The sequence below is a fragment of the Nymphaea colorata genome, chromosome 10 (genome assembly GCF_008831285.2).
Source record: "Nymphaea colorata isolate Beijing-Zhang1983 chromosome 10, ASM883128v2, whole genome shotgun sequence".
NCBI lineage: Eukaryota > Viridiplantae > Streptophyta > Magnoliopsida > Nymphaeales > Nymphaeaceae > Nymphaea > Nymphaea colorata.
The window spans coordinates 19,299,351-19,421,246 of NC_045147.1; the positions used below are offsets into that span (position 1 = coordinate 19,299,351).

The 121,896-nt window shown below is 40.1% G+C and overlaps 17 protein-coding genes across 28 annotated transcripts; 9 read left to right on the plus strand and 8 right to left on the minus strand.

The window, feature by feature from the left end:
• Positions 1-10,570: 10,570 nt before the first annotated feature.
• LOC116262676 (receptor like protein 23-like) lies at positions 10,571-13,831 on the plus strand. Its single transcript, XM_050080167.1, has 2 exons — positions 10,571-13,025; positions 13,146-13,831. The coding sequence occupies exons 1-2, from the start codon at positions 10,571-10,573 to the stop codon at positions 13,829-13,831; spliced, it is 3,141 nt and encodes a 1,046-aa protein (XP_049936124.1).
• Positions 13,832-19,672: 5,841 nt separating this feature from the next.
• Positions 19,673-20,851, plus strand: LOC126410456 (receptor-like protein 7). Its single transcript, XM_050080168.1, has one exon. The coding sequence runs from the start codon at positions 19,673-19,675 to the stop codon at positions 20,849-20,851; it is 1,179 nt and encodes a 392-aa protein (XP_049936125.1).
• Positions 20,852-20,958: 107 nt separating this feature from the next.
• LOC116262067 (receptor-like protein 19) lies at positions 20,959-23,255 on the plus strand. Its single transcript, XM_031641102.2, has one exon. The coding sequence runs from the start codon at positions 20,959-20,961 to the stop codon at positions 22,987-22,989; it is 2,031 nt and encodes a 676-aa protein (XP_031496962.2). The 3' UTR covers positions 22,990-23,255.
• Positions 23,256-36,098: 12,843 nt separating this feature from the next.
• LOC116261995 (uncharacterized) lies at positions 36,099-38,004 on the minus strand. Of its 2 annotated transcripts, none has more exons than XR_004174385.2 (3): positions 37,212-37,999; positions 37,077-37,128; positions 36,099-36,986 (listed from the first exon to the last, which is right to left on the minus strand). XR_004174385.2 is itself a non-coding variant. In XM_050079866.1 (3 exons), the coding sequence occupies exons 1-3, from the start codon at positions 37,677-37,679 to the stop codon at positions 36,768-36,770; spliced, it is 735 nt and encodes a 244-aa protein (XP_049935823.1). In that variant the 5' UTR covers positions 37,680-38,004; the 3' UTR covers positions 36,099-36,767. The 2 variants fall into 2 exon arrangements, 1 of the variants encoding a protein (XP_049935823.1); XM_050079866.1 differs by having other exon boundaries at positions 37,216-38,004.
• A 20,605-nt stretch (positions 38,005-58,609) lies between these two features.
• LOC116262677 (gibberellin 2-beta-dioxygenase 2-like) lies at positions 58,610-61,746 on the plus strand. Its single transcript, XM_031642160.2, has 3 exons — positions 58,610-58,971; positions 60,111-60,465; positions 61,363-61,746. The coding sequence occupies exons 1-3, from the start codon at positions 58,610-58,612 to the stop codon at positions 61,597-61,599; spliced, it is 954 nt and encodes a 317-aa protein (XP_031498020.1). The 3' UTR covers positions 61,600-61,746.
• A 629-nt stretch (positions 61,747-62,375) lies between these two features.
• LOC116262013 (putative pentatricopeptide repeat-containing protein At1g56570) lies at positions 62,376-67,078 on the plus strand. Of its 8 annotated transcripts, XM_050079847.1 has the most exons (4): positions 62,376-64,415; positions 65,433-65,510; positions 65,681-66,200; positions 66,339-67,075. In XM_050079847.1, the coding sequence occupies exon 1, from the start codon at positions 62,598-62,600 to the stop codon at positions 64,374-64,376; it is 1,779 nt and encodes a 592-aa protein (XP_049935804.1). In that variant the 5' UTR covers positions 62,376-62,597; the 3' UTR covers positions 64,377-64,415; positions 65,433-65,510; positions 65,681-66,200; positions 66,339-67,075. The 8 variants fall into 8 exon arrangements, with proteins under 8 accessions (XP_049935804.1, XP_049935800.1, XP_049935801.1 ...); XM_050079843.1 differs by having other exon boundaries at positions 62,376-65,909; positions 66,077-66,200; positions 66,339-67,078; XM_050079844.1 differs by having other exon boundaries at positions 62,376-65,510; positions 66,339-67,078.
• Positions 67,079-67,528: 450 nt separating this feature from the next.
• On the plus strand, positions 67,529-78,071 carry LOC116263352 (SWR1-complex protein 4). Its single transcript, XM_031643056.2, has 16 exons — positions 67,529-67,802; positions 67,926-68,015; positions 70,524-70,589; positions 70,735-70,794; positions 70,938-70,994; positions 72,148-72,277; positions 72,989-73,056; positions 73,179-73,271; positions 74,023-74,166; positions 75,751-75,861; positions 76,735-76,830; positions 77,103-77,180; positions 77,266-77,320; positions 77,420-77,454; positions 77,550-77,634; positions 77,829-78,071. Exons 1-15 carry the CDS (start codon positions 67,686-67,688, stop codon positions 77,628-77,630), a joined length of 1,281 nt encoding a protein of 426 aa, XP_031498916.1. The 5' UTR covers positions 67,529-67,685; the 3' UTR covers positions 77,631-77,634; positions 77,829-78,071.
• Positions 78,072-78,714: 643 nt separating this feature from the next.
• LOC116262121 (beta-glucosidase-like SFR2, chloroplastic) lies at positions 78,715-84,228 on the plus strand. 2 transcript variants are annotated; one of them, XM_031641220.2, is made up of 10 exons: positions 78,720-79,125; positions 79,653-80,016; positions 80,225-80,363; positions 80,447-80,613; positions 81,321-81,542; positions 81,726-81,894; positions 81,998-82,231; positions 82,310-82,459; positions 83,119-83,248; positions 83,853-84,228. In XM_031641220.2, exons 1-10 carry the CDS (start codon positions 78,948-78,950, stop codon positions 84,047-84,049), a joined length of 1,950 nt encoding a protein of 649 aa, XP_031497080.1. In that variant the 5' UTR covers positions 78,720-78,947; the 3' UTR covers positions 84,050-84,228. The 2 variants fall into 2 exon arrangements, with proteins under 2 accessions (XP_049935876.1, XP_031497080.1); XM_050079919.1 differs by lacking the exon at positions 83,853-84,228 and having other exon boundaries at positions 78,715-79,125; positions 82,310-82,468; positions 83,119-83,250.
• A 2,433-nt stretch (positions 84,229-86,661) lies between these two features.
• On the minus strand, positions 86,662-88,066 carry LOC116262123 (nifU-like protein 1, chloroplastic). Its single transcript, XM_031641223.2, has 3 exons — positions 87,678-88,066; positions 87,144-87,280; positions 86,662-87,031 (listed from the first exon to the last, which is right to left on the minus strand). Exons 1-3 carry the CDS (start codon positions 88,009-88,011, stop codon positions 86,846-86,848), a joined length of 657 nt encoding a protein of 218 aa, XP_031497083.1. The 5' UTR covers positions 88,012-88,066; the 3' UTR covers positions 86,662-86,845.
• Positions 88,067-89,440: 1,374 nt separating this feature from the next.
• On the plus strand, positions 89,441-93,694 carry LOC116262122 (serine carboxypeptidase-like 26). The gene is made up of 10 exons (XM_031641221.2): positions 89,441-89,781; positions 89,945-90,052; positions 90,785-90,880; positions 90,994-91,086; positions 91,207-91,295; positions 91,373-91,627; positions 92,091-92,245; positions 92,506-92,601; positions 92,810-92,915; positions 93,256-93,694. Exons 1-10 carry the CDS (start codon positions 89,478-89,480, stop codon positions 93,400-93,402), a joined length of 1,449 nt encoding a protein of 482 aa, XP_031497081.1. The 5' UTR covers positions 89,441-89,477; the 3' UTR covers positions 93,403-93,694.
• A 152-nt stretch (positions 93,695-93,846) lies between these two features.
• Positions 93,847-95,302, minus strand: LOC126410435 (putative receptor like protein 25). Its single transcript, XM_050079920.1, has one exon. The coding sequence runs from the start codon at positions 95,249-95,251 to the stop codon at positions 94,379-94,381; it is 873 nt and encodes a 290-aa protein (XP_049935877.1). The 5' UTR covers positions 95,252-95,302; the 3' UTR covers positions 93,847-94,378.
• Positions 95,277-97,945, minus strand: LOC116262679 (LRR receptor-like serine/threonine-protein kinase GSO1). The gene is made up of 2 exons (XM_050080169.1): positions 95,326-97,945; positions 95,277-95,284 (listed from the first exon to the last, which is right to left on the minus strand). Exons 1-2 carry the CDS (start codon positions 97,943-97,945, stop codon positions 95,277-95,279), a joined length of 2,628 nt encoding a protein of 875 aa, XP_049936126.1.
• Positions 97,946-101,093: 3,148 nt separating this feature from the next.
• LOC116263227 (non-specific lipid-transfer protein 1-like) lies at positions 101,094-101,955 on the minus strand. Its single transcript, XM_031642876.1, has 2 exons — positions 101,571-101,955; positions 101,094-101,208 (listed from the first exon to the last, which is right to left on the minus strand). Exons 1-2 carry the CDS (start codon positions 101,939-101,941, stop codon positions 101,202-101,204), a joined length of 378 nt encoding a protein of 125 aa, XP_031498736.1. The 5' UTR covers positions 101,942-101,955; the 3' UTR covers positions 101,094-101,201.
• A 3,016-nt stretch (positions 101,956-104,971) lies between these two features.
• Positions 104,972-105,941, minus strand: LOC116263228 (non-specific lipid-transfer protein 1-like). The gene is made up of 2 exons (XM_031642877.2): positions 105,489-105,941; positions 104,972-105,260 (listed from the first exon to the last, which is right to left on the minus strand). The coding sequence occupies exons 1-2, from the start codon at positions 105,850-105,852 to the stop codon at positions 105,229-105,231; spliced, it is 396 nt and encodes a 131-aa protein (XP_031498737.1). The 5' UTR covers positions 105,853-105,941; the 3' UTR covers positions 104,972-105,228.
• Positions 105,942-108,358: 2,417 nt separating this feature from the next.
• Positions 108,359-112,367, minus strand: LOC116261709 (psbP domain-containing protein 1, chloroplastic). The gene is made up of 4 exons (XM_031640518.2): positions 112,016-112,367; positions 111,870-111,902; positions 109,357-109,791; positions 108,359-108,836 (listed from the first exon to the last, which is right to left on the minus strand). Exons 1-4 carry the CDS (start codon positions 112,172-112,174, stop codon positions 108,615-108,617), a joined length of 849 nt encoding a protein of 282 aa, XP_031496378.1. The 5' UTR covers positions 112,175-112,367; the 3' UTR covers positions 108,359-108,614.
• Positions 112,368-112,851: 484 nt separating this feature from the next.
• Positions 112,852-119,143, plus strand: LOC116262596 (ubiquitin-like protein 5). 3 transcript variants are annotated; one of them, XM_031642087.2, is made up of 3 exons: positions 112,852-112,972; positions 113,055-113,342; positions 114,207-114,414. In XM_031642087.2, the coding sequence occupies exon 2, from the start codon at positions 113,114-113,116 to the stop codon at positions 113,333-113,335; it is 222 nt and encodes a 73-aa protein (XP_031497947.1). In that variant the 5' UTR covers positions 112,852-112,972; positions 113,055-113,113; the 3' UTR covers positions 113,336-113,342; positions 114,207-114,414. The 3 variants fall into 3 exon arrangements, with proteins under 3 accessions (XP_031497947.1, XP_031497948.1, XP_049935822.1); XM_031642088.2 differs by having other exon boundaries at positions 112,869-112,923; XM_050079865.1 differs by lacking the exon at positions 114,207-114,414 and adding an exon at positions 119,090-119,143 and having other exon boundaries at positions 112,869-113,342.
• Positions 115,297-117,192, minus strand: LOC126410457 (ubiquitin C-terminal hydrolase 12-like). Its single transcript, XM_050080170.1, has 4 exons — positions 117,062-117,192; positions 116,787-116,956; positions 116,369-116,586; positions 115,297-115,656 (listed from the first exon to the last, which is right to left on the minus strand). Exons 1-4 carry the CDS (start codon positions 117,190-117,192, stop codon positions 115,297-115,299), a joined length of 879 nt encoding a protein of 292 aa, XP_049936127.1.
• Positions 119,144-121,896: the final 2,753 nt, after the last annotated feature.

Genomic DNA, 121,896 nt, shown 5'->3' on the forward strand with positions numbered 1-121,896 from the left:
TGCTCCTCTACCCAACCTTTCCATGTATCTAAATTCGGTACTTGAGAATGACAAAATTAAAAGACAAGTGGTGGATCTGTTGGAGCGGTGCATGTGCATTGATTATCGAGCACTCAACAAGATCACTGTCAAGAATCGTTACCCGCTCCCTCGCATCGATGACTTGCTGGACCAACTCAAAAATGCCCGATTCTTCACCAAACTTGATTTAACCATCACCCTTCCGAAGGAAGGGGTTCTCCCGAAGTTAGTGCTTTCTCCCAATGAAAGAAGGGTTCTCTCCTCAAAGTCGGGGCGACCCCCGATCTTGTCGCGCAGCTTCGCGAAAGGGTGACTTGCATGTGTTAAGCATATAGCTAGTGTTCGTTTTGAGCCAGGATCAAACTCTTCTTTTGAGGTGGATTGGGCCTGCTACAGGTAGAACCTAGTGAACCGGGCATTGATACACTTGCCAGCCCATGCAAAACACTGCCGCTTATCAAGAAAGGGCCACAATCCAACTTGGCTATTCTTAAATCAGGATACCATCAGGTTTGCATCCGAGACGAGGACACATGGAAGACGACATTTAAGACGCGTCAAGGACTTTTTGAGTGGAGGGTGATGTCGTTCGGCCTGTGCAATGCCCCAGCCACTTTTAATGAACGGCGTCCTATGTCCATTTTTGGATAAATTTGTATTAGTTTATCTCGATGATATTCTAATACACAGTGAATCATGGGAAGATCACGAGCAACATATTTGTCGAGTTTTTGAGGTGTTACAACAGCATCAACTGCGGCTTAATGGAAAAAAATGTGAATTTGCCAAAACCTCCCTCATCTATCTTGGCTTCAGAGTTGGTGGTGGAACCCTCCGCATCGATCCAGATAAAGTTGATGTCATTCGTAAGTGGCCGACGCCACGAAATATCACTGAGGTACGCAGTTTTGTTGGTGCTTGTCAATATGTGCGAAAATTTATTAAACATTTTTAGTATTGGTCGCACCTCTTCATGCCTTGACTAAGGCAAATAGCAAGTTTGAATGGACAAAAAAATGTGAAGGCGCTTTCAATCACAGTCACCCAGGTGCGTTTCAGGTGAGCTCGCACCCGCACGCACCCGCACGGGTGCGTTGCGGGTGGAGCTCGCACCCAAATCGCACCCGGGGGTTGGATCTAGTTTCGAAACCAAATCTAAACCAAGTGTATGGTTTGGATCTAAATCTGATTTCGAAAAAAAACCAGATCCAAAATCCATAAAATCAAATCCACCATTCTCACCCGCCAGCCATTACATCTAACTTAAATACAACTATAGATATATTATATGTTCCATTTTCTCTTAAAAAAAAAACGATACAGGACTAAAGAATGGTGGCTTTCATAAAACAATCTGTTTGTCTTTTTTTCAAACATTTCTTTTTTGATTTTTTTCCACTACCATAAAATGTATAATTTTAATTGTGTTATTTAATTTCTACAAAAAATTAATAATAATAATATTATTATTATTATTAATATTAATAAAATATCTTCACCGCACCGCCGCACCTAATTTTTTTGAGATGTGCCGCATCGGCACCCGCACCCGCACCGGCACCGGCACCCGCACCCCGCACACAGGTGACATAGCTTTCAATCTTATGAAATGGAAAATAAGTGAAGCTCCAGTCCTTGTGTTGCCAAATTTGCATAAGTCATTCGAATTAGAAACCGATGCTTCAGGTTATAATATGGGAGCAGTCCTCATGCAAGAACAACGACCGGTGGCCTACTATTCCGAGCTATTCCAAGGAGCACAACTCAATTATTCAGCATACGATAAAGAGCTTATTGCATTACATCAGGCCATTAAACATTGGCGGTGCTATTTGCTAGGGAAAGAAACCGTTGTGCACACCGACCACCGTCCCTTGCAGTATCTCCAATCACAATCAAAACTGCAGCAAGCGCGCCATATGAAATGGATGTATTACCTCCAACAATTCAATATTGTCATCAAGTACAAGCAGGGGAGTCAAAACAAATTGGCAGATATGCTCTCTCGGCCACCACAGGCATCTGTTTGCTTGACTGGCTTCATGCAAATCCAACCTAGCATGCATGATGATTACGTCCATCTATATATGCATGATCCAGATTTTTGTGAACATTACAAAGCTGCACAAACAGGTGTCAAGTCTGAATATACCATCAATCACCACTTGGTGGAAAAGGACGGAAGGCTATGCATCCCACAAGGAGCATATCGTACCATGTGGTTGAGAGAAGCTCATACTTCCAAGGTGGCTGGACATTTTGGAATCAACAAAATAATCTAAAACTTACAAAGGTACATCTACGGGCCCAATTTAGACCAAGACGTTAGTCGGTTCGTGCGAGGGTGCACACTATGTAGTATTTCAAAACCTAGCAACCATAAGATAGGCTTGTACCAACCTCTGCCGGTACCAACATGTCTGTGGGAAAGTGTATCCATGGATTTTGTGGGTGGTCTACCAACGACTAGGCGAGGACATGATTATCTCTATGTGGTCGTGGATCGCTTTTCCAAAATGATTATTCTTGTTCCATGCAAGAAGACTATAACTGGAGTTCAGACGGCTCGCTTATATTTTCATCATGTCTGGGTTCACTTTGGGTTGCCTAGCTCTATTATCTCAGATCGTGATAGTCGATTTTTAAGTGCTTTTTGAAAAACGTTGTGGGAATTGATGGATACCAAGCTTCAAATGAGTACTACTTACCATCCACAAACGGAGAAGTAGTGAACCACACCATGGTGCACTTGCTACGGGGATATAATTCTCAACATCCAAAAATGTGGGATGATAGCTTGCCGTATCTACAGTTTGTCTTCAATAGATCAATGCATGAGTCAACACCAAAATCACCTTTTGAAGCCTGTCTTGATTTCCTCCCATCTAGTCCATTTGACTGGGTCTTCACGGCCACCACAAATGAAGCAGTTCACGATGCCGCAACAACATCAGCCAAGGCTCGCCACTTCCTTGAGCATATCAGAAAAAGTCATCAAGAGATGGAGCACAATCTGCAGCGGGCTCAACAAAGATATAAGGCACGCCATGATTGACATCGAGTTCATGGCAAATTTCAAGTGAACGATCTTGTGACAGGCTCAAGGGAAAAGCACAAAAATTAAAGCCCCTTCCTTATGGTCCATTTTTCATAGTTCTAATGGTGGAAGAAAATGCATTCCAACTTGAACTACCTGATTACATGTCGATTTATTCAGTGGTGAACGTCAACAACCTCAGACTTTTTGAACCATCTATGTCGGATGATGAACAACAAGAGGTCCTACCGTCAGTTGATGATGTTCTGATCACAAAAGCTACTGTACTCTCATCTTACACTATTTTGGAAGTCAAAACAACAGATACGCACAGAGGACAACGTATTTTATATTGTATCGGACGAAAGGGTGAATGCCCACAGGCTGCAAAATGGTACAATCGGGAAGTCGGCCAGACCTTGTTCCCTCACCTTGAATTTTGACTTCGCTGGAGCTTCGTCCTCTCTATGGGAGGGGGACGAATGATCCGGGAACAAGACCTGGAGCTGACAACCATTTGACGCCTATCAACCCATATGCACATGACCTGCCCAACAAGTAGGAACCGTTGGAGAACATGGCAGTTGTGGGGAAAGCAAGTGGTTAGAGAAAATGTAGCCCATGAGACCCCGATTTTGTGGGAGTCCTTGGAGACGTGAGTGATGGGTGGTTATACACCCAGCTATAAGCCTCGCAGGACAGGGGCACCTGTAAAGCAGAGGATAGAAAAGAAAAAAAAAAAGTGGCCTCTCCATTTTCGGAGGAAAGAGAAAATTCTGTGCCTTGCATTCTGTTTTTCCTTGTAATTTGGCGTCTCGAGTTTTCTTACGGTTTGGGGTGAGAGACTGATTCAAACTCATACGGATCATCCTCGGATGGCGAAAAGCAAAATTTGGCCTTCCATGAAAATGAAGGCCTTTGTCAAACACTTGATGAAAGTGAATGTTACTTATATGATTTAAAAATTAGAGATGCATAACTACGACCGTTTATTTTTCTCTTGTAGATGACATTCAGGGTGACGCCTTGTCACCCTGTTTCGTTTCTAATCGAAATCCCACAAAGCAGAATGAAGGAGCTCGTGAATTGGTTTTAGAAATTGGGTTTGGATCAAGTAAATAGCGTGTGTTACTACTATACAGAATCGCTAAAAGTGAAAAAGGAAACGGAAAAAAGGAACAACATTTTTTCACTTTTCAAAAGGGAAATGGAATTGCTTGTTCCATATGATCTCCACTAACAAGGGCACCATTAATTGTTTTACTTTTTATCATCATTCCTAATTGCCTCTTTACTTGGATTAATGGTCGGATTCACATATATTGAGTTGTCTTAAAATGACATCCAAGTCTGAAAACGGACAGAGATCAAAAGAAGATCCCATTAGGCTACATAGAGAAATAACTGACGGAAAGCCGATAAGGATCTGCCTAGATTTATATACGAAATGTTGGATCCTACGCGACTCATATCCAAATGTGAACTTTAAAAGTAGAGTCTCAACCCCTAATCCGAATCAGTTCGCGCATAAGTTTTGATATCTAACGTGACTTTTTACTCCAATCTGATAAAGCAGCAGTTTGAGCTGAGAAAAACAACAGCTGAAATTATCCAGATATTCCGAAACATCTAATCCCAACTCCAACTCAAGTCCACGCACTCCCTCCAGTTTTTTTTTTAACTCGGGAAAGTCAAATTGGCCTCATTTTGCCGACAAGTGATGAAGTTAAAAGGAAAAAAAAAAGCTTGCCTCATCGTCTTCTTCTTCTGCCTAAATTGGAGACCCTCAAAATCTCAAACAACAAGGAGTTGGTGGCGTCTTTGCCGCCACGAAACCTTACAGAGAGTGTCAATATTCGCGAGCTAAACATATTAGTTTTAAGGTCCAACAATCTCTACGGACCCATTTCCGCCTTTTCTTTTATGCAAGCATTCTTAGCTACGATCTAGCCAGTGGGGCAGCCACAGATCTAAAATTTTCTTATTTCTTTATTTTGAAAATAATGTCTTCATTTATTTGCTCATTTTACATATACGGGTGCCCTTAAAGATTTATTGTTTTGAAATATTTGATACCCCGTCATAAACACTGGCTTAGAATTCCCAAAAGAAAACAGTAAGTCCTCAACATTCTCACTTTCACAAAAGGACGGACAATTAATTACACTTTAATCATTCTCCATTAACTAATCCACCAGAAAAAAGAATTATTAGTTTACTTTCCTAATCATGATTTTAAGTCATATATTATGCTTTGTGAATTGCAAGTGCGTTTACCCACTTTTTTCTAGAAAAAAACAAGTATTATAGGAGAATGCAGGAACCGTGGACTAATTGATGCACCAATCTTGTAATTCTGGAAAAAAAATGGAACGCTAAAATAATAATTGGCCTCATAGATGGCTTACTTTTTAAAATTGCTGGAGTTGCATGATCTACAGGGGCGGTGTCACAAAAAACTACATGTAATTTTTTTAAAGTTTTCACTTAGCCTTCGTACAAATTTCAAAAAATTTAATTCTTTTTCCATTAAAATTTTGAGACTATAGTTGGGCTCTCTAATGAAAAAAATTCTTGCTTCTAAAAATTTAATTCGTCGAACTCACCCATTTCGACCTGCCCTTTGGCCAGTTCTATGGTCAGATCCCAGTAGAGCACAGCTGTCTCAAATGGCACACTTGGTAACTACTTCACTGGAAGCATCCCGTCATCACCTTTTGCACTTTCTTTCCTTCATTGAATTTACTTGATCTTGGGGTATAATAGGATCAATGGTTCACTCCCTGAATTCTACAGCCCAAGTTCAACTTTGGAACAACTTTCAGTCCAGGCCGTTTGGACATGTCAAACAATGCTCTCACAGGTATTGTTTTTACAACATTGGTAAGACTAGAGCAGAGAAAGAACCAACTACGGAGACAAATTCCAAGTGGATTCATGCAGATTGAACTCCTCAACTTGAACGGCAACTTTCTTACTTCTCCAATTGCACAAGTTTGAGAGCTCTGAATCTGGGTAACAATGAGCTAAGTGATACATTTCCTGCGTGGTTGGATAAACTGAACAGTTTAATAAGTGCTTGTTTTAAGCTCCAACTATCTCTATGGACGATGATGAGTATGTACTGGAAGATCTTGCTTTTGGTCTCGTGACTGAGGTTTGCACTTCTTATTCCTATGGACACGGTGAAATGGAGGAAACAATTAGAGAAGCGCGTTAGTAAAACGCATCAAATGGGGCTTGCATGATTAACGACTCATCGACATTCCGACAGACGAGCGAGCACGGTCCGGGTTAAGCGCTGTGGTTCCTTCTTCTCCATTCGAGATGGAGCGTGGGAATCAGATTAGCCCCTGTCCCCATTGCTGTCGCTGGACAACTTTCCCCAATTCACTTCGGACCTTTCAGCAAGTAGGCTGTAGGGCTTCTATTTTTGTGCTCCAAATGGCTCCCATCTCTTAGCCCAATTCCTCTAGCTCCATTACTGTTTCTTTTTCGAGAAATCATGGCCAGAACTTGGTTGATCTGCCAACCATCGACGTTTATGCTCTTTTTCCGATTCCATAAGACACAAGAATCGGAATCGAGGTAACGCGTCATTGCCATTTTCCTTTTTGTTTTTCTTTAGTTTATAGATATGATGAATCCGATTCCAGATCAGTTACTAAAATATTTAGCTGCCGTGCATCTGATCCGATTCCGGTGCTGTCAAACTTGGTGCATATCGATCGGCCACCAAGTATTTGAGCGTATACGCCTGCATATAATGCCCAACCCCAAAATGTAGAGGTACCGTTCTTCTTTTTCGTTTCTTTCCCTGTTTAGGTTTTCGAAATATGCATATCTTCATTTTCTTGAACAGAGAAATTTAACTTAGAACAAAGCCTTTTCAGGACGAACCGGAACTATTATCGACCTTTCTCTCTCCTATTCATGGAACTATTATCGACCTCTCTCTCTCTCCCATTAAGTAGTAATGAGAAGGCGCCATAATCGTCTGGCTTAAGAATTTGTTAATTTTCAATGTAGCGGATACAAATTAAATATGAGCTTTAATGGGTTTTACTGGCTCATCGATCGGTTTGCAACCCTGCTGTAAAGTGGTAAATCTGAGGCTTGATTCACCCCTTTGAACAGCCTTTGCTAACCTCATTTACCACTTCATGTGGACCTTATTCCCACGGCTGTTGTTAGTGGAAGCAATGAATATTGTCAAGTAAGCCGTAATAAATGAGTTTGGAGAAGTACATGAAAGACTTTCTGTGTAGAGTTTGGAGGAGTAATTTAATGGTTTTCATGAAAAAGGAACCACCCAATTGATCAGCTTTGACTTGGGAGGCGGTCCGTCCGCTGCAGCAGAATTAATGGCAGTTGCTTCACAGCAGGAAGAAACGTTTCCATCGCAGCTGCTGAAGAACATTTAACGCTTTCGGAGTAGAAAGGAGATGGCGGGCGACTTTGAAGGAGAGCCAGGAAGTGGAGGCCTAGGTTTTCTTTCCAGAATAGCTTCAAGCTGAGAAGAAGGCAGGCTCCTAAAAATGGTTGGACAGTCTCCATCATCTTTTCAATCCTATGCTCCTATTCTTCAATAATTCTACAATGACAACTGAATCCGAACTACATTACGATATGTTAACAACCAACTTTTAAATTATATCAATATTGAATGTACGATATTTATTTGAAACTGAATTCAATTCTGATGAAATATTTATTTAAAACTGAATTTGAGTTCAAATATGATACAGAATTCTGATGAAACTCATATGTCATTTTCATTATCTCATATTCTTGTCGTTATCTTATACTTGTTATCCTATACTCATTTCGTTACTCCATACCAATTGTTATGGCATACCCATAATGTCTAAGATCGGGAGCAGAGGGAGGGGTGGGCCTCCTTGGGCTATAGCTCGGGTGAGCGCAGAAAAAAAATATTTTTTTATATTAAAAAATCAATTTTTTTTAGTTTGGTCCGACCTGTCACTCTTCTTGGCCCTACCCGTCACTCCTCTTGACCCGACCCATGGATCATTTGGCCCGTCCTTAAAAAAAAATCCTGGTTTTGCCTCTGCGTAAGATAAGGAAGTTATATGAAACAATAATAAGGATAAGGGACAATAACATACCAAGAAATAGTGATATGATGGGTATAAAATGACCATATGTGTGGGACAAAAAAAAAAAGAAGCGTGTATTGGTTATAGCTATTTGCATATCATTCTGAACTTTATCAAACTAAACCCCCAACACCTTACCTTTTTTTTTTTGGCTTTTAAAAGTTCTCTTTTTCTATTAAGCAAGAATATTTCTGTTGTGATTATATTGACTCAAGAAAATTTTGTGCACGTCATGACGTCAAAGCCATATATAACTTTCTTCAGAGAAAGAGTCTCCGCTTTGTTGATAATTTTAATATTTTGAAATCATAACGTGATTTTAACTCCACCCACGCCTTGACTCAATCTAGGAGTAACGTGACAGAGAGACCGATGAGATAGGTGGTCTTGGAAATATTAAAAACGACATTATGGAACATGACCAAAGATAATTATCCAAGTCCAAGTCAAGTCCACACCCCCAAACGGTTTCACATGGAAATTAAGTGCCAAATATTTAGTCGCGATGATATGTGACAAAAGGATGCTGAACAAGTCTTCTTTGTAACGAAAAAAGTTGGGGAAATTTCGGTGATGTTGATGGCATATGTGGGTTGGAAGGGGCTTTTTCCCTGCTTAAATTCATTATCGAAAACCTGTTTCTTTTTACTTCGTCCGCAATATTATGAAACAGTTCAAGTAAAATATATAAGTGGAGAATGATTGGGTTGAAACTTCATCTTTAGACTTCAAACTACCATCTATAACTTTTTAACCAAAAGGATGTAAAATTAAATTCAATTCTATGGTAACTTTCTTTTGGGGGTATACGGAGTGTAATTTTTTAAAGAATTAATTAGACTCTTTAGTGGATTAGTTGTTGGATAGAGATAAAGAAGATCACAGACACACAGAAATATATATGTTAGAACTTTGTGGCTATGTTAATTAGTTCGCGCAAATGAAATATGGGCGAGACAACGGAATCAAGTTCCAAAATGATAGAGATTATAGAGCAAGCAGTAGCCTGACACAACAGTACTTTAACCAGGGAGATCGAGTACGCGCCTGGAAAAATTCAATTTCGATGGATCAATATTCACATTGTCATCCTGTAGAAGTAGTTATATATGAGTGACATTTTTAAAAACATCACAAAGACATATTCCATCATGATAATGTCCAATATTCAATAAAATTTTTAAAATTTTGTATATATTTAATTTTTTTTGTTTCTTTTTTGGTTAAGAGATGTTATATATGTTTTTGACTTCATCTTTGTACTTGCAAGCAATGTTATAAAAGGCGTAGCGTATCGCGTATCGGTCGGGCTGACCTATACGCTGTATCGTAACGTATCGTAAACGTAGCGTAGCGTATCGTAAAATTAATTTTTTAATTTTAAAAAATATTTAAAAATAAAAAAAATAGAGAAAATTTATTAAAAATCTGAAAAAATAAACAAAAAATAAGAAATCAAGAAAAATATATTCAAATATAAAAAAGATCATCATACATAAGGAACATTCATGTGTGTCAACAACGCATGCAAAAATTAGAAATTAGATATTCAAAATAACATAATAAGCATCCATCACAGTTTTAAACTTGAAAATTTTATAGAATCTTAAGACTTAGAGTCTTAGGACTTATATTACATCACAATTTTATAAGTTCAAAACATATAGTTATCAACTTATCATCTTTCATGATTTAACGATAATATTTTCCAAATCCATGAATCCTTGGTTATTTTTGATGAAAATGTGTAAAATCTCTCCCTCCTACGTCTCTTGGAGTCTTTAAATACAAGAAGAGAGAGAGAGGGAGGAGTGTTTAAACTTTAAAAAATAAAAAATTTTGTGTTTTAACCCGTATCGTACGATACGGGGGTGTATCGCCCGTATCGTACGATACGGCCCCCGTATCGCACGTATCGTGCGATACGTGTACGATACAGACGCGTATCGTCTTTAAACAGCGTATCGTATAGGTTTTTTTGACCTATACGATACGTATCGTACGATACGCGATAACATTGCTTGCAAGAGAAAAAACTGATTTATTGGCTATAGAATTTCTAACCTTTACAATATTTTTAAATTTCTAATACTGATAATATTAAAACTCCTTCTGACTCTCTGAGTGTAATTATTGTTGGATGAAGAAGCAGCACTAAGGAAAGTGTGGAGCGTAGACCCAACCACCACCGGTCCTACTTAAAAGCACGCCGTGAAGGGCACGGGGCTCTTGGGCCCGAGCATTCGATTTTCTTCCTTTTTCTTCATGTTTGCTGCATCACCAGAAAAGCACCACCGTGCTTGTCTCTTATGTTTAGCATAAGTTGCCTGGATTGGTTTCGGCCGCTTGCTAAATATATATAGATATAAGATTAGAGAGCTCCTCAGGTTGGATGCACTTTTACCTAATCCAGCGATCAAAGAGTGTTGTTGCACTCCATCATGGGCCAAGGTGCCGCTCCAATTCCTCAAGCACCGAATCCATTGTTGCTATGCAGAAGCACCATTATTTTATGGGTCTGTTCGTTATTGGTGTGGTATGTGCTTCGAAGTATGAAACACCACCACCACCACCAACGAGTACAGCAACGAGGGGAGCAGCTTCGAGGATCTGCCTCCCCAACCAGAGTTCAGCACTTCTTCAATTCAAGCAGAGCCTTCTCATCTTACCTGATGCGCTGAGCTCATGGCAGCATAATGGATCCGACTGCTGTCACTGGAAAGGAGTTATTTGCAATAACCTCACTGGCTTCGTCATTGCATTGGAGATACCTTTTCATGATCTTGGCGTTTATGGATATGATCAAGATATCTATCTTAAAGGTGTCGCCCTTGACTCTTCCCTGTTCAAGCTTCGATATTTGCAACGTTTGGATCTCAGCTACAACCTATTGAACGGTATGATCCCCAAGAGACTCGTGGAACTCAGCCACCTAACACACCTCAATCTGTCCCATTGTGAGTTCTCTGGTCAGATCCCAATAGAGCTGTCCCAAATGACACGATTGGTCTCTCTTGATCTCTCTTATAATCCTCGCCTACTACTCCAGCATCCTAATTTCTTACAGCTTTTCAAGGGCTTAGTTCATTTGGAGCACCTTCGACTGGATAGAGCTGACGTCTCCATGAGCTTAAGAGAAGTAAGCATGACCTTGTCCTCATCTCAGGAACTGCAAACATTAAGCTTATCTGGGTGTAATATTTCTGGCACAATGGACGAATCACTTCTCCATTTTCAGTCGCTATCTTACTTGGATTTGGGGTCCAACCAACTTGAAAGTAGTATCCTTGAAGGTTTATGCTCGCTTGGGGACATCACTTCGTTAAGGCTTCGTGGAAATTTCATGACCGGAGCAATTCCGCCATGTCTTTTCAGTCTTCCCTCTTTAAAGGTGCTGGACCTCGGCGGCAACCATCTGAACTCACAAATCCCCAACCCAATCCCCTCCTCCCTAACTGAACTGGACCTAAGTGGCAACGGACTAACTGGGAGCATTCCCTCATCACTCTTCAACCTCTCCTTTCTAGAAACACTAGAGCTCAGCCACAATCTCCTAACAGAGAACATTCCTTCTTCCCACTTCAATCTCCCTTTCCTAAAAAAGTTAGTCCTCAGTGGGAATAGCCTAACTGGGACCATTCCATCATGGCTTTTCAACCTCTCCTCCTTAGAAGAACTAGACCTCAGTAGCAACCGTCTACTTCTGATTCCCTCAATGCTGTTCAATCCAATCTCACCATTAAACACAGTAAACCTTAGTGATAATTCCCTAAGTCGGAGTGTTCCCTCATGGCTTTTCAACCTCTCCTCCTTAGAGTCACTAGACCTTAGCAACAACTTCCTAACTGGGGTTCCCTCGCTGCTTTTCAACTCAAACTCCTCCTTAACAACACTAGATCTTTGTCACAACAACTTGATGGGCAGAATTCCTCCCTCGCTTTTCACCCTTCCTTCCTTAAGGAAACTAATCCTCGGAAGTAATAAGTTCAGTGATCTGCTCGCCAACTTTGACAATAACCTATACTCCCAGCACTTGGAATTCCTTCAGCTTGATCACAATTTTCTTAGTGGTGATATCTCTTCTTTTGTGAAGAGACTTCCTGCCTTGAAAAGCATTGACCTTTCCTCTAATTGTTTCAATGTTACCGTTGATCTTTCTTTCCTTTTTAGTATCAAGGGCCTTGCTGCATTGGACCTTTCCAATAACACAAGGCTGACTGTTGATTCATCCCATTCCAGTGACGATGCCCAAGGTAGTTCCAAGGATTCTCCTGGGATTCAATCTTTAAAATTGAACTCTTGTAATATTCGGACTTTTCCGAGATTTGTCTGTAAACTTAGCAATCTTGTGGCTCTAGAACTTTCCAACAATAACATGGAAGGGGAGATACCATCTTGCCTGTGGTGGGAACTTAGTAGCTTTGATGCTCTGGTTCTTGATCATAACAAGCTACATGGTTTTGAAGAACCAGCCCATCGGATTAGCTTAGCTGCAGATGGCGGCCTTTTGTACATGTCTGTCTCCAATAATCGGATCGAAGGGGAAATTCCAACTTTCCTTTGCGATGTAGCACCAACGTTCTTGGACATGTCAGAGAATTCCTTGACGGGTGAGATACCGGATTGCCTTGGTAAACATGTGGCTGTACTGAATTTGAGAAAGAATCAACTAGGAGGCCAAATTCCCGATGAATTCAAGTCAGGGCTTCTCATGTTTGTCGCCTTGAGTGACTACTTACTCACTGGCAAAATTCCAAGGTCTCTCTTCAATCGCTCATCTTTGAGGGTCCTCGATCTAGGAAACAACAAGTTGAACGACTCTTTTCCTTCACAGCTAGGCCAACTGGGCATGCTTCAAGTGCTGATTTTGAGATCCAACCATCTACATGGACCTATTACAGTTAACACTTCTCAGCAAGAATTTCATTGATTAAAGATCTTCGACATATCTAACAATTACTTTTCAGGGTCTCTCCCACATGAGTTGTTTCAAGGCTTCAAGGCCATGATGTCAGGTACCAAAGAGAATGAAATTGAGTTCTTTGAAATCGGCTTGACCTTCTTGAGTGGGTATTGGGAACGGGATGTTGACCTGTACGTGGAGGAAACAATCAAGGGAGAATATCGTTTGTTTAAAGAGGTCAAGAGGGACTTGACTATCATAGACCTATCTAGCAATAATTTCACAGGCCGAATTCCTGAAGAGATAGGGTCCTTGACGTCCTTATACATATTAAACATTTCTAGAAACCATCTAGTTGGCTCCATCCCCGAGTCATTTGGAAAGTTGCAGCAGATGGAGTCGTTAGATCTCTCTCACAACCAGTTATCGGGAGTTATACCAGGGGAGCTATCTGAACTCACATTTCTTGCAGTCTTGGACCTGTCATACAATGACTTGCATGGGATGATACCACAAGGAAACCAGTTTAGTACTTTTCCGGCATCTTCTTTTGAAGGAAACCCGAAGCTCTGTGGACTACAGGTGAACAGGTCTTGCTCTCATGTTGTAGAAGTTGGCTCTCATGCTGGAGGAGATGGCCTCGTTGATGAGGAAAACAAGCAAATAAAAGAGAAGGGATGGAAGTATGGATCAGTAGGATTCGGTTTTGCAGTTGGCTTGGTGATCACAACTGTCCCTTCTTGTTCATGAACAAAGTGACAGATTGCTATTGGGATCGAACTGACAGGATGGTAGACTTCATCCTGCAGCGGGTTTTCCCTTCTCGATTTGGCAGGCGTAGGCATTGAGCGGTCAGGTTCTCCTCTTGAATCAAGATTGGCTCCAGTTTTCTGGTGCTAGTGAAGTCCATCTTGGTTGGCATGTGTGTTCCCTATGATCCGACACAAAGTTTTTTAACCCAAGGCCCTGTGATTGACCAACCATAATCCATGTGTCTATAGCTGCAATATGGCTTTCTTTTGCCTTTCTTCTTGTTTTTGTTTCGTTTTGCCCTTTTTTGGTGTAGCTGATTGTAAATTCAATAAAAATTTCACTGAATCCTCAGATGGTGAAAAGCAAAAAGTTGGTTGTTCATGAAAATGAAAGGCTTTTGTCAAACACTTGATCAAAGTGAATGTTACTTATATGACTTAAAAATGAGCGATGCATTTTATTTTTCTCCTGTAGATGACATTCAGGGTGACGCCTTGTCACCCTGTTTCATTTCTAATTGAAATCCCACACAGCAGAATGAAGGAGCTCGTGAATTGGTTTTAGAAATTAGGTTTGGATCAAGTAAAAAGCGCGTCTGTAATATATAGAATCGCTAAAAGTGAAAAAGGAAACAAAAAAAAAAAAGGAACAGCATTTTTTCAGTTTTCAAAAGAGAAATGCAGTTGCTTGTTCCCATATGATCTCCACTAACAAGGGCACCGTTAATTGCTTTACTTTTTATCATCGTTCCTAATTGCAGCTTTACTTGGATTAATTAATCGGATTCACATATATTGAGCTGTTTTAGAATTATATCCAAGTTTGAAAACGGACAGAGATGCAATGGAATTCGGATATGTTGTGTCCAATAACTGAGAGAAAGCCGATGAGCAAATTTGAATATGCTAATAAGAAAGCAGCACGGTTGAAATTATCCAGACATCTAATCCCAACTACAACTCAAGTCCATGAACTCAGGGTAGTTTTTTTTTTAATATCTGGAAACGTTAAATTAGTCGCATTTTGCCAACAAGTGATGAAGTTAAATGAAAAAACAAAACTTTCCTCATCGTGTTTTTCTACTGCCTAAATTGGAGACCCTCGAAATCTCAAACAACAACTAGTTGGTTGCGTCTTTGCCGTCAGGAAACCTTACAGAGAGTCTCAAATATTCGACAGTTTCATCTTTCTTCGATCAAAAAGCTGTCCCATGGGCTTTTGACGCCCTCAGGTCCTCTACCACAACCACACATATATCAGGTGGGATCAAATAGAACCGATGAAAACACCTTTTCATCCTCTACTTCAACTAGAATCTCCTCTAGGAATTTATCGAGGAGCAAGAATCCATCCCTGCAGCTTTATGCTCATTTCCTTGTCTCACTTCTTTGAGTCTCAACAACAACTCTTTAAATGGGACAATTCCTTTGCGTCTTTTCAGTCTTCCCACTTGTTTGAGTCTGCTGCTTAACTTGGAACGTCGCATCGTTCTACATCCCAAGTTCAAATTTCTCACGTCTTATCCTTCATAACAATCTACTGAGTGGAGGGAGATATCTTCTCTTTCTTGCATAGACAATCCTCTCTACAACTAGTTAGACTTTCCTCCAAATATTTTAGTGGTGTCATCAGTCTTTCACAACTTTTGAGCTTCACGCCTGTTTGATGCACAGCAAACTTCTTGTGCATCGGGATAAAAGTCACATTTGTTTGTATGGCTCGCGGGGTGTGCATCAAACGCTGAAATTGGCACAATCAGGGTAAAGTTAAGTTAACGCGGAAAAAAGTCGAAGAAAATAGTATTATAGGAGAGTTCAGGAACCGTGGACTAATTAATTGATGCACCATTCTTCAAATTCTGGAAGAAAATGGAACTAAAATAATAATTGGCCTCGTAGATAGTTCACTTTTTAAAATTGCTGGAGTTGCATGATTTACAGGGGCGGTGTCAAAAAATAAAAAAGCACGTGTAATTTTTTAAAAATTTTCACTTATACAAATTTTTAAAAATTTAGTTCGTTTTTTTATTAAATTTTGAAACTAAGTTCCGCTCTCTAATGGAAAAATTATTGGTTCTACTCCTATCTCTGAATTTATGTGTAAAGTGGGTTCTTATTTCAGGTCTAGGTCGTCGGTCGAACTCACCCATCTCGACCTGCCCTTTCAACAGTTCTCTGGTCAGATCCCAGTAGAGCTCAGCTGTCCCAAATGAGACACTTGGTGACTACTTAACTGGAAGCATCCCATCATCACTTTTCACAGTTCCCATCATCACGTCTCGGATCAAATAGAAACATCTTACATCAAATCTGGACTACATGATGTGAAAGTTCAAATCGAGCTTTGGATTGGATCTGAACCATTGACATCCTTAGTTCTTGGTCCCTGTTAAAATTGTGTGGTTCAGATTCAGATCTCAATTGGAGGTCCGCTAAGCTTGATTAGGACCCGCATTCAGGATGTTTCACAAGAACAAAGCGTTTCAGATCTCATGAACAAAGCTCTTTTCTCTGATTTAATTTATTTTTGGTGAGGTGCAGTTTGGTAGATCTTAACCAGACCGTGATAAGGGACCTATTTTAGGTGCCAAACTTTTGACTTCATTAGAGTCCAATTGGATCGAGCTAATTTTGGCTTATTTGTTCCAAGAGAATATATGCTCATAATCAACTTTTGGATTTCAAATCTCTTGAATTTTATTGGGTTCAATCACTAAAAGAATTTGAATATTCATGTTTTTTTTTTTTGTTGGGTAGTTGCCTGTGCACTGAGATTATAAATGTCAAGTCCAATTCGACTAACGAATATATAGGGATATGATTATTGGGTTTACAGCTGCACTAAATCCAAGTTAATTTACAAAACCTCATGACACTTGACTCCATTCTCTGTTAGGATATATTTACAACTTCGTAAGCGATGCTTTTCTATGGCCTGTTCAAGAAACTCAGTAACTGACATCAACCGCAACGGATATAACCAGGAAAATCAACTTAAAAGAAGAATTTTACTAACAAAGCCTTTCCGATCAGCATTCAGGATTTTTCACAAGAACAAAGCCTTTCCGATCTCATGAACTAATAAATCTCATGAACTTAAAAGAAGAATTTTACTACGTTAATGAAGACGAATTTGTAACCTGGATATAAACTCGATCCCATTTGAAATGCTTATCTACATGAGTGAGTGGGGCAATTTATCAAACCCACTTCTGATTCAAAATTATTTTCGTACAGCTATCCAAACTACTGCAGAAATGAAGGTTCCGCTTAAGATCAATCGGACAGAATTGCGCTGCTTTAATCCTAGATCGCTTAGTTTTCGGCCCCATGAAAAGACTCTGCTCAATCTCGTGGCCTATATTTAAGGGGTTTGGTGATTGGAGAGAATACATTAATACAGTGGCGGAGCCAGCGTGGGGCAGGTGTGGGCGCCTGCCCACGCCAGCTCAAGAAAACTCCATATGAAATGGAGTCTCAACCCAGCTTCACCCCTGTGTTGCCCACGCCAATATTTGCTTTATTTTTAAAATAACAGAAAATTTTTTCACAAACTATGTACTAGTGCCCCATAGCCAAAAATTTCTGGCTCCGCCACTGCATTAATAAGGTCAGCAAGCAGCCGATTAGACAACTTAAGGAACCCGCTCTTTTATCATGTTTACTAGACTTGGCTAAACGTATTCAAATGGTTGACCACACAAACCAGATCCTTGCGAACTGAGCCAAGAGGAGGACTAAAGGTCTGGATGGAGGCTCGCCTCGGCCTCCTCTACCGATCGCCAAATTGATGCAGGTTCTTGTGCTCTATCGACAACGTGCTTTGATGAAATAAAGTGAAATATGTGGTATCCTGATCCGTAAGCAGAAAGAATGCATCATATGATCATAGAACCCGATCTTGGTCACTTAGTACCCGGTCCATTTGTATAAAAAAGTTTGTATACGTTTCAATGAAAGCGGAAAATGAACAAACAAAAGTGAAAAAGGTTAGGAATATAAAGGCAACAGTTCAATCCAAGATGAATGAGGTCAAGAAAGTTCAATCAAACCGATGTTGAGAATCGATCCCAATCGGGTTATGTTTTTATTGCCCACAGTGATTGAGATACGAGTTCTTCCTTGCTTCAAAAACATTGCTGGTTATGTTTTTAGTCTTGGAAGACAACGATATTATCTTATCAGTATATATATATATATATATGCAGGTGGTAATATTCTAATAATTAAAAGAAAAAGGACAAAGTCATTTAGAACCGTGCCTACCAGGAACGATAAGGCTTAAGCAACACGTCTTAGACAATGGCATCATTCATTCCTACAGGTGGTTGGCTTGAAGTCTTGCATGAAAATGACGGTATCATGTTACAATATGTGGAGTTTATTAGAGAATTGTTAATACGCACATCTTATCCATCGGTTTGGAGCTCATACAAATTTATATTCTTTTCAATTATTTAGTTTCTGACATCAAGTTAAAATTACAACTTTATTTTTTAAATTTTTTAAAAAAAAACGAAAATATGCTATGAGATTGCCACCAAAATATTGTAGTTTGGCTTGCAATTCTCTATTTAGACGGTCGCTTCCGTAAAGAAAAGAGTGTGGCGACCATGGCTATCGTGTCCGACAAGGCAACCAACACAACTTCCACAAAGATGTCAACAGTATGTCCATGCCTACTGCGACCGACGGGGCACAAAGAGACCTTAGACAATGACGTCAACAACACGCCGGTGACTCGGAGTCTTGCATGATATAAAGATATATGCGTGGGGTCTTCCTTGAAAATGACAGCATGATATGGTAATATATATATTTTTATTATGTGTTGTTCAGATGAAGTCTTCTTGCCTACTATTCGGTTTACAATGTCAAAAACTTGATCTCACATTTTCTTTATGCTGCACACATTAAATCAGTATGGAGTCCATACAAGTTTTCATTCCTTTTATTTTTTATTTTACAAATGAAGTTAAAATAATATATTTTAATTTTGTTTAAAAAATGAAGGGAAATAGGCCGACATGCAACAATACGCGTATCAGTCAAGAATTTCTGTCTGCGTTGGTTTTCAATGGTTGTTCCACCCAAATGCCTGGTGTGTCTAAAAGGTCCTATCAATTTCTTCAATTCGAATGCAAAAGGTGCATAAAATCCTGATGGAGAGTCTAAATTGATAAAAGACAGTACTTTAACCCGGGAGATCGAGTACGCACCTGGAAATATTCAAATTCGTTGGATCAAGACATGTTGCCAGACCTTCTTATTCACATTATTATCCGGTAGAAGTAGTTATATATGAGTGACATTTATAAGAACATCACAAAGACATATTACATCATGATAATGTCCAATATCCTATAAAATTCTTAATTTTTTTATATATTTAATTTTTTTTGTTTGTTTTTTGGTTAAGAGATTTTATACATGCTTTTTACTTCATTTTTCTACTTGCAAGAGAAAAAAACTGACTTATTGGTTACAGAATTTCCATCCTTTATAGTATTTTTGAATTTATAATACAGATAATATTAAAACTCCTGAGTGTAACGTTTGTTGGATGAAGAAGCAGCACAAAGAAAAGCGTGGAGCATAGACCCAACCACCACCGGTCCTATGTAAAAGCGCGTCGTGAAGGGGATGGAGCTTCCGGGCCCGAGCATCTTCCTTTTTCTTCACCACCGATGCTTGTCTCTTATGTTCAGCAGAAGTTGCGTATCGTATTTTGATTGGTTTCGACTGCTTGCTACATATATAGATATAAGATTAGAGAGCTCCTCGGGTTGGATGCACTTTTACCTAATCCAGCGATCAAAGAGTGTTGTTGCATGCCATCATGGGCCAAGGTGCCGCTGCAATTCCTCAAATACCGAATTCATTATTGCCACGCAGAAGCACCATTATTTTTCTGGGTCTGTTGGTTATTGGCGTGGTATGTGCTTCGAAGGATGAAACACCACCACCAACAACAAGTATAGCAACGAGGGGAGCTGCTTCGAGGATCTGCCTCTCCAACCAGAGTTCAGCACTTCTTCAATTCAAGCAGAGCCTTGTCAACATCGGACCTCGTTGGCTGAGCTCATGGCAGCACAATGGATCCGACTGCTGTCACTGGGAAGGAGTTACTTGCAATAACCTCACTGGCTTCGTCATTGCCTTGGAGATACATGATCTTTTTCTTCCCGACATTTATTACCCTTCACTTTTCTATCCCAAAGGTATCGCCATTGACTCTTCCCTGTTCAAGCTTCGATATTTGCAACGTCTAGATCTCAGCTACAACCTATTGAACGGTGCCATCCCCAAGAGACTCGTGGAACTCACCCACCTAACCCACCTCAACCTGTCCCATTGTGGCTTCTCTGGTCAGATCCCAGTAGAGCTGTCCCAAATGACACGATTGGTCTCTCTCGATCTCTCATATAATGATGGCCTACTACTCCAGCATCCTAATTTCTCACAGCTTTTCAGAGGCTTAGTTCATTTGGAGCACCTTCGACTGGATAGAGTTGACGTCTCCATGAGCTTAAGAGATGTAAGCATGAGCTTGTCGTCATCTCATGACCTGCAAACATTCAGCTTGTCTGGGTGTAATATTTCTGGTCCAATGGACGAATCACTTCTCCATTTTCAGTCAATATCTTACTTGGATTTGGGGTCCAACAAACTTGAAAGTAGTATTGTTGAAGGTTTATGCTCGCTTGGGGACATCACTTCGTTAAGGCTTCGTGCAAGTTTCATGACCGGAGCAATTCCGCCATGTCTTTTCAGTCTTCCCTGTTTAAAGGAGTTGGACCTCGGTGGCAACCATCTCAACTCTGGAATCCCCAACCTGCAGCTCAGCCAGATCGACTCCTCTCTGACTGAACTGGACCTAAGTGGCAACCGACTAACTGGGAGCATTCCCTCATCCCTCTTCAACCTCTCTTTTCTAGCAACACTAGATCTCAGCCACAATCTCCTAACAGAGAACATTCCTTCATCCCACTTCAATCTCCCTTTCCTAAAAAAGTAGTCCTCAGCGGCAATAGCCTAACTGGGACCATTCCATCATGGCTTTTCAACCTCTCCTCCTTAGAAGAACTAGACCTCAGTAGCAACCGTCTACATGGGATTCCCTCAATGCTTTTCAATCCAATCTCATCGTTAAAAATAGTAAACCTTAGTGATAATTCCCTAACTCGCAGTGTTCCCTCGTTGCTTTTCAATCTCTCCTCCTTGGAGTCACTAGACCTTAGCAACAACTTCCTAACTGGGGTTTCCTCGGTGCTTTCCAACTCAAACTCCTCCTTAACAACACTAGACCTTAGTCACAACAACCTGATGGGCAGCATTCCTCCCTGTTTTTTCACCTTTCCTTTCCTCTGGAAACTTAACCTCGGAAGTAATAAGTTCAGTGATCTGCTCGCCAACTTTGACAATAACCTATACTCCCAGGACTTGGAAATCCTTCAGCTTGATCACAATTTTCTGAGTGGTGATATCCCTTCTTTCGTCAACAGACTTCCTTCCTTGAAAAGCATTGATCTTTCCTCTAATTGTTTCAATGATACCATTGATCTTTCTTTCTTTTTTAACTTCAAGGGCCTTGCTGCATTGGACCTTTCAAATAACACAAGGCTGACAATTGATTCATCCCATTCCGGTGACGATGCACAAGGTAGTTCCAAGGGTTCTCCTGGGATTGAATCTTTAAAATTGAACTATTGTAATATTCAGACTTTTCCTATATTTGTCTGTAAACTTGGCAACCTTGTGGCTCTAGAGCTCTCCAACAATAACATTGAAGGGGAGATACCATCTTGCCTGTGGGAAATTAGTCGTTTTGGCGCTCTGGCTCTTGATCATAACAAGCTACACGGTTTTGAAGAGCCAGCCCATGGGATTAGTTTAATTGCAGAAGATGGCTTTCGGTACATGTCTGTCTCCAATAATCGGATCGAAGGGGAAATTCCAACTTTCCTTTGCAATTTACCACTACGGGTCCTGGACATGTCAGAGAATTCCTTGACGGGTCACATACCGGATTGCCTTGGTAAACTGAACGTACTGAATTTGAGAAAGAATCAACTAGGGGGCCAAATTCCAGATGAATTCGAGCCAGGGTTTGTCGTGTTTGTCGTCTTGAGTGACAACTTACTCACTGGCAAAATTCCAAAGTCTCTCCTCAATTGCTCAGCTTTGAGGGTCCTGGATCTAGGAAACAACAAGTTGAACGACTCTTTTCCTTCTCAGCTAGGCCAACTGAGCATGCTTCAAGTGCTGATTTTGAGGTCCAACCATCTACATGGACCTATTACAGTTGACGCTTCTCAACAGGAATTTCATTGGTTGAAGATCTTTGATATATCTAGCAATTACTTTTCAGGGTCTCTCCCACATGAATTGTTTCGAGGCTTCAAGGCCATGATGTCAGGTACCCCAGAGAATGAAAAAGAGTTCGTTCAAATTAACTCGGCCTTCATGATTAGGTATTGGGGACGGAATGTTTCATTGGACGTGGAGGAAACAATCAAAGGAGAATATCGTTTGTTTAAAGAGGTCACGAAGGACTTGATTATCGTAGACCTATCTAGCAATAATTTCACAGGCCGAATTCCTGAAGAGATTGGGTCCTTGACGTCCTTATACATATTTAACATTTCCAGAAACCATCTTGTTGGCTCCATCCCCGAGTCATTTGGAAAGTTGCAGCAGATAGAGTCATTAGATCTCTCTCACAACCAGTTATCGGGAGTTATACCAGAGGAGCTATCTGTTCTCACATATCTTGAAGTCTTGGACCTATCATACAATGACTTGCATGGGATGATACCACAAGGAAACCAGTTCAGTACTTTTCCGGCAACTTCTTTTGAAGGAAACCCAAAGCTTTGTGGATTACAGGTGAACAGATCTTGCTCTCACGCTATAGGAGACGGCTCTCATGCTGGAGGAGATGGTCTCGTTGACGGGGAAAACAAGCAAATAAATGAGAAGGGATGGAAGTATGGATCAGTAGGACTCGGTTTTGCAGTTGGGTTGGTGATCACAACTCTCCCCTTCTTGTTTATGAACAGAGCAGCAGATTGGTATTGGGATCGAACGGACAGGATGATAGACTTCATCCTGCAGCAGGTTTTCCCTTCTCGATTTGGTAGGCGTAGGCATTGAGCGAACAGGTTCTCCTCATGAATCAAGATTGTCTCCAGATTTCTGCTGCTAGTGAAGTCCATCTCGGTTGGCAATGGCATGTGTCTTCTCAAAGTCCCGACACACAGTTTTTTAAGCCAGGGCAAGTCATGGTCCAACCATAACCCATGTGTCTATATCTGCAATATGGCTTCCTTTTACCTTTCTTCTTGTTTTTGTTTTGTTTTGCCCTTTTTTGGTGTAGCTGTTTCACGTTTGGTGATGTGCTGAATGTAAATTCAATACAGTTAATTCACTGAATCCTTGGATGGCGAGAAGCAAAATTTGGCCTTCCATGAAAATGAAAGGCCTTTGTCAAACACTTTATCAAAGTGAATGTTACTTATATGATCTAGAAATTAGAGATGCATAACTACGACCGTTTATTTTTCTCCTGTAGATGACATTCAGGGTGATGCCTTGTCACCCTATTTCGTTTCTAATCGAAATCCCACACAGCAGAATGAACGAGCTCGTGAATTGGTTTTAGAAAGTGGGTCTGGATCAAGTAAATAGCGTGTGTCTGTAATATACAGAATCGCTAAAAGTGAAAAAGGAAAAGAAAAAAAGAACAACATTTTTTCACTTTTCAAAAGGGAAATGCAATTGCAATTGCTTGTTCCATATGATCTCCACTAGCAAGGGCACCATTAATTGTTTTACTTTTTATCATCATTCCTAATTGCAACTTTACTTGGATTAATAATCGGATTCACATATATTGAGTTGTCTTACAATTACATCCAAGTCTGGAAACAGACAGAGATCAAACGAAGATCCCACTAGGCTACATACAGAAACAATGGAATTCGGATATGTCGTGTCCAATAACAGAAAGAAAGCCGATGAGGATCTGCCTAAATTTACATACAAGATGTTGGATCCAATGCGACTCATATCCAAATTTGAACTTTAAAAGTAGAGTCTCAACCCTAATTTCAATCAGTTGCTCCATTTCGCGCATAATTTTTTATATCTAACGTGACTTTTTAACTCTAATCTGATAGCAACATAACAAAAAAGATCACAAAGGTTATATAAAATGTCAACAAGACAAGCAAATTTGAATATGCTAATAAGAAAGCAGCAGTTTGAGCTCAGAAAAACAACGATTGAAATTATCCAGACATCTAATCCCAACTCCAACTCAAGTCCACACACTCCGTGCAGTTCTTTTAGTCGGGAAACGTCAAATCGCATTTTGCCAACAATTCGTGAAGTTAAAAGAAGAAAAAATCCAACACTCCGAAAAAGGACAAATTTTGCACAAAAATAGTTGCATCCACATTGAAAAATAGGTGCCGAGAGTGAGTTCAATACCTCAGGCGTCTAGATCTCCGAGGAAGCAGATTTAATGGCAGCATCCCCAAGAGCCTCGTGGAACTCACCCATCTCGACCTCTCCTATTGTCACTTCTCTGGTCAGAGCTCAGTTGTCCCAAATGACACACTCGGAATCTCCATGAGCGCAAGAGATGTGAGCACAGTGCTGTCTTTGTCATCTCCCCAAAAACTGCATACACTCCTTTTCTCAATCTCAATGTAATGTTTTAGGCCCATTAATGACAGATTCATTTTTCCATTTACAATCACTCTCCTACTTAGATTTGGGGTCCAACAACCTGCAAGGAAACTTTCCTCAAACACTTTTAGGCCACGTTTGATTGCCAGGGAAAATATTGTGCAGCGGGTGAAAAAAGAAAAAAACGTACGACTTTTCTCGGTGTTATCAAACACCGGTAATTTTACTGCGGTAAATAATGAAATCAAGGGTAAATTTCCCCCGAAAAAAAAGTCGGACCCCGGAGGGTCCGACTTTTTTTTTGAGAGAAATTTACCCTCACATAAAATTTTTGCCCTTTAGGGCTTCTTCTCGCTCGCCGCTCGCCCCGACCACCTTGCGAGCTTTCCCTCCCCTGCTACTGCTTCCATGTCACTCCCTGTTATTCTCTCGCTTCCTCTTCCTCTCTCCTCGAGTTTTTCTTCTCTTCTCACCATGATTTCCTATTTCTCGTTCTCCCCCATGACGATCCCTAACGTGAAAGACAATCAAGTACGCATCTATATCCTGGCAAACGATGGCGATTGGAAGCAGCACTGTCGCAGAATGCAGGTCCAACAGGGCGATCAATTCTCTGTTCATCAAAAGTCTCATCAGCAGGGTTGTTTTTTGCAAGAGATGGCCTCTTGCTGAAGCGATGAATCTTTTGTTGCTCATTCTGGATAATGGATTGTATACCAAATGGAATCCCACTCATAACACGTTGGATCCATTAAAAGATAGTTCCTTGAGAAGCTGAGGTCCATGTGGACCGTTTTTTTTTGTTGTATATACTTCTCATTTTTGTTGAAATAAAAGGATGTGGGCTTAATCCCCAAACAACCTTTGTTCGGACGATCCTGTCCGTTACAAAGAGATAAGGAGGCGATCCACCATATTTGGGAAGGAGATATCTATAGATTTGGGTGTTTCCTCAATCAGCACAGATTTGAGCGTTTTCCCATATCGACGCTATCTTCTCCATGATCGTAAGAATCAATACCAACAATATCAGTTGGAGGATTTTTCGTAACTCCCTTGATTTTGCGTAACTCCCTTATAAAGATGTTTCCATCTAAAAGTGTTTGTAACTATATATAAAGAGTGAATAACTCCTGTAAATATAAGTGAAATAATATGAAGGAGTAAGCCCATTTTTCTCTCGTGGATGTAGGCTACAAAGTGAACCACGTAATATGTTGCCTTCCTATGCTTCTTTCTTATCGGCACTCTCTATTTCTTCATTATATTCGTTTTAACATGGTATCATAGCATGGCTTTCCTGAGCATCTGGAGTTGATTCGTGTGATTATTGTTCTTCTTTCACAAATCAAAAGCAGAAAGACGATTTTTTTGGAGTCCGACTACTTTCAGCTGTTAAATCAATCTGATTCGCAGATCAAAACGTGTTTTTGATCATTTGAGGAGACAGCTGACGAAATTCCGAGCATTTTGAGCTCTTACTCGCCAAAAACCGTTGAGAAATAAGGGGAAAATCGCTTTTTTGAGGTCCGCCGACATATTTTCTGCTTTGTCCGGCTTGAAAGAGGGGATTCCGGCGAAACCCGAAGAACCCGGTGCCATGTTCTTCGTTCTCCGACGAGTCGGGTGTGTCCCGACAATTCACCGTGTCATTGTTGTTCGGCGAGTCCCGCAAATATGACTAGTGTCTGCTCTTCATCGATTTCATTGGCTGTCCTGCTCTTATTTACTATGGCCGACAACAATCAATTCAGCAGCTCCAATAGTTCGAAATGGACAGGCGATCAAGGTCATGGGACGCTGAAAATCACCTCCATTCTCCTCAACGACACCCACTATCTTTGCTGGGCCAAAGCTGCTCGTCTTTTTCTGAGTGGACGATCCAAAGTGGGATACATCAATGGTCGAATCTCACCTCCTCCCAAGACCGATCCTAACCATGAGGATTGGAAATCTGAAAACGATATGGTAATGGTCTGGTTTATGAATTCCATGGAACCTCACATTTCTAGTCTATTTCTGTATAAAGAAACTGCGAAAGAAATATGGGATACATTGAAGCAAATGTACAGCAAGCAAAACAACCTTGCTTGTGTGTACCAACTTCAACTTGATATTGTCAATCTCACCAAAGTCGGCAAGCAAACCGGTCTTTATTTAAACAAACTACGCAGCTTGTATGATGAGCTTGCACAATAAAGACCTGCCACTGCCGATGCCGACGTTTATCAAAAAAGATTTGAGGAGGACAAAATTTTCAAAGTTCTTGCTGGTCTTGGACCTGATTATGAGAATCTTCGCAGCCAGATTCTTATGACTAATCCCTTGCCAAGCTTTAATCAAGTTTGTCAAGCAATTCAAAGAGAAGACAATAGAAAAAAAGTTATGAACCCGATACCCAAATCAGAGTTATATGAAGAGGGTCCGGAAAAGATGGCGTGCATAGCTCGGTCTGAACAAAATACATGGAAAGCTGATTCAAAAATTCAAAATGGTAGAAACAATCTCCAACGGAATCGCAGCAACCTCAAATGTACTTATTGCAAAAAAATCGGACACCTTCGAGAAAGATGTTGGGAGCTCGTCGGCAGACCTGTAAGAGAAAAACCGGCTGCCCCATCTCATTCTCCTCGAGCTGATCTTGTTACAAAAGATTATTTAGAGAAATTTTTTCAAAAATTCTCTAAAACAAATCTGGTATCTACTCATCCAGTCGGCAATACCAAGGAAGGTAACAATCTTGCTCTTTGCACTCATTCTAATAATTCTATTTAGGTTGTTGATACGGGTGCAACTGATCATATGACAAATGATGCATCAAGGTTAACTGCGATTGATTGCATGAACAAAAAGCCAGTATTCACAGCCGATGGATCACATATTGCTCTTGATGGAACTGAAAAATTTTCATTCTTTGAAAACACATCATCTTCAGTCCTTTATGTTCTTATTCTCTCCACTAGTTTGATGTTCGTTAGTAAGTTGACTAAGACTTATAATTGTCTGGCAATTTTTTCTCCCAAGAATGTGATATTTCAGGATCTGGAAACAAAGAAGGAGATTGGTAGAGGATGACAACAAAACGGGTTGTATCTGATGGAAACTCCTGGTGCTAGCTTTCTCATACATACTAATATGGAAAAGAAGAGGCAAGAATACCAAATGTGGCATGCACGATTTGGACAGATTTCAGACATAAGCTTGAATATGCGTGTTCCTAATATCACCACTGACGAACACTCTTGTGATGCTTGTGAATATTCCAAATCTACTAGACTGTCGTTTCAATCATCTACTGAACGATCCACAAATTTCTTTGATTTAGTGCATTCTGACGTGTGGGGACCAACTTCTATGGAATCCTATACGGGATACAGGTACTATGTGACTTTCATTGAAGATAAATCTCGCATGTCATGGATATTTTTTCTTAGAAATAAAAGTGAAGTTTTTAAAACATTTCAAGACTATTACAATCTTGTTTACACTCAGTATGGTGCACAAATTAAGAAGCTTCGATTTGATAATGGGGGGGGGGGGGAATATGTGAATAAACAGTTTGAAGAATTCATGAATAAAAAGGGGATTCAACCACAACTTACATGTTCTGAAACTCCCCAACAAAACGGGGTGCAGAAAGGAAAAATAGACAATTTCTTACTATCGATCGCGCTCTCATGATTCACATGAATGTACCTCAAACGTTTTGGGCAGAAGCGATTGGTACTGCTTGTTATCTTGCCAATAGAGTTCCAAGTTCTAGTATTGAAAATCAAGTTCCCCTTCAAGCTTTACTTCAAAGATCGATTTATATTACACATTTAAGAATTTTTGGGTGTAAATGCTTTGTGCATATACAAGAAAAATTCTGAAATAAACTTGAGAAACGAGCATTCAAATATGTTTTTCTTGGGTACTCTAGCAAGAAGAAAGGTTATAGATGTTTTGAACCAAGATCAAGAAAGTTTTTTGTGACTCGGGATGTGAAATTTTTCGAAAGTGAACCTTTCTATGGAGCACCGAGTCAGGGGGAAACTCACACGCAAGATCAAGGTACCACTATGACTGCCCCCACTTCCTCTATTACATCCGTCGATCCTGCTGCTTCCCTTCCTCTTCCTCTTGTTGACGTTTTTCAAGTTCCAGTTGTTCAAACCCAGAACCAAAACCAGCAATCTAGTGAACCTATCGTCTTAGAAAACCCAAATCAAGATAGTAATCCAAACCAAGATAGCAATTCCCAACCACCGGTGTCACACCATAACCAAACCCTTGAACCGACACTTAGAAGATCAACTCGTCCCTCTAGACCACCGCCAAAACTAAAAGAGCTCTATATATATCTATCAACCCAACACGTTTATTCCATAGACAACTACACTACCTTTGATACCTTATCCAAACCATACCAGTCCTATATTTTCAATACATACTCTCATCATGAAACAAAAAACTACGAGGAAGCAAGTGTGAATCAAAATTGGCAGGTTGCTATGGAAGAAGAGTTGTCTGCATTAAAGAACAACAAAACTTGGGAGCTAGTACCGTTGCCCGAAGGGAAGCGAGTCGTTGGATGTAAGTGGGTTTACAATATAAAATATCATAGTGATGGTTCTATAGAACGATACAAAGCTCGTCTCGTTGCTAAAGGTTTTACTCAAACTGAAGAGGTGGACTACAATGAGACCTTCACTCCTGTCGCTAAGATTAATAGAGTAAGGATTTTCCTATCAGTAGCATCAATCAAGCGGTAAAAACTAGAACAACTTGATGTCAAGAATGCATTTCTTCATGGAAAGATCAACGAAGAAGTTTACATGCAAGTTCCTCAAGGCATACAACATAAGAAAGGGTATGTGTGCAAACTAAAAAAGACACTTTGTGGCCTTAAGCAATCCCCTGAGCTTGGTTTTCACGTCTAAGTGAAGCGTTGGTTAAAATTGGGTTCAAGCATAGTAGCGCTGATTATACTATGTTTGTTGTTATTTGATCTTCAAAACTAACCATTTTGCTTGTTTATGTAGATGACATCATATTGACAGGTGATGACAAAGATTTCATGGCTCAAGTCGAAATCTATCTAAATCAGCAATTTGGAATCAAAGATCTCGGGATCCTACGATACTTCTTGGGTATAGAAGTGGCGCATTCCAGAAATGGAATCTTTATATGCCAAAGAAAATACACTCTCGACCTCTTGAAGGAAACCGGTTTCCTGGGTGCCAAGGTTGCAGACACGCCCCTTGAAATGAACTGCAAATTGAAGAAAGAAGAAGGGAAAAACATAGAAAGCATTCAAAGTTTTCAAAAGTTGGTTGGAAAGCTTATATACTTGACTGTCACTCGACTGGATATCACTTATGCTGTCAGCCTAGTAAGTCAATTTATGCACAACCCGAGGTCAAGACATGTCGAAGTTGTTCATAGAATCTTGAGATATTTAAAAGGAATTCCAGGGCAAGGAATCTTGATGAAACGAGATCAAAAAATAGATGTAACTGGATATTGCGATGCTGACTGGGCAGGGGATCCAAACAGCCGAAAGTCTACATCAGGATATTGTACGTTCGTTGGAAGAAACTTGGTAACTTGAAAAAGCGAAAAACAGTCAGTGGTGGCTCGATCGAGCGCAGAGGCTGAATACAGGGCCATGGCATCATGTACATGTGAGTTGATATGGATAAAAGCATTGCTCAAAGATATAAAGATTGAAATAAGGGAGTCTATGAAGCTTATGTGTGATAACATTGCAGCAATCTACATTAGGGCTAATCTTGTTTTTCATGAACACACTAAGCACATCGAAGTTGATTGTCACTTTATTAGATAAAAAAATACAAGATGGAACTATTAACACACCACATGTCAGAAGCGAATTTCAACTTGCTGATATCCTTACAAAATCTCTTGGTAGGGATCGCCATATATATATTATACGCAAGTTGGGGCATATTGACATCTGCTCACCAACTTGAGGGGGAGACTGTCCGTTACAAAGAGATAAGGAGGCGATCCACCATATTTGGGAAGGAGATATCTACAGATTTGGGTGTTTCCTCAATCAGCACAGATTTGGGCGTTTTCTCATATCGACGCTATCTTCTCCATGATCGTTGGAATCAATACCAACAATATCAGTTGGAGGATTTATCGTAACTCCCTTATAAAGATGTTTCCATCTAAAGGTGTTTGTAACTCTATATAAAGAGTGAACAACTCCTGTAAATATAAGTGAAATAATATGAAGGAGTAAGCCCCTTTTTCTCTCGTGGATGTAGGCTACAAGTCGAACCACGTAATATGTTGCCTTCCTATGCTTCTTTCTTATCGACACTCTCTATTTCTTCATTATATTCGTTTTAACAGATCCCCCTTTTCCTGCCGGTATTGAAGAAGATTCAACCGAGGTTAGGAAGAACCAGCATCGGGTTGCTGGTGAGTTGCTGGTGAGTCTTCTTCTTCTCTCTCTCTCTCTCTCTCTCTCTCTCTCTCTCTCTCTCTCTCTCTCTCTCTCTCTCTCTCTCTCTCTCTCTCTCTCTCTCTCTCTCTCTCTCTCTCGTTCTTTCTCATCCAGCATCTGGGGTTTTAATCAATGCCTTTTTTTCCTCCTAAAAAGGGAGACAGATTTGCTTCAAAAGAAGGGAGGCACATATTTCTGCAGTGTGCGGTAGGTTGCCTCCTACTCACAGCTCTTGTGATAGTGGCGGAGCAGCTTGTGTGCCTACTTGAACTAAAGCTATCGCCAGCAGAGAGATTTGAAAGAAAGCTGACTCTGCCTCTGCTTGCTAACTCGGTGTCTGTTTGTGTCTCCAGTGAATGTCTCAGTGTGTTGTAACGGTCAATAATTTTTTCCATAAAAAAAATTTCCTATTTATCAAACTAAGGATTTTTTACCTTGAAAAAAATTTCAGGCCATCAAACATGGCCTGAAACAGAAAAAAGAAAATTTTACCTTCATGTCAGTTTACCGTGGATTTTTTTCCCCTGAAAAAATCCCCCCTCAAAAAACAACCAACTATGGATTACAAAACAAAAGCATCTTATCATCTTGCTACTCAAATAGAATCTCTCTTAGGAGCACGCCGAGCAAGAAGCCCTCGGGTTCGAGGATTGAAGGTTTATGCTTATTTCCTTGTCTCACTACTTTGAGACTGAGTAACAGCTCTATAAATGGGACAGTTCCAACGTGTCTCTCTAGTCATTCCTTCCTCGATGAGCTAGATCTCCATGGCAACTACTTAACTTGTAGCATCCCACCATCACTTTTCACACTCCCTTCCCTTCTTTGAGTTTACTAGATCTTGGGGTACAATAGGATCAGTGGTTCACTCCCTGAATTCTACAACCCAAGTTCAACTTTGGAACAACTTTCCCTCGGTAACAATTTACTTAGTGGAGATATCTTTTATTTCATGGGTAGCCTGCCTTTTTTTAGAAGAAGCTAGCCTTTCCTGCAATGATTTTACTGGTTTCATCAGTCCGCATTTTTCGAGCCCTCACCTTACCGGACCTCTCCAATAACATAAGGTTGACTGTGGAGCTAACCCATTTTAACGATGATCCATCCACATGACATTTCAATGAATGACTGGCAATTGAAACAGCTAAACTTAAGCTTTTGTGACATCCAAACTTTTCCCAAATTCATTTGCAAACTACAGGGACTTCAGGATCTCGACCTTTCCAATAACAACAAGGGAAAATACCGTCTTGTCTATGGTGGATTACTGGTTTATGATCTCTGATTCTTTTTATCATAACAAGGTAAGTGGGTTTCAACAGCCGGCCAATGTCATTAGGGAAATTGGTACTCATGAGTTGTCTTTTCTGGCAGCCTCAAGCAATCTAATCAATGGACCAATCCCAGCTTTCTTTTGCAACTATAATACGGCCGTTTGGGCTTGTCAAACAATGCTCTCACCAGGTGCTATACCTCATTGTTTTTACAACATGATCAGACTGAAGCTGAGAAAGAACCAATTACAGGGACAAATTCCAAGTGGATTCATGCATATAGAACTCTCAACTTGAACGGCAACTTTCTTACTGGTAAAATTCCAAAGTCCCTCTCCAATTGCACAACTTTGATTGCTCTGGATCTAGGTAACAATGAGCTAAGTGATACATTTCTCGCTTGGTTGGGTCAACTGAACAGTTTAATAAGTGCTGTTTTAAGCTCCAACTATCTCTATGGACCCATTTCTTGTCTGCAAGCCTTTCCTGCATTGAAGGTCTTGGACGTATCTAGCAATCATTTTGAGGGGTCTCTCCCACATAAATTGTTTGAAGGAGTGGAGGCTATGATGTATAAAGACTCAGAGGATGATGATGATGAGTATGTACTGGAAGATCTTGCTTTTGGTCTCGTGACTAGGTTTTCACTTGTTATTCCTATGGACATGGTGAATTGGAGGACACAATTAAAGGGGAAGTGCGTTCAGTCAAAAGCATCAAATGGGGCTTGAATATCATTGACTTGTCCAACAATAAATTCACCGGCAAAATTCTCGAAAGAGATTGGGACATTGAAGTTTTTACATGGACTGAATGTTTCTCACAACCAACCATGCCGGGTCATTCGGCGATTTGCTTGAAACTTAAAAATAATAATAACTTAGAAAAATGCTTACATTTGCGGATAATTGAATTGTTCCTTATAAATGCTATTTTCCTTATCAGAATGAACGAGCTTGCAAATCGGTTTTTGTGTTTTGGATTTAGTCCCAGAAAGATCATTTTGAAAGAAAAAATAATGATTGACGACTCATCGACATTCCGATAGACGAGCGAGCACAGTCCGGGTTAAGCGCTGTGGTTCCTTCATCTCCATTCGAGATAGAGCCCCTGTCCCCATTGCTGTCGCTGGACAACTTTCCCCAATTCTCTTCGGACCTTTCAGCAAGTAAGCTCTAGGGCCCTATTTTTGTGCTCCAAATGGCTCCCATCTCTTAGCCCAATTCCTCTAGCTCCATCACTGTTTCTTTTTCGAGAATCATGGCCAGAACTTGGATGATCTGCCAGCCATTGACGTTTATGCTTTTTTTCGATTCCATAAGACACAAGAATCGGAATCGAGAGTAACGCGTCATTGCCATTTTCCTTTTTGTTTTTCTTTAGTTTATAGATATGATGAATCCGATTCCAGATCAGTTCCTAGCTGCCGTGCATCTGATCCGATTCCGGTGCGGTCAAACTTGGTGCATATCGATCGACCACCAAGTATTTGTGCGTATACGGCTGCATATCATGCCAAACCCCAAAATGCAGAGGTACCAGTTCTTCTTTTCCGTTTCTTTTCCCTGTTTAGGTTTTAGAAATATGCATATCTTCATTTTCTTGAACAGAGAAATTTAACTTAGAACAAAGCCTTTTCAGGACGATTCGGAACTATTATCGACCTTTCTCTCTCCTATTCATGGAACTATTATCGACCTTTCTCTCTCGCATTAATAGTAATGAAAAGGCGCCATAATCGTCTGGCTTAAGAATTTTGTTAAACATGAGCTTTAATGGGTTTTACTGGCTCATCGATCGGTTTGCAGCCCTGCTGTAATGTGGTAAATCTTAGGCTTGATTCACCCCCTTTGAACAGCCTTTGCTAACCTCATTTACCACCTCATGTGGACCTTATTCCCATGGCTATTGTTAGTGGAAGCAATGAATATTGTCAAGTAAGCCATAATAAATGTGTTTGGAGAAGTACATGAAAGACTTTCTGTGTAGAGTTTGCAGGAGTAATTTAATGGTTTTCATGAAAAAGGAACCACCCAATTGATCAGCTTTGATTTGAGAGGCGGTGCGTCCGCTGCAGCAGAATTAATGGCAGTTGCTTCACAGCAGGAAATTCCACAAAAGCGTGGAAGCTGGACCCTCCGGATGGTCCATCTTGATCCAACCGTTCTGGAAGAAACGTTTCCATCGCACCTACTGAAGAACATTTAACGCTTTGGGAGTAGAAAGGAGATGCCGGACGACTTTGAAGGAGAGCCAGGAAGTGGAGGCCTAGGTTTTCTTTCCAGAATAGCTTCAGCTGAGAAGAAGGCAGGCTCCTAAAAATGGTTGGACCGTCTCCATCATCTTTTCAATCCTAGGCTCCTATGCTTCAATAATTCTACAATGTGTACTGCTCGCCCCTTCTCTCTCTCTCTCTCTCTCTCACACACACACACACACTCATATTTGCCTGGCAATTTGAATTATTTCTTGTTTCTGTTTCTGTCCTGCAATACAGGATGAACAATGGCACCAGAGGAAGGGAGCAGTTTTTATTTAATTTGGTGCATAAACAGTACTTTAAGCCACTGGTCAGGAAAGTATGAAGAGAAGCAAAAGAAATATAGAATGCTCAAATAATGCAAGAAACTCCATTTTAGGAGTCAAAGATGGAGAAATTGAATGCGGTTACATCATTGATGGGCTGTTCATATGGAGAATTAAACTGCCCAAAACTTCTGCTCTTCTCATTATATTTGATTAGCTGTTTGATTTTATAGCTCATATGCCGTTTTGTTTGAACCAGAACAGGTGGTGACCAACCGGTGGTAAGTGGCGGCGTCATGTCAACCAGAATTTTTAAGTCCTTGAAAGGCTTTATTGTAAAGCTCACTCTGGATTTCCCTCTTGAAGCGTTCGTCGCCATTCAAAAAGGGAGGGGAAAAAAAAATACTCAAATCAAATCAACATTTGGGAACGATCTAATTCAGATCAGTGACAGGAAAAAACAGCCCGTCAGATTTTATTTATGTATAGAACAGCTCATTATGCTGCCTGTTGTCTAGGAGGTACCTCCATGAACTGAGGTAGAATTAGAAAAGAGGGCTTCAGCCTTCGGTTATGAGCTTTCCGGCCGATCGAAAAAGAACAAAAATGTGAGTGTTAAAGGGCTCTAGAAGGCCATGTTGAACAAAGCAAGGTGGGCTTCGGTAGAATGATAAAGAGTTTGTGGGGATTTTTCGTAAAATACTCCAAAAGATATTCTTTTCTTTAGAAGGCTCCAAACGAAGGAGCATCAATTTTCTTTGTCAAAACATGCTAGGGTTCGAGGATTCTTTGGTGCAAGAAAAGCCATGAAAATATGACTCATAATTGAAGGAGCAGTTGTCGTTATGTTGCTGTGAAACTGTCAGGGGACAAAGGAATGCTACCATGCTTTAGGCTGAAAGCCAGAACCTCAGTCTGCGGTCAGGTCTCAGTCGATACCTCTCCAAGGTAGACTAAAGTAACCATGATCTTTATGAATTTCGTTCTTCCTCCTTTTAAAGCTCAATAAAATTGGAAACCTTTTAATCAACAAAAGAAAAGAAAAGATTTGCCGGATGATTCACTTGAGAACTTGGACATGTCACAACCAGAAACATAAAAGTGTGGAAATGTTGAAATCCCATATCAAGTTTGTTTCTGTTGTTATAATAAACATTAGATTCCATGTCGACCATCTGCTGCATCAACAATCGACGACACCAAATTAAGACCCGATCTCCCATACACATCCATAAAAATTGATCATCTCCATGTGACCCAGAGAAGTAGTCTGTTTCAAGGACGACTCGGGGGTGTAATTAACACAGCAGTCGCAGTGAAACACTATATACATAATTATATATATATATGCATTATTGAGAGAGGGAGTAAGAGAGAGAACCAAGTGATGAAGTACAGTAAAAAAGCTACAGTATCCAAAAAAGCTGCACTCGAGAGGTCCTCTACTAACCTTAGCATGTACAAAATTCTTTTACCAGGCTTCATAAAAGCCCTCATACACCTGCTCTTTTTTTCATGTGTAAAGAAAACAAAACCAAGAAAGAATCTGCAGAGGGCTTATTGTACAAGAGCCATGCAAGGTCGCATTCTGAAAAATGACAAACATACTTTTAAATTAGCAACACAAGATGTCATCCATTTCAAAGAACAAAAGCCGAACAATCTCCACTGTAAACCTAGTGCCTTCAAAACACCGCAGTGAGAAAAGGAAAACTTCAATAATAAAAAGTTTGGTTTGATGATATAACACAAAGAAGCTGTTTGGTAGCCCTGATTCGAGTCTTTTTCTTCCATGTGACAATGTACCCAATGAATGGTAGCAGCTCAGGAGGGATAGACTTAGGTTGAGAAGGTGGTTGAGAATTAGATGGTGAGGAACAAGCAAACATGAAAGTGGGGTGGTAATGCTGGCATGGGGTCTTACAAGATCAAGAAAAGGTCTTACAAGGTCAAGAAAAAGAACACGGGTAAGACAATACCTAATTGAATGGTGGGAGCAACAAGAAACTAAAGAAAGAGATGAAGGTAAAATTACTAAGGGGAAAGCTCAGGTAGGATAGCGCCATTCTCATGGCTGTAGCATTCTCATCTGGGCATCTGCCGGGATGCTGAAGCGAGTGACTCTCTTCCATCCGATCTTCCTTTCCATGGAGATGAACGATCCCATCTCTTATCACAACTCCCCTTCTGCAACGAACCTACCAAAACACACACCCACACGCGCGCTAGATGTGTGAAGACGGAAACAATTGATCCGTGACAAGCTGATAAATGATACATATACATACCAATGGAGGACTGGAGACTGTATAAGATGGAGAACTTCCCTTCCATGAAAACCTACACAGTGATATACATGGAAGCACATAATTGAAGCTTCATGTTGCAGAAGACACGTATGCTCAAAATTTGAGTTCACTTACCGACCAGTGCTTCTCTACGGTGAGAGATTCGTCGAGGGGAAGAGAGAGAGAGAGAGAGAGAAAAGTGAGTGCAAGAGGTCTCTCGACACTCTTCTCTCTAATAGCATCTGTGTGGGAGAGAGAGAGAGAGAGAGAGAGGGTTTCTTTGAGGATGATTCGGGCAGCTCGGGAGGGCAAGATGATGCTGCCCGTCGGACGGAGCCAGCGGCCATATGAAGCGCAGAGGGGATAGATAGCTCCACCTCGCCCGGCACACCACTCGACGCGTTTTACTCGGTCACCCCCGCAACGGCGTCTCACCACCAAGCCGGTGATAACCCCGTCGCCGCTGGCCACCTCAGCAGTCAGCAGATCTTGATGATGACGTGGCCGCGGTGGATACCGTTCCACTGGACGGCGGTGAATACGGTCACCGTGATGGACGGCGGTGAATGCGGTTGTTCCGGCAGACGCACGGTGAAACGGCATATCAAATGAAGGCTGGCGCGCCGGCCAGATTAGTTTTAGCCGAAGGTCCGTCTGCGTGCTGACTGACGGTAATGCCCGTGTCCACAGTGTACTGCAGAATGAGGTTTTTCACTGATTCATGAAAGCCCTTGAAAGTAGCGACATGCGTCAGCCCAGTTTCTCAGCCTCTCACACACACACACAGCCCCTTCGAAGTTCAAAGATTTCATTTTGTATCTTTTACAAATTCATCTTGTTACTTCTATTGAACTCGCAAAATAAATATCTTTTGGCGAAAATACATCTGCATGGATCTGCCACTCAATTGTCATATAATTTATTCAAGGCAATTGGTGTTCACCAAGATTTTCATTGCTGAAATAAACAGTCATCAACTATTCGCTACAGCCATTGATACTGCCATAATTGCATGCTCTGTTTCTCACTCAAAAGTAGGCTGCTGGTTCAGTATTAATTGAAAAACACGCAGGCTCGAATCTATATATAAATATATAAGAAGGCAGGTGGTAGGGCATGGTAACAATTATTTTCGAGCATGATTAAAAGGAAGGAGCGAGAGGAGTTTTGTGGCACAGATGCAGTCCAACGTCAACTTCTCTTTTTCTTATATCATTTAGGACCCAAGGACGTAGCACCACATGGTAGAGCTCATTCCCCCAACAGTAGAAAGCCAAAATCACACAGGGTACGCCTAACTTATGAGATTCCCTAAGGACCCATGGACCTCTTGTCTTCTTCTTCCTAAACTTTGGCATCTCTAGTCTTTTACTCTACTTCATAACTTTTAGCCCTGCTCCCTTTCGGAATATATTGGGTCCCGCCGCTGCTAAACTGCAAGTGCTTTTAATTGATTGGCTGTGTCAAAAGGCCAGACTCGATTCTGATCTGAGCTCAATTTTTCGTTTCCAGGGTCTGAGACAGCCTTGTCTTGGCCGGGTTCGGCAACTGGTGCCGGGCCTCAGTCACCGGACTCCGCCTGCCCTGGTCTTAAACCCAACAGAAACAAACCAGAGCAGCTGAGATGAGACCCACTTGAGTTGAGTCCTCGGCCGGCAGCCAACCGAGTTAATGATTGTCGTCACCTTCAATGTCTCCTAGATTGATGTGGGCGACCAACCACGGTCTTAATTTTTTGAACACTCATATCTAAGCTGGTATTAAGCACTCCATCTAGGGAATGTGAGCGTGTGCCCACGCTGTCAGGCCAAGAGGGATCAGGCCTCACAGTCTTCCACACTTCAGTCAACGATCCCCCATATATATACATATAAAAGAAGTGGCCCACGGTTAACATTTTTCTGGCCAACAATCGATGAGTGGTAGAAGGGCGTGGCTGGTATCTCTGGCAGACACAGCGGCCAGTTTCGAAATTTCCAAACACTAGAAGATCTTAGACTGGGAAATAAAATCTTTGGAAAAACTTTCGTGGCTCCCCAAGTTCTTCAAAATATTAGTGGCTGTTAACTACAGATTTCATTATTTTGAGGGCTGTTAAAGTAAGTCAGGATGCTGGAGTCTATTAGTTAAAGATTAAAGGTGTTGGGAATTACTCCTGGTAAACTTCGGATGCGTTGCTATTGGTGCCATTTTAGTTGTTTACGATTCTCCAGTTTTTGAATCATGGTGAAGTAGTGAAATAAAATAATGGCATATCAAACACGCCGATCAAGCGCACCGAGTAACTGAGAGGGAAACAACAATCATGAGATTCTTAGACTGGCAAATAATACCACAGAGATTTAAACAAGTTACCTTGGCGACACGTTCTCTCTCTCCCTGAATAATTACAGTTTGATTTGTGCTTGAAATTCGGAAGAGAAAACGTTTCACTTGATATTCATAAATTCTAAGATGCAAAAAACAATCAGTTGGCCATGCAATTCATGCATTTTTGGAATAAAAGGAGTTCATATTCTTGCTAGAAATCAAGAATTTAAAGTCGTTGAATTGAAGACTATAGAATCAAAGATCACCTTTGATGATCGAGTGCCCAAAATGATGTTTCTTTTTTATGAAATGATGGAAAGCCAAAGAAGCATGGCTCGAATATCCGGATCGACCAGTGGCATGAGAATTGCTGGCTTGAAAGCGTACGCAGATGATACAGACTTGCACATACAAACGAACAACCACATACGCTTCTTTTTCTGATTCCTTTTCTTCTTCCCATTTTCCAATCACTCCTCGGTGCCGAAGAGTACTCACTGTTACGCTGGTAAGAGTTCTTTCGAGTACTGAGTTGTAAATTTTTTCTTCAGCAACCATGATGCCTGGATACCAGCAGAGCATTTTCCACCGAATGTGGGACCCCCTTCTTAGAGTGAGGTTTTGTCCCGACACTTGTGTCCATCTGCTGGTGCTGCCGTCCAGCGCGTCCAGCCAAACAAACAGGTGGAAAGATTCAGGAGGAGAAAGGGAAAGGGTGGGGAAAGAGGAAAAACAGGAGATAAAAAAGAAAAGAGAGAAAAAAGTACACGTCCATCATGATGAAGGGTGAAAAAAGGTTTGATATGATTGCTTAGGTAAGTGTCTTTTCATGCTCTTGTTTGAGACTTTGTGTGGTGGAGGTGATGGCTTCTCTTTTTATGTTTTTGAAAATTGAAATCTGAGCGCTGCTTCTTCCTGAATCTGCCATCATTGCTGCTTTGATTTTCGGCGCTATTGGTGTTCATGTGAGCTTAGAACGAGCAATAAGAGGGATCGAATCGGAGCTCGATCGCCGGAAGGTTATCTCAGAGTGAGAGTCGGTGACTGGGAAACTGTGTCTCCCCAAGAACTTGAACTTTTCTATTTTTCTTGAAAATGGCAGCAGGGATTGTTCTCCCCTTCCCAAAGATTCTTTGGCATTGAGAGTTGAGAAGATTGGGGTTCAGCTGCGCGTTGGGGATGATCATAATTAATGTCGGCCGTGTTGCATTTGGTCGAGAGACCTTCCACGTGAAAACCACATCAGCAGCTTGTTCTTGGGCTTCCTTCATCCCCAGAAAAAGACTCAATCGCTCTCTCCCGTTCATTCAGAGCACACCAATCTAAAACAAATCTAGTTCCCCCAAAAAATCTCGGTTTGTCGTCCTTTTTATTTCACTTTTTCATTCCCTAGAAAGCATATTTTATATCTGTGCAAACTTGGCGTGGTCATTGACAGCAACACCAATTATTGTGTTTTATCTTTTTTTCCTTACTTAAATCACATTTAATGGAAAAACGAAAAAAGAGAAAGAGAAAGTTGGTCGAAAGGCAATACCAATTGAATTGTGTCTTCAATTTTGTATCACTAAACCTTTTTTTGAACTTTTCAGGACGCCCATAGCCTTTAATCTCCTTGAGCAAATAGTCTGATAGGCACATATATATATATATATATATCGACTTTATGGCATTTACATCGTCCCACACAAGTAATTTTGGAAAAAATAAATATCACATCTTTTTCTTCATTGATGTGTCGGTTTTTGAACATGCCATTTGATAAAAGCAAGAGAAAAGATTCCAAGGCATGTGACAATGAATTGGGTAGTTCCAGGTTCTAACTCACACACCCAATTGATGATTCAGATTTGTGATGGTATCCAATGAATGGAACATCATGCTTGATCCCAACCAGAACCTTGTGAACCAAATCTGAATTTTGTGGTCCGACCCGAAAAAGATGTCATGAAGTGGACCAAAATAGCTAAAGCATACACCCTGAGGCCAGTAAACTAAGATCACAGTCGGGAACCTTAAACAGAAAAGGAATGCCCAAAAATGACTTCTGCATCAGACTTTGAATACTGATCTGGATCTGTAAACCAAGATTCAAACCCAAATCCAAGAAAAAAAAAAAAGGATGCTTTCCACCTCGACGTGATCAACATCGTCACCACCATTACAAACATAGCTCGTGAAGCATTGTTTTCTTCTGATCATCAATTATTATTTATTGCCCCATTTAAAAGCACGCTTCCCTTTCTCCCTCTGCAGACGAGCATCTTTTTATAAATCCCCATCATCATCAACCTCCTCTCTCATGACGCCATGTTTTTCCCGATCATCAATTGTTGTCCCACTTAAAAGAACTCCACACTCTGAATCGGAAATTTTCCTTCCGTTTGCAAAAGCCTGTCATCTTCATTACTTGGTAGGATCTGACATGCTTTAAACCCAGCAGCAGTTCTCTCTCTCTTTCTCCTCACTGTCCATCGACCCAAAACTGTGTAAAAGGTACCAACAGGGTTGCACTGTCTACAGGACGGCTTTGATGAAGAAAGATATGAACCGAAAGCTACAAAAGGGATTACGGAGGATTTCGTGAGTTGGAATACAGGAAGCTCTTAACCGGCTCTGATAAATGTCAGGAGTCGGAGATGATGGGATTTTTCTCAGCTAAGGAAAACCATGCAATGAATTGCATTTTTAAAAGAAGATCAGTGGAAATTTTCAGATACGATGCATCGGAAAACAAGAAAGTTATACTTGCGAACGTACAAATATTTAAAACTGTCCTTGACATCACCGGAGTCGAGATTTTTCGGAGTGCATGACTTTCTGATGCTTTTGGGGAGATTACATTAGCCTCTGAAAAGTGTCCTCATCGGATCGATATATTTTCAGAATATGGTTGATATTATTTTGCCTGGATACTAATTAAAGTATGTGATTTGTTTGTGTCTAGCGCAGAAATTATTTGGTATGTTTTCCAAAAGTTCATTGTTGAATAATTGCTTGCAATTGAAGGCTGAAGCATCCGTCCCTGTGCATTGTGATGGACAGATCCACCTGACATTTGTTATATTTCAATAGGATTATTTCCTTTGTATTACTTAACCAGGATCAGCAGCCACTTCATTGGCAAAATAATTACACATATATACTTACTAAAACGAGTTTATGTAAGTGTCATTAAAATTATGATAGAACAATTGTCAATCTAGATATTGTGAACAAAAAAAATTGATGTGTAAGTTGAAACATAATAAAGGCAGTACTGCCATGTACGTTGCGGGAAGAAGATGTTGAGTGAGTTCTTTAGCCACTGATTGCCTGATATGATTATGTGACTTGAATGAGTATGAAAAAAATATTGTACACATTCTTTTAAATAAACAAAATATCATAAAATAATAAGAAAACCTTCAAGAATTAGCGGACTCGTGAATGGATTTGAATTGCCCAAATTAGATGTGCACTGGTACATTGAATTGATATTCATTAACCCATTAGGTTTTTCTTTTAAGGTTAATTAAAATCACATCATTGGAATAAAGCAGTTTAAGTTGACAAATTCAAAATTTCAAAAACTAAGAGTCTAAGACCAACAAATCTTTCTCTCGGGCAGAAAATTTTAATTGACTATAAGCTAGGAAGATTTGGAGAAAACCCAGAAACTGTTTGCTAAAATTCTTCACAAGGACGAAAATCACGTCATAGAATCAAAAGTTTCCTTCCTAGAAAAATTAGGGCAAACTAGTTAGATAGACAACGTAAACTGCGCAAAATCTAAATTGTACTGAAACTGTTCAAATTTCTGCTGCCCATCTTTTTGGTATCGCGATAACTTGCTGAGATTGAGAGTCAGGTTCATGAAGATGTCTTTCATTTTTCTGCTTGCAGCTTCGGATCTTTTCCATTCTGGTCCAACCTTTCATAATGCACTCTCCGAATTATTCATATTTGATTCCCACACAAATTCATATGCAGATGCTTTTCGAAATTTTGAGAGAAATAAAAATACAAATGACCAAATTCAAAAACCTAATGACTGAATTTCATTTCCCAATTCAAATGCGCAAAAGAAAAACTTTTGAAAGAAGCACATTTCAGAAGCTTCGACAAATGTGGGGCATTTTCGTTTCCAAACTTTTCGAAAATTTCCATGGATGCATCGTAAATCCGCAATCAACTTTGGTTGAACCGCAGCATATTTCACGAGAGGCTCAAGTTATACTCAACCGATCAGGTCAAAATTCAATTCATATGCATATTGCTTCCTATGAAATATACGGTAAGCTTTAGTTAATTTAAGTTCTCTTTCTCAACATCAGAGTTTTCAAGGACTCATCCTCATCACCAGATTCTATGACATGTCTTGTGCAAGATGATGTCTATTTTGCTATTTCATTTGCTGTCTATTAGTGCTCTGTTTATCCTTCCTCTCTTTCCTTCTTATTTTGTTTTATTGTGTTGTTATTTTGTATATTTTATTTTTTATTTTGTTTTTGTGACTTGTTTTTGTATGTAGAAAACTTTTATACCTAAATTTTATTATTTATTCTTATTTTATCGGTTTTCTCTTTTTATATATATATATATATATATATACTAAGAGAGAGAGAAAGATGAGACTAGTACTGGAGCTTGTGAGGCGAGTCCATACGAATACGTCCTAGGCACTGTTGTTGAAGTTTGTGACGCCAGCGTGCTTGTATCGGACCTTCCAACCCAAAATGGCACACTTTCCCAAATGTAACGGGTGAAGGAATTGTCTGTGCGTTTACCGTCGCTTCCATTCATCTTCAGTTGCTAGGGGAGCCCATTTTGATACAAAAAGCTGCTTGGATCTCCTTCAAAGATGGCCCGTACATAGGAAGAGCCCGACCCACCACCGCCCTTGCTTGTACGTCGGTCGGCACTTCACTCCAACTCGACTAGACCTTGACTCAGTTATGGTCGGCCCGACTTCGTCTATATGATAAATGCATCGAGTTCGAGCGCATGTTTCAAATTTGAAGCCATAGTTAAAATTACTTGCGCTTTGAACAGCTAATTATTTATCAGAACGGCGCATAAATAACATTTGTTATGCAGCCATGAATTAACCCCTTTTATGTGAAATGTTTTTCAATGGTCGTTTTTCTTTTTTTTACTTCATTTGTTACCTTTTGAAGATTTATCTAAGAAAGTGACATGTTTTAACTTTTACTGTTACCCAAGACCTTGAGGAAGTTTCCGACGATATTCGAGGTGTCCATCCCTAAGGTTAATGTTCGTGTGAAAGGTCCAGATTGCCAAATTAGGTGAGTTGATCCACGGGCAGAATGAAAACAAGTCTACCATGTGCGAAGAAATGAGCGGGACGATTGAACTTTAGATCGAGAGATTGGGAGAAATTAGTGGTGAACACATCATTAACTTTACCTCAAGTCACATAATTACGGGTGCACACTAGAGGAGTTGAGATCCATATAATAAACTCGAACTCGACTCACTTATCTAGTTTCGGTTAACTTGTTTCGTTTCTTTTAACTTGTTTAAATTATTTAACTCGTCAATTGATCAACTCGTTTAACTAATTCAACTATCATGAACTGGTTTTACGTAGTCGAGTCTATACAATTCAAACTCAACTTGTTCAACATTTCAAGTATAAATCTAAAGTCAAGTTCAACTTGTTTATAAAAGACAATTTTTTTTCAAGTTCAAGTCGAGCCCGAGTTGACTCGGCTCGTTGTGCAGCCCTACATAAAATCGTTTTAGATAAAGAAAAGTGTGCAGTCCATGCTTTACTTCTACAACAGCGGCGGAGCCACATATGGGATTTCATGTGGAGGCAATTAGTCATGAGGCTGGACTTAGTGTGCGGTGCCCATTCTGCACCCAAGTATGCGCCCCAAAGTTTTTGTTTGATTGTGAATCGGGTTTCTTCTGACTCCACCTTTGGCTACTAACAAGAAAATCTGCTGCTTTTGGTGCAAATTGTCAGGTCGTTTCCTGAAGTTGAGGACTGAGTTACATAAGTATTAGTTCACTGGGGCTAAATTGAATTTTTTGGAAAGTTTTACCATAACACTTAGTGCAAATGTGCATTTTATGTAGCTGATTGCCTTGGTACCATCTAATGAATCTGCTTCAAAATTTAAGATAGATTCATAAAATCATGTAACAAAGTGTTTCATGAATAGCAAGACAGTCATAGTTCAAATCACATTTAAAGTGTACTCCTGCAGATAGAGCCTTATTAGCATGCTCGCCTTGCGAACCGATAACTTACGCAATCAAAAGATCTTTTATCTCGAGTTTCTTTGATGCAATTAGAACAGATGTTTTCATCCATTTTAGTGAGAGCCAACAAACAAAATTTCAAAAATGGCCCCATACATTCAGTCAGTGTAGCTGGTCGGACCAATGATTGGTAGAAAGCTAATTCTATGGCGTCAACACCCCTCTACAAGCCAACACAGTTCTAAACCCTTAAAAAAAGAGGGGAGTCTTGTCTTTTTGTTTCTCAACGAAAAAAGTTTGAGTGCCCCACTTCACCAAATTGATGAAGCGACCAAGCATTGACAATGCTGCTGTATCCAATGACCGGTCAGAGTTTTACAATAACAACTAATGTAATCCATGTAACAATTCAAACAATTTCAGTTAGGCCTTCAACATCAAAAGTTGTTTGCCAAAAGAAAATCTCCATAATTACTTAAAAAATTTATGTGCTTTTAGTGTAAGTTCTTGCAAAAATACATTTGGTGACAACTTGAAATTTTTCGCCCATGGCTCAGGTAGGCCCTTAATAGCGCATGGGAACATGCAAAAAACAGCAGTAGCGGAGCTATTGTTGGTTGAGGTGGGCCACTGCTCACGCCAGCCCATAAAAAATTTCATTATAATGTATTAATATATGGAGAGACCATACCAAAGTTGTCACTACACAAGGGCCCACTGATAAAAATCTTGGCTCCGCCACTTAATTGTAATTTGCTAAAAAGGACGTCATTGGTTTGAGATTTCAAGGAATGGAGAGATCACGAGAGAAAATTAACTACCCTTTTGGTGTAGGGTCAAAGGGAAGCGGCCGGCGTCGGCCCACAATGACAACCGGACGGCGCACTGTTGAAGATGACAAGTCATGTTAGCAAACAGATGGCGGGGGCTACTCTATGCACCCGCCATGATTTAAAGCAAGGGGCATCCAAGAATTTTATCTCATTAACCAGTCAGCAGCAGCACCAGTACGCTGGCCTATTCACTGTGCACTGCTGAACACTGTTGACTATGTCATCAAGGATCGATCGAGCCAATACCACCAGTTCACTCTGAAGAGGAAACGCCAATTACAGGGGCCCGTGCTTTTTTGGCTCAGTGAACGGTGATCAGGTGAGTATCTCAGTGCGGAACTCAACGGCCCAGAAGATTTTTGTGGAGAAAGAAACTTTCGTAAACTGTAGGTGGCAGCAGCCGGGTGTCGACGCTTGTTCGTCGAGTTCTCTTCCGTCTGTCGACGAACTGATCATCTCTCCAAATGATGCTGAACCAGGAAATTTCCGTCGGAGGCCGTTCTTCTGTAAAAGTTTCAGGGGGAAGGCAACCATGTTTCTCTGAACTTCTGCCCCAGCATCTCCTGGAGTTTCATGTCATATGCGTCGCAGGAGTTGCCCATTGCTGCCCTGGGTGTTAAGTTCTTACAGGTCGCAGTATCTCTGTCTGGAAATCCCTTTTCCCGGAGCTGCAAGATCAGCAGAAACCCCTCATAGTAAGAGAAATGAGTCGTGTTCGAGTTTCAGGAACTAGACTCGTTTATACTCGATTGACTCGCAAACCGGTACTATATATAATATTGTCAAAACGGATTTCACAAGTTACACGAGTTAACGCTTACACGAATTATACGAGTTAATATTTACATGAGTCGAGTTTGAGCTCGAATTTGTGAAGTGAATCAATCTCGAGCTTGCTATAAGGATGTAGAGTTCGAGCCGTTGGCTGGTCCAAAAACCAAACAGGGTGGCCGACATGGTTGAAGACCATTACCTGCCACGCGAGGAGCCAATTTGAAACACGACTGATCAGATCAAAGACTAGCGAAATTAATACTTTTAATTAAAAACTTTATAAAGATAACTAGTATCAGGTATTACCTCTTCATTCCAACCGCAAGAGACAGAAGAGCTGAGGTGATTGCTTATTCGGATTTCGTGAAAAAAAAAATCAGTTCCAAAGTGATAATTAGATTTAAATTTGGTACAGAAATTTCTTACAGAGTAGTGAAGGAAAATAATCAGATACCAAAAGACGAATCCAAGTAAATGAAGTGGTTAAAGATTTGTATTCTACAGATGAACTCGACTCAAGCATGATTAACGGATAACCAGCCGAGCATCTTTTGCTAGTTATAAATAACAATCGACGTTGGAAATGTCTAATTCATTTCAAATGTGGCTGCCGGAAAAGTTTACATAGCTTTGGAAATCAAATTCCCCAAATTGGCAGCCACTTTTTTGATTGGCAACTTTTTTTTTTTAATTTTCGGGTGAAGTGTAAAATATCGTGTTTAAAAAAAATTATATTTTCAAACCATGCTTATCTTTTCATTTTATCCATTTTTCGTGCTTGAAGAAAGTTTAAACTGTTTTCTCCATGAAAGTTACGGTTTCCGGTAGCTTTTCATTAAGCTTGGGCAACCTTGAAAAACTGTTTCGCGTGGTCAAAAAGAGACGACGAATGGATTTAGAGACTGCCAAAAAGCAAACATTAATATATATGTTCTGAAAACATGCTAACAAGAAAGAAAGCCCATTAAGAACAAAAAGAAAAAACTACACATAAAATGGAAAAAAAATGGTTAAGATTAAAAATGATGTATAACTGCTTTTCGTCAAAAAATTCAAACATATAGATGGATTTGTTGCTGTTCTAGTTAGAATCAGTGTTGAATACCAACTCATACACCCGATTTTGTGAATAATTAAACAAAATAATTCTAACAAAAGTGTTCAATCAACAAGAGATCAACCACGGTGAATCTACCCATGTAGTCTGATTAAATCGAACCATTTTCCAGATGGTATATAGTAGAGTGGGGTTACGAGATGATCGGGTTTGTGGCGCGGAATCCCAGTGTCTTCTCTTAACTTAATAACTTAACCCGATACTTAGATTATGGGAACAAGCAGGAAGAATTTGATTTTTATCCAAAGTGGATAGTCTCCATTGCTGACAGATGCATATATATATACATATATATATATATATATTGTGTATTTGTCTGTTCAGGTTTAGACAGAGGAATCCTCTAGCATTTTATAGCACATTTGCGTCGAACGACGTGTTAATCGCATCCGCCTGATGTAGCCGTATTTGGACAGCGTTCAAGATGGCCGGAGGATTTCAGCTTCCCTTATCGGATTTGTGGATTTCTTTGTCTGGGACACTTTAACAAGTCTCATTCTCAAATCACGTTCCATTTTGGATGCACCATTCTTACAAATTAAAGGTAATCAAGCAGTTGAAACTGCAAGCCCAGCCTAGCCCTGGGGTGCACCTACGTCCAAGTCTGATCAGGGCCCAAAATGAGACACTTTTAAGCCACTGGTTTACATAGTTCTTTGTAGTGATGTCAATAAATCCAATTTATATCTGAAATCCAAGCAGACTGTATCTAAAAATCGGATATGGAAAAAAAAAAAAACATCCAATTAAGAATTCAAATTGGGTTCAGATATATGAAATGACATCCGAATGGGTTGAGATTTAGATGTAAGTAAATCTTTCCAGATTCCTAGTCTGATTTGGATCAGATATAGCTTTAAATTAATAGCGTATATTCCATGTCTATAATATGCTTTGGATTCGGTTCAAAAATCGGATTTAGATACAGATGTTAATCTAAAAATCAGATTCAAATTATGGATTTGGATTTCGGATTCAGATATGGTATAGATTTTGAAGTCAAATATGAATATGAAACCGAAATGTACATATATATCTGAAAAAGCTAATATAGTAAAGTATGTCTGATTCGAATTCTGTCCCTTCATATGTCTAGTTCTATGCCTGAATCTGGTCGCATTCTTTCCACATTTCTTCGATTTGAACAGTTAACGTGTTTAGAGGCCCTGGTTTTCGGACCTTAGGAACAGAGATTGACTGCGCTAGTCTAGGTTCAGGTGCCAACATTCAATTAAGCCTGGACTGCCACGGCTAGCCAATATCCCATCATAGAGACAGTAGCTGGCTAGGTTCAAGAAATGGGACAGCCATGGATAGACATCTTCAACCTTTCAAGGTCCAATCCATCAGACTCAAGTCCTTCTCCTTGCCACCTCTCTCGACCTTTAGCTAGCCAAGACATTCACCTTTCTGCAGTACTTTCAAGCTTGGCGGTTGACCGAACCAGTGGACGCGAGCGCGCATCCTTGTGCTTGATTGATATTGCTTTTGGCAGGTATATATGTATCTCTCAAGAAATGACACATAAAATTATGGTGCTTTAGTTGTCGCCAACTTATGATTTCCTCAATTCCACGTAAGGATCGAGCCAGTTGCCTAAAAACATGTCCAAGTTAGTGAAGTTTGGCCTGTTCAATCGAAAGATTCCACATCTGCGACCACAGATCCATGTTCAGTCAAGTTCTTATCGGCCTTATCATGCAATTGTAGATCTCTGGATACTGCAATAACTTGTAAGTTCCAGAGTTTCGTAACATGGACTTGGAACATCTAAATTAAGAGCATATAAGCGCCGCCGAATGCTGCCAAAATCTGTAGCTTTCAAAGGTCTTTCAGTTCTTCTCACTGCCTGGGTGAAACTGCGCATTAGCTAAAAGCCACGGAGATCCAAAGCTTCCTTGTCTAGCAAGATGGTTTTAGGATAATCCCCATTTATCCTGATATGTAATTTCCCAGATAATCCTATTTGTTGAAAAGAGCCACTAGTCTGAACAGGTCTTGTTGGATCACCGGAACTATTTTGAATTTTATGTGGCATTCAAATGTCAATAGCCAGCATCGACCTGGATTGCTTGTATCTTCTCTTGCTCGATTGTAGCCAGTTATTAGAAGACAGCCAAATGCTGCCATTTGTTAGCTGTAGGCACTGAAGCGATGAGTTGAGAGGCAGCTGATCTAATTACATTGAATGGCTCCAAACCAGCCAATCAGTGGGTGTCTCCTTCAAAAATAATGCAAAATTGGTCCAATCAACACACAATAATGGGCGTTAAATAATCATTGGTTCGCGCTAGGTATTTCGCAGTGGTGGAGACAAGATTTTTTAGTTGATGAGCACTTGAGTCATCCACCCCAGTCTGGTCTGAGCATCACATATGGCAGGACCCATGTCCTTTATATATATATATATATATGTGTGTATAGGTTCACAATAACAAAATCAAGTTTGAGACAAATCGTACAAACTTTGTGAACTAGATGATAGTTTAATGAAGTTCTACTTTCTATAGTTTTTACCACTTTCAAGTATTAGTATTCCTGGTAAAAGCCAATATATTTCTGAGTTTTTCTTGGAAAAGAAACAGTGAAGATGAACAATCCAGTAATTATGCCACATAATACGTCTTCTTACCTTGTAATACTTCTTGCACGTGAATGCATGCAGGCGAGATCTACTGGAGGTAAGTTTGGCTGGACCCCTTATCTCAGATAAGTTGCCCCATAAAAACATTGGGCGTGTTCTTGAGGAAAATATTTGGACGGTAACAAAGTTTCAAGGGAAAAAAGATCACAATTAATGTTTGCGTCATTAGATATTTTATCAGTAATTTGAGACTGAATATCTTATCACTAGATACTGTGCATTCATGAAGACTGAATATCTTTTCTCTACCTGTGATATGAGATGATACGTCCAAAAACAGACCCTACATTTTGTGGGCATCGATTGTCATCCGTCTTAACGTCAAAAGAAAAGGGTGAACAAAAGATAGCTGTAGCTGTAGGTCTTCACGTATGCATGTTCATGGACGGGTCTGTCCATATTAATGCCCCCATCGTTGGATCCATCATCCATCAATAGTTAATGGTCCAAAAGTAGCAGAAAACGGTTTGCTTTGGTCAGATCTAGAAGAAGCAAGGCACTGGTATCCAAACGGACCCCATCATCCTCTGGGTCCCCTTCGTTTGCTCTATGGTTCTAAATCTTTTACAAAGTTTGTGCTCTTCTTCAATCATAAATACGGCAATATCATCTTTATGATGTCCAGAGACTTAAAGGTCATGCCCTAATTACGAGAAAATTAAGCAATTTGTGGTTGCTGGTTGTCAGTATATATATCTTAACAGTCAGAACCTCCTCCTTGATACTAAGCGCGGCTGCGGTGTTACGCTGTACTCACGGAAAAGCTACTTGCGTTTAACAATTTATAGCAATGATAAAATATCTGTTACTCTCTCTAAAAAGCCAGAGACTTCCGAACTATATAATTTCACTCTAGCTTTATGTGAAATTGAGATTGAATTGTAAGCTATCAAGAAATTTGGAGCAAGGTTGATTTATTTTTACCATTTCTCATATATCTAGACATGGTTATAACATGTCAAAAATTTTATGAAGTCACTATTTGTGGATGTATTTAACTACCCAGGTTGCCCTTTTCCTTTAATCAATTAATGGTCTTTTACTATCATTGATTCCGGTACATTCGAGGGAATTTGTACTTCTCTTCCATGCAAAAGCTGCTTCCTTCTTAGGAAGAAAAGGTGAGTCGGGGTTTCCCGTTTGAAGGCTAATGTTCTTTGTCGTCTCCTTTTTCTAATTAGGTAATGGTAGCTATTCACCTTTGAGAGTTGCTTTCGAGATGCGGAGAAGCTGGTTATATGCACAAGCATGTGCAGATATAAAAGTGTCATGACACCCACCCCAAAATTGGTTCATGGGCATCCTAAAAGTAGGTCAAGGATAACATGTCATGCATTGAGAGTTGTGCACGGTGCACTCAAGTGGATTAAAAGCTAAAGCACTAAAGTCTGATGTTATTGCTTCTATCTCTCTTGATCAATTGTCGCTGGATTTTTTAGAGAGTTTTGCTTACGTCAAGGTCTAACCATCATATCTAATAACTAAATTCATATTAATTGTAATATGAGTTGCGACTGATGCATGTATGTGTGGTTTTAACAGCATTATATTAATATGCTACCGTCCTTGATTATGGTATTGCCGCTGTTTTTTCTTCTTGTTGCTGTCGGTAGGATCGACTTAATGGCGGATGATAATACATCATCGTGATTGTGATGAATATGACTAATCAATATCTAGATCAGTGCTTAGTTTGAAATTCAGTAAGGTAGCCATCACAAACATGTATATTTATGATCACTCTTTGTAGCTAAGCGATTAGCTTGCAGCAGAACATGTACATGATGCAACATGCTGGAGTTTTTGGAATCAAGTTGGTGTTTGAAACAAAAAAACAAAACCGAAATGTTTGGTAGGCCTGTTGCTTTTGATGACAAAATAAGAATAATTTACTGAAGAATTTTGAAGAAAATTTTACATGCTTTGTTTATGAAACTGTTAATTTATCTGCAGATGGAAAAGAGAAAAGAGTGACAGAGCGTGACAGCTACGCACCAACCTACTTTGCTCTAACGCTTCAAACTGACAAGAAACCCATTTCTTATTAGCTAGAATTTTGGATGGCTTGGTCCTGAAGATCGCAGCCAAGGATAATACAAATTTTGCTTTAGTGATCCCTGCAACTATTCGCTCTTCATTCTCTTCCTCTTCCCTGAAGTTGGCATCTCTGCCTAACCAGGCATTCATCTAAAGGAAAAAGGATTAGAACAGGTTCAGTAAAGGTCCACCACTCTTCTTCTCACAGCAACCTAATTCCCACCTGAAATTCAGGCTTTCTTTTTCTCTCCATATGAAGGATAGCTACAATCGGCTCGGTTGAGTAACTACGTCCTCAGTTCCAGTGTTGGGTGGTGCTATTTTGATGGTATTAAGAAGTGTTGATCATGAAATTGGGAACAATGATAAAGGCAAAATGTTTTCTTGAGTAGGGCTCAATTATAGTTTAAAAATTTTAACAAGGGTCAAAATATAAATTTTTATATATGATAAATAAATTTTTATAAAATTTACATGTAAATTAAAAAAAAATTGATAAGGGGCCAAGACCCCTCACAGGAAACCCCACCCCCCATGGCTCTGCCTCTCATTAGGGATGTTGCTTGTGAAAGCCAAATAGAACTGTTCTTGTTCCTATCTGTCAATGCGCTAAATGACTATTTATGACATAAGAATATATAAGAATATATATATATATATATATATATATATATATATATAAAACAACGTCAAACATTTTTCAAATGACCGTTCAAGTTGAAGGTATATATATATATAAATAAATAATCGCGTCGAACATTTTCCAAATGACCCCTGAAGTGAAAGGTCACTATCTTCAGGCATAAAATTCTTTCGAGGGAACCTTCTCAATTGTTGCCAAATGTCTGAGGCTATTTTGCATTATTAATTTACGTGCAGTCGCCTATGGATATGAGGTCATTGATGACTATATATATATATTACCTAAACACATAGGTCATTGATGATTATATATATATATATATCACCCTAGAATCCTTAGAATGGGGTGACAAGATGCGGTCACCGGTATATGGTGAAAGGACCCTCGCCAGACACACCCATCTAGCTGTAGGACCCATTTGAGCAGTAACCTTGTTGAAGAATATAGGCGCAGTATTCTGGGCCTTTCGACATACGGCATAGGGCCGTGCTCTGTGTTTCGTTGCATAGGACACATCCGCAGTGACATTAGGGCTCAGTAAGCGGACCACATTCCTGCCCTGTCCGGCCAGAGAAATTCAATTACATCATTGAAATTAATTAAGGTGGACAAAACCTACCATATTCTCCATGTCTTTGTGTCTCCTTGTTTCTTTTCTCTTTCCCTTTCTCTGTCACTCTTGAAGATAATCGAAGCAGCTGCTTCCTCTTTCTGTATGGTTTATTAACAGTAAACCTTTTACGTGCCATTTCTGTTTCAAGCCAAACCACCAATATTAATATCAGTTGTAAGGTGTCCCACAGATCATGCATGCAACAGATATTTTACAGAAGTCATCAGACACATTTAAGGGCGTGTTTGATGAGGGCAGAAACCATTCAGGGTATACTCTGTCCTGGATGACAGTAAACTTTTCTTTTTTCTGTCTGCGGGTTTCATATTTGAAAAGGTGGTGCTCAGAACAGACATTCTTTAACCCAAGCAAAGAGTGTCTCATCCATCCAATGAACCTAGAGAGAATAGTAATCAGCTGCAGCGGAGATTGTGTAAGAACCAGATAAGTAATCTGCAACTTTACAGCTGGCGGTAAAGAATTATTTCAGTTTTCCTGCAATCTGAGTTGATAGGGAATCATTTCTCCCTAACAACATGATGCCTTTTTTTTTATATCTTTTCTCGACTCTCTGGAATACCTTCTCTGAGATTCGATTCTATTATGCTTTTTTCATTCTCCAAATCATCTAAGGGAAAACCCGCTATCCCCAACAAGTACTGTCATGGCTTCTTGTTAAAAAATCCGTGCGAGTTTCACCATTCACTGCAAAGTATTAGTTTTTAGCTTACCGTAAGTTAGAGATCACCAATGAAATTACAGCAACCCTGACTGGTAAGTTGGAAGCAGAGTCGGTGTGAGCTGCCATTATTGAATTTAGTTAATGGTCTAATCTCCCATGTTCAGATTGTATCATTGTAACCTTTAAGTGTGGAGGTGTGGATCCTGGCACTATGCCATTGATCTGCATCTTATGCTTTCGCACAGGGCATGTGGGAATTTTTCTCTGATCAGGAAGCAGGCCCAACGGGTGTTCTGGGTTCTTCTGGGATTCTCCACATAAGAACTTGAAAAATATTATAGTTGACGATCTTTGTCAAATCAGATCATACTGTGTGCAATAAAAGCATCCGCTGTATACACAATTCCCACATCACATCTCACTTGGAAACCGTGTCCTTGCACACATCATGTTGAAGCACAATCCCATGCCTCCGCTTTCTGAAACAAAGACATCAAGAAAAGGCACGGATTTCTTGTATCTATGTGGCTGGCAACACGTGGCTATACATGTGAGTTTCACACACACACACACACTGGTTTTCTGTGAATACCCATTCCCTGGTTTTAGAAGCAAAAGCTAGCAGGCCGGCAGAAATCTTCAGCGGGATGGCCATGCTTCAAGTTCGTAGCTCTCGTTCTCTCATCACAACACAGTAAAATACAGGAACCCATGAACATTGGACCCCACTCAACTTATATGGTGTTCTTTTGGAAAGAGATCTTATTCAAATACTTGGTTCAAGTAATATGATTGGTGCCCATTATTTCTTCTGCTTCCCTTTCGCCGGTTTTACTCTTTTCCACATCTTTTTATTTTTTCACTTCTTCATCATTTGCGTCTTTTGGGGAGGCATTTCTTGTCCTTCATTCACGCCAGACATACAAGGGCCCGATCATATGGCCTGCATTGTGTGGTCGGTGTCCAAGAGTCATATGAATATGTTAAATATGAATAGGTGAAAAGAAAAGGAAGATGAGACAAGGAAGATGAAGACATTAAATGTATGCATGAAGTTCGATCGACTTAAAAGGGTCCAACTCAATCGAATAGAGAAAATTAGTGCCCTTCTTTCTTTTTCCATTTTGATTCTGTAGCTGATGTACATATACAAAAGCATCTCATTATTCGAAAAGCTTAGTTAATTAGTCAATTTATTAGTGACTAAGAAATTAAAGATAATTACTTGTCTACAAATGACAGATACCATTTGTCCATAATGATTAGTTTCATAAAAATCTACAGATGAACGGCATCTAGAGCATCCAATACGTACGACTGAGAACAGGGCTCCAGTGATGTGGCTCGATGATCAGTTCTGAAACATATCTCTCTGGATGAGGAGCATCCAACCAGGAACCTCTCATAGGCTGACACCAGTCTGATGCATTAGAACCTGCCCCCCTGAAAGTTGGTCTTTAATTTTGATGAACATTTGGCATCTGGTCATGGGATACGCTGCCTAGATAGAGTACTGGTACCACCTACTAGCCATGCTGGTTTCTAGCATTCGTTGTCACCTTGGTAGCAATTAGAACTACTATAGATCGACTGCCCATCCTCTGTTCCACTCATTTCAATGGTCTTTTTAGAAGAATCTGCTCCTTGCATCGGTAAAACCACAGCACCAAGCTAAGAGCCTCGGCTTGGATTCCCACCCCCACAAACTGTCCGGATGCTTGGTCTTTGCGCGACATGTGTGTGTCTGTACATATGCGCATGTACACCGTTTAACTACATAAAAATGAATTTATTTCATGTTAATCTTCACCTTTCTTATGCTTAATTTTGTGGGTTGGGCAAGCAAAGCTTGTATCTCTGTGTGCATGTGCGAGTGTGCGCACATTGTATGTGGAAAAGGTTCTTCTGTTTGCTGTTTTCACAATGGTTTGTTTGTTGAAAGGAGGGACTCCCGATGAACAGAACGATATGTGCATTAGTCGATCAGTAGCTTTCGGAATCGACTCCCGATTTGCCAAAATTTCATGGTTCAGGGAAAATGGAAATGGCGAAGGTAAGAAGCCTATGAAAGAGGCCGTGGATGGATTTGGATCGATCTTTTCAGAAGCATTAGCAAATGCACATATACGTACACAGACACATGTTTATCACTTTATCTGTTCAATATTATATACACGCAAGTAAAAAGGTGAAATTTTTAATGGCGAGAAGCTCTGTAGAAAACAAATCATTAAAAAGAGAAAGCATGTAAGCCTTGATCACCGTGCCTTGTGACGATATTAGTACCAGGACGAAGCTCGTGAGGAAAAGCATGTAAAAGTTGGTTTTTGATCGAGCGTTGACATGGTTGTGTGTATATATAGATATATAAAACATCCCAAAAGTTCAGTGTTAACATGTAAAATTATGGGGAACCTTAAGAGACTTTTGTATTGTCAAGTACTTAGTTGTCATAATTCTTAGCTTTTTTGGATGAAAATCGAAACAGTAAGGAGATGGGTTGAGATTGGTTAGACCAGAAATTCTAGTCTAATGTGGGAGTGGGTCGAATCATTATAATGGCGTCAAAGCCATGTGATACCAATATCTTTTAAAGTAATCGCAAATACAGGAGAGTGGTGATGTGGGTGCTGCACCATCGTGATAGTTTGATACCCAAATTAATGTCAAAGTTTTAGGAATTGAATGTTAGAATCCCTTTATTTTATTTTCTTTTCCTATATAGAGTTGAACTTATTAATTAGAATCAGTTCAGTTGGTTGTAATGTGATTGTAATTGGTATTATGTAATGCCCCTTATATGTATAAGGGACAAAGGCTGACATTCATTTTCTCATATAATGTTTTGTTAAAAAAAAATTCTTAAAATTTTGGGGTCATTACAATGTTTGGTATTATTAGAGTCGGTTCAACATCCAAACCTAAAGTACCACAAATGTTTGATATTAGAGTCGGTTCAACATCCAAACCTAAAGTACCACACGTATGAACATGTATGTCTTAAGAATGGCAAATTATAGCACCATAAAAGTTTAGTTTGGTATTTAAAATTATGAGAAATTTTAAAAAAATTATAAAATGATTATTAAATGGTTGGTTGTTTTGGTTCATAACCTTTTTATGGTAGAACTGAAACTACAACAAAACAAGTTGAGATTCATCTAACCATGCACCTGAGCGCAATATGGAAATAGGTGAGACCTTACAATATATGTGTATGTGTGTGTCCCCGCAAGTGAACAATATTTTCCATATCAATTTGGCACCTTATCTCTATCACCAACTTCAAACTAAATATTATAGCAAAGCTAATAAGCCTTGTTAGATGCGACCAGGTGACTTCATCTAGTATCTTACTGCAGCACCCGTGGGATGTACCTCCATAAGATATTATGGTTCATCACCGCAACATACGATTCTGGTAACAAGTGCACGCACGCACAGCACACTCACAGAGGTTGGGTTAATCCTTGTCATGCCAAACCGGTGGCCAGATTGCTCTGCTTCCGCGCAGTCCACATTGTCAACACATCTGCCCACAAAATATTCTTGTGACGATTAAAGTCGCCGTCAAATGGCACCATCAATCGACCCTCCCACTTGTTATATCATGAGAAAGCCCGGACTTTCAATCTCACCGTCTCTCCCTCTGTCTCTCACCCTCACCATGGTTGCGATCAGCAAGGAGAGCAATGGGTCTGTCAGCATACCTGTGATTGACATGTCCGCTGGAGAAGAAAACGTTTCGGAGTTGATGGTGAGGGCGTGTGAGAGATTTGGCTTCTTCAAGGTGGTCAACCATGGCGTCTCGTGCATGAAGAGAATGGAGAGCGAGGCACTCAGTTTCTTTGAGTTGCCACCTTACGAGAAGCAGAGAGCAGGTCCTCCTGACCCTCTTGGCTACGGCTGCGGAAAGATAGGGTTCAACGGCGACGCCGGAGAGCTGGAGTACCTGCTTCTCCCCGCAAACCCGCAGTCTGTCGATCAAAGATCGAGGCAGATTTGCAGGAGAAACCCTTCGCAGTTCAGGTAAAGATCTGATCAGTCGGTCCTTCGCGGTAGTCTTCTGCTTCTTTGAAAAATCACATGCGCAACACTTGCAGCATGGAGATTTACCATCCGCAGGTTACGTATGTTGAAGGCGTCCACACACTCTCACCAAAAGATCTACAATAGTTTATATCTGAGTTTCTCTCCTTTTTGTTTTTATCCCTTGATGGCGCCTCTCCAAAGACACGAAGAAGTTTTTCTATACACAAGAATGTGATTTCATCCTTTTTAGTGCCTGGAAAGGCGCCGAGTTTGTAGACATATTGAACTTACCTATATATTGTTTTTACGTATATCTATATGTAAGCGTTCGCCACTTCTATAGGACCACCATGTTTTATTGTTTTTTTCACTTGATGGTATAAGGGCCATAAACAGTTCAAACTCCGCTCGGTTGGGAACCAGGACTTGAAGAGTCCGACCTCATTGGATCTTTGTTAATTAATCAGATCTTCTCTCTGCTTCAGAGTACTCGAACTCGACCCATTTAAAACCAAGCTAGAGTGTGACTCGCTTAAATTCAGACCCGGAAGCAAAAAAATGTGGCAAATCTATTTTTTTGATAACTAGTAGTTCATAAACACATCAATGGATCGAAACTCGGGTCCGTATTCAAATGACACCGATCCGTAACCTGTAGGACTCAGAGCTCACGACCTGCCTCTGTTCCATAGAGAGAAAAGGGGAGGAAGAACACCTTACCGTTACCGGCTTGCCTTCTTGCTCTCCTCGATCAGATAACTCTGGTCTTGTCAACTTGGTGACGTTCGTCAGTGCGGCCATTGAAAGGCAATGATAAAAAACTCCCGGTCGCCGTCGACAGATCGGTTTCTCCCTTGAAAAGGCCGTGCCGCGTTTGTGCCGCCGCCGAGGAGGCGGTCAACCTGCTCTGCTCCTTTCGTACACGCGAGGGGACGACTTTGCCGAATGAGCCACATGCAACTTGTATTCGGCAAATTCTAAAATATTTCTACATCCCCGCCATTACCGGAGAAGCCGCCGTTTCAATTACAGTGTGATTACGACCGCCGAAAACATTTGTGGAAGACTTGGCGAGATGACATTGATTATGAATGTTGATATCATAGAATTTCAAATATTATTGCTTGTGCTTGCAGCCGTGTTGTGAATGGGTACATTAAAGAATTGCGAGAACTGGCGTGTAAGATACTGGAGTCGTTGGCTCAGGGGCTTGGCCTCAAAGAGCGGGACGTGCTGAGCAGATTTCTGAGGGATGAAGGGAATGACTCTGTTTTCAGGCTCAACCGCTACCCAGTATGCCAAGAGGAGGCTCATCTGCCGGCGGCGTCGCAGAGTAAGGTGGGGTTCGGAGAGCATTCCGACCCTCAGATACTCTCGCTGTTGACGTCCAACAACGAACCCGGGCTGCAGATTTGTCTGAGAGATGGCCGCTGGCTTCCCGTTTCTGCCGACCCCAGTTCCTTCTTCGTTCTCGTGGGCGACTGTCTCCAGGTTTCACCTCTCTCTCAAGAAAAGGAAGCTCTTATAATTTATAAGATGCGCGAGCGTTGTTGATCCTGAATAAGTTGTCATGTGTGATGCATCAAAGAGTAATTAAATCACAAAAAACTAGTTATTTTTTAAAACAAAAATTAAGAAAATAAAATGCCATTTAAAATTAAAAAAAAAGTGTGTTAAAAAACGTTTCCAACAAAAAAAAAAACACGTTTTTTCGTGTTTTTTTATTTTTCTGTTGCAAATCTACGTGTTATTGTTTTTCACTTACTTTATTTTTCTACTATTTTTAGTTTTTTAAATTAAAATATATATATATATATATATATATATATATTGTATTTTTCAAGTTTACCGTATTATACCCAAACAAAACATTGCCGTTTAAAACTCTGAAACGTTATTTATTACTATCATTTGAACTCATTATTAGGCTTTTGCTAACTGTACATTTTGATTTTGCTTTTTATCCTAATTTCACCAATTTCACTCACATTTTGCTTCTTATCCTAATTTCACCAATTTCACTCACATTTTGATCAACCATCTTTGCTGTGATCATTGGTGGAGCTAGGATTTTTTAGCTGTGGAGCACTTGAAGTGATGTTGTATATAATTTTAAAGTCATAGCAATGTGATAGCAATGTGACATTAAAGCAATGTGATGTTGAAGACATTATAATGCCATTTTTGACGGCCTCGTGTTGTCCAATACGTAGTAAATCTGTAACTTTCCTTGGCTTCTGGAACTTATTTGCTAGTGTAGTTAGCTGGACCCGTGATCGGTATCAACCCCTTACACAAGTAAGCCGATGCAGCCTTAAACCCCAGCCTTGGCTTCTCATTACTCGTTGGAACTCTTCACGTACATTATTTTTCATTATCATCTGGCAGGTGTTGACGAATGGAAGGTTTGAAAGCGTGAGGCACAGGGTGATGAGCAGCTCCAAGTCAAGAATGTCCATGGTGTATTTTGGTGCACCCAGCTTGCACTCACGGATCTTCCCCCTCCCACCGCTGGTGACCCAGTCTAACTGCAAATACAGGTCCTTCACATGGTCCGAGTACAAGAAGACTTGCTACTCCCTCAGGTTGGGGCAGAGTCGCCTTGGCATCTATGAAACTAATTAATCATGATCTCAGTATATGAAGGCACGTCTGCATGTTGGTACGCGCTCGAACTAGTTAATGGCGGCCTTGTGGTGATGCAGGAACTTCATAGAGATGTTGTAGTTGATGATCAGTTTGCTTTCTCGATACAAGAGTCATAGGAATGTCCGCTTCCCCTGATCATCTGTTAAATTCTGATGAAGTAGTGCGATTTTTGTTTCGAGTACTGTCAATGAGGAGAAAAATGTAAACCTTAGTACAGTAATGCATTCCAAATAATTTTTGTGGCTCTACCCTCTCTCTCATAATTCCAAATTTGATCAAAGATATGTAACCAACTCTCATCGGATTGTTCTTGGATTTTGATGGTTCTTTCTGGCACTGTTTTGATCTACGATTTTCATACTGCAGAAAAGAACCCAAAACTTGAAGTGTCCAAAACTCAGACTGCTTCCCTGTTGGCATAATTAATCTGTTTGAATTTACCAACATCCAGGGTTGTCTGCCTATTTAACAAAAGAATCCTTAAATTATTTGGCCATGATCTTTAACTAGTAGTTTGAAATCAAGCTTGGTGAGGTCTAAAATGAAAATGGTTGCCTTTCTTCTAAGAACCATGGATTTAAGCAGTGGAGCCAACTCATGTTTGACTCGAACTTGTTAGGTTAATCAACCAAAGAGTCGAGCTCGAGGTCGAGCTTAACCTATAACTCAAGTTTGTAAATGAGTCGAGCTCAGGTTACAAGATGATGGACCAGGTAACCAGATCAATGTGCAAATGTAATAACGCAGAATTTGTGCATTTACATGAACCTTAACTTGTACATTTGAACAGTTCGTATCCTAAAAAGAACTAAAAAGAGCTGGGGTATGTGTTGCTTTCGGAGGACAGAATCTTAAGTGCTATTGTCTATAAAAGCCCTTCAACGTGATTGGGATTTGGGAGATCAGATTGAGCGTTGGGAGTTGTTAATGTCTATATGGGTGGTAACTTTGGTCGTCATTCTTAAAGAATCACCATGATCAGCAAATACGTATCAACATCCTGCAGTGTTCTGTTAGGCGAATCACGAACACCCGCCACAATATCAAGCCTGCTTCCGTGCAATGCCACCAATCTTCTAATATCCTGTTTCCGACAAGGCCGGTTAGGGGAAGGCCGTGGACTGTTTGACGAAATGTCTGATAGCCACAGGGATGTTGTCTCATGGACCACCACCATCACCGGCTACGTCTCGCAAGAGTGTTACCTCGATGCAGTGACTGTGTTTCGGGACATGAGGCGTGAAGGTGTTCGTCCCAATGCCTTCACTCTCTCCTCCACTCTCAAGGCGTGCTCTGGCTTGAGCTATTACTGGCTAGGCTCTTCCGTTCACGCGTGCATGCTGAAGGATGGATGGGAGGCGTCTAGTTATGTAGAGAATGCGCTTCTTGATATGTATGTGAAATGCAATTGCATGCACGATGCTTGGTCGGTGTTCAATGGGATACACGTGAAAACTGCAGTTTCGTGGACGACCATGATTGCAGGATACTCTAGGAAGGGCGGCGGAGAGGTGGCGGTTCAAATTTTCCGGCGTATGCTTTTAGAAGGAGTTGAGTTGAATCATTTCGGTTGCTCCATTGCGCTGCGAGCTTCGGGGTCGATCGAGTCATTGGCCTGCGGAGAACAGATCCATGGAGCAGCAATCAAATTGGGTTACGACAAGAACATTGCCGTGGGCAATGCCACCATCGACATGTATGCACATTGCTGGAGATTCTTGGAATCCAGAAAATTGTTTGACGAAATGCCTCAGAGAGATTTGATTACCTGGAATACCATCATATCTGCATATGAAAAATTTGGCTTTCTGGACTGCCTACATGTGTGCATTGAGATGGAAAAGCAAGGTCTGAGGCCCAACTGTTTCACCTTCACTAGCCTGGTTACTGCCTGCTCGAATCTGACCGCCTTGGCCTGTGGACAACAGGTACATGGGCGCGCAATGAAGAGTGGGTTCAGTGAGGACGTTCCCTTAGCAAATGCGTTGATTGACTTATATGCAAAAAGCGGTGACGTTTACAACTCCAGAAGAGTTTTTGATGAGGCCCCCTCCAGAGACCTGGTTACATGGACATCAATGTTGATGGGATACGGGAAGCATGGGTATGGCAATGAAGCAATCGAATTGTTCAATCTGATGATATCTAATGGTGTTCGTCCAGATCATGTGGCATTCTTAGGTATTCTTTGTGCATGCAGTCATTCTGGGCATATCGACTATGGTTTGTCACAGTTTAGATCAATGAGCATCAATTACTCTCTTCAACCAAAGCTAGAGCACTACGCATGCGTGGTTGATATGCTTGGTCGTGCCGGCAATCTTGAAGAAGCATTCAAATTGATCAACAGCATGCCCCTTCCAGCCGATGAATCTGTATGGGGTGCTCTTCTTGCTGCCTGCAGAGTACACAGTAATCCAAGCTTGGGAAGAGTAGCTGCACAGAAGATACTAAGCTTGAGGCCAGAGCATTCAGGCACGTATACGTTGCTATCAAATATCCATGCCAGTGCAGGAGAATGGAGTGAATTTGCAAGAACGAGGAAGCTGATGAAAGAGAATGCTGGTAGAAAAGAGCCAGGCAGGAGTTGGATAGAGGTCAATAATCAAGTCCAGGTTTTTGTTATGGGTGATACTGCCGCCCCCCAGATGTCCCTTGTGTACGAAGAGTTGAAGGCACTATATCAGCTAATGAAAGAAGCCGGTTATGTTCCTCACTTGGACACATCACTGCATATCGTCGATGACGGCTGAAAGAATTTGAAGCACGTTACATGCAAAAATTAGCAACTGGTAAAATATTCCCAAGATCTTGTTTTCCTGGCTTCTGTCCTTTTCATAGCCTTTTTCTATACAACTCTTTTCATAGGAAGATGGGCATAGATGCCACTAATAGCCAGTTGTGATATATATCTGTTGACAAGGCACGCGCAGGAGTTCCTTTACCAACACGATGAAACTAAATTCCTGTACTTAAGTCTTAAGATGCTTGTTTCCAACCCAATTAGTGTGTTTGCAGAGGCTTGGAAATGGGTGTTCTATTTGGTGGATATGTATTGAACTGTTTTAAACAGTAGTTACCTATGCCTCTCCTGACCCAGTACTTTTCTCTTAGTCTTCCACCTGATTGTTTGCTATGCCATTAGCTTCCCTTATAGCAGTGAATTCTTATATCCGCACTGATAATTTAAATGTCTACAAACTTTTTTTTTTTCATAATTTTAGATTTGATATGCAGTTTTCAGTTTATATATGTCTGCTCTGCTAGACAAGGTCAGCTGATGAATAGAAGGGCATTACAAGAATGGATGCTCCAATATCGAGATGAAACTGATTGACAGGTAACAATTGCATGAAAAATGCGAACAGATTGAGAAGTGAGAAGAAATATCAGTGGGAGAGACAAGCTGAGGAAAAACAAGTATCTGAATCCTTGGCCTATGCAATTTTCACTTTCATCACATAAGAAACACGTAGAATATCAAAATAATACCCAACAGTAAAAAATCATATTCATCACATAACAACCACATAGAATATAAGAAAGAGCCAACAGTAATGAATCCTATCAAAGCCAATGGTATTTTTCGGCAGCTATGACTTTTTGGTTACGAGTTTTTGTTCTCATGTTAATACACATAACATGCATGTAATTCAGGAAACATGAATAACATACACCATCCTCCTGTAGGTGACATGTGTTTCGTTTTAGTCGCTAGTCTGAGGATTTTTTCCCTCTTTTTCCAATTGTATTTTTGTTGCTGAAGGAACTGGGCATAGCTCAGCTCTGAAAATGCCAACAATTTTCAGCCAAGGACGTGTCAAATATCCGGAATGACAGATGTTGATCTAGCCAACTCTCAAAGGAGTTTGAGGATTATACAGGAGGTAGCATGAATGAAGCTCAAATCAGATTTCTTATATTTTCAGTTGCATTATTTCTCTTTCTACTTTTCGATGCCTAGAACCTCTCTGTTGTGTGCTAGTTGCGGGGGCAAGGCTTTGGAAAAGTGACGCTTTGGTTGACTTTTGACTATCTTTTTTTTTTTTTTTTATAGAAGGGAAGGGGGCATTCGGGGCATCTTCTTCTTCTGTGCGTGTGCATGTGATATCTTAGACTAATCATTCAACCAAAGCGGACATTTATTGATGATCCAGCACACTTGCAAATGCCCAAGGAAAGAAAGATCAGCTGTGAAAATGCCAACATTGTTCAATCCAGGCTGTGTTATGCAGCACGGCAGGAGCTGACTGATTCCAAAAGAGTCGAAGATCATACAAGGGGAGGTAGTTTATTTTATTCAGATTATTTTTATATATTAAATAATGTGCACATGAAAATTCTTATATTTTGAGTTACAGTGTCATGTGTTTCATGTTTTGATTCATGAGCGAAGAACCACTCTGGGCTGTAGTTCCACCATAAACCTGAAACAGTATGTCAAAATTTTCAGACTATAGCACAAACGGGATTGTCATATATGTCTCTTGCTATCACTAAAAGAAGGGAAACCTCGAAGTCGTGAGGATTTTCTTCGTGCATGGCTTCATCATTGGTGAATCTTGTACCAAATAAAGGTTCGCCTGATGTGCGCTGTTTTTGTTTCTTTGCTGTGAGTTTTTTGTCTGTTTGCTGCTGTAAGCGGACGCAGTTTGCTAATTTATGCCAGCTGCTAGCAGTAGAAGCTGATTTTTTTTGCTTTTCCTTTTTAACAGACAAGCTTGGGGAACCTTAGGTGGATTTGAAAGCTACATCAAGGATAAAAGGCGATTCCACTGCTGAAGATATCATATAAGATTCAGGAGCAGAAGTTTCGAATACACGAAAGCTAATATTTGAGTTTGATGCCTCCAGTTGCTGCACTCACTTGGTTCCTGTTCAAGACCCAAGCGCCCTTGTTACCGTGGCATGACTTGGCTGCTCATTACAGTTGTAATATGTAAACGCCACATTTGCCTGCAAGGTATCAATCCATTGTACTGCAAGTTGGACTCTGTAAGGACTTGGAAGAGTTTACCAAGCAAGCCAGACCGCATCCTAGAGAAGTTTCGCAGGAAGAGAGTTCTGCGCTGTATAAAAGAAGACAATAAACGAGTTCATGGCAAAGAAGGCAGGAACTTATTTTTTACTTGTCAGCAGCAGTCGGGAGGCCTGTACCAAGAAAGCCAGAAAGAATGTCTTTTTCGCTTTTGTAGCAAAAAGTGGGTCTCAATTATGAAATTTCCCCATTTGAAACCCAAGAACTTGGGAGGTTAACTGAAAAAAGTGGACCTCAAATCTTTACATTTGGATCAAGTTAGAAATGCCAATGCTTGTGGATTATCCAATATATGTAAATCCGATCAATTGACTTTGGGTAAGAGAACCCAAAAATGATTAATAAACTGTTCTTACTGAATCAGGGGAAAATGGGGAGGGATATCTGAATCTCATTACATGTAAAAATTGAATTCGAGCTGGCATTCATCCATCGGAATTTAGCTCCAAGTCCACTTGAGTAATATACAATTAATTGAATATGGTGATAGCTACGTTGGATCTGAATGCCCGCTGACATTCTTGCTGTTAGATATGCAGCTGTTTGGAGAGGTATGAACATGCATACTGAAGTCAGTATTCCACTTGTAATCGGATCGGAATTTCTTGTTCAAATCCAGTTAAATCAATTCAAACTTCCCCGTGGATCTCTTCATCTGTCGGGCTTAACCAGGAAAGTAACTCACGTTGGTTCCGAGATCTTTGATTGAACGGAGCACGAAGAGGGTCGGATCCCGGTAACATTGAGGTATTGAGGATTTGGATGTGGTTCTCCCTATTCCGGCTGGATCCATATTAGTTTGGGACTAGGATCGGGTCAATAGATATCGGATCTCAGACCAGCTGCCGCTATGAATAAAACGGAGGCCCGCGGGATCCTCCCGTGATCGCGCCAAGAAACTGGTGGGAGAAACCCGGGAGAGCAACTCGAATCGAGAGGAGATCAGAGACTGGTGAAAGAGAGGAGGGAAAGCAGGCGCGGGGAAATTTGGTTCCCTTTCCCTGAAGGGAGAGGAGATCGATCAATGGCGGATGCAAAAGACATACTCGGCATCCCCAAGACGGGGTTCCCTGCGGTGCAGGAGAAGAAGCCCAGGCCCCCCAAGGAGCCCCAGAGGAAACCGGACGGCGTCTCCCGGGAGGTACTCAGTACACTTCTTCTTCATCCCTTTTTCTTCTTTGTTTTTTGTTAGGGTTTTAGTTTGTTTCTTTTGCTTATTTTGGGTTGTTCATTCCCTGTACGTTGATTCTTGCGCTTCGTATAGGTTTACGCGCTTACGGGAGGTATGCCGCCTTTGATGCCTACGATCGATGTTTCTCATCTCAAGCGACGCGCTCCCGTGGATAGGGAAAAGGTCGGTGTGCTTTCTTCTACTTGCTTGGTTTGTGTCTGTGATAACTGGTTAACTTGGCTGTTTGGATGACGTTGGAGTGGGAGTTTTAGGGTTTTGGTGGCATTGACACCATGTGTTCTTGTTTTCTCTTTTTTTGACTGCCCTTGGATTATGGATTTTACCGTCGGGAGGTTAGGTGGCTCTGGGAACTAATGGTGTGGGATCTATCGTTAGAAAGATGCTTGAGTTTGATGTTTTTGTTGCTTCTCCTTCAGCTTAGGAGATGGCCCCTTCGCTTTGTTGCATTTTATGACTAATGTAGATGAGGTGCATTACTGCTGCAAGTGCAAGATATGCCAAGATACTTTCTGTTAGAAAGTTACTGTTACCGACACCTCCAACCCCCATTCCGATCTCTTGACCAGCGCCTTCTGGCCCGTTCCTCTTCCTTTTCAGAAACACTTAAGTCGGTAATGGGTATATCGGACGATCTGATTTCTCCTCAGACCTTGAGGCTTCATTCCGCACCAGCCCAACTCCTCCTGCCTCAATCACCATCAACCCCCATCAATTAAAAAGAGAAAAGGATTAGTTTTCAGGTTCTACCTACCAGTGCTTTCCGTTTGTGGAGTGCCGAGCTTTAACATTTGAATTTTGATTGGCGCCCTACGTGGTCCTGGGGTATCGAAGAGAATGTTGAGGGTATTCTAATGGTTGGAAGGCATGACCTTTCTCCTGTTCACGTGTTCCTACATGGCAGTTTGTATGATGATAGGATCCTTTGATTGGATCATCATAATTTGGAGATGAATAATTGGATATTTCTATATGGTTAAGGAAATCGGCAAGACATGCATCGACTTCTCCAGCAATTTGTAGGGTTTTTTCCTATGAGATACAACTGTGTATGTTTACATGCACGTGGAATTTGCTGAAGCAAAATGTTACTTCTTGCTTCGGAGAGGAAGACCCTACTATTCTAGACCCTGTTGTCAACGCTTCCAATATGAGTACATGTTTTGACATACATAATTGCAGATGTTCATAGAATGTGAGCGTATTCTCATATCTTGTGAATCTCTCTGTTAAAGTTCTTGGTTAGCCAGTTGAATAGAATAAAGAGCTTCCATTTAAAAGCTACCTTTGCTGTCACATCGTTTTAATCAAATTGAAGCCTGTAGGTTAGGGAACTTGCATCAATATTGTTTTTCTTGACTAGCCTTGGATGCTTGATTGCTGTCTCTTTTGCTTGGAGGCAACTGCATTTGTTGCCTAGTATTAAGCTCATTTTCTATTGCGAAAATAAGTTCTGTTAGTAATGAAAAAATAAGATAAATTGATTTTAAGTGCTCACTATTTGATTCTTCAAATAGGGTTGTTGCCAATTAAGGCACATTACATTTTGTAACATTTTATTATACTTTGCAAGTAAGATTGATAGTTTGATATCTTAATCATGATTTTCATTTATTCTGAAAATTTCTTCATCCACTTAGGGAGCTAGATGCATTTAATTTGGGTTTGGAAAAACTTGGATTTGGACTCAAATATGCTATGAGGCTGTTTGTTTACCCTGGATTTGAGATCTGAAAATTTGTTGTTCGTCTAACTTGACACTCATGCATCCAAGATGCAAGGATTACAAGTTCATGTTGTAATCTGTTCATCTTTCAAACAAAGGTTCTAAGGTCCTTGTTAAAATTGTGGGTTTGTGATCCAAGGTAAGCATCAGATAACTGTATGTGAGCTCCACCAAGAATATGGAGCCTGCATATCAACTTGGAGTTATATAAAATATCATATTATTTTCAAATTCCACCGATATATATCCTGATAACATCACAATATTAACACAGTATTATCATGAAATTTTCTTGGGGTTCTTGGGGATATCTCAGTTTATATACTTTTGGCATATGCTTTCTGTTTTTTCCTTCTCTTTAGCGAATGGAATTTTATAACATACTTGACAAAAAACCCTGAGACAGCAAAGGTAGCTTAGAAAAAACCCTTGAATCAGGATGATTTTGGAATCGTTCAATCTTGATCGAGTCCAAAATTGGAATGGATTTGCTCTCAGGTGTATTGACCGCATCTGACACGGTTAGTGTTGCACCAGCAGCATGTTTGAAGCCTTACCCATACCTGTACAAATGTCGACTCTTGTCGACACTGGCACTCCACCCTAGAGGAGTGTTAGTGTGACAGTGCTGCTATGCATTTGTGATAGAGCTAAAATAAAGCTTGAAACCCTTACATACCCTATTTTGCTAATTATAATTACTATAAGTCTAGTAAAGGTATTTAAAAAGCACTTATCTTTACCCTCATCACTTTTTTTTTCCTCTTTGGTTCACCTTCTAAAAATGTTGTTCATACTTAGATATTGACCTGACTCATTCCGTTTCTGTTTTCTTGATTGTTTGCACCTTCCTGGATTGGATTTCACAAGGAGTCTTGAAGCCATAATTATGATTATCTAATTTTGAAATTTTGGGTTTTCTGTGCAATATGCATTGTATTTGGCAGATAACTTGGCAGTGGCTTCCATTTACCTCTTCTGCACGAAAAGACAACTTGCAACTTTTCCATTGGGTAATTCTTGATTAATTAAGACTTGTATATTGCTACTAGATTTATTAGGTTTGTGAAGTTGGGGATTGGTATGCCACTTCTTCTGATGTGTTTTTTTTCTGGTTAGTACTAAATTCCAATTGATGTTTACTAAATAATTTTTCAGGTAAAAGTTGCAAATGGTGTTCCTCCAACTGGTGACTATGCTTTTGCCAAGTATAATAAAGTATGCTTAAGTATTTTTCTTTTCTCCTTTTTTGGGTCAATATTTGTTAAGGATGTTAAATATGCCACATATTGTAATTACTTTTGGTTCCCCCTTTCCCTCTAGTTCTGCTCCCTAAGATTGTTTGCTGGTGTAAACTGCAGCATGTTGATATTATCAAATACACGGACGAGGAATATGAGAAGTACTTGACTGACCCTGTAGGTACAAATTGAAACCATGTTTCTACCTGTCCTGTCATGTGTACTGAAACCATCTTCCTTTTTATGTTTGTATCTTCTAGAATGAAAAAAAGGTCACTTGCCTGCTGTTTACACTTTACAGTATTGGGTTTTTGATTATCTAGTGCCTAACTTTCCTTAGCTTTGCATTTTTTCTTAATCACTTCTTAATGTTCTTTGAACATGACAAAACCACTGAACTCAAGACGTGTAAGGAAGTATGACAATGTTATATCAGGATGCATCTACTTAATGCCTATTAAACATGTCTTTCATTTTGTTGCAAAATCAGGTTTTTCTATTTGCTATAATGACATCGTGTATGAATATAATTCAACTTTCTAGAGAATATCCATTTGGTCTTGGTTGACTTTTTCTGATGACATATATGTGATAGAGATTGTGGTACAGCACTCATCTTCCCTGCTCATTATAGTTCTCATAAGTCACTCTTGTCAAATCTCTCTCTCTCTCTCTCTATATATATATATATATATATATATATATATATATCTATATATATGAAAGCTACTTTGTATTGACTGTGCATATGGGTACAGGTGCATGCATGCATGTGAAATATGATGATAGTACAAGAGAAAGGAGTTGCTAGGCGTTGCCATTCATGAAATTAAATGCCACAGCAAGTTTATTTCCCCACAATGCTTGTAACATTGTGTTATTGACTTGTTCGTGATTGATTAGATTACAGCTGCCAAGTACCCTTGATATCCTAAATCTGCCTAGTGCTAATGTTTGCTGATGAATAGTACATAAAACATAGTTAAGATTGCTAAGAGTTCAATTTTCATGAATTTTTTTTGCATCCATGATGGTAATGAAAGATTGATGCCTATGACCTGCCTATATACTACATAGCATGGACATATTTGGTAGGTGGAAATAAAATGTGGTCTCTATTTTAGTATTTTGAATTCTTCTACTTATTATCTTCCTCTTTTCATGTTTCACTAGTTCAATATAATTTCTTGAACTACTGATATTATTATAATTTCTGCTAGACAACACACAACTTGTGCTAATTTTTAAACAACAAGTGGTCCTTTTATTTGTTCATGCTGTTTAAATAGGAATTACATAATTTATTTCTACATATATGTTTTTGCTGCAGGATTGGACCAAGGAAGAAACAGACCAGCTATTTGACTTGTGTGAACAGTTTGATCTTCGGTTTATAGTTGTAGCAGATAGATTTCCGACATCTCGAAGTGTTGAGGAACTAAAGAGTCGATATTATGCTGGTAAAGCTTTCATGGTTTTAATCTGTGCCATTGCAAATGTTGTGATCTTTTGTGCATCGGTTTGATTATATTTTATTGCACTTCTATGGTATTTGATTTGTACTGGAGCTTATGGACCTCAAGCCCAGTTCATCCTTTTATTCTAGTGAGAACACACAATTCTTGCTTTTAAGGGAGGGAAAAAGGACTCTTCTGTTAATCACTTGTTCCCAGTTATGAAAGAAAGCGTGGATTATGTTTTTTTCCCCTTCTCTGATGTTGGTTCCATGCTTATAAACCTATGTTGAAATCTTTACACATTTGATATTTGAAGCAGCAAAACTTCAGTTAATTGATGCAAAATAATTAGTTTTGTATTTTATGATATCTTACTTATCAAATGTAGCTTTTTTGGCAAATTATATTTTCAGTTTTGTCTTATCGCAATTGCATCAAACTTGCCCAATTGTTAAATATGAAAAGCATTTCTCAACTTTGTCGTGAAATATGTAAGGATACAAAATTATAGATATTGTGTATCTTGTAAGACTATCATAGGGATAATCCATTTTGGGTCCTATTGTGTATCCTCTTATTGGTAATTTAAACGGACAGTTTATAAAAATGGTTGTATCTGTATATCTTTAGCCTTATCTCTGTGAAATTGTTGTAAAATCGATCCTGAACTGTTTGACTCTCTTTTCTATTATCTCCTATTTTTAATGCTGGCAGTATCTCGTGCCCTTGTCATTGCTAAGGCTCCGAATGCTGGTGATGTTTCTGGACATCCTCTTGTTAAGGTTATATCAAGTTCCTCTAAATTTTTTGGCTGAGACTTTTTGTATTTGAAAAATGTGTTTTTTTTTCTGGTAGTTTGGATATTTAGCAAACTTCTCCATTGAAGTTTTTCTGTTCCTTTTAGGATCCCTATAATGTTAACCAGGAAGTTGAACGCAAGCGTGCATTGTCTACAGTTCTAACTCAAACAAAGCAACTGGAGCGTAAGAATGTTGAGGTATCACCTCATCTTGAGATGTTTTGTATCAACTTTTGGATGAATTATGTGCATCATGCATACGTGTTTTTATAAAGAAAAAAGGAGCTGTAGGTAAGTCTTTTCATGTGGCAGGTGTTGCCTGAAGCAAAGCGGGTATCTGATTCACGGACAAATGGCTGGGTATTGATTGTCCACATGATTTTCTGTCCATTTAGGAGTCCATTATGAGTTATCTGTTATATGTCCTGTTCCTGTGTTATGGTTTCTTATGAATAATCAAGTTTGGAAACTTAATCTCAGTTAGTGGCTGTTACACTTTTGAAGAAGTCCTTTTCCTGCTTGGGTGCCATAACAGTAACGTTTTTTTTAGTAATTGAAAAAGTGTGGACCTATCACGATAGATTCAAGAAATAAGATATTACTGGGATAAAAATGAGTAGTTCAGATGGAATTGAATTACATTATTGCAATATATGCGAAAAAATTTATTTTTAGATGTTTTAACTTTTAAGTGTACATTTTGAATCTTTCTTTTATCTGGGAACAATACTATAAAGATTGTTAGTTTCTTAAGCTTTGAAAGTGTTTGATATGCTTAGGCTTCTTCCAGAAAAATTACTTCTAAACGAAAGAGAAGGTTGCTAGCACGTGCAATATGCTGCAACCTTCCTCTCCAAAATTTTTTGAGACCTTTGAAGGATAGTCATATTGAAAAGTACTCTACTACATACTTGCAATCGTTTACCTGTTTCTTTGATTGCTTGCACAGAGTGTGGAGGAGTTGGGTGCAGATGGAGCTGTTGAAAAGGTTGGTGGGGCAGTTGATTCCATATCACCTAGCTCCAATATTCATCCAGCTATTATTTCATCTGCAGCAGCAGATATTGGTCCAATTCCTGCTTCACTTCGTATGGTAGGTTCATTTTCATCCAAATCTGCTAATGGTTGTTAAACTTGTTTAAGTTCACAATTAGTTTGATTTCACTTTTTTAGTCGTTCATTTCCATTGTCCAAGATCATAGCTACTGGTTGAATCATGTACTATATTTTCTATTTCTTGGGTATGCAAGCCTGATAAGCTGTCATCAATAGTTGTTTTGGTCGGGGCTGTATTTCTAGTTAGTTTGGCTGTACAGTGTACACCAAACAAAATCCCTCTGGGACTTTATCCTGCTGTGGTGGCCTTAAGACCTAAGATACAAAACATTAAACAAAAATATGAGTATATTGAACAAGAACACTGGGATTAAGGCTTCTACTTGCATTGATAGGTTAGCCGTTATAACATTTCAGATATGGGGGTTACTACCTATGATAAATTATCCATACTGAGTGCTATTGATTACACTCGTATTGGGGGTTATTATCCATACTGAGTGCGGTGGATTATTCAAAAGAGTAAGCCTGCCTGAAATATGGTCTAAGCAACATTCAGCTTTTTTTGTTGTCAGGCCATTCTACTGGACTGCCCTTGATTTAGTTTTATGTTTTCATGCGCTCATTATCCTGCAGAGGCATCACTTTAGATAGCTAAATTTCTTATTCTAAGTTTTCTAACTATCGTTTCTATTTAAAAACATCGGTTTTCCATTGATGGACATAGAAAAATGTAGCCAATGACATCTGTGGTATAATCGTTTATTTTGGTTCTCCAGTGCAAACAATATTCAGAATAATTCCTCCTCCTGTTCTTTCTTATCCTCCAGTTTTATCATGCTGTTCTTTGTTGTCTTGGAGACTTTTGAGTCCTGCTTGCATTGGATATCTGTATGTAAAGATTGACAGGCACACCGAAGCTGTTGAACTTTCTAATTGTTTCAGTGACAAGACACAACTTATAGACTTTTTCTCCTGAGGAACAGTCTGGAATGTCACAGGGTGTACGTATTATGGAGTAGGCAAATTTCTCGATGTTGCCATGTCTGCTGGTAATTCCTAAAATGTGACACATCTAAGGGATATGTCTACATATGTGTCATTAATGCGGTTGAAGCTCCTATGGACCTTGAATCAGCTTTGCTTTTATCCTCTAAAATTGGTATTGAAGATCTGACCAGAATCCCAATTGGTTTTTATATTAATGACCTGATAAATATAACTGAAATTCTCTTTATTGGTGCTGAGTATGTCATGGGATTAGAGCCAAATATTAAGTCAAATATTTTGACAAATTATAGTGGTTAAGATAATTAGTGCTTTATCTTCAGCCTTCAAGTATAATGAAAGGTTGGGCACAATTCCTAAATAATGACAGTTATATTAGCATAGAGGGATACTTGCTCTTCAATATGGCATTATGCTAAACAATTTCAGCCGGGTGTGCTCCTGTGTTTGTGTCTGAATATTTGATTTTGATGTTCTTAACATTTGATAGGTGACATGACTCCATTTATTTATTTTCTCACTTCTAGGCATCCTCATAGTTTTTTCTCATTACTGGTTCTTACTCTTTTCTTTTTCTTTTTTTTTTTTTCTTTTTTTAATTCAAACATTGCAGCTTCGTGTTTATCTGCGAAGTTATGCCCTCGAACAAATGGTGCAAGCTGCAAGTTCGTCTGCTGGCTTGCGAACTCTGAAGAGGGTGGAACAAACTCTTCAAGATTTAGGGGTGAGCTTTGTATATCTCTGACTGCCTATCCTGTTAGTTGCCTTATTTGGATGTGGCATCTCTACACTTGGGTATTATTGACACTTGAAGTTAATGCCATATACAAATATTTGTGTGCCATCTATAGGGTTATGATAACTATGACTGCCTAACATGTTAGTTTCCTTTACATCATTGAATTGCCGTCATCTTGCTTTTGTACTGTGGATGTACCTTAATAAGGTGCTTTTGATTTTTGTAGCAACGTGGCATTATTTGACATGTGGGTCAATCATAATGCTGGGCGCATTTGCATTCACTTTTTTGATTTGGCAATTTGCCATTCTCCTGTACACTGTACAATAATTTTACCTTGTTTGTGAACATAGGTAACCATCGAGTGTGATTATATGATTTTTTGATTGAAATTTCAAGAATATCGTATAATAAAAATTGTATTTTTAATTAGTGAATGGAGCTTAGAAACTTGTGTGTGGTGTTAAAAGATTCACAAAAAGGATATTAAGAAAATGTCAAATCATAAATCACAGATTATTCAAAAGTATCATGAATCTTAATAGTTTCAAAAAACATTTTCTTTGTTGTAGTCACTTTTCTTTCTCTTCATCTACCTTTTTTTTTCAGCAAAATGATATTATATTTATTATTGTTGGCCCGTTTGAACTTTTTTTATGCCAGATATTGTATGTGACTGCGTTTCTCATTCTTACTTTACCTGCCAACCTGTGTTCCAATTTTCTATGATTGAGCTCTGTCAGCCTGATATCTTGCTAAGCAAATAAGATCTGTAGCAATTTTTGTTTTATGTAGCTAATATTGTTGATATTATCTATGAATATGCATTATTCGTTCTCTACTGTTCTTTCCCTGTAGGTTAATATTAAACCAAAAGTTCCTACAAAAGCTGTTTGTGCTGAACACTTGGAATTGAGGAAAGAAATTCTGATGCTCCTCAACCTTCAGAAGCAGGTATTTTTCCTCAGCATTTAATGTTGTCATCCGTTCCACACTGTAATATGTGGCAACGGTTGTTTTATGTAATTTTATTAGTGTTATCTTTTTATGTAACCGCAAATTGATGACTGATTATAGAAATAATCTTAAGACTGCAAAGGAATTTCAGAAAGTCTATAAATTGCAAATTGATGACATTTTGATAGAAGTCGTCTTGGACTGCAATTATGGATACACATTCTTGCGTTCAATCTGTTCATGTATATTTGTATTTTTCCATATATCAGCTTCAGAATAAGGAGGCAGAAGCTTCAGCTTCTCGAGACAGTCCATATGGTGATGTGGCAACACCGAGCACTCCCAAGGTAGTAAAACATAATAAACAGTTGTCAAATTATAAACACTTTTTTGGGTGAATCCTAGTTTCAACTTTTCATGTTTGTATAACAGCGTTCTCATCGTGGAGGGGATCAGCCGTTTCAGCAAGACTCTATTGGTTTTACAGGTAATCAAGTGGTTTTATGACTTTATCTCTCAATTGTACCCTGTAATTCGTTCTCCAGCAAGCACATATATTTATGCAGTTGTTCCTCCTGTAATGTAGGTGAAAGAGTTGGTAAAAGAGAGCATAAGAGAAAGGTATCTCATTAGACACTACTGCATCTTTTAATACAATTATTTTCTGGGCGACTTCCGTTTGGCCTTATTTGTTCTGTTTTTTCGTCTTCCTGAAGATCCTGGGAAGATATTCTGATGGCCCACCTTCACCTCCTCAATCAAAGAGGGCTCGCAAGATGAAGGCATCTGATGGCTGATGAGGTCCACTTTGACTCCTTACTCAGTGACATCTTAACATGTTTTTGCTTAAAATGTATCATTTACTGATGCACTTTGTGAGCCATCGTGTGATATCGTGCTTAATCCCTTTTCTGTTGTCATTCTTTTCTCTTGGGTTAGTTATGTCGTTCCTTGTCCTATCAATGCGGCTGCTGATCTTCTCTCATTAACTTCAGGCGCAGAAGCTATTGACCGGTGCTATGATTTTCGGGGCTGTTAAACCGAACGAAGATATGAAGCCTTTTCACATCTTAAAACAATCTCGAAAAGAGATGTCTTGCTGCTTGTATACCACGTTATGTAATCTGGCGGCTGCATTCATAAAATGCATAATTTGTCATGTATTCAACACCTCATTCCTTAGAGTCGCATGACAAGATTGTGAATGTATTCATGGGTGTAATTTTGAAATGTAAGAATCTGTCTCTCTCTCTCTCACACACACACACACACCGAAACACGAACGTCCCTACAAACACGAACGTCCCTACAAACACGAACGTCTAGACACAAATATTACCGAATGTTCGCGGTTCTTTAGTCGAAGTGCTACTTGTCCTTGCCTGCTACACGTTGCCAGCGATGCTCTCGGTATCTGGGACCTTCTTCAAGCTTAATGGCATTGACGAGTTGCCTGTATCAATTTATTCCTGACCTTGTGGTTCACTAACATCTTGTCTTTTATTGTGGCGACCGTTGTTACCAAGCTACAAAACGGATACGGGAAGCAGATGTGGAGATACGGACTTCAAGGATTGCTAGTAGCAAAAAGCTGACAATTTATTCTGAATAATTACATCAAGCAAAGATTCATGTATGCGAAGGCACAAAAACGGTTACATGAAAGAAAGGTAAAAGTTTAATGAAAACTAATTTATATTTATGGTGATATAAGCTTGGTTGAAAAAAGTAATAAAATAATGTTAAAGAAAACCAAAAGAATGAAGGGAAAGTAAATTCAGAGAAAGCTAGTTTTTATTCTAAACGACGTGATTCATATCCGAAGTAGCTTGTCCGGAATGAGTTCTACCAATCATAACATAGGCCAACTTCCGGCCAACTAACTCCTCGGCAGCTTCACTAGGTTGTCGCCAGGCCGAGATGAAGTGAAGGGAAAGTTCGAGAGCTCAGCCAATGATAATTCATCCACACACCACAACAGTCTTAATCAGCTGCCACGTTTCATCACAAGACGCCAAGCCAGGCCCCTCAGAGATCGTGCCGCCATCTTCACAAGAAGGAAGTCGGGAACTATTTTTCTTCTGTAGTGATCGTGTATCTCACCTCTTCTTCTAATGGCTGTCCTCGGTTTAATCTTCACCGCCACGAAGCTTGCAGGAGTGCTGGTTACCATCACGGTGGCGGCCAACGCACTATCCTTTTCGCGTTATCGGCGAAAGAATCTCCGGCCAATTCGACCACTGATCGATGAGTCGTCCGATACGCTGGCCAATTTCGATGTCGGCGCTGAAGGTGATAGCACGAATATCTGTAGCATCTTTCTCAGTAGGAACTCGCAATGGTCATCCGAAATAGTTTGCAGTATGGTTTGTTTCCTGTTGTCCCGCCTGAACTTCCTGACATCCGTCATGCTAAAACCTTAAATTTGCTGTCTACTGCTATCTGTATGCAAGTTTTGATGTCTACCATTTTGAAAGGCAATGGTATATCTGAATTCTATGTTCCACACTGCCTTTCTTGTTTAATACCCAAGCCACGAGAGCATGGAGGTGAAGAGAATCACAATACATCGAAATTGGGTTTGTCAAGCGATTTATCTGCATCAGCTCTCGCAAACCCAAACGAGACACACCAAACGACCTCTGAGCCAAAGTCCGTGAAGTGAGATTTGTTTATGTTAACTATTCAGATAGGACGCATTAGTCTCCTACCTTTCTCCACGCGTGAACTTTAGGTTCCTGTTTTAAAATTGTCCTATTTCATCTTCGTGGTTGATATTTGCTTATTTGTTTCTTTCTTCCTCTTCACTGTGGTCGCAGTTGAGGAACACAGATTCTTTTTCGGATTAGCTACAGCCCCCGCTCATGTCGAGGACAACCTAAATGACGCTTGGCTTCAGTTCGCAGAAGAACGACCCTGTGGGGGAACAGAATCCTCTCAGGGCTTGCAACAAGCTGATGCACTAATGGCTTCCGCATCCGGTGATGGTGGGTCCCACCAGGGAAAAGCTAGTGGAAATGAAAAGAAGACGAGGAAAAGGAAACCTTTGAAGATTGCCATGGAGGCCATGATTAGAGGTTTCAGGAAGTATTCGGAACAAGATGAAGAAGAAGAAGATAGAGATGAAGAAGAGAATGTTGACTGCGAACACAATGTTGCTGCTTGGCATAATGTACCTCACCCGTATGTGCATTTCATAAGTTTACCTCCTCTTTTTCCCTTCTGCATTCAATTGGATTTGTAAGTTCTAAGAAATCATGACCTAATAAACTGTAATGCTGTACAAATTTGTGGTAGAGATTGTCTACCTAGAACTGCCAGATATTTATTGCTTTTCTTTTATCAACCTGTCTTCTCGAGTAAAACACTTTGGGTTACTATCTTGTTGCAGTGAGGAGAGGTTGAGATTTTGGTCCAACCCCGATACTGAATTAAGGCTTGCCAAGGATGCTGGAGTCAGTGTTTTCCGTATGGGAATAGATTGGACTAGGATCATGCCTACCGAGCCTAAAAATGGAAAGAAAGAAACTGTAGGTTTGATTTGATATGCATTGTCAGCACATTTGATTTCGTATCATGATACTCGAATTGATATTTAGCCTATTTGTTTCAGGTGGACTGGGCTGCATTAGAAAGATATAAGTGGATAATCCAGAGAGTTCATCATTATGGGATGAAGGTCATGCTGACTCTGTTCCACCATTCACTTCCTCCTTGGGCTGGAGATTATGGTGGTTGGAAAATGGAAAAAACTGTGGATTATTTCATGGATTTCACAAGGTTTGAGTCATGTTCCCGTAAGCATAAACTACAAAAGCTTTGGTAATGGACCTGTATATTTTATCATAACAGCATCTATAGGACTGTATGCAATATGCATGTAAAGGAATGGAGAGGAGTTTGAGGTTGTAGGCCAAGTATGGCATGATTTGCGTTCTGTCCACCTGATTGGAATTTTGTCCTGGTGGAGAAAGTTTCTACAGCACATGAAAGGGTTAGCCAAGATAACGGGCTGAAACCACTAAATAATAGGTAATCATAGGTTGCACGCTCCAGTGTAGAGCATCGGTTTGCCAAGATAACAGGCTGAAACCACTAAATAATAGGTAATCATAGGTTGCACGCTCCAGTGTAGGGCATCGGTTTACATCTGGTCGTTTTTCTCTTTTCTGCATTCAATAGGGGTCAGCTGATTCCCTTGTTACGTCATATATTTGCTAGTAGTCAGGGGTGGAGCTAGGATTTTTTCTTAAGAGGGGCCATTATATAATTTTCAGAATTTTCACAGGTGCCTAGGAAGTCATGCTATTAACTAACATTGCCTTCAGGCTTATTTTGTTGGATAACCTTAGTTTAAGCTATCCTGTATATTGCCTAATGCAGCAACTGTAAACTTGTTTGGAATGCAGATTGTGATCTTGTTATTTGATGGATCCTGATCCCTTTTTTCTTTTTAACCATTCTCTCTCTTGTGCAATACTTTACAGTCTTGTCGCTGATAGCATGTGGGAATTGGTGGACTACTGGGTCACCTTTAATGAGCCTCATGTCTTTTGTATGTTAACGTACTGTGCTGGTGCCTGGCCTGGGGGAAATCCTGATGTGCTTGAAGTTGCAACTTCTGCCCTTCCAACTGGTGTTTTCCGGCAAACAATGCACTGGATGACTGTTGCACATTCAAAGGCTTACGATTATATTCATGGAATGAGGTTCCGTTTCATTTCTTCCATTACACAGAACTTTTCATAGTATCACCTATTCATGTATTTGACTTCAAAACTCAAAACTGGTTTTTACTGGTTTCTTCTTTGATTTAAATAAGTTTCACATAACAACCTCCTACTCCTTGAGTAGTTTAAAGATTGGTCAGAGCTTTTGTTGTTTGGATGCAGCACAGATATGGAATCAAAGGTTGGAATAGCACATCATGTTTCATTTACCCGGCCATATGGCCTTTTTGATGTACCTGCTGCTGTCCTGTCTAATTCACTTACACTTTTTCCATATGTGGATGCTGTAAGTGACAAACTTGATTTCATCGGGATAAACTACTATGGACAGGTTTTTCTTTACTTCCTTTTCAGTCTTTTCTCTTAGTAACTTTAAATGCTCATATCTCCTGGTCTGAGTTGCGTGCTATTTGCACATGTTTATCATTGATTAGGAAGTGATTTCTGGAGCTGGCTTGAAGCTTGTGGAGAGGGATGAATACAGTGAATCTGGGCGTGGTATATATCCTGATGGCTTGTACAGGATTCTTCTTCAATTTCATGAAAGATACAAACATCTCGATCTTCCTTTCATCATTACTGAAAATGGAGTATCTGATGCAACTGACCTAATTCGACGGCCTTATCTGTTAGAGCACCTGCTGGCCATATATGCAGCTATGCTAGAAGTTACTATCTTCTTTAACCATTTAGTTTTCTTTTTCAACTAGCATTATTGCCATCAAATATGCATGATATTTTTGCAGGGAGTACGTGTGCTTGGATATTTGTTTTGGACAATATCAGATAACTGGGAATGGGCAGATGGATATGGTCCAAAGTTTGGACTTGTGGCAGTTGATCGAATTAATGGACTTGCGCGTATTCCACGCCCTTCATACTTTTTGTTTTCAAAGGTACTATAGGTAAACATATGTTTTCTATGGACTTGGAAGTTTGAACAGATTCTTCTTTTCATTGCATTGGTGTTAAGCTGCATCATTATGGTAGTTTTTATCGGGACTTGTCCATGGCATGTCATCAAGTAGACTGGCTACTTACTGTTCATCTTACAGCTAAACTTAAGGCTACTTGGAGAGAAAAAGTATACCAGGAAATTGTGAAGTCAAATTACATATCTAATTGATCTCATTTCTACAAATTGGTTCTGTAACATTTTGTTACAAATAATTTTTTAGGTCAATAGTATTTTTCTCCGACCACATTTTCTACAGCGCTGATAGATACTGCAAGTCATTGGCTCCTCTTGTTGGTAATTTAACTTTCTTCTATATTTTAACAGATGGCTTATGGGAAATGTTAAATGGAACAGAAACAAGGATATTATTCTTTCAGCATTTATTTATTGTTGCATGTAGTGCATCTTAGAGTGGATATGTGAACCGAGAAGTAGACATGAATTTGAATTTTGGAAATCAGTTCCTAATTTTGAAATATTCAATTATAGACAATTTGAAGAGGTAGATTCATATTTAGGATGTGTAAAGTTAGTTTCCTCATTGAAATTTGTTGTACAGCATCAGTACTTCGTTAATTTGTTTTTACTAAATGGTAGGTAGTCAAAAGTGGTAAAGTGACTCGCCAGGAGAGAGAAAGGGCATGGATTGAACTACAGAGTGCTGCAAAAGAGAAAAAGACGAGACCATTTTATCGTGCAGTTGACAAACATGGACTCATGTATGCAGGTAACACGAATTATTAATTCTCGCATATATGTTTGTCAATGGATATACCTGTGAGTGTCTCTTGCGTGCAGCCTGACAGAACAGTTAAAAAAATACTAGATTTGACCAGTGAACTGGGGACAATTCACTAAAACTTTCATAATAGCTAACAATTTGTGCCAATATGACTCCTGTTTGCCTGGCTAAGAAGTAAGATTAAGATATTCAAGTTCAAGGATGAAAAAGTTCAGTATTCAGATGTGTGTATCTCTTGGTAAACTTGGTAGGATTTTGCCTGAACTCAGATTGTTGATAAGGAAAGAAACAAAAATTACGCTTGACTACTTATTTGTGACTTGGTCATCATCATCAACTTGCACATCTGAGTGTGATTTGGTTAGAGTCTTGAATTGAATGGGTTGAGTTGGACCATCTTGTCTGACAAAGTCAAGAGTTAAATCCTGCCTGGTATAATTTATCAGCTTCTATAAGGAAAAGACAAAGGAAGAAATGTACTTGCTATTTTGAACATGTATATCTTCTATGAAGAATATGTTTTAGTTTTCGTATTCCCAGTTGCTGTATGTTGGTGTTTCATTGAATGGGGATCTCTATGCTGTGGCAGGTGGTCTGGATAGTCCAACTTGGAGACCTTTCATTGAAAGGGACTGGAGATTTGGCCATTACAAGATGGATGGGCTAGAAGATCCAATCAGTCGCCTCTCTCGATTCATTCTTGCACCTTTGTTGCACAAAAAGGACAATGACCAGATGTTCAACGAGAAAACCTTAGTGATGCAGCCTCTTGAAGTCAGCCTATGATATTCACACTTCATCCTCAACATATCCCAATGATTTCTTATATCCTTATAAACTTGGCTGATTATATTCTGGGGTCTGTTCTCCCTTGTAAAATTGTAATTGTTGAATATGCTCTGTTGCAGAAATGCAGTTACAGGCATTGAACAGAACAGAGTTAAACCATCATAGTTCACTGGAAACACATCATGTTTCTCTTCTTGGTAATTATGGCTAGGTTAAAGAAAAGGGGCAGTGTCTACGGTCATGCGCATGACTGCTACCATAGTGCGTTTACACAAACTGATTTCACGAATAAAACATTCATGTCAAACTGTCTGGTTAACCTGGCACGACGGCCTACTTTTCAATTGGAAAAGTGTAGGCTGTAAGATCTCTGTGCAAATGCAGAAACGCCACTGCTGGAGGATGCGCTCATATCTTTATTCAAAATAATCAAAATCTGTATACCAAATCGAATCAGCACTGAACTATACTGGAGGTATACAGAAACAACCAAAAAGACAACACCCAAAAGACCCAACTAGCAGGAGGCAGAAGAGATGGTTGCAAAATTCCAAACAGCATTGAAATAACGTCTGCATCATGGTCGATCTTCATGAAGCTCTAAACCTGTGGATTTGAGTATTAAGACGTGGGAACCGCTGCACAAAAGACCCCCGCAGCCCGTAGACTTGACTCCTTAACCATCTGCACCAGCTCTGTTGACTGGAGCCTAGAAGAATGTTAGTGGGCTGTGTCACTCGAGGGACTCAGTGAGGATATCCTGAAGGAGGGATGTTTCAGGCATGAATTCTTCATTTGACAGATTCATTCCAACCATTCATATTTGCTGACAAAGTTATCTTCTGCTTATTCTGATCATGGGTAGGGGCTCGAAAGGCTGAAACTATCGAAGGGCTTCGCTGAGCTACCCTTTTCGATATTTTTTGAGATCTCTTTTCAAGTAAAAGAATGCTACTATTTTGCCCCCTTTCAAATGCATGAGGCGCACGGAAATTTTGAAGGCCATTAAGAGAGGTCCAACTAAGAATACGTAGCGTAATAGCAATCAAACTTGCTCAAGTTATGATGAATGCGTCAGTTTGGTGTTTTTTTTTCGATATAAGGGAAAAGAACGATGATGCTTATTGAACACGAGAACAAAAATCCTTCAAAGAGTAATTAAACTACAAACGAAAGGGCTGACATCTAGATGTCGACCAGAAATAAAATGTTGAACTAATGACAAACATCATACTACTGCTTACAATACTATTCCTGGTCAACACTCTTGCAGCTGATAGGCTATTTTCAGTTAATCCAGGTGCAGCTTCCCTTACTGAAGAATGTGAACTGCTGAAGATCCTTAAGTTCTACTTGGTCATCTATCGTATAAGACCCAATTTGCAGAAACAGAGTTGGTTCCAAGTGACAAACTGGGAATCTGCTTGGTTGCATTGTTGCGTTGTATAATTTACTAAGTTTCATATCGAGCATAAGATTTCATTTTATAGAACCCCTTTTAAACAGGATATTGGCTCCTGTTGTGTTTTTTCCCATTTAACAGAAAGGAGGTTGTTCAGTACATTAGTGAATCCGAAATGAGCCAGGACTAGACTAAACATACATTCTCTCTCTCTCTCTCTCTCTCTCTCTCTCTCTATATATATATATATATATATATAGCAGCCAACAGAGTTACAGAAGCTCTACTGCGCTAGACCATGGAGTGCAGCAGGAAAAAAGCCAGAACGGTAGGACTCTGGTGTCAAGTATTGTTTTGCTGCATTAGATGCGGAAAAAAGATCGCTCCATACGTTAGACAAACAAAGATAACGCCATCCTCTAGAAGGTCCAAAGATAGCTGGGCATGAAGCTGTAGCTGTTTCTTTTAGGTCCACAGTGAAATGACAAGCAAAGCGCAAGAAGATTGAAGAAGTTATGGAGGACAGAAAGAAATTCAGATCACATATTCTCCTTGCTAAAATCGCATAAGATGCATTCATTTCATCCGATTTTGTATCAAGCCTTTCTCTGGATGACAATTCATGGTCATGCTGGACCTTGAGAACTCTTATTCTTGGTGCTTATTGGCACTGGTGCTCAAACCTGTGACAAAACCTCACTTCGGAGAAGAAATATGGGGTTGTGTGTATCACACAACCTTTTAGACGTAGTTCTCTTGCTAACTCATCTCAAACGAAGATGATGTCGACTCTTCCACAGCAAACATGAAAAGGTCTAATTAAACAAGAGGAACTCTCTAATTTGAATCTCTCATCTACCAAACGAAGAGATTTGAAATGGTAATAGCGGTCTTATACAGGAGACATTATACGAATCCAAACCTTTCACTTGATCAGGAGTACGATCTTTCTGTGCATCGTACACTTGCATTTTTCATGATACCCATTAATAGCATAAACAAGCCATAGTTCCCGACCTACATTTCCGAAAAGCATCTTAAATTTGCTATTTATCCCATCTAAATTTACAGGAAATGTGCACTAGCAGACCAAATCCTACCGATACGACGAGCCTTTGTCCTCATTGACAGTTCATGAGTAAACTACTGAATCAATCGAACAAGAAGCAAGATGCTAACGGCCACCATGAAGCCTTCCAACAAAGAATTGCAGCCCAGCAATGAGCTATACAGAATAAATTTTCTTCAATTTCCATTAAGAGTACGAGGCCACTCTGACGTTCAAGTAACTTGTTTACAGAAGAACCCAGCTTCATTTCATTTTCTTTTTTTCAAATACGATTTACACCTAAAGCTTACACTTACAGATCAGTCGGCAGCGAGAGACTTGACTAATTAAATATAACATTCACTATATCAGGAAACTTCTCCTTGATGGCGGCTTTGATCCCGGACCCGATGGAATCAGGTCCAACATACTTGACGGTGCAATCCCCACCGTCTACGGAAATCACTTCAACGCTCCCACCATAATTCTTAATAGCAGGTCTTAGTATGTCAAGATGCGCATTCACAGACTGCAGTCACCAAGGAAAAAAAAAGATGAAGAAACCAGTTAGTGAGAATGCCTTAACAAAAAAACCTGCAACTGTACGTGATACTGAATGTGTTACGGAAATTGCGACTTACATCAACCGTCGTTCTGACTGATTGTTCTTCAAACACTTGAACTATATCTTTGATTTGGTCCCCAAAATTTTCCTTCAACACTCTCTCAATCCCCATTTTCATTGTTGTTGTTGAGCTTGGACAAGTCTCACACGCCCCTACAGGCCATTTAGCAGCGTTCGTAAACCAATTTGCACCAAAACCGAAAAACAAATTCTTATTTAAAATTTTTAACAATGGAAAAGCCAACAGATGGTTCATCTGTGACCTTACTTCTAACATACCAAGCGTAGTTTATCTCAAAGATTGAATAAGACTACAAAAATATCACAGAATAATCAAAGAAGAGACGCCAGAAACTGAAATCTGAATCACCAATTAGAAGTATAAAAACGTGGGATTAGACTATTTTCCTACATAAATAGCAAGCTTTCCTCCTCAAACTGCCAGAGACAGAGATGGCCAACGGTATAATTATCACAGAAGAACAAACATTGAAAAATAAAGATCAAAATCATAGGGAAAGAAAATTAGGAGAAAACGATGAAGGAAAACCTTGGAGCTTAAGAGAGACCACTCCATCAATAACAGAGACGACCTCAACGTCACCACCATCAGAGATCAGATACGGACGAACATCATCAAGAACAAGATTCACGTTCTCTGGGTTGAGTTGGTACGTCCGGGAGGAATACAACCCGGAATCGACTCCGGAGGCTCTGACGGGAACTCTAAACGCTGGTCGGGAGAAAACTGATCTCTGAAAAGCTTCCTTCCTTACTGAAAGAGCAGACAGGGAAGACGACCAACATGAGAATTTTGCGTCCTGCGATCGGGAAATTGATCTGGTTAGTACCAATCTGCTAGCCGAAAGACAGGAGATGCTCATCGTGTTCCCTGACCGTGCCCCTGTCACGATGTAGATTGGACGGGAGGCATCCGTTCCTCAATTTCGAAAGAACTAGGGATGAGAACGGATCGGATTACCTTTCGAACCCGAATTCGATTGTCTTGGAAAAGAAAAACCAAATATGATAATCAAGTCCGGCGAAGAATACGAGATTGGTATGGGTTCATTTCACAGACAAAATTATCTTCTGGTTATCCTAATCATGATTACAGTCTAGCATAGCGATGTATTGACACAATGGGTTTTCCTTCAGACACTCGTATCATCATGTTGATGAACTAAACAACTTTAACCTCAAAGATTGATTTTATGTTAACTAAGTAAAAGATGGGAATGAATCAGAGTGATTCGTGCTCGGGCTGTTTTTCCATCCTTTTACTGCTCATTATACTCCGTTACATACTTCACGCGTTGATATCCATGTGAGCCTTTGGCCTTAAAACACCAATAGTGTTTAGATGAAGATGTTTTGTGCTATTGTAGCGTGAGGAGATCCACTATTTGCGTCCAGTAATTCAAGTACATGCTTCATTCCCGTATGGAAATACAGCCCTGCGATAGGTCCCACAGCTACATGACCATAGTAGTCGATTTCTTCTCTTGCAGGCTCACATCGAGAAGAGTTTCAACCCCATTTGTCGATAGGTTTGAAGCTTCAGATGTAACTGAGATTATTTTAGCCCCATAACGATGACGGCGTCTTGCAGAGTATGAGGTTCACGTGCCATGTAAAAACAAGGAGAAAAGGCGGAAGAACGAACATTACTATCGCATGGGAACCTACAACATTATGGCTGATGATAATTGAAACCAATAAATTATCATATATGGCGTTTGTGTTGCGGACAAGATGGTTGACTGATACCCACTGGATGTTTCCGTGGTCAAGCTCAATTTTTAAGGCAACTAGAGATACTATGGAAGTAAAAAATGCCCACTTTTTACTTTTTTGTTTTGGGGACATCAACAAGTTAAACGTACAATAGATTGGAAAACCTACCGCGGTGCAGGCATGGCTGGTACACTCTCCGAGTTCATTTTTTGAAGTGAAGATAAACTTTCTCTTACTATTATGAAGTCGATTTCTTCCGTGTTTGGTACAGCTGAAAAAGTTCAGAAGAGCTCTGAACACAGGGATTGCTTCCTCGCTCTATGTGCAATGCCACATTGAGAAGAGAGCAGAAATGGACTCTGGAAGAAGCTACCATGGTAAGCATATAACGACACACAGCCCGTGGCACGCCTTTGTCCGCCTTACTTTTCTCAAAGAAAAGACAAGAGTTGCACATCTGGATTCTGCAAAGAGGTGGCATCAGACATGTACAAGTTTGTCCTATTGATGAAGCGATTTACTGGTTCGAGGTCCAATGAACGAGCGGTCCATGATCGATGCCGTATAAGTCTACACATGTCGATCAGAATCTGTCCTTCAATCTGGGTAGAGAATGGCGCTCCTTCTCAAACCAGTTCCTTGGGTGATGTTATTTCTGTGGAACTGTATCTGGAGGTATATCATCACCACAGGAGGAGGAGGAGCAGCAGCAGTAGCAGAAGGATTGGGGCAAGAAAAGGGTGGGTATGAGGCGGACAGAGTGTTGCGTCTTCCTGGGCAGCCTGCCAATCCAAAGTTATCACAGTTTTCTGGCTACATCAATGTGAACGAAGAGAATGGGAGGGCTCTCTTTTATTGGTTCTTTGAGGCACAGAGCCAGCCATCTCAGAAACCTTTACTGCTGTGGCTGAATGGAGGTCTTCTATGGTTCCACCTTTTCTTTTTTCAACAATTTTTAGTACTGCAGAGTTTGTTTGTGATGGGTTGTTTCTCAAAGTGCTAGAAGCTGAGAAAAAGAAAGAATGTTCTATATAACATTCAATCTGTTTCTTCTTCTTATACCTTTGTCTCTGTTTGCAGGGCCGGGATGTTCGTCGGTGGCCTACGGTGCTGCAGTTGAGTTGGGCCCTCTTCTCGTTAAGAAGCTTGGAACAGGGCTGCAGTATAATAAATTCGCCTGGAATAAAGGTTCTCTCTCTTCTCTCCACACAAACAGACACGTACATACTAGCTAGATCTTAGGCTTTCATATTAAAATTTTTGAAAAGATGCAGCAATACCATCACATGTTTCACATTGTGTTATTGGAATAGACTCGCTCAAGCAAGAACTTGAAAATGGTCATTTCTCTGATTTTCTGACAAATCTAATATTCACACTTTCAACTTGGAATTTTCCGTTGTTCTGTCATTATTAGCTTTGGTGGCGGATCTGATATCATGCTTCATCACCCTATTAACCTCTGAGAGTTGTTAACCTCTGAATGCCTATATTCTATCAAAGATACTGAAAAATAAGCACAATACTGATCATGCATGGTTCTAATTTTTCTAAAAAATCTCTTTTCCAAGCTTGGCAACAAGTTTCAAAAAAATTTCATATTTGATAGTTTTTCAATTGTCCATTTTAAAAATTTCAGTGACAATTATATATATATTTTTGGGGGGTGGGCCGGGCCCACGCGCTCACATGCGGCAGCGTTCGCATGCCGTTAGTCTGGAGATCAGGCTCCCATGTCTGCAGCCCTGAAAAGATACACTGGCGTCCGGGCAGTCCCGGTCCCACCGGCATGCCTTAAAGCAGGGAGTAGGGATTGAAACGGGTCGGGTTCACGTGTATTGTCTAGAGAAATTTTGGTTTCATCTTTTGAATATGAGTTTAGGGAAATTTATTCAATTTGTTTTGAATCTGTGACTGCAGAAGCAAATTTGCTGTTTGTGGAGTCGCCGGTTGGAGTTGGTTTCTCATACACCAATACCTCATCCGACCTCACTAAACTCGACGACCAGTTCGTCGGTAATTAATTAATTAATCCACTACTTTCACTTCCATAGCCTTTCTTTTCCTTTTTTAAGGCCTCCCCAATTTCTTTTCTTGCTATATCTCTTATTTTATTTGCTCATGATCAGCGGAGGATACTTATAGCTTCCTGGTTAATTGGCTGAAAAGATTTCCAATGTACAGAACTCATGATTTCTTCATAGCAGGAGAAAGTTATGCAGGTAGACAAACATCTTGCCACTACAATATTATTCGTCTTGTTTGCTCGATCGGAAACCGATCCTTCTCTTTCTCTATTCAAATTTGATAACGAGATCGATCCCATTTGTAATTTGTCTCAGGGCACTATGTCCCCCAGCTTGCGGAGCTTGTGTACGATCGGAACAAAGAGCCCCGAAAGTACCCATTCATACATCTCAAGGGCTTCATGGCAAGTAGATATGTCATATATATATATGTATATATATATAACTGCGAAGTAACGTTTTGACCCGACCCGAAATGCAGGTGGGCAACCCATCGACGGAGCGCTTCTACGACTCGAAGGGGATGGTGGAGTTCGCTTGGGGCCACGACATCATTTCCGACGATCTGCTGCTTCTCTTCTCCGGCGTATGCAATTACGGGTTCCCCAACAACTCCGACCCGAGATGTACGGCCGGTGCCTCCCTTTTCTTCCAGTCGTATGCAGGGCTCGACATCTACGATGTCTATGCACCCAAATGCCTTCTTCCCAAATCCTCGTCGCCATCACCATTATGGGTAGGTCCACTGTTTCGATATAAGGCCTTAGATCTGAATGATGAACTGGTTCCACTATATATATATAGTCAAATCAAAAGCAGTTTAAACAAAATATCTACATGATACCATGTTTATAATCACTAATTCAGTACAAAACATGATTCAGTTTGAGTTGTTTTCGTGAAAAAGATTAATTTTTCTTCTACCAAAACATTGTAATAGCGTTTTCATAGTTAAAACGATACATTTAAAACCCAAAAAATGATAATCTTAATATAGCTTTTTGATAAAGTTACAATTATATATATTGGAAGAAAAAGCGAATCTTTATTTTTTCATGTTCGTTTCTAGCATATTATATATATAGCAGACCGTTTTGCGAATTGGCTAGGGATTTCAAAGAACTTCGGAAAATTTGTACCTTTGTGGCCCAAGATCAGATATGCAGTGTTGTTAATGGGGAACGATACGGTGCGGGCAGGTGGGCATGCCAAATTTTAACATGATGAGAATCCCACAAGGATATGACCCATGCTATTCGCCTTATGCTGAGGACTACTTCAACAGGCAGGATGTACAAATCGCTCTCCATGCAAACACTTCCGGCAATGTTCCTGGAAAATGGAAGACCTGCGAGTAAGACACTCTCTCTCTCTCTCTCTCTCTCTCTCTTTCCGATCAAATTACATTAAATGAGACAGAGATAGACAAAAAAAAAAAGAATTGTTAGAATTGGTGGTAATCAAGATCGAACAGGTACTGTTGAAGCAGCGTAAACAATTTGGTATATATTTCTCTTCTAAACCTATAATTCTCGGGCTTGATTTTATATTTTTAGTTCTTCCCTTCATCTAATTTTTGCTAATTTGTCACTCATTTTGGATGCCAAACTGCAGCGATTCTATCTTGAGAACGTACAACTTCTCGGTGCCCTCCACCTTGCCCATCTACACCAAACTTATAAAAGCTGGTCTTCGCATTTGGGTGTATAGGTACGTGACAGACATAAAAGTAAACGATTTTGACGATCATTACATTTACAATGCAGCGATCTTCTAATCTCGAAAAGTGTTCTTGAGCATTTTTTTTTCTGAGCTGTATACCCCAGCGTCTTAAAAATCGGCTTTCAGTTGTGTCTCTCTGGTATGTAAATATGATTGTGATGACAATAACATCATTTTCATGGTGATCCCTGTTCAGCGGAGATACGGATGGGCGTCTTCCGTTCATTGGAACAAGGTATTGCATCGAATCATTGGGGCTGGCCATCAATGCCCCGTGGCGTTTTTGGTATCACAAGCAACAGGTCCGTTCCATCTTGCCTTAATTTGTCAAAGAAAGAACAAAGAGGATGCTTTTTTAAGTTTGATTTCTTTCGCCAATAAAACCAATTTGATCATCTACAACCCCGTTACAGTGGTAAACACTTGATTTTTTTTCCTTCATGTACTGCAATTATTCTCCATACAAACGACGCAAAATCTAAAAAGTAACAACTGAAAAAGGATTATCTTTTACAGGGAAGCAGCGCCTTAGAAAATTTGCGGCAGAAACGCGTTTTCTGTGCCTGAAAATATTGAAATTCAAAACGGATAGAGTATTTTGATGTGTAGATCACAAGTTGTGCATGTGTATGTATGTCTCAGGTTGCTGGAAGATTTGTGGAGTATGAGGGATTAACTATGGTGACAGTGAGAGGAGCAGGGCACCTGGTCCCTCTCAACAAGCCTAGCCAGTCATTGCAGCTCATCAACTCTTTCATGCAAGGGGTGGCGCTGCCTACTCAAAACTGATCCTCTCCTTACGCCCCTTGGCCGTTCACTATCTTCCTGCTCATCAGCACCGTGGGCGCTCGCTCGGGTGGCCTTGAAATTTTATGGAAAAGATTTTTATGCAGATCAAAAGTTAAAACTCGATTATTTCAAAGAAGAATGAGGATGATGCATTGGACTGCAGTTGAATTGAAGAAAATAAGCGAAATAAAAAAACCTAGGCAACCGTGGGAAAGATCTCCTGAATCCTAATTGTTAATGATCGCTGGTTGTTGGAAAGATCCTGGTTTTAATAGAAGTTAAGTATTAGTAACATTGCTTCTGCATGAACATTACAGATAATTAAGCTGCTACGAGGCCTCTATGTCACGCCCAAGTTTGGTGGTGGGGCATATGCGTGGTATAAAAGCCAAGAATTGTTACTTGACTTAAGTCTAGTGAAAAGTTGAGGTTTTAAGCATCTAAGAAAAAGAAACCGAGTCATTGATTTCTGAACCATTAAAGAAAGATCTCTTCAGAAATTACGTATAGTCACTGCAAGTGCCAGCTTGTATAAAGTAATGCTATGTAGATCATCTTTGTGGAAGTGAAAGTGGCCGAAAATGGCCATCTATGCACCTGTTTATACTTAGTGAACACACACACACACACACACACCCACCCACCCACTCACCCACTCACAGTCATCCATTTTGTACGTGCTGGTTGCGCTGTTGACAAGTTATAGTCGTACGTTCTCTGTAAGCGATGTATTTAGAAATCAACTGCGGAACTACAAATGTAATTGAACTTTTTCAAACAAGGGGTGCGCGCTTTAACCTCATAATACAACTAAGCCACTCTTCAGTCTTTTGTACTTGTTACTTCCTAAGATAACTCTAACCTCTTGCCGCAAAGTCGACCTGTTTATTCACAACCTACGGCAATCTCACAATAAAAAGGTAGACAACACTTGTGTTCAAGATTCACGACCAAAGCTTGTCAGGTAATCTAAGACTCATCTTCTGCGGCTACCAAGTTTAAAGCAGCAAATTTTAAAGAGGAACTCTACAAGTTTGTCCACTTGATCCCAATACCAAACCCCATATGTTTTGATGAACAACACGGGAAGAGACGCTGTTGCCAGACCCACGGCAAATCCTATACCTGCTGCTCCATACTCCCAGGTACTGTTCATATCTTGGCTGTTCCTGTATGCAGCACCACCACCACTCTGTTGTTGAACGCCATCTCCTCCAGTACAGCACAACCTCTTCACTTGCCATCCACAAAGCATAGGGTTTCCTTGAAAGGAAGACGCACCGAAAGTATTAAACTGCTTTCCTTGAGGTATGCTTCCTTGCAGATCATTGTCTGACAGGTTTAAGACCCCAAGAAAAGTGAGCTCTGAAAGCTCCACTGGTATGACTCCAGATAGGTGGTTGCAAGAGAGGTCCAAGGACTCTAGTGTCTGCAAATTTCCCATTGAGCTTGGAATGGCACCAGTGAGATCGTTGTTTGAGATATTGAGACTGTATAAGCCCTTCAGCTTTCCTATTTCTCTTGGAATTTCACCGGAGAGTAGATTGTTGGACAGATCAATGATTGTCAAGGTGGTCAATATTTTGGTGATCAACATACTTGCTCCTTTGATTGTTTGTATTACCACCACATAACTTGGCGTTGTAGAAGAAAGTTGCAAAAACATGGATCCTTCTGTTGATTGAGATACCATCATAGCAGTAAGATTATTGAATAGTTGAGGTGGAAGAGCCCCTGAAAGCTCATTGTTTGAAACGTCAATAATCTGCAGTGTTTGCTCGGAATCAGTGGATATAATTGGCCCATAAAAATGATTGGACCTCAAAACTAGCACCTTTAGATGGGTCATATGGCTCAACCAAGAAGGGAATTCATCATGTAGCTCATTGTTACCAAGATCCAGAACTTGTAATTCCTCGCAACTTATGAGAGATTTTGGAATTCTGCCAACCAGAAAATTGTTATTCAAGTTGAGCAACTCCAAATTGTTGAATCCTTCTGGAATTCTGCCTTGCAATTGATTACTGTGGAGGTCCAAAACACTTAATTTGTCAATCCTGCCAAGACATTTCGGTATGGCACCTGAGAGTCTATTGATGGACATGTTCAGGAGCTGTAGATCGTGGTACCTGCAGATGAATGTCGGGATTTGTCCACTGATTGTATTGTCTGACACTGAAAAGTAGTAGATTGGTGAGGCTTGACTGGGGAAGTAGTGCAATGAGGTACCCTTGAAGCGAGTGACGTTGATCGGTTCCTGAAACCCATCAAGTTTGTTGTGGGACAGAGACAAAAATTCGAGGCTTCCAAACCCCCACAACCAAAATGGTATCTTCCCACTTATTTCATTATTAGAGAGGTCCACGTCCCTAATTTCTTGAACCTTTTCCAAGAAGTCCGTGAGCAAGGAACCCATGGATTTAGTGCCATTGAGTGGTTCTTGAAACCCACTGAGCTTGTTGTTGGAGAGAGATAGGCGCTGGAGGTTCCCCATGGTCCATAACCAAGACGGTATCTCTCCACTAATGTCACTATCAGAAAGGTCCAGATCAATAAGCTGATATTGCTCTTGGAGGAAAGAAGGGAAACCCTTGACGTTGCAGGAGCTCAACCTTAAATAACCAAGCTGAGGAATATTAGTGTCGGTTTCTTCTGTAAAACTAGAATTGGATGACAAGACAGTCAAACTTGGGTTATTGGAGAGATCCAACCAAAAGAGCCCTTCCAAACTCAGGAACAATGATAGATCAATGGTGCCACTAAAATGATTAGAGGAGAGCTCTACTTTGTTAAGTTCATAGAGACTAGTTATGGAAGATGGAACTTTTCCACTCAGTGAGTTCATACCAAGAATAAGAAATTTCAGTTGCGTAGTCTTATTGAGGCCATCGAATGCAGGAAGTGGACCGTCGAAGCTGTTATTTCTAAGGTTTAGTCTCTCTAAAGAGGGGATAGTAAATAGAGAAGTAGGGATCTTCCCACTTAGGTTATTGTTGCTGAGGTCTAGTGACGCTAAAGAGTATTTGCAAAGAGAAGTGGGGATGCCTCCCTTTAGGAGGTTGTCACGGAGAAACAATGTTTTTAGAGAGGGGAGGTTGTTGAAACTTGAAGGAATTTGACCACTCAAGCGATTATTGGCGAGGTTTAGATAGTCTAACGAAGTGAGATTGAAAAAAGGAGATGGGATATCCCCGATCAGTTGGTTGGCACTGAGATCTAGTTGTCTTAAATGTTGGAGATCATGAGCAATAACTTGAGGAATGCTACCGTTTAAGTTGTTTTGGCTAAGGTCAAATACTTCTAGAAAGGGGAGGTTGAAGAGACCAGAGGGGATTCTTCCACTTAAAGAGTTGGAACTAAGATCTAAATGAGTAAGATTGGAAAATGAACTGAAAGTGTCAGGGACAGGACCACTTAGACTATTACCGTGGAGATTCAAGACCATGATCTTACTTGAACTCCAAGATGGTGGTATGGTTCCAACCAGATTGCTTTCTTCCAACTGCAAATGTGACAGATGACTGAGTTTCGAGATTGCCGAAAAGCTCCTCATCGGCACCATTGTGTTAGACAGGTCAAGAAACCTAATGCTGCTGCTCCTCAAATGGACGTGAAGTGGTAAAGATACCATTAACTCCATGTTGTCGTAGATCTGGAGATTCTCTAGCTCAGGCAATAGGAAAACACCCGGAGGAAAGTAGCCTTGTAGATTGCAGTCTGCCAACTTGAGAGCCTGCAAGGAGGTAAGGTTGACGAGGAACTCTGGTGCACGGGAAAGGCTATTCGAGCTCAGATCCAAGTAAGAGAGTGAACGCAGATGAAGAAGCAATTCATCTATGGGTCCAAAAATATTGCATTCTATCAAACTGATAGTTTGGAGTTTTGGCAGTGACGTGGATAGGGCCAAGCTCACGGCCTTACCACTCATGGAGATGTCTACGTTATCAAGGTTGAGCTGTTGCAGACGACCTAAATCCTTAACAAACACTGAGAAATTTGGATCCCGGAGTTGTAGGCCACCATAATTGTTGGAGAGATTAAGTGAGACCAACCATGTCATCTGTGATATCTCTGCCGGGATTTGTCCATAGAACTGGCAGTTGGACAGGTCGAGGTGCGTGAGATGGGTGAGCTCTACCAACCTTGTTGGGATCTCAGCAACAAACATGTTGTTGCTAAGATTGAGAAGGCGAAGATGGGAGAGGTCAAACAGAGAAGGATCGATTCTGTTGCTTCTGCTTAAATCATAATCGTATCCATCTGATACATTGGAGAGCTGCAGTTCGATGACAAAACCGGTGGAGTTATCACAGGTAACCCCTTCCCAGTGACAGCAATTGGTCCCTTTCTGCCATGAAATCAGCTTTCCAGGCTGGAGATGAATGCCCTGCTTGAGTCGAAGCAGTGCAGAGCACTGGCTTGGGAGGCAGAGGGCTGAAGTTGCCATTGGTTTCTCCAACCAGGCATGAGTGAAGGCAGTGAGAGTGGTCAAGAAGATGGTGTAGATGAACAAGAGTGCAATACAAGGGGTAGGATATTCCATGATATGCCACTTATTTTAAGCGGAAACTTTTGTATGTTGAGGAACCCCCTCTGTTGTGAGATTCTCCTTTCGATGAGGCTACTTATGAAAACTCGTGAAAGTCTCTCTGTTTCTTCCCCCACGGAGGTTACAGAGCAAGTGTAGGAACATAGCAGAATCTTGTTTATCGTGTACAGTGTATCAACTTTCAGACTTTCATGTCAGCCGAAAAATAAACAATTTGCGGCAGAGAATGACTGCAAATCTGTCTGGCATTCTAATTGAAGGATACAACACTCACGAGAAGTTACTTGAACCTGCGCTCAAGACAAAGTTGCGTAGGCAGAAACCGGGCTTTAATCATTAATGAAAACGGCGATTTCTCTGGATCTGTTATGCCATATTCAAATCCAATCTGTCAGCAATTATGGGCACTGATGAGATTCTTCATCACCAATTTTTTCTTCGTTTGTTGATCTGCTGTTTCCACTTTACAGCAGGGAATGTTGATTGAGAAGAAAATAATTCATTAGCAGGTCTGGAGAAATTTGTCAAACAATAATTGATATACCAAGGGAAAACATGTGTGTGTGTTTTTTTTTTTTTGAAACTTTTTGGTACGTAGTCTAGCTGTGTTGAACTGACCCTAGGTGCTGATTGCCCCAATTAGAGAGACTTGCCATGACTCTTTGACATTGCTTAATTTGATCGCCTTAATTCAAGCGATCCAACCTCCTCATAAGGTGATGTTTTCTTGAGGCTATGCATGAAAAGTCTAATACGGATTTAAAAGAGGCCTTGAGTTGTCTCATAATTGGTACTTTAGGTTCAAATTTGTCTGCATAAGCCATTAATTTATAGTTAACAATGATTACCGTCAGTTTTGGCAGATCGTAGGGGTCTTGATCTACCAAAATTTGTCTAATTAGTGGGCCATAATTAGTAATTAGTCTATGAACAGCCACCTAAATAGGAAGATTAATGGCAGATCTTATGTGGTGGGATCCGATCAATGCATTGACAATTCTCCTTCAATTGTGGTGGTAAACGTTGATTGAATGGACAATAATTAGAAACTTCAACAGGTAATGATTTACGTGGTTTGGGCGGCCATCGTTGTATTAATCTCGATTTTCACAACCCTTTGGTTCTGTGGGTTACAGCGGATCGGCCAATGCATAATAGTCGCCACTTATTGGGCTTTATTTTCTACTATTTATTAAAATTAATAAATAAAATATATTCCAAAATAGTTGATAAATTTAAAACTGCTTCATATTAATGTTAAGTTTCGTTTCGGCCGGCCGTGCAAATCCTATAAATCATGTTTAGAAGGTCCGAGCCAGCTAACGAGACAATGATATATAAAAAGAAAGTTATGTTTTTGTACAAACAAGTAGGTTGGTGACTAGGTCACCGGGTCAGTCAATTGAATCATCAACTCAGTGAGCTGACTTGTCGATTCGGCCGAGTTTTAAAATAACTTGAATCAGGTGAGTCAGTGCCGAGTTGGTCTGAGTCAAGCGGGAGTCAGGGGCGAGCTGGGCCACCCTTGACTTGTGGCCAGGTTTTGTAGCGATTTGAGTTGACTCGAGCGGTTCCGAGCTATCTCGGCAAGTCAGCCAATGTACCATGTTACAAGAACACTATGTTCTTATTGTAAAAAATTTGGTTTGGATGATGAATGATATTTGTAAATTCAACAGTGAAGTTGAACGTACTGACACGATGCATATCATGTTCTCTAAGGCAATTGAATATATGACGTTGCCTAATTCTCTGTTAATGAAGGTAGGAAGACCTCCATCCCAGCGCTTAGCAGTTGCGGAATTCCATGGAACACATGTTAAGAGCATATATATTTGAAGAACACCTTGTTCTTCCTGTTCACATGCCTTCTAAGTGTGTCTTTTCCTTGAACCCGATTTCAACCAGCAAACACTTCCTTAGAAGTTAGAATCCAACAGTACTTGTGTCATCGATCATGGCCTATGCTACTGAGTATGATAGAATCCGGTTTTGTATAAACAATTTTCAGCGCGGAGTAAAAGTGATGAGCAGATTTGATTCTGCTGTTTGCTTGTCTGTTCATTGCTGCGATATGCACGACCACTGATTGAGAGGATGATGAATCAATCCTCCATGCCCATATACTGGACCCTCATGAACTAATTAAGCAAATGGACTGCAGTTGTTTTTCGTTTTGAGGGGTTGCATCTGGATCCTGATCATCATGTATTCAGCTGTTTGGATCTAAATATTTCAATTCCTTAAATCTTAATTAAGTAATGGAAGCAAATCCTCAAACTTAATTTTTTAATATTTACTCAAGAGAAGCCACTTTTAACATAAATCTCCAAAGGCCATATCATTATGCCTGCAAGATTGTAGCTTACTTTAGGGTTTGGGTAGACTTTCAAAGTTGTTTAACATTTAGAAACACTTTGTGAGTGTTCAATGAATCTTTCAATAGAAATAAGAGATACTCGTAAAGTGTCTTTAGTGCCAAATAACCATTTCAATACATCTTTCAATACATCTTTCAACTTGGTGTCGTAGTTGCCACAGTTTGTAAATCAAATAATTAACACACATGAGTTTGATTACGACTACAAAATTTGAACATTTAATCCCTTGAACGTGAGCCGTCTTGCTAGTGCTACACGTCGTGGAATTTGGCCAAAAAAAAAAAAACACGCAACTTAACTACTTAACGGCGATCCAAGCATGAGAAGCCTCATAATTCAAGTTCTAAGTGTTATTGACTCATAAATTTGTCGATGTTATCTTTCGTTAGGATACGTTAATTCGTACCAACGGGATCGGATCGATCCCCTCGAGTGTCAGATTGGATTTGGATTTTCACGCTACGATCCTTAGAAAGGGACCCTAGAAACGAAATTGAACGATGAACATGCCACTTGAACACTTTGCATTTGTATCTTTTGTGCAATAAAGGAATTCTTACGTCTGGGCGACCGTTCTCTTGCATATCGTTTTTATTGAGAAAGCTATATTATTACCCTTTTTTTTTTTTTTTCTCTTTTGATAACGTTGAAAATTGCAGCATTTCCACACAGTATGTTAACACCACCAAACTTTATTTCTAAGAAATTTCAAACCGAGAGCAAGATATGATATGGCTCCCACTACTTGACTCTCTCTCTCTCTCTCATAGAAGTCCATAAAATCCCTCGACAGAACAAAACTGAATTCCCGAACAGTGTTACATATGAATTACGTGCGGCTAGCTCCTTCTCAGTAACGCATTAATCCATTATACCCTGCAAAGGCAAATGAACACGTTACCACCATAACCTATCACAGAAACCAAATTAAAACTGGAGACAGAGAAATTGAAAGTCGAACCAATGCCATCTCAGACTAATGCCAAGTTCTTTTTAAACTTTTTTTTATGGGGTGATCCGAAGCTTTTTCTTCCTGCTTCAGGTTCTCGACTGGTTAGCTTGTTCCAAGGAATCGTTTTCTGAAATTGTCACTGCACTTTTGCAATGCATGTGATTTGACAGATGAACCATGCAGATATATATTGTACCTTTCAAGGATGTTGATCGACAAATTTACGTTGGTTTAATACAATTAATTGAAACTATGGCAGCTAGACAAGGAAGATCAGTGGCCTCACTTGGAGCAATCAATGGAGGGAGAGATGGCGAAAGGCATGTGGACTCCACATGATGCAGGCAACGAGGTGACGGTAGAGTAGTCGACGCTGCCGGAGTAGAGGGCTACAACTTCCTCGATGCAACGGCAGGCTAGCACGCGTGCGTATCCACGAGCCATGGCCACGGCCCTCACACCTCTACAACAACTAGGGGACGGAAGCACAAGGCCTCCGCTCGTCACGTACTCCAAGCAAGGGATTAATCGCGTGTACACTGGCATACATGCCGCTGGTGCCTTGGCCCCCGGCACAGCGGCTAGCACCACCACCACCATCACCGTCATCGCCAGCATTGCGGTGGCCGGAGATGAGAAGTTGGAGGCGCCTGCCATGGCTGTCTGTATGGTTTTTTGAAGCTAGTTTTGGAGTAAATAATAGAGAAAGAGGCCGTAGAAATAGCAGAGGGGCACGATGTGGATTTATAATTGTTGGAATTCATCGAGCCTTAGAAACCACAAAAGGGACAGCGACTGATCGAAATCAACGATGAGTTTACGTCTTCTACTTGGAAGACGCGTCTCCGTGGAATAAAAAAAAGTAGAAAAATTAGACGGAATCCGCGGCACTGCTGGTTCAACTTGGCCACAAATACCATTTGGAGTCGGTAGATCCGCCAAAAGCTTGTCCTGCCAAAATACAACACTCCAATCTCACTGTTGCTACTGCAATATACAGAAAAAATAAATCGTGTTATTATCATGATAATTTTCAAATATTGGTAGACGTACTAAAGATAATAGAATGATATTTGCATTTCAAATTATTTGAAAACCTCTTGTGGTTGTTTGCAGTTATTATTGAAAAAATACAAGTAGAGAAGCCATAATTTAGTGAGTTCCTTATTTTCGTTTTTTCAGGTTGCCAAGATTTGTCAAGACTAAAAGATACTTGAACATTCATCAAAAGTTACCAAGACCCATATTGGTCATTATGCTTATTAAAGTAAGTCTTTTGGATCTACTTGCGTGGATCTGAATCCAATACATGGATACTTGCACTGCAGAAATGAACTAGGATCCAAATAATAAACTCTACGTCAACTGAATGTTCACCCTTGTCATCAAATTGACAGCAGTTCTCAATCTATTTATCATTCTCTCTGAATCAATCTCCAAAAATTGGAGAAAAGCAGTCCTCGACAAATTAAGCTCACTGGCGCTGCAGCATGAGACAAAAGATGATTCCAATCCATGGTTTAAACTCTAAATCTGCTGAATATTCGCCCTTGAGATGTAGTATAGAGACATGTCTGGTCTGAATCTGTAGTACATTCTCTCTGCACTATAGTTGCTAGTTTTTATCGTCCAAGGTATTTTTTGCCAATCGGCAGAAGGTATTTTAGTCATTAGGGACTACAAATTTATTGCCCTTGAGCTTGTGTTAGAGATTAAGTAATTTGCTCTTGAGCCGCTTTAGTATCGGTTTTGAAAAAAGTGTGGGTATTTCCAGTCTTTTGAAGAAAAATATATATTTTTTGAAAGAGTCAAGGAATTTTCGTCTTCATGTAGGGGAATATGTCCAATTGACGGGCAAAAAAAAAAAAAAGCTATCTGAAAATGGTATACGCCGGGCTTGAGAGAGAGACGTCGGCAAAACGCGGCCTTCAATCATATAAAAGCGGCAACGCCGTTGCGGCCACTGGAAGTTCTTCATATGTGCCATATTGAAGTTCGCATGATCAGTTAGCAACCGTCGGCAATGCCAAGAAGCTGACCCGACACCAAATTTTTGTCCTTTGACGATCTAAGTTCTTGTTTGTGTTTTCCTTAAAGGTGAATAATCCGAAGTATTGTGAGAGTTTTTTTTGAGAGGCGGGTCAAACGGTCTAACGAATTTATTCGAGTAAGGTCAAATTAATTCGAAATCCAAAAAATATATTAGACAACTAAAAATTTTCAATTTTTTAATGTAATTTTTTTTTTCAATTACCTGAGGTGGGGTTATGGCCTTAGTAGGCCTCCCTCTCCCTCTGCCCTTGTGTCAGCGTGGTGTCATTGCCATAGTGCTTCAACTTGTGCATCAATACTTCAAAATCTCCTTTTTTGTGGCACAAAGAGTTGATGCCTTGAACATTTAAAACATGAACTGGCGGCTGTGAGCCATTATAACAACCTCATGGGAAACCACACATTGTTTACATCAACATGGTGATGAAAAGCTAATGTTATGTTAAAATCATCGTGGAACTGATGTTTCAAAGGAGAACATTCCTCGAATGAAAGCAGTCACCTTGTATCAAAGCACTCTCAAAGCGAAACAAGAGTGCTTTGTTCTAACATTACTATATATTCTTCCATCTTTGAAATTGACATATGTCCTTGGCTTGTTTGATTGGAGAAAGAAAAGGAAGAAGTATATGGAAGATTGTTGTCTGATTAATTGACTTAGAGAGAAAGTAACATTCGGTTCTCTTGTTGATGTTTAATTTATTTTCTTTTGTTAATGTCCTTTTTGGATTATTGGAGGAATGTATCTATTGTATATCTGATACCCTTTATTGATATTTAAATCATGCAGTTAGATACGTACAAGATGAGTAATTAAGCCCAGGGGTGGGGGAGGGGGGCCGCCTAGGTCGTGGCCCTGCACCAGCTAACAGAAAAAAAAATTACATTAAAAAAATTGAATTTTTTTAGTTGCATAATGTATTTTTTATATTTGGGTTTAGTTTGGCCCTATCCGGATATGTTTGTTGGATCGTTTGACCTACCCCTGAAATCGTTTGACCCGCCCTTGAAAAAAATCCTCACTTCACCCCTGATTAAGCCCCTGTAAATAATCTTTTACACTGTGTTCCACGACTTTGCACACAGACCAATGTATAATACACTGTGTTCCACGACTTTGCACCTTCCAAACCAATGTCTAAGAAGAAAATTTCTTACTCTAAATAAGTAGACTCTAACAGGGCGGTTAAACATGATAAATTTTGGATCTTGATATCATGCGATAGGTAGCGTTACCAAATCACGCGGTATTCAAATATAGGATATTGCCTATTCATATCTTATAAGTCATGTCTTCATTTGAATTTGTTAAGTAGATCGAGGAACCAAATTAAATTTCTGTGTCACGTCCGTATAAAAAAGCATCGAATTTCGTAGGAAAGTGAAGCTCTTCCATATGAAATAAGGTGAAGAAACCATTTCACACAAAATTGAGCACTTAAAGCATGAAAATTATGCAATCACCACAAGTTTTCGGGTGAGCAAGGGGTATTAATCCCACCGCCCGAAAAAGGCCCGCCCCTCATTCCCCCTGCCTCCGGGGTCCTGAGCTGCGTCGGTGTCAGCGATAGCAACGGTGCACCCTTCAGCTTAGATGCCACGCCCTACCGCCTTAAGACACAGGAACATAACGCCCACGGCAATCGAACTAGAGACCTGTCTTAGTACAGGCTCCTAACTCAACCAGCTACGCTATGCCCCTTGAAGCGCAATCACCACAAGTTTATTACTGACATCTTTAAGTGGAAAAGAACACTTCCACATGTAGTCCGACACAAGAACAACAACAAACACGAAATCTGTCTCTCTCTCACACACACACACAAACACACACACACACAGGCAGGACACGACTCATCTAAGACACCACCACCATGGTTTCTTCCATCACTTCATCTGTATGCATCGATGAACTCAGTGAGCTCTGCACGAAAAGAGAAACAATATTTACTAGTAAGAAAACCATGAGAAGAAAGAGAGACGCTAATTCTCCTTGTCAAAGCCTGAAACAGTGCTTTTGCTGAAACCCGGATCTCTAGAGAAAGAAATCAAGCGAATTTTATATAAAGAAAGCATGTCGATTTCCGGGTAGCTGCGGAGAACGGCAAATGAGTTAAACAAGTTAGTGGGGTAGTGCCCCCACACCAAATACCTGTTGCAGTTAATCGAAGGGTCGATGGGGAAGGCCAAATGAGCGCCGCATGCCGCGGGCAAGGCGCGGGCGAGGCGGTAGTTGAACGGTCCGGAGTATCCGAAAAAGGCCATCTTGAGGGCCTGAGGCAGCGGCAGGCGGCCTGGCGGTCCGCCGGCAGCCGGAGTCTGTTGTTGATGAGGTTTCTGACGCTGCTGCAACAGCGGGGCGGGGGTGCTGCGAAGCCTCCTCGATGTATTACATATTCCAGGCATGGCAGCAGATCCTCATACAGGGCATCGCATGTCATTGCCGCTTTTGCCTTTGGCAGCGCTGCTGCCAAGAGCATTACCATTACCATGAGGGAAGAGAATTTCGAAGCCATGGTGCTTGTACCTTCCAGAAGGGAAGGGGGTGTCGAAGGACTTAAATATGGAGGAGGATTCCTGAGGCCGTCTGGTGTGTATAATCGTGCCGTCGTCCACCGACCGAATATCACGGCAGAGAGAGACCGGAAAAAAGCTGGCGAGGGAAATTGTCTGGTTCTTAGAACTTGTGGAATAATGGACACAAGTTAAAAAACTGTCGTTAATCAAACATTTCTAAGTTAAATGGAAATTATTTCGTACCCCTTTTTTCTTACATTAGAAAAAAAATCATTCTTAGACCCATTTTTTATTTATAAGTAATTATGCTGATATATCTCGCTTTTGCTAATTATAACTGGCAAACAGAACAGTTTTGTAATCGAATTATCACATGTTGGAAAAAGTTAGCATTTCTAATACCCGATATTGTTGGTTTAGGTTGAGACGCTTGGAAATGCATCAGCTGATACGGCACCGGATCAGTTGTATCGCTTTGGCAGGCACGAATGTTGATCAGGGTCATATCGAGCAAAAAATCTTGATGTAAACATGAAGGAAGACGTTCAGCATATCTTAATGTCATGAATGAATTCATATCAATCCACCACCCACCCACATATATAAATATATGTGAGAATGTGTAAATATATGTGAGAGAAAGATATCAAAGGGATCATCAATGATCGATGTTTGTTTGAATCAAAACTATAGACGTGATTCACGAAATGAGTAAAATATCGTTTGGTTCCTTCCAAACTTAAAAGGACTGGATTTATGCTTTGGAACCCCACAACGAAGGGAGTTACGATTTCAATTTCTTGAAAGTTAATACGACTGAATGGACCATAATGAATCCATTGATATCGTCCAATCGGACTGAAGCCATATCTAAATTCTAATATGAACCTTACTGCAAGAGTAAGCCTAAGGATATGATCCAAGTGTGCAAGAGGGAGACCCCTCTCTTCCCTTTTAGAGCACATCATGTTCCCTAGAGGGCAGCGGACAATATGATTTTACTCAGGTACTTATGTTGTTTGACATATAATAACAAATAATCTGTCAGTGAAGCATCAAGTTGCACAGGGCAGCAACTCTTTCTTCAGTAAATGATTCATTTCACGAACAAGAAGTTCAAGAAAATTAGCCACTACCTAGCTTGATTTCAAAGCTATATATATATATATATATATATATATATAGAGAGAGAGAGAGAGAGAGAGCAAAGGAATTCTCGATCAACCTCAGACATTTGTGCAATAGAATTACATGGGAGAAGAGAACTACCGAAACTAAATGTCGACTAGACTTCACTTTAAATACTCTTGGATCGCCCAAGAGAAAAGCTCCCGAACGCCGTTTGGCTTTCGGGATTTGTAAAAACCCTTGGGGTCACCAGGGAGAACGACTAAGTTTCAAGCTTGCAACAAGAGATAACTCCCAGACTTGCAAGCTGTTTTGACCACCGTTACCAACAAAATGAAAAAAGAAATGAGTAGCCATACTTAAAAGGGGAGGCCATGCAGACGACATCAGGATACACAATAGAATTGGGAAAATGGAGTGCAGCAAAAAGCAGATCGAAGCAGCCAAGGCAATCCTAGAAAAGAAGCATGTTTCCCTCAAGCTACGGCTGCTATGCACGGTCCATTTGAATAAATAACTTCACCCACAAGGTACTTCGCAATCGTATGATCCCAGATCAATCCCAAGCTTAGGATTGGACGTGACAAGATTGCCTATAACTGATTAGTAATGGAACCTACCCAAATATTGGGAAGGTCTAGAATCTATCTCCATAACAGTTGTATGCCTCATATTAGATTTGCCATCTCTTCAACAGTGTTCTCAGAAATGGCTTCAGCAGTAGACCTCTAACAAACGTGCAAGTTGGAGGAGAGCTTCTGCTGACAACCAAGTGCAAGCCATATATATATGGAAAGACATCCAACAGGATCTTTTTATTTCCTGCTTTAACATAAGTTGAGGCTGTCTCTTGGTCCAGTCATGAAAATTGAACTACTAGCAACGTGACTCCGGCTAGTTAAATTACTTGTGCATTCACCAACAAATGCAAACCAAACAAGGATGTAGAGGATCACTGAGGATTATGCATGGATGCACTTGTATTATATACAGAGAGAAATATAGCCAAACAAGAGATGGAGTTAGTTTTAACGGACAAAGGATGCTAAGAAACTATAATAACTGAACACCAATCAAAGTAACAAGGCTGAATAAAATAAACAAAAAGAAAATACAACTACAAAACCTTTGGCAAGTGTTAAAAAAGATCACATATTAACGCTAAAAAATGATTAGCCATTGTTCAATTTCAAAATTAGGCTTTGGAATTTCCATGAACACAGCTAATCCCAAGTTGACAGTCTGCAGGAGATAGGATTAAAGTTTGAAGAAAGCTGGTGAACACAGACAGTTAAGAATGTGATCTGGACCATGTTTTGCAGTTCAACCTAACATTAGAAAAAGGAAAGCTGCAAACATAGAACCTCATAGCAAGAATACCAAATAGTAACATGAAGTTACTGCTTAAGGATAAAGAATGTACAACGTATAGCCAGAATTCTCAGAAAAATTTTGTCAACAGCCCAGAAAGGTAACATCAAAAGATCATGAGAACCCTCATTCCAAATAGCACTAATCTTGGTTGGAGAGGAGAAAAAATGACTTTTATCAAATAATAGAAAATTTCTTGGTTATTGACAAAAGAAAGGGGATGGCATGTCTACTTTCGGCTTTCATATATTTCGTAAAACTTTTAAGCTGCTGACTTGAACACTCTGAATGAATCCATAACATCACGCAGCACATTTTCTTCAGATGCAAAGACATTCTCTGGGCTCTGTAACCTCAACTCGTATAGACGATTATTTTCAACTCCAAGAACTGAAAGATAGCGCCTATCCCATTCAAGACGGGTGACTCTGTCCTGTGGCATGATAGCCAGCTCATTGTTGTTGGCATATGATTTTATATTCACCTACATGATCATCAAATCAAATTACTCACAAGCAAGATTTTATACAGCAACAATGGCAGTAAAGCAAGCAGCAAAACGTGACTAGTATTATACTGGATTATGGATATGTACTTAAGGCTCTTTTGAGACTCTTCAAGAGGGTTGCTTTTGAGGTGAGTTGTTACGGTGTTTCATGGGAATCAGGCAAGTTAATGTCCATAAAGAAGCACGGGAAGGTATCTCAGTGGTGATAATTTGAACATTTCTCCCGTAGGAGGCATTTGTCAATTGCAGGATCTATCAGCCTTCCACTTTAGCAGTTCCCAACAACCACTGTTACCCAACTTTCAATAAAGGCTTGATAGGTGCAACCATGTGTTCACAGTTCAGGCAATCCCAAATAAATGCAGGGAGAAAAAAGGTGATATACGCATAGGAATAAAACTAAACAACCAGAAAAACAGAAAAATAAAGTAACAAAAAGGAAATAATTTTAGTCATATATAAGTGCAATAAAAACTAAGGAAAAGCAAATTCTTACTTCAACTATGTAATAAAGCTTCCCATCATCAGCAACCTTGGAAGATGTGGAAATAATACTTGATTCACGCCGCACACCAAGTCTGGTTGACATGAATTCTGTCAAATATTGCTTTAATACTTTCTCTCCAGCTGCTTGAGGAGGACCTAAATCCTCAACACTTTGATACCTTGAGGAAGAAGGAGATGATATCTCCAAGGAAAGATTTTCATCAAGAACAAATGGGTCCCGAAAGAATACATCTGCTCCAGAACCTCGAACTTGAATCCAGTTCAAGGGGCACTTCAAGGAGTAACCATCAAAAGTGTCTATATATTCCCTAAATACATCTCTTTGCTCTGCAAATGCACTATCCGTTGGGCGCAGCTTTGAGCAAACATAACCTAGAAAAACCTTACTAATAAAATTCCTGCGTGTTACTGAAACAGCATCACCCTGATAAACCATTAGCAAGTCATGCATGAGATATAAATATAAATCACAAATGTTAAAAGGATAAAGACATCAAATATCGGTGGTCACAAAAATCCAACTCAAATTGGCAACATAAAAGAGTTTCATAGGATATGTTTCCTGATATTTCAGTTACATCTCTCAGCACATAAAGATTTCTAATTTTCTAAAACTCTGAAAAACAGCAACAAAAATAAAAAAGCACACGCTTTTGTAATAAAAAAAATATTATTGAACATATAAAAAATCTAGAATATATAAAAGTATATGATAGAGGAGGGCCAAAAAGTCTGAAGAAAGAAAGTGAATCACCACTTGCGGCTACTTCATTGTTAGGTTTATTCAAATTAGACAGTAGTTGGCTAAGACAGTTGAAGAAGAAAAAGAAAATTTAAGATGATAACATCTTCATAGCCACATGTTTTGCTGCTAAATGAAGATTAGCAAGTTTCAGTTACATTCAGCATGGAGACACAAGGCTTTGCAAAACAGGCTACTAAAATATATTTTCACCTACATCCAGCTTGGGACTTCAATGTGGATCAGGCTTAAGGAAAATTACGCTAATGGTCGACAGGCTTCAATGGGTCAAAGCTGAGTTAAGAGTTCATCGTGAACAGGCTAAACAAAAAACTTTAAAATCATTTGCACCACTAGACTGAGCCAACCAACTTGTGCACCATGAACATGACCAGCGAAAAGCATAATCAAGACGTGCTTGGTAGTGCACTAACGTACATATTTAAACTAGCCTAAATCCACTGAATCAATAGTCATGTTCCACAGGGACTATATTCACCTGCACCACACAAGTTGGATCCAGAGAGTAAAAAATAAAAAATGACTGCCAACATCTGGCTTTGCCATCTTTATCATCAAGCAGAAAAAAAATGTAAAAGCATGGTAACCTAAACTAAAACATAATAGGCTAACAAAAGAAAGAATATGACTAGGTCACTGTATAAGTCGATCTGAGTCAATTTTGTAAATAAAAAATATGGTTTCTAGAGGGCCAAGGTCAAAATTATCAGTTCAAAGGGTGGCCGTGCTATCCAGATTACTTAGACCATCCATAAATTGTGTTGGTATCCCAGGGAAGAGAGGTTTTGAAGATGATCTTCCATATTTAGTGTTTGAACTTCACAAGACAGAAGCCCATTAGAAGATATATTATCGTAGCTGGAAACACCTATCATTTAACATCTCTCTAAGTTGCAACAAGAACTAAGCTTCAATTGATCGATCGATTGGCCAATTTTATTGCAGTAGCTGCATTGATTAAGTGTTTTACGTTTAGCTATAGCTCTTTGTTTTCACTCTTTCCAAGCATCTGTAAACAGCTGAGCAGAGGGTTTTCCATGTGCCTTGCTGCAAAGAAATGGCAAAAAGTTCTACAACTGAAAAGGGAATAGATATATAGGGCATCCCTAATCAAGTATACGGAACAAGATCCGCCAAACAGATGAACATTGAGATTCGCCAAACTGATGAGCATGCACCTCAATACTTACAAATCTCTGAAATTGCAGAAGAATTAGTTTCTTCCAGACTTCCCCACCAAAACCCTCTTTTAACCTTACATAACCACCAAAATAAACAAATAACTAGACATATAAGGAAAGGAAAAACTAAATCTTGAAAAACAGACACTTCCAAAAGATAATGAAAACGTTGGCGTAAGTAATCCAGCCTCTCCACAATATTGCAAAGCCTCCAAGAAACTTAGTTGAAAAGGATACGCTCTAAAAGTATCGCAGATCAAGCTACATTACTCCGGGATTCATTCCCAGCAGAACCCATGAGAAGTAAGCCTATAAGCTGAAAGATATGACTAAAAAATTATTGGTGTCCCTTAAAACACCATGAGGCGTCAATCTGTTGAAAGATTGTAAGGAATGCACCATTTTAAGTAATGGGGATTCACCAAGAACTCCTGTTGTCATACTACAGTGCCATTCCTGCTTTCAATATCAGGATACCTTCAAAAGCCTCCCAGAAAAAATCTCCTAACAAAAATTCACAAGCGACCAAGAAGAGAACGATAACCATTGAGGACGTACCTGCTTTTTGCTTGACACAGCAGAAACATTTGCCTGGACAATACAGACACAAGCAATAAAAAACACCGCCAACAGAGTGAAGAACAACCCACGAAAAGAGAAAACAGTGACAATGGTATCCTGGAAATTGGTTGCTTCTGCATTACCTGGAGCACAACCGTCACACCTCTTCTATTAAAATTGGAAGATGGAACACCAACAGGTAAGGACATCAAGAAATGACATGCCATTTCTTTCTGCTCAACCCAGCCGCGCAATTTTCCCAAATGCTGAGGCGGTATCAGTCCACGGCTCCACGCGCTCATCCAAGAAGATAGCAAGATCAAATAAAATAATGTGAAGCTCGACCATTTGGGTTTTGGCTAAGAATCAAGACACAAGGGGAGGGAGTGAGAGAGGAGGCGCCCCCACCCTCACCCAGTTGACAACCAGTCGGATGTCATCCACCGTGATTCTGCCATCGGTGGGAATCGGGCCGAGCGGACCCAAAATCCGTTATCTCCTTGCAGGCCTGAACCCACGTTGGTTGTCAAATTTATTTCATCAGTCATCACCAACCCGCAACTGGAATCCAATTACTGTTGTTCGACAATGAAAATAAGATCCGATTGCTAAATCCAGATTTGGTGCTTTTTTACGTTCCTTATGCGTATCTATTATCCCAAGCAATCAAAGTTGAGAAAGGAGAGGACTTATCTAACTCAATAAGGATGACTAATAGTTTCCAGATTTACAGATTTTTAGGTGTACACAAGACACACTGTCTCTCTTTAATGAAATACTCCTACAGTCCTACTCACCTGAACTCTCTTTTTCTCTCCAATCAATCTTAACATCAAAACCCTTTTGCCAAATGTGAGAAGTGTAAAGAAAAAAAAAAGAGAGTGAATAATACTTGAGATAAGATTTCCATTTTATCTCGTTTATGGATCCTTAGATCCAGATCCGAACCTGTTTTCAGTGCTTGATACTATAAATAAAGGCAGCCGCAAGGCGATCATTCTCGAACTATTCGCGCGAAAGATGAGCGCGTGTGTGCGTCTGACGGCGAGAGGCCCGTGTCACTCTCTCTCTCATTCTCGCTCTGCGTTTATAGGATTGGGGTTTGATTTTTGCCTGGTTCAGGAATTTTGTAAGTTTTTTTTTTTGCTTTCTTAGGGTTTTCTTCTGGTGGTTTCTTTTTAGATTACTACCCTGCTTCCTCCTCCTCCTCCTTGTGGGTGCGGTTCTTTTGAGGGGCGAAGATGATCGAGGTGGTGCTGAACGATCGGTTGGGCAAGAAGATCAGGGTGAAGTGCAACGAGGACGACACAATCGGTGACCTCAAGAAGCTCGTCGCCGCTCAGACGGGCACCCGCGCTGAGAAGATCCGTATACAAAAGTGGTATACCATCTATAAGGATCACATCACTCTCAGCGACTATGAGATCCACGATGGCATGGGCCTAGAGCTCTACTACAATTAAAACTGCGGTATGCCATCACTTGATCGATATTCTGATGTCAAAGGGGGCGGTCATCAATGGGTTTCTCGTCTTTTGGTTGTCTGTCTTGTCTCCTTAGTTTTTGTTGGTTGGGCAACTGTTTAGTTTGATTTTAGGTGGCTAGTCGAGCTCGGTTGATCAGTATTTGACATTTGTGGAGTTTCTCGTGCCATAGTTCGGTTCTTGTTGAAGATTTTGGCCTTTAATTATTGTAAGTATGCTAAGGAGTCTGTTGATCTGTTTGATGTTTTGGCTATGCAAATTTGCTCTTCAGAAGAAATCTTTGCCAAAAGATTTTTGTGTCGTTTTTGAACTTGATTCCTTGTTCTATGTTCCCGGCATCATGGTAGTGGTTTCAATTAGGAGCTGGCCTTGCCAGGTGGGCCTGACAGTAGGAAAGTATATTTGGTTTCTTAATCCATGTAATGTCATCATGTTTATTTCCTTATAGAACGTGTTGAGGCATTGAACTTCAGGTGGTCGTCTTAGATTGTTGGACGAGATTCTAAGTCTTTTCGATAGAAAGCGTAGCTAGGTGTACTTTCAAGATGATGGAGTTTGTCAACATTGCGTTAGTGCCTTAGTTTTGCAATTCGTACCTCAAGATCCCCTGTATTTTTTGCTGATGTGTACATTTTATGTTTGTGCTTAACAGCGATTGTGAAGCGACTGGTACTTAGTGCGGTAGGACGAAATGCATGTAAATTTTTTGAGTGGAAAGGAATTATAATTGTCGGTCTCATAAGTTAAATGTTCATATTCAAAATCATTTGGGTGAAGTCATGGTTTTGAAAGTGAATTATAATTTGTTCTTGTTTTTCTAGTCGATGATAGTCTTTTTTCTATTTTGCAGGAGCTACGGGATTCTGTTTCCTGGGAACGCAGGAGATCAACGTGATTAAGGCACAAAATTGTTGTAAAATATAAATAGCTTGTCTAGATACTGCTGAATATGCCTGTATGCACCTTAATGTGTAATAATGATGAATGCAATTATGACTGGCTTGTGAAAACTAAAAACAACAAAATTATGGATATTGAACAGCTTTATATTTGTCTTAGTCTCTAGGTTTAGTGGCTATCCATCCATAATTTCTCTGGGAACCCCAAGAAAACAGGTTTACTTGGACAATCATCCTACCTTGAAAGGGAATCAAAAGAGGGTGATCCCGTGACTTTGCTTGTTCCTCTGCCTCCTTCAGGAAGAGGGGTACCGTATCTTAGTTCCCTCCGTCAAGAATGTCAGATGAAATGAGAAGGTTACGGGACAAAAGTTTTCCATTATCCCAGTCATCTAAGTAGGCTAGAATGTTGCGCACATGGGGTATTCTCGGCTTCTCTGATACAGTTACGGTATCGACTTGGCTATTGGTCGTGTCTCGCTCTTAAACACCTCACTATGTCTCCCTCTTTTTCTTTTTATTTTGTTTTCAGTTCTTTCTGTTTCCTGTTTACTTGCTGATTACTTATATCGATTCAATTTAATCGGATGTCTCAGAAGAGACTACTTTGCTGATTAGTTGGATCAGCTTGACATCGCGTTTTTTATAACTGTACCCCCATTTTTTGACGGCTCATGCCAGTACAGTATAATACAAAATGCCAGTACGCAAGAAAGAGCATGATTATTTTCTTACAGTATGTGTTCATCTGGATACACTGTTGAATAGAGAATTCTGTGTTTGCCATACTTTCAATATCAGGTGGCAGATCACTAATTGGATGCATGTCAGGAATTTTCTTCTCCACAGTTATATGCGGCCGATGCATCTTGATAGAGTTTCAGTAAAATGGGAAAGTACGAACTAACTCTCTCAGGATAACATGTAGTGGCACGAAATACATAACCTTGAATTCTAGATAAAAACCGATTGGCAAACGAGGAATATCAATTGAAATTTAGAAGACTACTTGCTATCTATCGGTAGAAGGGCTAGGGGACATTAGGGCATTACAGAAGAAGAAGATGTACGGAAGTATTCCCCAGAAGTGACGCGCTTCAGTTCCACAAGGTGATCACTGTTGCTGATTGCCAACGCATCTCTGAGCCCAGCCAGCCACTCTTCATTCTTCCACTTGTGATCCCCTTGCAGATACAGAGATTGCAGAACAAAATAATAAGTCATTCTCTTCACGTCTCTTACAGAACCATTCCAGCGCAGCTCCTTTAACACACTGTCCCCTACACCACTCGCCACATGATCGAGATGAGGGATTCTGATGAGAAGACCGTGAGGGAAGCAGCTTTCATCTGCTGTCTGATCCGTATGGCATCCAACCGCCTTACCAATATACAGATTCAGCTTGAGCCACAGAACATGCAGTTTTATCAGAACCAATTTCATACTATAATCTGCAAAGCTGCCCATTCTATTAATCGGCTGATTCAGACGAACTGGCCATGAATTCATAAAAGTTCTTAAGAAGTTTAGCTTTGCAAAAAAAAGAAAATGTAAAAATTTCAAAATTAGTTAAAATAGATAATCTTGAAAGCTTATGATAATTAAAACCAACGAGGCAGAACCACAATAATCAACTCCCAAATCAATACCACCGAACGTTTGTACATTCTGAACAGATTGAATCAAAATAATACACATCACAGAGACATCAACAATGGCAGGTTTAAATGATATTTATGAAACCAATTCAAGAGCACCACATGTTCTTGAACTAAATTTGCAAATTTTGTCAATTTCCTTCTTTATTTAATTTTCGTATATTGTCTACTTGTTCTTTTTTACCGAATTGTTATATATTTTTGACGATACACACCTAAATCGATTGAGTCAGCCGGTTGAAAGAATCGATGCACGACCGCACCACAATTTCAGGCCCTTCAACTAAAATCGGAACAACCCTTGTGCTATTTGAATTGAAAACAGCTTCCTCTTAGGAAAAGGAAGATCATAAAGTCGGGTTCTTTTCTCATATTAAATCAGGAGTTGACGCTCATGGTTAGGTTAACGATCTTAGTTTCAAATCCTGAGCATCGACTAAACAAAAGTAGCTTACTTTGGTAGGAGCTGCAGCGCTGCCCTGCCCTCCGGTGGCTTCCTCCTTCGAGTCATCAGGGTACGTCATGTAACCGACCACCTTTTGAACAGTGATACCGACCTCAACCACGCACGTACCGTTGACAAGATACCGGTTCTCCGGGCAGCATAGAGTACTGAAACAAATGAAAGATCCATAACAGCAGTGATCTTGAGCTGTAAAGGAATGCTTCTTATCTGTTAAACAACAAGAAGGGAAATGAAAAAAGAGAAAAATATGCCGCGAAGGTTCGGATAAAATTTTTTTTTGGGCTGCTTTCACAGCAATAATTGGCTTGATTAAACACGCCATTAATCAATATGCAGGATGCAGTAAAAATCAGCTTAAAGAACTGCCGGCGGAACATAGGAGATCAATTTTAGACATTTAGGCATACTCGCTTTGTCAGACTCCTTGCTTGTTTGATCGACAACACCCAAGGAAACTTCTGCGTCGACGGACCATTTACCCTGCTGGGTTGGAGAATCCGCGATACACAGGAACAGTCCAAGATGACCTGACGTTAAAGCAGGGACGTTCCGGTTACAGAGGGAGGCCTTTAACTTCCTGCAAACTCAGCGGAATTTTATGTAAAGTGACAAAAGGACGACTTGAGGACGATGGATATGATGAAGTTGATGATGGATATGAAGCGAGTAGGAGAGAGTATACCATTTACAGCCCCCAAAAACAAAAACTTCGGAGTAGTAATTTCCGGTCGATAAATTGGAAATGTTGCCGATCTTCCAAGTGCACCCAGTCGAAAGTAGCTCGCCAATCGGCCGTGTTTCCGACGTGTTCATGGCTTGCAGGTGAAAGCCTTAGGAGAGATACGTAAGCAATTAAGCAAATGGTTGCCAGATGAACTCACAATTGGCTCCACCAGTACATTTGGCGGAACCCGTTGGAAACAAGTTCTTATTCGTACTGGAACTGCTTCTAGCTATGCGGAAGCCTTTATAGTTTATACAAACTTTAGGAGAGGTGGAGTTCAATGACCACTCACCAAGTCAAAGGCATCACAATTTTTTAAGAATCTCTGACGAAATTATATTCCCAACCCACTCTTTTAAGTTTTCTAAATATCACGGATTCCAATTTTTTGCGGAAGCTAGAAGGACATCTGTACTCAAAAGTACAATGAGAGAATGTTTGAATGCTACTGCAAAACTAACTTCGTTCATCTGGTTATTGAGTGGGATACAAAACTCCGTCTTAGGCAACTTTCAGTATCAGATGTCAGAACACCTATGTCTATGCACTTTCAGAAGTTTTCAAAACTTATGTGGCGGATTAGTATCTGATACAGTTACATAAAATTTTACTCAAAACTTACAATGCAAACGTATTTGCCCTTGACACTTGACGTCTCTCTATCTCTCTCGCTCAGAGCTGGATACAAAACTCTGCGTTTGGCAACGTATGACCTTCTACGGGAAGTCCAAAGCAACTTATTTCCCTGAAATCAGACGCTTCAATTCCGTCGCATGATCGCTGTTGCTGATTCCCAAAGCGTCGCTCAGCTCACTTAGCCAAGCCTCATTAGACCACTTGTGATCGCCTTTCGTATAAAGAGATTGAAGAACATAGTGGTAGACCTTCCTGTTGCAATCTCTCTGAGAACCACCCAACCATATAGCCCAATCTCCTGTCACATGTCCAATACATCAGAAACTTTTTAAGAAGAAATCAATTTAAGTAATTCTTATGCAAAAGCAGTTTTAAATTTCTTATGGTTCCAAAGTATCATGCACAACTTCGAAGATCGTGGGGAAGCTCAAACGAAAATTGCCACATTTATCTATCGCCAATCCACTTTGATTTAGACCGGAATCTTTCAATGCGATAAATGCAGATTACGAATTATTATTTTTAAATGTAGAATGTAGAGCCTACTTACTGTGTAGCGTTTTCAAAGAAGCAAATATATTCAAGCACCTAGGTTGCTAGTTCTAATGAATTTGGTGGGAAAACCCTAAAGTCCAAATTTCATTTTTATTGAAACTTCGTTGATTCAGTTTTTCTTTCCATGTTATCCGATATGAACAATTCAGAAGCATCATTAATTCGTTATCTGTTCCACCTGATACCTTAAACCCCTCTACGTCGCTTTTTCTTGCTCTCTTTCTCACTTGATGTATTTTTGTTTTCAGCTTTTTGTTTCTTCTTTCTTTACTGTGCTGATTACTCGGAACTAAGGCTGGGCATCGGGCCTGGGCCGGGCCGGTGGCCTCCTCCTTGCAGCCATCATGGTACGTTATGTAAACGACCACCTTTTCAAACGTGACACCGACCTCAGCCACACACGTACCGTTAAGAACTCTTTCTCCAGTAAATGATTCATTTCACGAACTCAGCTGCAGCTAGGTGTACTTTCAAGATGATGGAGGTAATTTTATGGTTTACATTGATTCACTTTTTGAGCTTGATTTTATCATATAATTCATGGCTCTAAGTATGATTTATTTGTCAACATTTCGGTAGTATCTTAGTTTTGCAATTCGTGCCTCAAAATGCCCTGTATTGTTTGCTGATGTGTACATTTTATAATGTTAATATTCAAAATCATTTGGGTGAAGTCATGGTTTTGAAGGTGAATATGCAGTCTATAATCATATAATTAGTATGCCTACGTGTGTGATACGGTCATATAGTTCTTGTTTTTCTAGTTGATGATTGCGTCTTTTTTCTATTTTGCAGGAGCTACGGGATTCTGTTTCCTGGGAACGCAGGAGATCAACGTGATTAAGGTCATACGACCAACGTGATTCTGTCTCCCTCTTTTTCTCTTGCATTTTGTTTTTTATCTTTTTGTTTCCAGTTTACTTTGCTGATTACTTATATCGTGTCAATTTTATCGGATGTATCCGAAGAGACTACTTTGCTGATTACTTGGAACAGCTTGACATCGCGTTTTTGATGATTGTATCCCCATTTTTTGACGGCCCATGCGAGTACAGTATAATAAAAGTACGCAGGAAAGAGATTGATATTTTTCTCAGTATGTGTTCATCTGGTTACAGTGTTGGACAGAGAATTCTGCTTTCATATCAGACTCGATAGAGCTTCAGTAAAATTGGAAAATACGTCTAATTCTCTCGGATTAACATGTAGCAACCGAAAATACATAACCTTGAATTGTAGATAAAAAAAAACTATTCGCAAGCGAGCAATATCAATTGAAATTTGGAAAACTACTTGCTCTCGATCGGTAGAAGGGCTAGGGGACATTAGGGCATTACAGAGGAAGAAGAAGATGCACGGAAGTATTCCCCAGAAGTGACGCGCTTCAGTTCCACAACGTGATCACTGTTGCTGATTGCCAACGCATCCCTAAGCTCGGCCAGCCACTCTTCGTTCTTCCACTTGTGATCCCCTTGCAGATACAGAGACAGCAGAACAAAATAGTAAGTCATTTTGTTCACGTCTCTTAGAGAACCATTCCACCGTAGCTCCTTCGACACACTGTCCCCTACACCGTTCTCCACATAATCGAGGTGAGGGATTCCGATGAGCAGCCCCTCAGGGAAGCAGCTTTCATCTGCTGTCTCATCCGTACGGGATCCAACCGCCTTACCGATATCCAGATTCAGCTTGAGCAACAGACATGCAATTATATCAGAACCAATCTCAAACTATAATCAGCAAGGCTCCCCATTCTAGTAATCGGCTGATTACGAGTTGGCTACGAATTGAGAAAAATTCTTAAGTATAAACTTTGCAAAAAAAATGTAAAAAATTCGAAATTAGTTTAAATAGATAACCTTGAAAATTTAAGATAATTAAAATCAACGTGGCAGAACTATAATCAACCTCCAAATCAACACCACAGAAAGTTTGATCAATCTGAACCGATACATCAGTGTCATCAACATAAGCTGGTTTAAATAATATCTATCAAACCAATTCAAGAGCACCACATGTTCTTGAACTAATTTTGCAAATTTTATCAATTTCCTTTTTTATTTAAATTTCCTATATCGTCTACTTATTTGTTTACCGAATTTCTATATATTTTTGACGCTTCACACCTAAATCGATTGAGTCGGCTCGGCCGTTTGACAGAATAGTTGCACGACGACACCACAATTTCAGGCCCTTCACCTAATATCGGAACAACCCTTGTGATATTTGAATTGAAAACAGCTTCCGCTTAGGAAAAGGAAGATCATAAAGTCTGCTTCTTTCTCATTTTAAATCAGGAGGTGCTGCTCATGGTTAGGTTAGCGATCTTAGTTTCAAATCCTGAGCATCGAGTCGAAAAAAGTAGCTTACTTTGGTAGGAGCTGCGGCGCCGCCCTGCCCTCCGGTGGTTTCCTTCTTCGAGTCATCAGGGTACGTCCTGTAACCGACCACCTTTTGAACCGTGATAGCGACATTAATAACACACGCATCGTTGACAAGACACCCTTTCACCGGGCAGTGTACAGTAAATGAATTCTCAAAGAGGCAGTAAATTGCTTGAGGTGTGAAGGAATGCTCCTCATCTGTTAAACAAGAAGAAGGAAATGAGAAAAGAGAAAACTACGCCACGAAGGTTCGGATAAAAAATTTTCTTGGGGGTGCTTTCACAGCAGTAATTGGCTAGAATAAACGCTCCATTAATCAATCTGCAAGATACAGTAAAAATCAGCTTAAAAAACCGCTAGGGGAACAGAGGAGATCAGTTTTAGACATTTAGGCATACTATATTCGGCACTCTCCTTGCTTTTTTGATCGACAACGGCGAAGGAAAATTCTGCGTCGACGGACCATTGACCGTGCTGCGTTGAAGAGTCCGCGATACACACGAACAGATTAAGAGAAATTGGTGGTGGTAGACCACTATAGTCCATGCTCCAGGGGTCAACCATTAACTGCCTGCAAATTCAGAGGAATTTTATGGAAAGTGACAAAAGGAAGACTTGAGGACGATGGAGATGCTGAGGTTGATGATGATGATGAAGCGAGTAGGTGAGACTGTACCATTTACAGCCGCCAATGACAAAAACACCGGAGTAGTATTGTCTTCTCGAACTTAACTTGGATAGGTTGCCGAGCTTCCAAGTGCGCCCCGTGGCCCCGGTCGAAAGTAGCTCGCCGAACGGACATGTCTCCGACGTGTCCAGGGCTTGCAGGTGAACACCTTAGCACAGATACGTAAACAATTAAGCAAATGGTTGCCAGATGAACTCACAATTGGCACCACCAGTTCATTTGGCGGAACCCGTTGAAAACAAGTTCTTATTCGTACTGGAACTGCATCTAGCTATGCGGAAGCCTTTATAGTTTATACAAAGTTTAGAGGGGTGGAGTTCAATGACCACTCACCAAGTCCAAGGCATCACAAATTTTAAAGAATCTCTTGCGAAATTATATTCCCAACCCACTCTTTTAAGTTTTCCAAATATCAAGGATTCCATTTTTTTGGGAAGCTATAACGACTTCTGTACTCAAGTGTAAGGCGTTTTCATTGAAGGAAAGGTAATTAGGTACCTGAGTTGAAGTATTAAATCCTATCTCTGTCA

Excerpts from the sequence above, each read along its gene's own strand:
- LOC116262676 (XM_050080167.1), top strand. The coding sequence starts at position 10,571 with ATGCACTTTTACCTAATCCAGCGATCAAAGAGTGTTGTTGCACTCCAT. Across the intron at positions 13,026-13,145 it reads TTCACAGCTAGGCCAACTGG|GGTCTCTCCCACATGAGTTG; the intron begins GCATGCTTCAAG and ends ATTACTTTTCAG.
- LOC126410456 (XM_050080168.1), top strand. The coding sequence starts at position 19,673 with ATGGGCCAAGGTGCCGCTGCAATTCCTCAAATACCGAATTCATTATTG.
- LOC116262067 (XM_031641102.2), top strand. The coding sequence starts at position 20,959 with ATGCTTTTCAATCCAATCTCATCGTTAAAAATAGTAAACCTTAGTGAT.
- LOC116261995 (XM_050079866.1), bottom strand. The coding sequence starts at position 37,679 with ATGCCGTTTCACCGTGCGTCTGCCGGAACAACCGCATTCACCGCCGTC. Across the intron at positions 37,129-37,215 it reads CTCACCGTAGAGAAGCACTG|GTTTTCATGGAAGGGAAGTT; the intron begins GTCGGTAAGTGA and ends ATCACTGTGTAG. Across the intron at positions 36,987-37,076 it reads CAGTCTCCAGTCCTCCATTG|GTTCGTTGCAGAAGGGGAGT; the intron begins GTATGTATATGT and ends GTGTTTTGGTAG.
- LOC116262677 (XM_031642160.2), top strand. The coding sequence starts at position 58,610 with ATGGTTGCGATCAGCAAGGAGAGCAATGGGTCTGTCAGCATACCTGTG. Across the intron at positions 58,972-60,110 it reads AGAAACCCTTCGCAGTTCAG|CCGTGTTGTGAATGGGTACA; the intron begins GTAAAGATCTGA and ends TTGTGCTTGCAG. Across the intron at positions 60,466-61,362 it reads TCGTGGGCGACTGTCTCCAG|GTGTTGACGAATGGAAGGTT; the intron begins GTTTCACCTCTC and ends ATCATCTGGCAG.
- LOC116262013 (XM_050079841.1), top strand. The coding sequence starts at position 62,598 with ATGATCAGCAAATACGTATCAACATCCTGCAGTGTTCTGTTAGGCGAA.
- LOC116263352 (XM_031643056.2), top strand. The coding sequence starts at position 67,686 with ATGGCGGATGCAAAAGACATACTCGGCATCCCCAAGACGGGGTTCCCT. Across the intron at positions 75,862-76,734 it reads AAACTCTTCAAGATTTAGGG|GTTAATATTAAACCAAAAGT; the intron begins GTGAGCTTTGTA and ends CTTTCCCTGTAG. Across the intron at positions 76,831-77,102 it reads TCCTCAACCTTCAGAAGCAG|CTTCAGAATAAGGAGGCAGA; the intron begins GTATTTTTCCTC and ends TCCATATATCAG.
- LOC116262121 (XM_031641220.2), top strand. The coding sequence starts at position 78,948 with ATGGCTGTCCTCGGTTTAATCTTCACCGCCACGAAGCTTGCAGGAGTG. Across the intron at positions 80,017-80,224 it reads TGGCATAATGTACCTCACCC|TGAGGAGAGGTTGAGATTTT; the intron begins GTATGTGCATTT and ends ATCTTGTTGCAG. Across the intron at positions 82,232-82,309 it reads TATATGCAGCTATGCTAGAA|GGAGTACGTGTGCTTGGATA; the intron begins GTTACTATCTTC and ends ATATTTTTGCAG.
- LOC116262123 (XM_031641223.2), bottom strand. The coding sequence starts at position 88,011 with ATGAGCATCTCCTGTCTTTCGGCTAGCAGATTGGTACTAACCAGATCA. Across the intron at positions 87,281-87,677 it reads GGTCTCTCTTAAGCTCCAAG|GGGCGTGTGAGACTTGTCCA; the intron begins GTTTTCCTTCAT and ends AATGGCCTGTAG. Across the intron at positions 87,032-87,143 it reads CAGTCAGAACGACGGTTGAT|TCTGTGAATGCGCATCTTGA; the intron begins GTAAGTCGCAAT and ends TGGTGACTGCAG.
- LOC116262122 (XM_031641221.2), top strand. The coding sequence starts at position 89,478 with ATGGCGCTCCTTCTCAAACCAGTTCCTTGGGTGATGTTATTTCTGTGG. Across the intron at positions 89,782-89,944 it reads ACTGCTGTGGCTGAATGGAG|GGCCGGGATGTTCGTCGGTG; the intron begins GTCTTCTATGGT and ends CTCTGTTTGCAG. Across the intron at positions 91,087-91,206 it reads AGCAGGAGAAAGTTATGCAG|GGCACTATGTCCCCCAGCTT; the intron begins GTAGACAAACAT and ends AATTTGTCTCAG.
- LOC126410435 (XM_050079920.1), bottom strand. The coding sequence starts at position 95,251 with ATGACCCATCTAAAGGTGCTAGTTTTGAGGTCCAATCATTTTTATGGG.
- LOC116262679 (XM_050080169.1), bottom strand. The coding sequence starts at position 97,945 with ATGGAATATCCTACCCCTTGTATTGCACTCTTGTTCATCTACACCATC.
- LOC116263227 (XM_031642876.1), bottom strand. The coding sequence starts at position 101,941 with ATGGCAGGCGCCTCCAACTTCTCATCTCCGGCCACCGCAATGCTGGCG.
- LOC116263228 (XM_031642877.2), bottom strand. The coding sequence starts at position 105,852 with ATGGCTTCGAAATTCTCTTCCCTCATGGTAATGGTAATGCTCTTGGCA. Across the intron at positions 105,261-105,488 it reads CCTTCGATTAACTGCAACAG|AGCTCACTGAGTTCATCGAT; the intron begins GTATTTGGTGTG and ends CTTTTCGTGCAG.
- LOC116261709 (XM_031640518.2), bottom strand. The coding sequence starts at position 112,174 with ATGAGCGCGTGGAGCCGTGGACTGATACCGCCTCAGCATTTGGGAAAA. Across the intron at positions 109,792-111,869 it reads CTGTGTCAAGCAAAAAGCAG|GGTGATGCTGTTTCAGTAAC; the intron begins GTACGTCCTCAA and ends ATGGTTTATCAG. Across the intron at positions 108,837-109,356 it reads AGCTTTATTACATAGTTGAA|GTGAATATAAAATCATATGC; the intron begins GTAAGAATTTGC and ends ATGATCATGTAG.
- LOC116262596 (XM_031642087.2), top strand. The coding sequence starts at position 113,114 with ATGATCGAGGTGGTGCTGAACGATCGGTTGGGCAAGAAGATCAGGGTG.
- LOC126410457 (XM_050080170.1), bottom strand. The coding sequence starts at position 117,192 with ATGAACACGTCGGAAACACGGCCGATTGGCGAGCTACTTTCGACTGGG. Across the intron at positions 116,587-116,786 it reads CAAGGAGTCTGACAAAGCGA|ATAAGAAGCATTCCTTTACA; the intron begins GTATGCCTAAAT and ends GTTGTTTAACAG. Across the intron at positions 115,657-116,368 it reads GCGCTGCAGCTCCTACCAAA|CTGAATCTGTATATTGGTAA; the intron begins GTAAGCTACTTT and ends CTGTGGCTCAAG.